General features: G+C 44.6%; 1 protein-coding gene and 2 long non-coding RNA genes across 6 annotated transcripts; 2 read left to right on the top strand and 1 right to left on the bottom strand.

Moving 5' to 3' along the window:
- Positions 1 to 35,935: 35,935 nt before the first annotated feature.
- On the bottom strand, positions 35,936 to 49,056 carry NKX2-2 (NK2 homeobox 2; the record flags this gene model as incomplete). 4 transcript variants are annotated; one of them, XM_081206021.1, is made up of 3 exons in its annotated part: positions 35,936 to 36,189; positions 47,136 to 47,444; positions 48,729 to 49,056. In XM_081206021.1, the coding sequence occupies 3 exons, from the start codon at positions 49,054 to 49,056 to the stop codon at positions 36,071 to 36,073; spliced, it is 756 nt and encodes a 251-aa protein (XP_081062147.1). In that variant the 3' UTR covers positions 35,936 to 36,070. The 4 variants fall into 4 exon arrangements, with proteins under 4 accessions (XP_081062147.1, XP_081062146.1, XP_081062145.1 ...); XM_081206020.1 differs by lacking the exon at positions 35,936 to 36,189 and adding an exon at positions 37,334 to 37,806; XM_081206019.1 differs by lacking the exon at positions 35,936 to 36,189 and adding an exon at positions 41,636 to 42,007.
- Positions 49,057 to 49,337: 281 nt separating this feature from the next.
- Positions 49,338 to 103,255, top strand: LOC308593567. Its single transcript, XR_014011012.1, has 4 exons — positions 49,338 to 49,424; positions 98,660 to 98,739; positions 100,735 to 101,210; positions 102,645 to 103,255. It is a non-coding gene; the product is annotated as an uncharacterized lncRNA (long non-coding RNA).
- Positions 103,256 to 130,477: 27,222 nt separating this feature from the next.
- Positions 130,478 to 134,085, top strand: LOC308593562. Its single transcript, XR_014011007.1, has 5 exons — positions 130,478 to 130,577; positions 132,203 to 132,321; positions 132,500 to 132,554; positions 132,888 to 132,927; positions 133,905 to 134,085. It is a non-coding gene; the product is annotated as an uncharacterized lncRNA (long non-coding RNA).
- The last annotated feature ends 10,094 nt before the right edge of the window (positions 134,086 to 144,179 follow it).

The following is a 144,179-nucleotide window of genomic DNA, read 5'->3' as shown; positions in this document are numbered from 1 at the left end:
AAAGAAAGAAAGAATTCTTATAGCCTAGGAAGCCTTTCTCATCTCATTGAAGGGATACTCTGAAAAGGAGAAGGTATGGGGAAATCTGAATTGACAAAGGATAAAATGTGGGAAGGAAATGATTTAGAGGAGAATGTCATATCGAGTTGGAGAATCAATGGATGTACAAGAAATGTACTATCTACATTAAGCAACAGGATGGATGAGCACATTATCATAGAACCATGGAATTGTAGAGCTGGAAGGGAACCTCGAGGGTCATCTGATTGACATTTCAGCCCAGCAAAAGAAGAGGGAATGCAGAGCAGGGCTGGTGAGAGGGTACCTGGCCTGGGGAGACCCCTGGGGGGATGCGATCGCAGGCCTTGTGTTCCCCACCTTGCCCTATTGGAAAAGAAAGGAAGCAGCCAATTGTTTATCCAATTTATGCACAGCAGACTTTGAGGGTTCAAGATTTGCAGTGCATAAACAAAATAAATAATTGGTTCTTGAGAACACGCACGCTCAAAACAAGACAGGAATCAAAAGATGACCCAATTTATCAGCCGTTAAGGGTGGCTTGAGTTAAGGGTCATCTGGCCAGAGGCAGCCAGTAGCAGAAATACATGTTCCAAATCATTCAGATCCTTCTTGTTAGTTGACATGCTTTGATCTTTCTTACTGTTATTTTATGTTTTAAATTGTTTTTAACCCTTTTTGTTGATAATTTTAATACTTCTTGTAAACCACTTAGCGGCTTTACTACCATCAAGTGATATATAAATTTTGTTTTAAAAAAGGAAACATATTCATTTTCTATGTTGCACTTTTGCAGAAAAGGTAAAAGACAGTTTGTGGATAATATCCCCCCCCCCCAGGTAAACAGAATAAGCTGCATGTTACAAGTCGAGGCAGTTAACATCATCCATTTTTGTCACAATGATATAAATAACACAGGAGTGCGTAATTGCAAGTGTTGTAAAAGCGTTTTTGTTTGTTTGTTTTTAGGAAACCTTTCCACAATTGTCCATGTATATTCAGAGCATGACAGCCATAGTCTTTTATTAACTTATGTAATAAAGCAAAACCAGATAACATACAAATTATATTCTGCCATTTATCCTCTGTGCATCCACACTTATTTAGTTAATTTCCCCACACTTGGTGGAATCAGTTCTCAAAAACAAATATTTTCCAGTTCTAGCAACTGGAGGTCTAGTGGCCACAAATAAAAATGTCAGTGATTCCTTATGCATCAGATCTTTTGTATTCCCCATGCAAAACGATAGTAAGAGAAACTAGGGTTTATATGGGATAATTTTGCCACAATTTCACCTTTACCAAATGTCACAGACACCTCATACAGCTGCCTGTATCTTGGACTAACTGTGCAATCCTGATTGCAGCCAGCATGGATGGGCTAGTGGTTCAAATCCCCACTCAGCTATGAAGCTCACTGGGTGACCTTGGGCCACTCGCCGTCCCTTAGCCTGACCGACCTCACGGGGTTGTTGTGAGGATAAAATGGGGAGGAGGAGAAGTATGCACACCGCCTTGTGCTCTTTGGAAGAAAGGTGGGATATGGAACCATAGAACTGTAGAGTTGGAAGGGACTATGAGGGACATCTAGACCATCCTCCTGCAATGCAGGAATCTTTTGCCCAACACAAATGACAACAATGTCTACTTAGAAGTAAGCCCTATTAAATTCAATTATGTTTACTCCCAGGTAAGTGCAGTTAGGACTGCAACCTTTGTTGTGAACTTTACATAGAATCTAAGGAGGCAGGTACCACCGACGTACAACTTTCAAGGCATTTCTTTCTACAGTGGCTTTGTCAGCCATTCTGCTCCATAGCAGTTTCTAGGTCATTTCCCCACACTATATTGTTACAGGTTTTTGGGTACCAGAGTTTGTGCTTAGATTTAGTAAGTGCTAGAATTTAATCAATGCATGGCTGAATTTAGCAGTGTCAAAATTGCCAAGCTAGTCTGAGAATGACAGAGATGTTAAGCAAACAAGGACAGGGTTATGATCCATCAAGAAAGCCATCAGCGAGGCAAAGACTCGTGGGTAGTTAGCAAAATACAATGTCAGTGTTGGGAGGGGGGGGAGTTTCAGAATCACAGTGGGTAAGCAAGAGGAAAATTAGTTGTGTTCTGCAAGCAGTTTACAAGCTAGAGAAAGGGGGGCAGAGCAGAATGGGGGCTGGAGTGTAATCTTGGGAACCCCTCCATCCTAGGCTCAGGTCCTATATATGTAGAAACCATGACAAACCTAGACAGCCTCTTAAAAAGCAGAGACATCACCTTGCCAACAAAGGTCCGTATAGTTAAAGCCATGGTGATGTATGGAAGTGAGAGCTGGACCATAAAGGCTGAAGAATTGATGCTTTTGAATTCTGGTGCTGGAGAAGACTCTTGAGAGTCCCATGGACTGCAAGAAGATCAAACCTCTCCATTCTTAAGGAAATCAGCCCTGAGTGCTCCCTGGAAGGGCAGATCCTGAAGCTGAGGCTCCAATACTTTGGCCACCTCACGAGAAGAGAAGACTCCCTGGAAAAGACCCTGATGTTGGGAAAGATGGAGGGCCCAAGGAGAAGGGGACGACAGAGGACGAGATGGTTGGACAGTGTTGTCGAAGCCACTAACATGAGTTTGACCAAACTGCGGGAGGCAGTGGAAGACAGGAGTGCCTGGCGTGCTCTGGTCCATGGGGTCACGAAGAGTTGGACACAACTAAATGACTAAACAACAACATTCACTGTTTGAAACATGGCAACCCCAACCACAGTCCCATTTCCTAAGGAAAAACAGAGCCTGCTAAGTGCCTCCACCCCTGGAATCTCACACTGCTGTGGAGATTGGGGTGGAGTGTAACAATATGATGTCCCTCTAAGACACCTGTCATCTCCTTTAACAAATGTAATACATTGTGCAAATACTTCATACGGGGAAATTTACAAAATCAAGTATTCAAATGAGCTAAGCACTTGCATAGCCGTTCTATTGATTTTTGTTGTTATTAAAAAGTGAATGGTTTGGTGCAGTGGTAACCAATTATGCTGCAACCTCCTGGCCGTTCCCTAATTTGCTCACTTTTCAGAGGAACTTGAACAAATCCCCCTTCTTGTATGTTCCTGCTCCTTCACAATCCTTAAATTAAATGTAAAAGTACTGCTCCTGTCCACGCCTGTCTAAACAAGGAAGCATCATGGATGAAGGCCTCCAAGCTGAGGACACAGGTAAAGAGAGCTGCCCCTCTCCACACTTTCCATCCCAGCTGCCTTCTAACCAATCAGAATATTGATCTGTGTTACTCAGTGATGTCTACAATGACTGGTTGTGGCTCTCCAGGCTTTCAGAAAGAATCTCTCCCAACCATATGTAGATATGCCAGGGACTGAACCTTCAGTGCGGAAAGGAGATGCTTTGTCACTAAACTATAACCCTTCTCTTTGCTCCTGATTTTTATTTAGTTATTTACAGGATTTTGAGACTGATTTTCACTAAAGACCCCAGAGTGGGTTTCCAAACAATAAAAATAATAGAGATTATGCAAACAAGTGAAATTTAAAATCAGAGCCAACTAATACAGACAATTCAGATAAGGGCATCTGAAACTCTAGGGCAGGGCCATGAGCCATGCAGCACAGCATTATTGGGGTTGGATTGGCAGGAGGAAGAAGAAATGGGGGGTGGCGGAGCTGATTGGGTTGGATTAGAGAGGATTGCTCCTTTCTGCCCTGACGCCAACCACTTCGCAAGACCTTCCTGAAGAGATGTACTGCTTGCCAAATTGTGTTCTTGTGCTAATTCACAAAACCTTGAGGTCCACAATAGACAAAAGATTCCTGCCTTGCAGGGGGTTGGACTAGATGACCCCCAGGGTCCCTTCCAACTCTACCGTTCTATGATTCTATGACTGTCTGATCCCTTATGCTCTACCTTGATCACTGAGATCATCTGATGGCATACTTGTGGGAATGTTCAGGGTGGCAGGAGAAGATATATTGTTTATTAATATCCTTCCTAACTAACACTAGCAAGTTCCTTTACTTAGCAGAGTGCATTTACACAGCAGAAAACTAGTTGCAAACTCGTGTGAGTTTCTTAAGACAATATGCAATTCAATCTGGCTTGTCCAGATTTAGATGTGTTCTAATATTTTCCTGGTAAGACCCCTTGAATCCCTCCTAAAAGAATAAAGACATCACAGTCTTATTCATAAGCAATAAAAAGAAAGTTTACTCATGACCAGGCAGAGCACAGTGTGATCCCTGAAGGCAGGCTTAAGGCTTAAAGTTACAAGCTTATACTAATAGGTTTATCCCATAAGGGAGATGACCTGGGGGACTGCTTCATTCCACAAAGTCCGCAGGACAAAAAGAAGATGGAAATGAGAGACAGTGGCAGCATGCCTTGTCCTTTTACCAGGTCTGGAAAGGTCACACCCACCCACTAGTTAATGCAAGTAAGGATGCCCAAGGCCAGGAGGAACAGGAAGTTCTGACTGGCTGATCCAAACATTCCCTTGCATGTCCACTCTAGGAAAACAAGGAATGTTGTATTTGACTGCTCTCAGTGGATTACATCCCACAATACTTCTGGTGGTTCCCCATGCCTCTGAGATTTAGGATATGAGACTTCAGTGTAGCAGGCCCTGCCTTGCGGAGTTTCCTGCCAGAAGAAGAAGAAGAAGAAGAAGAAGAAGAAGAAGGGGGGGAGGAGTTTGGATTTGATATCCCGCCTTTCACTCCCCTTAAGGAGTCTCAAAGCGGCTCACATTCTCCTTTCCCTTCCTGCCCCAAAACAAACACTCTGTGAGGTGAGTGGGGCTGAGAGACTTCAGAGAACTGTGACTGGCCCAAGGTCACCCAGCAGCTGCAGGTGGAGGAGCGGGGAACAGGAACGGTTTGGATTCTTAGACCACGGACTGCAGTTTCTTGAAGATGGACTTCTGGCAAGCGATGGGCTGCACCTCACAACGGTTGGGAGAAATGTTTTTGCCAAAAATCTCAGAAACCTCATCAGGAGGGCTTTAAACTGACTAATGTGGGGGAGGGAGACAGTGCTCCTGAAGGTAGGAGTCTATCAACTGATGAAGATGATCATCCAAATGTCATAGACCAAATGGAGCAAACAGCACGCAGACCTAGTGGTGGGAGGAAAAAATCCTTAAATAAGAGACACAGGGGAATGATTAATGGACTTCAATGTCTGTACACTAATGCGCAAAGCATGGGAAATAAACAAGATGAGCTTGAGCTCTTGGTACAGCAAACTAAATATGACATAATAGGCATCACTGAAACCTGGTGGGATAAGTCCCACGATTGGAATGTAATAATGGGGGGATACAATCTATTTCGGAGAAACAGACCAGACAAGAAAGGAGGAGGAGTGGCGTTATATGTCAGGGATGTGTATACCTGTGAAGAGATCCAAGATTTAGAACCTCAAAGCCAATGTGAGAGCATTTGGGTCAAAATTAAGGGAGAGAAGAATAACAGAGATCTCATTGTGGGAGTTTACTATAGATCCCCAAGCCAAACGGAGGACATAGATGATGCCTTCCTGGAACAGATGGCCAAGCATGCAAAAGGAAGGGAGATAGTAGTAATGGGGGGCTTCAATTACCCGGATATTTGTTGGATGTCAAACTCAGCCAAGAGCATAAGGTGAAACAGATTCCTCACTGGCCTTGCAGACAACTTCATTGTCCAGAAATTGGGAGAAGCAACAAGAGGAACGGCCGTTTTAGATCTGGTCCTAACCAATGTTGATGACTTGGTTAGTGTGGTAGATGTGGAAGGATCATTAGGCACGAGTGATCATGCTCTTCTGAAGTTTACTATACAGCGGAAAGGAGCAGCCAAGCATACTAGGACTCAATTTCTTGACTTTAAGAAAGCCGACTTCATAAAACTTAGGGAAGTGCTGGGTGAGATCCCATGGACAGTAATACTAAAAGGAAAGGGAGTTCATGATGGCTGGGAGTTTGTTAAGAGGGAGATAGTAAAAGCACAACGTCAGGCAATACCAATGAGGCAGAAACATGGAAGGTGCTTAAAGAAGCCAGGGTGGCTATCTAAAGAACTTTTAACTGAGTTAAGATTAAAAAAGGATGTGTACAAAAAATGGAAAATGGGGGAAACCACCAAAGAGGAATTCAAACAAATAGCCAGCACGTGTAGACACAAAGTCAGAAAAGCTAAAGCACAGAATGAACTCAGGCTGGCTAGAGAGGTTAAAAGCAACAAAAAAGGCTTTTATGGGTATGTTCGTAGCAAAAGGAAGAACAAAGAAACAGTGGGGTCACTCAGAGGAGAAGATGGTGAAATGCAAACAGGGGACACAGAAAGGGCTGAACTCCTCAATGCCTTCTTTGCCTCAGTCTTCTCCGATAAAGAAAACAATGCCCGACCTGAAGAATTTGGAGCAAATGATTCAGCAAAGGAAACACAGCCCAGAATAACTAAGGAGATAGTACAAGAATACTTGGCTAGTTTAGATGTATTCAAGTCCAGGGCCAGATGAACTGGCAGATGTGATCTCAGAACCACTGGCAATCATCTTTGAGAATTCCTGGAGAACAGGCGAAGTCCCGGCAGACTGGAGGAGGGCAAATGTTGTCCCTATTTTCAAAAAGGGGAAAAGAGAGGACCCAAATAATTACCGCCCAGTCAGTCTGACATCAATAGCAGGGAAGATTCTGGAGCAGATCATTAAGCAAACAGTCTGTGAGCACCTAGAAAGGAATGCTGTGATCACCAATAGTCAGCATGGATTTCTGAAAAATAAGTCATGCCAGACTAACCTGATCTCGTTTTTTGACAGAATTACAAGCCTGGTAGATGAAGGGAACGCAGTGGATGTAGCCTACCTTGATTTCAGCAAGGCATTTGACAAGGTGCCCCATGATATTCTTGTAAAGAAGCTGGTAAAATGCGGTCTTGACTATGCTACCACTCAGTGGATTTGTAACTGGCTGACTGACCGAACCCAAAGGGTTCTCATCAATGGTTCCTCTTCATCCTGGAGAAGAGTGACTAGTGGGGTGCCACAGGGTTCTGTCTTGGGCCCGGTCTTATTCAACATCTTTATCAATGACTTAGATGATGGACTCAAGGGCATCCTGATCAAATTTGCAGATGACACCAAACTGGGAGGGGTGGCTAACACCCCAGAGGACAGGATCACACTTCAAAACGACCTTGACAGATTAGAGAACTGGGCAAAAACAAACAAGATGAATTTTAACAGGGAGAAATGTAAAGTATTGCACTTGGGCAAAAAAAATGAGAGGCACAAATACAAGATGGGTGACACCTGGCTTGAGAGCAGTACATGTGAAAAGGATCTAGGAGTCTTGGTTGACCATAAACTTGACATGAGCCAACAGTGTGACGCGGCAGCTAAAAAAGCCAATGCAATTCTGGGCTGCATCAATAGGAGTATAGCATCTAGATCAAGGGAAGTAATAGTGCCACTATATTCTGCTCTAGTCAGACCTCACCTGGAGTACTGTGTCCAGTTCTGGGCACCACAGTTCAAGAAGGACACTGACAAACTGGAACGTGTCCAGAGGAGGGCAACCAAAATGGTCAAAGGCCTGGAAACGATGCCTTATGAGGAACGGCTAAGGGAGCTGGGCATGTTTAGCCTGGAGAAGAGGAGGTTAAGGGGTGATATGATAGCCATGTTCAAATATATAAAAGGATGTCACATAGAGGAGGGAGAAAGGTTGTTTTCTGCTGCTCCAGAGAAGCGGACACGGAGCAATGGATCCAAACTACAAGAAAGAAGATTCCACCTAAACATTAGGAAGAACTTCCTGACAGTAAGAGCTGTTCGACAGTGGAATTTGCTGCCAAGGAGTGTGGTGGAGTCTCCTACTTTGGAGCTCTTTAAGCAGAGGCTTGACAACCATATGTCAGGAGTGCTCTGATGGTGTTTCCTGCTTGGCAGGGGGTTGGACTCGATGGCCCTTGTGGTCTCTTCCAACTCTATGATTCTATGATTCTATGAAGCGAACCTGGTTCACCAGATTATGAGTCCACCGTTCTTAACCACTACACCACACTGACTCCAGTAGAGGCTCTGTGGGAATTATCCTTGCCTACTTGTAGGTGTTTTCCGAAAACTGATTTTTTAGACAGACCTTTGAATGATTAATTTCTTTTCCATAATCAGTTTTTAAATTATGCTTTTATTTATGTTACTGTAATTTTGTAATCACTGTAATTTTATGAAAAGTGCTGCCTACAAATATTTAAATAAAATCTGGTCCTGTTGCATGGAATCAGTTTCAGTTGCTGTTGACCTGAGAACGTGCCCTTGCCTGTCCTGGCTCTTGCCTAACCCAAGCAGACAAAGGCTCTTAACCAGGAAGTAAGAAAAAAGATTGTTATTGAAGCACATAATGATACAGACTCAGCAGCAGATACAGGGCTGAGGAGTCACAGTTCAGGCACTGAGGAGCCTGAGGGCAAGAAGGTCAGGACTGGGGGGAACCCAATGGGCTTTCCTGGCTGCCAAGCTTTAAAGACAAGGTGTGGCATGTTCACTCACGAGACTCACTCAACTTGGCATGCCTGCTCACCAACCTCCCGCACCGCCAATGAAAACCAATATATGAATAGATTATGAACCTCTTCACGTGATGCTGACACAAAACTCCACATGTACACAATGCAAAAGAAGGAAAGGGCACTACCCCCTTCTCTCCGCTGCCTCTTTCTCTCCTCCCAAAACTCACAATGCCTATGGCAGCAATGTCTCACACCAGATGTAACTGATCTCTAAAAAAGACTCTATGAACTGAAAACAGAGACACTATATGTAGCTTTGTTATTCATGAAAATCTTTCAATAAAACCTTTGTGTTTTTCCCCAAAAACTTGGATTTTCAGGACTGTGCTCCATTGAAGCTGATAGGTTCGCTCCCATCTGCAAAGGTGGGGCCAAAGGTGAGTCCTTCTCATTGGCTGCTGCCAGACTTTGGAACTCTCTCCCTAGAGAAGTTAGACTGGCTCCATCCTTTTTGTCTTTCTCCTGGCAGGTGAAAACCATCTTCCTCCAACAGGCTTTTGGGAACAGGCAGCTTTTAATAATAGGGCTGGTGCTGCACAGTATTTATTACAATTAATGCTATGGTTTTAATAGATTTTACATATGCATATAATTTTACTTTTTAAAATATTTTATTGCTTTTTAATGATGCGCCTTTTATATGTTTTTAGCAGTTCTCATTTTTATATATAAGCTGGCTTGAGTACCTTCAGGAAAAAAGGTGATTTTGAACATGTTAATAATAATAATAATAATAATAATAATAATAATAATAATAATAATAATAATAATAATAATTCTGGGCAACAAGCCTACACCCTCCTGTTTGATCACTGCTGCCTCCTGTTCCACCGCTTCCCTCGGCTGCATTGAGGAGTAGCAAGTTGCCATTAGCTTATTCCAGCTTCTGGGTCATATTCAAGGGCAGCCCCACACAAAGCGTATTACAGTAATCAAGTCTTGAGGTTACCAGTACCAGTAGCTTCCGCTCCTGGGCTTGTTCCCTGCCTCCACTCATTCCACAAGTCTCTGTGGCTGAGAAGAATGACAATGGGACAATGTCAGAAGTCCTGCACAAATCCACCTGCACAGATTCCACTCATTTCAGTATGGCTTGCACCAGAGAACTTCACACTGGATCGTGCCCAAAGTCTTTGCCACGTTTAAGGCACCTGCTCTTCTTTGGCCTAATGCACAGAAAACTACCCTACCTAGAATATGATAACAAGCTGAAAGAAAAATGCTACGCTCTTTGGGCAACGCTATTGAGCTTAACAAATATCGCTCTAACAAGCCCAAGGCAGCAGAATTATTGTTGTTGATGAATGGAGCAGCGTATAACTCAACACATACAACACAAAGCCTGGCAGCAACGATGAAGGTCGTTTTCTTGAAACATGCCTTTATTCGGCCTAGTGCAGTAATTACACATTAGAAAACAAAACACAGGATGGCTGCTATTTCAACAGCCATAGCTGTGAACACCGCAGAAGTCTCCAGACTCCACAGGTTGGCCTTAATAAAAGCCTCCATGAAAAAGTCAATGCTTTTATATAAAAAAATAAAAGTTAAATAACTTGGCTTCCATGGTACTTGTTTCACATGTTCAAGGCTTCACTCTTTCAGAAGGAGTTTGATACCTATTGTCACAAAGTAATTGGATTCTTTCTTCTCTGCTCTACAGATGCACCAGAGCACAACAAATAAAATTCACTGGGTCCTTAGCTGTAAGTCTAAAAATGGCACTGATGTGGTCATCACCATGGATGTATTTTCTACAGAATTATCTCCGCATTGAAATAAATAATGGCCTTTAACCCCAAACAGCAACACAAAACACCACAACAACCCACAAAGGAACCCAGCCAACTAAGGACTAATGGGAGAGGAATTTCTTTCTCATTGTGATCACTAGGTGGAAGCCAGCACGGGTCAGAGCTGATCAAGGCCAATATAAACCTACAAACAAAGAAGCAGCTTGGGGAGGGGCAGAATGTGAGACAGGCTTACCTTTTCACTTCCACAGCTTTAGATCTGCAACAGGCACACAAGTAGGACTATATGGCTATTGATTTCAAGAGGACAGCACACTTATACCCTACCCTAAAAATAGGATTACTGTACATGACTATTTCTGGAGAAAGGTGCTAGCACCCCCACCCCCCTGTTGAGGCTGAGAGTGGCCTGATCAAGTGCTTTGTTGCATAGCACACATTCACTGCTCCAGTTTGTGATGATAATAATGACCAATCTATATGGCTTTAAATGAGGATTAGATAGTACACTGAACCATCAATAGCTACTAAACGCAAAAGCCAAAATGGAACCTCCAGGTTCAGAGATGTTGTGCCTTTGAACAGAAAATGATGGCAATACAGTGGTACCTCGGATTAAGTACTTAATTCATTCTGGAGGTCCGTTCTTAACCTGAAACTGTTCTTAACCTGAAGCACCACTTTAGCTAATGGGGCCTCCTGCTGCTGCTGCGCCGCTGGAGTACGATTTCTGTTCTCATCCTGAAGCAACGTTCTTAACCCGAAGTACTATTTCTGGGTTAGCGGAGTCTGTAACCTGAAGCGTATGTAACCTGAAGTACCACTGTAAACAACATTTGCTCCCATATCCTGATTGTGGATTTCTGGACATATCTGGCTGGCCACAACAGGATGCAGGATGGTGAAAGATAAATATTTCCCCTCGTCCAGCAGGACTACCTTTATGTTCTGAATCACTGTTGCTAATTACATGCATATTAATCCTACTGTTTTCTTTAGAGACAGTGTTCTATGGCGTTTTTGAAAGAGTGCTGTCACCTTGCAGTCCCGAATACTGTGCTTATATCTTTAAATCCCTTGACAGAGCAAGAGACAAGGGGCAGATCCACACCATACAATCAAAGCACATGACTTCCCCAAAGAATCCTGGGAACTGTAGTTTGTGAAGGGTGCTGGGAATTGTAGCTCTGTGAGAGGTAAGCTACTATTCCCAGGATACTTTGGGGGACATCATGTGTTCTGAATAAATATAAAGAAATAAAAATTACATGTGTGTTGGGTGTGGATCTGTTCTTTGTGGTTACTTCCAGCTGTTCTCCAAAGGTGCTGCAGGTGTGGGATGTTGGTGACAGAATTACAGCGGAATGAGGGGAAGGTTCCTCCACACAACATTTTGTGGCAGACCCCACTTATGCTTTAACTAACTCTAAATAGTTTCTAAGCATTACTTCTAAATATCCAGTTCAGTCCTTCCATGCCCTCTGCCATTCTTCTCTGTTTCACAGGACATTCTTTCTGTTCTGAGATGAACTCCACTTTTCTTGCCTTCAGTTTACCAATATAAACCCTTTGCAGATTATGCTCTGTTGCTATAATGATGCTTTATACATTTCTCACAGCCTGTTTTATCCTTTCACAGCTTTGAACTTTTGTTTGGATTTAAAATATTCCCCCCTCTTAACCTTTAACTGTTCTGCATACTTTTCCTTCTTGTTCTCTTCCTCATCTTCTCCTAGATTCACCATCTAATCCTCTGTGGTTCACTCAAAAATTATTTCACTTTCTTTTGTGTTCTTGCAGTTACTTCCTCAAATAATTTAAATTCTCTCATAAATCTCATTTTTCTTATTACCAGAGATGCTTCCTCCTCATCTCTGTTCTGTTTCTTTCTTTCCTTTTATGGCATATGAGAAAGTGCTGCACCCATCTGTTAAATATTTCACTCTTATGTTTCCATCTCTTATTCAGCATAGGATTTGGGTGTGGTTTTTTTAAACAAAAAATGTCCTGTGGCATCATGTTCTGTGCCATGGCAGTCTCCACAAGAGAGAAGATGGGGCCAAGTGGAGGCAACACCCTGGAGCTGCCATGGGGCTCAGCAGTTTAGGGTTCAAGACTGCAGGGATAGTGCTGACCTTCGCCAGCCCCTGTGCAGAGCCTCTGCTGAATGAAGCAGCAGGAGACTGGACAGAAGAAAGTGGTTGAGAGATGAGATGCTTTGTCACTCTGCTGTTCTTGGGAAAGTTCAGTGGGAGATCTGGGAGACTCTTCTAAACCCTTTCTTACTGCTCACGAGGAACCCTTCCCACGGGTTCTTCTGCTCCCTGCTCTAGATGGAGCTGTGAGGTGGAAGCTGCTCTTGGCTGCTGGTTCAGGCTGCTCCTGCTATAAAGCTGGTCTGATATGCTGAACTGGGGAACTCCTGACTTCCTGCTCTTTTGTTCTCACTCTCCCTCCTCCATCTTCCAAGAAGAGGAAGGATGTTAATAATAATAATAATAATAATAATAATAATAATAATAATAATAATAATAATAATAATTTATGTATACCACATCCATCTGGCTGGGTTTCCCCAGCCACTCTGGGTGGCTTCCAACAAAATATTAAAATACAATAGTCTGTCAAACATTAAAAGCTTCCCTAAAGTGGGATGCCTTCAGATGTCTTCTAAAAGTCTGGTACTTGTTTTTCTCTTTGACATCTGGTGGGAGGGCGTTCCACAGGGCGGGTGCCACCACCGAGAAGGCCCTCTGCCTGGTTCCCTGTAACTTGGCTTCTCGCAGAGAGGGAACTGCAGAAGGCCTTTGGCGCTGGATTTCAGTGTCCGGGCTCTTCCTTGATGAAGTGGTTTAATTCTGACAGCACTTTTCAAAGTTGTTCAGCAAGTTAACATTCCTTTTCAGATGTCCCCAATGCATTTATCAGCTTTTTCAATTTCCCTGTATCAGGAGCTGCCTGAAGTACACTTGGTGGGCCTCAGGCTCACATGACTCAAGCGGAAAACCACACAACCAAAGTTCTGGAGAGCTGGACACTGCTCTGCAGGAAAAGGAAGACATGACTTCAAGGCCTCAAATAGAAAATGGCAATTCACATCTAATTCTGCAAGCAGATTGAAAGTGCTGTGTGGAAGAAGAGTGAAATATCAATGATAAGGATTTGACACTCACTGGTTATCAATTATTGTTGACCTGAGTGTCTGGAAAGATGGAGGTGGAGACGCTCCTTCAGGTATACTGGGCCGAGGCCGTTTAGGGCTTTCAAGGTAAGCACCAACATTTTGAATTGTGCTCGGAAACGTCCTGGGAGCCAATGTAGGTCTTTCTTTAGCAGCACTTGTGCAGAAATCCTGCCTCCTCCTCCTCCTCTGCCAAAGACAGTGGCTCTTTTGGATTTGGAGGCAATTAACACTCTTATGGACAAAGATTATGGGCTTTATTGGTTGCACAGCAAGTATAAAGCTACCAGGCTATATCATATTAATGCACAACAAGAATAAAGCATCAAGATAATAATTCTTATGCCCCTCCAGTTGCTAATAATTCCTTCCTAGGAATGACAACCGCTGGATCATAGAACTGCAGAGTTGCAAGGGACCATGAGGATCATCTAGTCCACCCCGTGCAACGCTGGAATCTTTTGCCCTCGGTGGGGCTCAAACCCATGACCTTGAGATTAAGAGCCTCTTGCTCTACTGACTGAGCTATCCCTCAGGGTCTGGGCCCACAGATTGCTGGAACTTTTGTCACATAGTACCAATCTGGATCTCTCCTCTGGGTCTCCTGCTCAGTGCTTCCAGCTCTCACATTAATAGCCTGCCTCCTGCTGAGTAAGCGAACTGGTGCATTGCTCATGCCCACCTGAGTCCTAAGGGCAGTGGTAGGCAACCTAAGGCCTGGGGGCCAGATGCGGCCCAATCGCCTTCTCAATCCAGCCCACGGACGGTCTGGGAATCAGCGTGTTTTTACATGAGTAGAATGTGTCCTTTTATTTAAAATGCATCTCTGGGTTATTTGTGGGGCATAGGAATTCGTTCACCCCCCCCCCAATCGGCCCACCACATGGTCTGAGGGACGGTGGTCCGGCCCCCTGCTGAAAAACGTTGCTGACCCCTGCCTAAGAGCCTCCCATCAGGATCAAAGGGATGAGTCAGGAAACTGCAGCTGCCTCATGCTCTCACCTCTCAAGGCCACGCATCTCTAAGGGGTAACACCTGCCACGCACAGGGCATACACTTTCCATTCTACTGATTCTGCATTTCTACAATAGTTCTGGCTGGACAGAAACAGCTTCAACTCTTTCAGAACTCATGTGTACAAGCTTTCGAAATGATTCCTGCAAAGCATTCTAGTTCCATGTCTTCTTATATGGCCATAAAGAGGGGAATTGATAAGCATCATTCTTAATGCCTCGTGATACAAAGTTCTTCTGGACATGCCCCCAGACACCTGCCTGGCTCTTTTTGCTGCCCTGCCCTCATTTTGGCAGCTGTGGTCTGCATTTTGCTTAAACTGTGGGATGGCTTGGCTGCTATGGGTGAGGCTAGGATACCATGGAAAGTAAAAAGGGATGCGGGTGGCGCTGTGGTCTAAACCACTGAGCCTCTTGCGCTTGCTGATCAGAAGGTTGGTGGTTCGAACTCCTGCAACAGAGTGAGCTCCCGTCGCTCTGTCCCGCCTCCTGCCAACCTAGCAGTTTGAAATGGCGTTTCCATGCACTCTGGTTTCCGTCACAGTGTTCTGCTGCACCAGAAGCGGTTAAATCATGCTGGCCACATGGCCTGGAAAGCTGTCTGCTCCCTCAGCCTGAAAGCAAGATGAACGTTGCAATCCCATAGTCGCCTTTCACTGGAATTAACCATCCAGGGTCCTTTATCTTCCCTTGACTTCCCATGGGAAGTCCAGTCCTTGGTGAAGAGGCATGGTGGTTGGTGGTTGGCAGCAGTGGGGCATAGCCAGCTAGGGGCCAACTATAATCATAATCATATTAATTTTATTATTTATACCCCTCCCATCTGAATAATAGAAAAGTAAAGTTGGAAGGGATCCCAAGGGTCATCTAGTTCAACCATCTGCAGTGCAGGATTAATATTTATTTCATTCTCATATAGACAAGATGACAAACCGGTTTCACTAATCATTAGCTGCTTTCTTTCACTATTGTCTAGCTGGGGAGCAACAGACTGGCTTGTTAATGCAGCTAACGAAAAAGGTTAGTTTAAGAATTCTGCCAAGTTTCTGATATTTTGACAAATAGCATAGCTAATTTCAAGGAAAAAATGTTCTGTGGACAAAAAAGATCAGCTTTTTTGTATGAACTGTATTTGTGAATTCAAAACCGGATCTCTGCGTTTTCATAAACAAGGGGAAGGAGGAGGTGTGACAGTTGCAGTATTCAGCAATGTACAGCTGCATACAGATGTTTGAAAGACAACACCCTTGTCCTAAAAATGTACCCAGGACAGTTGCACAACATCTGCTTGCACAACTGCCATGTTTGTTCTCTGCATTGTTTCAACTCATATAACAATTGTGTGGTGCTCATTCTAGTGTTAGACTTCTAATTAATTATGACATTTCTACGGTTCATATTTTGCTTTAAATTTGGGAACCTGAAAGAAAGTTAATTAGCTCTCTCTATGGAAAGGATAGAAAAACAGAACCTTGAGAAATCACCATCTTGCCATTTCAAAAAGGTCTTGCCTGTCAGATGTCTTGAGCTCCTTTGAACTGGCATTTTCTCTGAGGCTGTTCCAATAGCTTTTTGATTGAATTTTGGTTTGTTAGTTTTAACACATTTTTAGCCTTATTGCATTGGGTCTCCTATACACTGCTTACAGACAACTGTGATAAAGCAGTGTTGAAATTGTTGAAATAAAAACAAACAAACAAACAAACAAACAAACTTGAATGCAAAAGAAAATACCTTATTAGGCCATCTTCATATATTGTATTTTGCATTGATGGATGAATTCACCCTCTGAAATGATTTAATTCATAAACCTCTGTAGCATGATGTTTCTCATATGTAGCCCATAGCTTGGATTATGTTCACAAGATAAATGTACAGTACTCTGTTTATTGTTGGAACTGTAAAAAGCCAAGCTACAAACAAATGTCCTACAGTTGGAGAGCAATTATATTTAACCATTCAGTTTCACAGTACATCAAAAAACAGTGCTTGTGACCTAATTATTTCAGGGTTTCTTTTCTTTTTTTGCCCAAAATACAGAGGCAGGAGTCCTCATAAATAACTTTCCACTGAAAGTTTACACATAAAAGCATGCGAATGAATACTGTGATAACACATTTTGTTCTTTTTGCGTCTGTGATAATCTGGAGAGCATAATCAGAGATATGAGCTGCAGCCGAGAGTGTGACTCCATGGCTATTCTTTCAGCCACAAAGATTTATGAACTGAATGAAGCCACTCATATACACTTATCATTACATTTGTGGTAGAATAGGGTTTTCCATACATTATGTTCCCTGTTCATCCAGGATTCTCACTTTAGTTCCTCGTATGTTCAGATGCCATGGATTGGAAAGAAACGTGACGACAGCCTTTCTCAGGAGGGCTGCCACCTGCCACTCAGCTGTAGCCCCAAGTACTTCTAATTTATACTGGCTGCTTTAGGAATCATTTAAAGTGGGAAAGCAGTTCATAAATAAAAAGCATAAAAAATACATTGATACAGTGGTTGTTGTTGTTTAGTCGTGTCCGACTCTTCGTGACTCCATGGACCAGAGCACGCCAGGCACTCCTGTCTTCAATACAGTGGTACCTCGGGTTAAGTACTTAATTCATTCCGGAGGTCCGTACTTAACCTGAAACTGTTCTTAACCTGAAGCACCACTTTAGCTAATGGGGCCTCCTGCTGCCGCCACACGACCAGAACACGATTTCTGTTCTCATCCTGAAGCAAAGTTCTTAATCCGAGGTACTATTTCTGGGTTAGTAACCTGGGTCTGTAACCTGAAGCGTATGTAACCCGAGGTACCACTGTAGGATCATTTCAGAAACACACCCACCAAAATGACACATATCTGTTGTAATTCTTTTATAAAACACCGGGACTGCTTCCCACCCCACTCCTGAGGCCACAGCAGAATGCAACTGAGCACCAGTCAGGCAATACGCTGCCTGACAATCCTGCTCTGGGTCTTCATAATGGATGAAATAAGAGCATAAGAAGAGCCCTTCTCAGTCAGGCAAGTGTCCCATCTCATAGCTGCCAACCAGATGCCTGTGGGAAGCCTGCCAACAGGCCCTGAGGGCAACAGCGGCACTCTCTCCCTTCCTGAGTTTTCCAGCAAGAGATATTCAGAAGCATATTACCTCTGACCATGGAGGCAAAGCACGACCATTGCGACTAGTAGCCACTAAAAGCCTTGTCTTCCACGAATCTGTCTTACCCTCTTTTTCAAAGTCCAGCTTAGTGGCCACCACTGCCTGTTGGGAGGGTGAATTCCATGGTTTTAAATATGTGCTGCATGAAAAAGTACTGTATTTTGTCTGTCCTGAATCTTCTAATCATAGGAACCAACTCCTAGAGGCCAAGGGGGTCTTTGCCCCCTCAATAAAATATTTGAGAGGCCAGGCACCCCCAAAGTTAATGGGCATTGCCATTCAAATGATGTGTATGTGCCGCATTGTGTGATCAATTGGCAGGGCAGCGCTCCCCCCCCTATATTTTATTCAAGTTGTTACCCCTGCTTCCAGTATTCAGCTTCATTGGGCTCTAGTGTTAGAATCATAGAAATAATAAAATTGTAGAGTTAGAAGGGACCAGTCACCTCTGAGAGTTAGAAGGGTCAGTCACCTCTGAGGGTCACTCCAACAATGCAGGAATCTCAGCTGAAGCACCCATGACAGATGGCCATCCAGCCTCTGCTTAGAAACCTCCAAGGCAGGAGAGTCCACCACCTCTCGTGGGAGTCTGTTCCACTGTCGAACAGCTCTTCCTGATGTTTAGTTGGAATCTCCTTTCTTGTAACTTGAAGCCATTGGTTTAAGTCCTACCCTCCAGAGCAGGAAGAAACAAGCTTGCTCCCTCCTCCATGTGATAGCAGTTTAGATAATTGAAGGTGACTCTCCTATCTCCTCTCCGTCTCCTCTTTCCCAGGCTAAACACCCCCAGCTCCCTCAACCATTCATCATAAGGCTTGGTTTGCAGACCCCTTCTCCACCTACTTTCTCCATAGAACAGGAGTGTGGCGCTACATCCAGCCAATGGACTGGATCCTTACCTCTCCAAATAGCTAAGTTTGACAGCTTGGTAGCACCATCCAACCATCAGTCACCTGATGTCACAATGACCCCAGGTGACCCATCATCCTTTGCCCACACAGTTTGAAAGGAAACCACAAAGGAACAGTGCTTTCCAAACCTCTGAAAATCAGCTATATGGTGTTGCTTGCAAACCTTTTTTTGGCAAAGTTGCATCTTTATCTGCCACAAACCTGACATGGCATCAGAAGTGGGGCAGTGTCAGAAGCAAGCCAGCAGTAAATCACACCATGCAAGTTGGAGTTAATTTTTATTAGCAAGAACACAATCTGCACAGACTTGACGAAGTGTCAGGCCTAATGAGCACAGCAGCTCACCCCCAGTATGTCTTGTCCCATGGATCACTTGTCAAGACTGAAAGTATCTGCCTCCCTACAGCCATCTAAGTTCCCTCTGCTCCAGGGTTTTCCCCAAGCAATCAGAAACTGTACCTGCCTGAAGCCAACCTCTCCTTTGCTCTTTTCATGCCTCTTTTGGTCCTGTGAGACCAGGGGAGAGGGGACCTTGTCACTGCGGAAGTGGGAGACACCCATGACTCTTCACCAGCCTGAGTCATCTCTGCCTCTTGGCCTCCCTCCTCCCCTGCTTCAGTTTCTGCGTCTGTTTCTGGTCTTCTCTCTGCCACATACTCCCCCCGCTCACTAAGCCCTGTTACCTCTTCAGCTTCCAACACCTCCTCTTGCCAGTCTGCTCCCTCTGACCACTCAGCATTGTCCCACCACTAGTCTCCTGGCTCTGAAGCTTCTTTCCCTGGGGATTCCCCAGCTGCTTCCTCCCAGCAGTCCTCTGCATCCAACCAGTCCATGACAGGCAGGTGGGCATGGCTTGGCTGAGATGACCTTGCTGGCCAAATGGACAGGTCTGATGGGTTTAATTAGGCCTGTGGGTAGTGGTTTCCATTTGCTGCACAGAATAGCTTAATAGGTTGCAGGCTCCTGTGGTAGAAGATGATCTTTAAATATTTATGTTTTAAAATTGGCAATTTACAATCTCTTGTTAAAACCATTCTTTCAGTCCTCCCCCTCCAGTCCTAGTCATAAGCATGGTTCTCCAAATCCCCACTCAAGCAATAAGTTCACTGGGTGACTTTGGGCCAGTCACCATCTCTTAGCCTAATGGGGAGGAGGAGAGCCAGCACACCACCTCAAGCTCCTTGGAAGGGAAAAGGTGGTAAGTAAGTAAATAAATAAATAAATAACTATCTTCTACTGAGGAGGCTGGTATGTTTAATCTGAAGAAGAGGAGGCTTGTGGGATATTTAAATTCAGTGGGGGTTTTTTCTTAAATTTTCCTACTCATATTGAAATACTGCCCCTCAACGAGGCCAAACTTAGATTCACAAAATGTTCAGGGAAATGTGTCCCCCTGTGTCCCCCCAGAAAAAAGCACTGTTTAAATTGCAGTCAAACCAACAATTCATGTTTTGCCAGAGAGGCACAGGAAGGGCTGAGGCTCACAGAGCTTTCCTGCTAGAGAAGTCTGTGACGTCACTTCCCTTTTGTGCCCTGACAGGAAGAGGGTGTGTCTATATCTGCTCCTCCCTGCCTGGGCTCCCTCTTTTTCTGCTCTTCTTCACCATGCCTACAACGTAAGAACATCCACTTTAAAGCTAGACTTAGTATATTTTAGTAACTTAATTACCATTATAAGCCTGCCTGCATCGGGGCTCCGCTAGGGGCACCTTGGAAGATGGCCGACAATACCATCTCTCCAGCTCACACGAGGTCATTAAGGGGCTGAGATGGGAGTAAATCAGCCTCCCATTTTTCTTCCCGGTGGAAGGGAAGATGCAGCCTCGTCCCTGGTTGCCCATAAATCAACCCTGAGTTCGAAAGAAGGAGGGGGTGAGGGCAGTGAACGGAAAGCCCTCGAGCGAGCTCGGATCTCCCGGACGCTGTCTCCGAGAGCGACCCAAGTTGCATTTCTTAAGATAAAAAATTGGATATAAGAGTTATTGCACATGCTTCGAGCGAAGAAAAGGGAACGTTAGCTGCTAATTAAGCCTGCCACTGAGAAGTTAAGAGTGATGGATTGGACTGGAAAGAAGATAACATTAAAGAACAACATCTAAGACGGTATGTTGAAACGGAATGGAAGGGGGGGGGACTTCTTCTTTTCTTATTACGATATTACCTAACAACCCCCCCCCCCAGAAGAACCATCAAAACAACCTATAGCAAGTGAGATTGGAAAATAAACTGTGTGGAAATAAAAATATCAACTAAAGCCTTTGTTTTTTGAAATATCTGAAAATAAAATAAAAGGCTCTCCTGTGGCACAGTTTTTAATTGGGATCCGCCATTATGAGACAGACTACGTTGCAGAGATTAACAGTCATAGGGGGAGGCGAGCCATTACTTTGTTATCATGCTTGTATTCTAAGTTCGACTTGGCAAATCTTCTCTGGAAAGGCTAATTTATGGTGCAACTTGTATGGGAAAATTAATGAGCAAATGCCTAGATTTTATTTCATTGGAACTGAGAAAGATGGTGTCTGCCACCCGAGGAGGACTTTTGGATGGATTCGGCACAAATAGCAGCGTGTGAGGATTTATTGCAAACAAAAGACTTACCAGCTTTTTTAAAAAAGAGAGAGCCTTACAAAGTTCACATAATATTGTTTAATAATAATACATAGTTCGCATAATATTGCTTACTTTAACTCGCCTGTGGAAACAACTCAGAGGCTATTAAGAAGAAAAAGGATAACAACAAGAAGATTGAAAGATGGGACTGGTGAACACTAAAAGCAGCAGAAATATGAGAAGATCGGACCCTACTGAACTCGAAGCATGGGAACCCCCAACAAAAATTTATAATTTGGCAAAATATTTGGACTTTATGATATGTATTGGTATAATTTGGAATAATTAATGTGCTATGATTGGATTGTTAAATGGAAAACTTAATAAAAATTATTATTAAAAAAAATAAAAATAAGCCTGCCTGCATCAAGCTACTGTACCCATTATTCTTCAAGACATATTCTGAGTGAGTAAATGTTATTTTTTACCTTTTACAAGACTATTTATATGTGATTATTATTTTAAGGTGGAGAAAAGGAGGAAATACCAGGAATATACATGCCCTAAATGCCTTAAAGCATCCTGGATTACTAATACTAAAAGGCTAAAACTAGGCTATCTTAGCTTCCCTTTAAGCTGCGAAGGGATAGCACTTTGCTATTTTAAGGGGGCAAAGTTATTGAGCTCCTTTTGGGGGGCAAAATCTCAAAAAGGCAATTTTTAGGGGAAATCGGTAAAAACGGGACTGCCGATATGGGCTGCCATACGTTCATATTTTCTCTGACATTTTTTGCTGATTTCCACCCAGATACTGCTAGAGTCAGCAGTATTCCAGATAAGTTGGGGAAATTCCAGATGTATGGCAACCCTAAATATATTCCCTCTTAGCAGCTAATCACATCCCAACAAGACTGAGAGGTGATATGATAGCAATCTTCAAGTAACTGAAGGACTGTCACAAGCTTGTTTTCTGCTGCTCTAGAGAATACTGCTTACAGACGTAGACTTTGTTTGGATAAATATGACAACATTTGGAATGAGTTTATACAGAATGTACTAGGCTATTAATATCTATATATGTATTAGGATAATAACATATCAATTTATGTAAGAATGTATGGGAGTATATTACATTGCATTTTTGTATATATATATTTTCTTTCTTATAAACATCTTTGTGTCCCCCCCACTCCCCCTTCCCTCCTTTGTGGCACTTTATTTCTTTATAACTGAAATAATTTAAATAATTTAAAGAGCTGATTGACAGTGGAATGGACTACATTGGAAGGTGGCGGTTGATTATCCTTCATTGGATATTTTTAAATAGAGGTTGGGTGTCAGGATGGAATTATGGAATTATTTAGCTGTGATTCCCTCATTGCAGAGGGGTTGGACTAGATAACCCTGGGGATCCCTTCCAGCTGTAGAATTCCATTATTCAATGATAATCCATGAACAAGTTAAAAAGCACAGGTCCCAATACCAATTCTTCCAGGACTCTACTTTCTATCTTCTATTCAGAGACCTGTTCACTCTCTGCTTCCTGTTACATAACCAGTTCATGATCCACAGGGTGACATCCCTTTATTCCTTGACCACTAAACTTCCTCAGGAGTCTTTGGTGAGGTACTTTGTTAAAAGCTTTTGGAATGTCCACGTACACTATGCCAACAAACTCACTTCTATCTATATGCTTGTTAACACACTCAACTCTGTTAGATTCATGAGACAGGACTTGTCCTTGCAGAAGCCATGCTGGCTCTGCTTCAGCAAGGCTTATTCTTCAATATCAGGGATAGGCAACCTAAGACCCAGGGGCCGGATGCGGCCCAATCGCCTTCTAAATCCAGCCCGCGGACGGTCTGGGAATCAGCGTGTTTTTACATGAGTAGAATGTGTGCTTTTCTTTAAAATGCATCTCTGGGTTATTTGTGGGGCATAGGAATCCGTTCATTCCCCCCCCCCAAAAAAAAATATAGTCTGGCCCACCACATGGTCTGAGGGACAGTGGACCATAACTGAATCACATCCCAACAAGACTGAGAGGTGATATGATAGCAATTCGATGTTTATAAGAAAGAAATTGTTCAATATGCTTGGTTATTTTATCTTTAACCATACTTTCCACCAGTTTTCCTGGGACAGACATTATTCCCTTTTAAAAATTGTTGTTTCATTGGCCACTTTCTAATCCTCAGGTGTAGAACCTGATTTTAGGGATGTTACATATTTTTATTAGAAGATCAGGAATTTCACATTTGAGTTCTTTGGGAACTCTTAGGTGGGTGCCATCCAAACCTGGCGATTTGTCAGTTTTTATTTTGTCTGTTAGGCTTAGAACTTTGTCTCTAAACACTATTATTTTTCTCAGTTCCTCAGACTCTCCACCTGCAATAATGACTCTCCTGTTATACAGAGAACCCTAGTTGAGATACATATTCACCATGCTGCTCATAGTCGAGACCCATGGAATCAGGATCTACCCAGCAGCCTTTATCTGACCTACTCTGACTGCCTGGAAGGAAAAAAAAAAAAAAAGAAAACTAACAAATTCTGAATGAAATAAATTAATATATCCAGTTCAATTAACATATCCATTCATGACTGTAGCATTCATTCCTTTGCTAGAAATGAAATATGTGAATGAACCACATTTGTTCCAGTTATTAATTTGTTTTAAAATGAATATGACCTCCTAAAACCCACTACTTAAGGTGACTGCTTCACCTCATGATAAGGTCTAGGAGCATCTAGACAGGACGAGACGCCTGGCTTATCCCAGCAGTTCTCCTTTTTAAGCAGGTGTGACCAGGGAACATGGATTAGATTTACTGTGATTTAATAGTGAAGAAGTTGTTGCCTTGACTTCTGAATAAAGTTCAAGTATACAACTGATTTCTTTTTTCCTACCACATTCCTGAAGCATTTACTGTTATATGAGTGTTTATTGTGTCAGCAACATGATGGGGATGATGGGGATATATTAAGGGAAAACCCTCTTACATTTTTTTCTTTCTTTCAGAAAAATGTCAACTCTATTACTGGTGTGTCAACCCCATTACTGCAACATCATGCATATAATCATAAACATTTTCAGTGCAACAAACAAAACATTCACTTCAGGTCATTATAAGAAACAAGCAATAGGCAGAGGGGGAGATGCTCCAGGTGTCTGTCCCTATTAGCAAATTTCTTATGTCTTCTGTTCTGCTATAGTGGCAGTGGCTGATTTGATGATGAAGAAAGAGTATGCAACAGCTGGAGTAAATTTTCTGATTCTTAGTATTTCCTTTAATTTAGATAACACATTTTTCATCTTATGATACATCAGCCCATTGACATTTATATTTCTAATATAATACTCAAATGGTAAAACACAGAGATTAACTTTGGATCAACACATTCAGTTCTTAAACCCTGAAAAAGTAATTATCTTTTCAGCACAATGAAATGAAAATATTATCATACTAACAGTCAGCAAATGTATCATCAGAAATCAGGTTTAGTCACAGTCTCCAACTTACCTACTTTTAAAAGATATTTACAATATGACTCTTTCCAGAAATACAGAACTTTCCCTGCCTTCAGCTTGTGGGTTTTGACTTAATTATATTTAGCACAGAAACAAATGTTTCCAAATACAGTTCTACCTCAGGTTACAAACACTTCGGGTTACAGACTCCACTAACCTGGAAGTAGTACCTCGGGTTAAGAACTTTGCTTCAGGATGAGAACAGAAATCATGTGGTGGCAGTGGGGCGGCAGTGGGAGGCCCCATTAGCTGAAGTGGTACCTCAGGTTTTGAACGGTTTCAGGTTGAGAACGGACCTCCGGAACGAATTAAGTTCGTAACCAGAGGTACCACTGTATTTTAAAAATCACCATAATGCTGTACTTCATCATTTGAATTCTGAATGCATAATTTTGAATTTGCAAAGTAGAATTTTGAAAGTGATTTCCCCTTCAAATATGGAATTTCAGTGCTTTAGAATTATTAACATCTTTTTCTTGTTTTAATATTGAGATATAAAAAAATGAAACCCCACGAGGTGTCACAAATACTATTGATACTAAGTACTATTGCATGCTGAGTAGCACATTCTGTCAAATATTAAATGCTGTTGCATGACAACTATCAAATTCCCTCAAGTATCACCTTTTAAATATTAAGACCAAGATTCTAAGAGAAAGATAAAATAATGAAATGAAATGCTGCTGGATGTAAAATAAAGATATCAAATATTCATCTAGTCTTTCAATATCCAGGGAATATCTGTCAATATTTAGTATTTGAATTCCAACATTTGCAGAGAAGAATTCATGGGAGAAAAATAAATTCAGGTCTAACTGCTTCCTCTGCACTGGGTACAAAGTGTGTGCTTATCCTCACAAACATGTGCTTGGAACCTCATGAAGCTCAACCAGGAGGATTTGGGGCAGCACAGTCACCAAGCACTGATTCTGTGGACAGCAAAGGGGCTGCTGAAGCATCCTCTTCCTTACCCTGCCTCTTCTCCAAATTGCCTCTCAGCTGAAGCAGGTGTGTGCATTTTGGGTGGTGGGGAGATATCCTAGGAAGTCGTGAAGTCTAGTTAAAATTACCTACATGTGCTTAGGAACTAAGCTGTATGGACTTTGAATCCAACCTTTTGGTCTACCTTTTGTGATGACTTTTCACTATCGCTGTCCCATCTATGAAACAGATCCATAGTTTTGACTGCAAAAATCTCCCACAGAAGAGACTCAAAGCCCATATTTCACTTTGAAAATCTTGATGAATTTCCTCAGGAATTCAAACACTGGTTTATTTGTGCAGGAAATAAAGGTCCTTCAATAAAGTAGTAATTTGCTGAAGTATAATGGCCAGGTCAAAGGCGATATGCAACTTCAAAATATTAAGGCCATCAGTAACCAGAGGCCTTTTAAAAATGGAATATGAAATGATCACATTCTGTGGTTAACATGACACAACTATTTTGGTGCTGATTTTCTGTAACTGCAGAACTGCGGGGCAGAGAAGTTGTTAAGCATTTTGAGAGATCCTTGTTGTTTGTCTTGTATTCATGTACATGGTCACAAGCATCAATTTCTTCTGTTAAGATTTCTCCAAGCTGTTGAGTCTGGCTCTGTGTATTTCCCATTCAGGTTTATACCAGACTATAAAAAGCAAGCTCTGTGTTGATTTTAGGTTGCTGCAGAAGTGCTTTAGACCTTACTGGGGCAACAGTGTAGAGTTCAAGTAGAGTTCATTTGCCCTTTCTTAAAGTCACTTTGAATAAGGAGAGCTGGTGCAGCCTTGCAATGTGCTACAAGCCAGGAAGTCTTCCATTTACATCTCACGAACTCACTAGGACCACAGGCACAGAGCCAAAAATATTTTGCTGCCTGAGGTAGAGCAGGAAATGGTGCCTATCTCCAAAGTCCAAGGTTAGTAAAGTTCTTTTGGCACCTGAAGCAGAACCCCCCCTCCCTAATAGTCAAAAGACAGCAATAACATACGGGGGGGCGGTTGCCAGGGGTGCAAAATGTAAACCCCCAGTGCTGGTTCAATACAGCTGAGTGCTTCCGACACTGTCCTCCATGCGAACCACGAAGTGACCTCTCCAGACAATGGAACAACTCTTCTTATCTCTGCGCCTGCGATCTTCTGGGTGACGCAGGCGCCATTTGGCAGTTGAATGCGCATGTGTACTCCATCCACTTCCCTCCCTCCCCACCCTTCATACGGCCCTGGGTGCTGGCAAACCCAGACTACTACCAACCTGCTCTCCTTTTAAGCCTAACTCTGTCCAGTAATAGGGCCAGCCTTCCACAGGCAAGCCACCAGTGCTATTTTTCTATAGAAAGAGGTGCCAGAACTCACCATGAACGCCTCCCTCATTTTCTTAGAATGGCAATGGTGCTCACATGAGAGGTGCCGGAACTGAGTTCCAGCTGAAAAAAATCCCTGCAAGCACTATTTTTCAGACTCAGATGCTCCCAGTCTGCAATATGGGGCTAATACTTACTATCTAGACAGCAAACCTAGACAGCATCTTAAAAAGCAGAGACATCACCTTGCCAACAAAGGTCCATATAGTTAAAGCCATGGTTTTCCCAGTAATGATGTATGGAAGTGAGAGTTGGACCATAAAGAAGGCTGATTGCTGAAGAATTGATGCTTTGATTGAGGGCACAAGGAGAAGGGGAAGACAGAGGACGAGATGGTTGGGCAGTGTTCTCGAAGCTACCAGCATGAGTTTGACCAAACTGCGGGAGGCAGTGGAAGACAGAAGTGCCTGGTGTGCTCTGGTCCAGGGGGTCACGAAGAGTCGGACACGACTAAACAACAACACTTACTATCTTACAAAGATACTGTGAAGGATTGCAAAATAATGAATGCGAACCATTTTTAACACTTTATAACAGTTGTGGTGGGGATTTGCGGCACTCCAGGCATGCTAGAGTACTACTCCTTGACCATTGGCAGGGCAGGTGGAGGCTGATAAGAGTTGGAAGGCCTGCGTTAGCCACCCCTGCTCTAAAAGAAACCCTATTGGAGAATGTGCTGAATGCCATTCCATCTTGATTTTTAGTTAAAAGTAATGTTTTAAGCAGGGATGCGGGTGGCGCTGTGGGTTAAACCACAGAACCTAGGACTTGCCGATCAGAAGGTCGGTGGTTCGAATCCCCACGACAGGGTGAGCTCCCGTTGCTCGGTCCCTGCTCCTGCCCATCTAGCAGTTCGAAAGCATGTCAAAGTGCAAATAGATAAATAGGTACCGCTCCGGCGGGAAGGTAAACGGCGTTTCTGTGCGCTGCTCTGGTTCTCCAGAAGCGGCTTAGTCATGTTGGCCACATGACCCGGAAGCTGTACGCCGGCTCCCTCAGCCAGTAAAGTGAGATGAGCGCTGCAACCCCAGAGTCGACCACGACTGGACCTAATGGTCAGGGGTCCCTTTACCTTTACCTTAAATATTTTAAACAGGCAGCACAAATACTTCCTCAAAAATCTTTTAGTTGTGAGAATATGCAGCTGACAGTGGCAGAGCTTCATGCATGCTCCGGCACTGGGGTGTGTGTGTGGAGAGCAGGAGGGGGCGTGGCTGGAGTGCGTCGCAGGGGCGTGGCGCCCAGTGCAGGGGGGGGGGCAGCCACGATGGCACCCCACCAGGATCGCTCTGCCAGGGCTGTGCTCCTCTTCCTCCGCCAGTGGCAGCTGAGATGAACCACAAAATGTCCGCATCAGGGAAGAAGGGGCGAGTGAATATTTATATTTGGAATCAAATCAGCCTCATCTGATGTACTGTGTCCAGTTCTGGGCACCACAATTCAAGAAGGACACTGACAAACTGGAACGTGTCCAGAGGAGGGCAACCAAAATGGTCAAAGGCCTGGAAACGATGCCTTATGAGGAACGGCTAAGGGAGCTGGGCATGTTTAGCCTGGAGAAGAGGAGGTTAAGGGGTGATATGATAGCCATGTTCAAATATATAAAAGGATGTCACATAGAGGAGGGAGAAAGGTTGTTTTCTGCTGCTCCAGAGAAGCGGACACGGAGCAATGGATCCAAACTACAAGAAAGAAGATTCCACCTAAACATTAGGAAGAACTTCCTGACAGTAAGAGCTGTTCGACAGTGGAATTTGCTGCCAAGGAGTGTGGTGGAGTCTCCTACTTTGGAGGTCTTTAAGCAGAGGCTTGACAACCATATGTCAGGAGTGCTCTGATGGTGTTTCCTGCTTGGCAGGGGGTTGGACTCGATGGCCCTTGTGGTCTCTTCCAACTCTATGATTCTATGATTCTATGATTCTATGATTCATCTGAAAGCTGAAGTGGGAATCAGAGGCCATCATTAGGGGGAAAGGGGCTTGCTCTGAATCATATCAGATGGGAGCTGAGCCCAGGAGACCTCGGAGGGCTGCATTGGCCATTTCCTTCCTAGAGGGAGGAGGAGACCAGCAACACCTCCTGTTCACCAAGAGGCTATGGCAGAGGGGCTGCTGCCCGGGCAGCACATTCGGCCTCTGAGGAGCACATCGCAGCACCGCTGCCACTGCAGCAGCAACAGGCAGTGCATTTCTTGGAGGACAGTTCTTCTGCCCCTGTTGATCCTGCCACCTGAGACCGTGTCCTCATCTTGTCTCATGGGTGGGCCAGCCCTCTTGATTGCTCACATGGAAGGTTAAGGTTAAGAGGCAAGGAATAAGTTCAGTACCCTTAAACACCTTTGAGCAGGCATGTCCAAGTCCGTTTGGGGGGCCTAATCCAGCCCACTGGTCAGTTTAATCCGGGCCCTGTGGCAGTTTATTTCCTGGGGTAAAATCCTAAGAAAACTCAACAGCTTCAATCCTAAAAGAAGCTCAACAACTTGAATCCTAAAAAAAGGTCAACAACTTTAGCTGGCCCTTTGGCTGGCCCCCATGGCCCTTCACTTCATCAAATCTGGCCCTCTCTGAAAAAAGTTTGGACACCACTGCCTTTGAGGATGGCCGACGCTTCCTGAGTCTTGCAGCAGAATGTTGAAGACTCTCTACTCACTTGAATGGATGGAACTTAAGGGGCAGGGCAGGGATAATTCACAGAGTTTTTCCTGGAATGTCACTGCCCTGCTCAGTTAATAAAATGTGGCCCTATTCCTATCAAGCTACTTGTATTTTGCCTCGTTATTCCCACCTCAGTCTGCAAATAAATATATGCTCCAGAATCAACATCAACTCAAGTCCTAAAATCCTGGCCAAATAAATATCTTTAACTTTGGACTGAATAAAGTTAGTGTGGAGGACAGCAGAATAATATTCAGGAAGGAGTTCCATAAATCTGACTCACCTCACTGCCCTGCCATCAATGCTGGCTGAAAGGATCATAAGCAGAACATCCCCTGCTAACTGTAGGGCTCTGCTGGGAAGCATTGGTGAAGGTGGTCCTTCAAATACCTGGGTCTCAAGTTGCTTAGAGTTTTATACAGGTTTTGGAATGCTATTGGGGAACTTGGTCTAAAGCAGGCATAGCCACCCCTCTGAGAGCCACGTGCCAGTGTATTCACAGATGCATAAACTAGACATAAACACTACACACAGAAATATACTCATGACGCATGCACATTAACCACACACTCGCCAGATATACCGCACACAACCACCAGACACCCAGCTTCGCATACATGCAGTCAAACCTACATGTATTTGCGCACACACACACTTGAGCCCTCACCACACCAGTGCTGGGGATGATGTCTTAGCCAGTGGCGTAGCGTGGGGGGTGCTGGCCGCACTGGGCGCAACATCTGGGGGTTAGGGTTAGGGGCGCAAATCCACGGGTTAGGGGGCGCAAATTACTTGCCTTGCCCCGGGTGCGGACAACCCATGCTACGCCACTGGTCTTAGCTGCAGCAATGGCTCAGCTCTCCAAAAGGGTATGGGAGAATGTGAGCTTAACAACCAATACTAAGATGAAGGTCTACCAGGCTTGTGTGTTGAGCGCACTGCTTTGTGGATGTGAGTCGTGGGATGCCTTCCCTATGGGCTGTGCCCACATGTGGGCATCACATGGCAGGACAGCCTCAAACAAAGAAATGCTCTCCCAAGCAAACAGCGTGTTTGCACTTCTGCCTCAGCAACCCTAGCTCAGTCATGTCCACAGAATGAAACATGGCAGGACTCTCCAGGATGTGCTCTACAGAGAGCTGGCCTCAGGCACTAGGCCTGTTGGCAGACCAACTCTGTGTTACAAAGATGTCTGCAAATGTGACATGAAGGCTGGCAACTTCAACCGTGCCATATGGGAATCCCTTGCAGACGACTGCAGAGCCTGGTTGTGTATCCACAGCAGTGACCAGGGGAGAAATGACCACTGGGAGAAGTGCAGAGAGAAGAAATGCCATGATGTTTCTGTAACAGCGAAAACGGATGCCTTCATCTGCCCCAGCTGCAATAAAATATGTCTCTCCTGTGCTGGTCTCTACAGCCACTAACGGCACTGTATCTCTGTTATGATTTAACTTTACCCCTGAAGGTGCACTCTTTCATTGTCACTCAAGACAGATAGATGCCAATATCAACAACTTTCCACTGACTCCTTTTGCTCTGAAGGAGCAAGCAGTGGGTCTTAATCTCCTGTCTTAGTGTTGTGGATTGGTGCTTAAGATAAGAGAGAAATGATTCCTTTCACTGCTCTTTAGAAAACATCTCCCTGTATTCCTCCTTTCACCTTAAGAAATAATGATAATATAGGGCAAAATAATAATAAAAGTTAATAATACTGTATTACTATTATTGCTAGCAACTAGTAACAATGAAATTTAACATTATGCCTAATATTATTAAGTGCCATGATTAATTCTTGCACATCTATTAATTATAAAATATAAAATATTTTAATTATTAATCAACTATAATCGGTAACCAGTGAGTGTCAAATCCTTATCATTGATATTTCACTCTTCTTCCACACAGCACTTTCAATCTGCTTGTTGAATTAGATGTGAATTGCCATTTTCTATTTGAGGCCTTGAAGTCATGTCTTCCTTTTCCTGCAGAGCAGTGTCCAGCTCTCCAGAACTTTGGTTGTGTGGTTTTCCGCTTGAGTCATGTGAGCCTGAGGCCCACCAAGTGTACTTCAGGCAGCTCCTGATACAGGGAAATTGAAAAAGCTGATAAATGCATTGAGGACATCTGAAAAGGAATGTTAACTTGCTGAACAACTTTGAAAAGTGCTGTCAGAATTAGAATCATAGAATCATAGAATCATAGAATCATAGAATCATAGAGTTGGAATAGACCACAAGGGCCATCGAGTCCAACCCCCTGCCAAGCAGGAAACACCATCAGAGCACTCCTGACATATGATAGATAATATTTATTGCGGCCATAGGCCCATACAGGTAAAAACAACACATAAGTGACAGCTTGTGCCGTGGGGGAAAAAAAAAAAAACAGTCGCTAAAACACCACCTTAACCTCCTCTTCTCCAGGCTAAACATGCCCAGCTCCCTTAGCCATTCCTCATAAGGCATCGTTTCCAGGCCTTTGACCATTTTGGTTGCCCTCCTCTGGACACGTTCCAGTTTGTCAGTGTCCTTCTTGAACTGTGGTGCCCAGAACTGGACACAGTACTCCAGGTGAGGTCTGACCAGAGCAGAATACAGTGGCACTATTACTTCCCTTGATCTAGATGCTATACTCCTATTGATGCAGCCCAGAATTGCATTGGCTTTTTTAGCTGCCGCGTCACACTGTTGGCTCATGTCAAGTTGGTGGTCAACCAAGACTCCTAGATCCTTTTCACATGTACTGCTCTCAAGCCAGGTGTCCCCCATCTTGTATTTGTGCCTCTCATTTTTTTTGCCCAAGTGCAATACTTTACATTTCTCCCTGTTAAAATTCATCTTGTTTGTTTTTGCCCAGTTCTCTAATCTGTCAAGGTCGTTTTGAAGTGTGATCCTGTCCTCTGGGGTGTTAGCCACCCCTCCCAGTTTGGTGTCATCTGCAAATTTGATCAGGATGCCCTTGAGTCCATCATCCAAGTCGTTGATAAAGATGTTGAATAAGACCGGGCCCAAGACAGAACCCTGTGGCACCCCACTAGTCACTCTTCTCCAGGATGAAGAGGAACCATTGATGAGCACCCTTTGGGTTCGGTCAGTCAGCCAGTTACAAATCCACTGAGTGGTAACATAGTCAAGACCGCATTTTACCAGCTTCTTTACAAGAATATCATGGGGCACCTTGTCAAATGCCTTGCTGAAATCAAGGTAGGCTACATCCACTGCGTTCCCTTCATCTACCAGGCTTGTAATTCTGTCAAAAAACGAGATCAGGTTAGTCTGACATGACTTATTTTTCCCATGCTGACTATTGGTGATCACAGCATTCCTTTCTAGGTGCTCACAGACTGTTTGCTTAAAGATCTGCTCCAGAATCTTCCCTGGTATTGATGTCAGACTGACTGGGCGATAATTATTTGGGTCCTCTCTTTTCCCCTTTTTGAAAATAGGGACAACATTTGCCCTCCTCCAGTCTGCCGGGACTTCGCCTGTTCTCCAGGAATTCTCAAAGATGACTGCCAGTGGTTTGGAGATCACATCTGCCAGTTCTTTTAATACTCTTGGATGCAGTTCATCTGGCCCTGGACTTGAATACATCTAAACTAGCCAAGTATTCTTGTACTATCTCCTTAGTTATTCTGGGCTGTGTTTCCTCTGCTGAATCATTTGCTCCAAATTCTTCAGGTCGGGCATTGTTTTCTTTATCGGAGAAGACTGAGGCAAAGAAGGCATTGAGGAGTTCAGCCCTTTCTGTGTCCCCTGTTTGCATTTCACCATCTTCTCCTCTGAGTGACCCCACTGTTTCTTTGTTCTTCCTTTTGCTACAAACATACCCATAAAAGCCTTTTTTGTTGCTTTTAACCTCTCTAGCAAGCCTGAGTTCATTCTGTGCTTTTGCTTTTCTGACTTTGTGTCTACATGTGCTGGCTATTTGTTTGAATTCCTCTTTGGTGGTTTCCCCCCTTTTCCATTTTTTGTACACATCCTTTTTTAATCTTAACTCAGTTAAAAGTTCTTTAGATAGCCACCCTGGCTTCTTTAGGCACCTTCCATGTTTCCGTCTCATTGGTATTGCCTGAAGTTGTGCTTTTACTATCTCCCTCTTAACAAACTCCCAGCCATCATGAACTCCCTTTCCTTTTAGTATTACTGTCCATGGGATCTCACCCAGCACTTCCCTAAGTTTTATGAAGTCGGCTTTCTTAAAGTCAAGAAATTGAGTCCTAGTATGCTTGGCTGCTCCTTTCCGCTGTATAGTAAACTTCAGATGAGCATGATCACTCGCGCCTAATGATCCTTCCACTTCTACCCCACTAACCAGGTCATCAACATTGGTTAGGACCAGATCTAAAATGGCTGTTCCTCTTGTTGCTTCTCCCACTTTCTGGACAATGAAGTTGTCTGCAAGGCCAGTGAGGAATCTGTTTGACCTTATGCTCTTGGCTGAGTTTGACATCCAACAAATATCCGGGTAATTGAAGTCCCCCATTACTACTATCTCCCTTCCTTTTGCATGCTTGGCCATCTGTTCCAGGAAGGCATCATCTATGTCCTCCGTTTGGCTTGGGGATCTATAGTAAACTCCCACAATGAGGTCTCTGTTATTCTTCTCTCCCTTAATTTTGACCCAAATGCTCTCACATTGGCTTTGAGGTTCTAAATCTTGGATCTCTTCACAGGTATACACATCCCTGACATATAACACCACTCCTCCTCCTTTCTTGTCTGGTCTGTTTCTCTGAAATAGATTGTATCCCTTAAACCACTTCATCAAGGAAGAGCCCGGACACTGAAATCCAGCGCCAAAGGCCTTCTGCAGCTCCCTCTCTGCGAGAAGCCAAGTTACAGGGAACCAGGCAGAGGGCCTTCTCGGTAGCGGCACCTGCCCTGTGGAATGCCCTCCCAGCAGATGTCAAAGAGAAAAACAACTACCAGACTTTTAGAAGACATCTGAAGGCATCCCTCTTTAGGGAAGCTTTTAATGTTTGACCGACTATTGTATTTTAATATTTTGTTGGAAGCCACCCAGAGTGGCTGGGGAAGCCCAGCCAGATGGGCGGGGTATAAATAAAAAGTTGTTGTTGTTGTTGTTGGCTTGAAGTACAGATTCAGGAATATGCAAATGTCTGTGACAATCAAGACCCATTCTATTCAGGAACTCATTTCACTCATTTTGTTTTGCTATTAAGGTGTTGGATTAACCAGTATATAAACCCCAGCAAAAATAATAATGCAAAGTCCTACTTCTTACTGAGTGCCAATTAACCAGGCAGGAAAATTTGCTATGGGAGGTGGAGTGGGGTAGTGTAACTGGTAGTAGTGTCAAAGCTGCTTCCTTCATAGACCAAGTAGAAGTTTTGGAGGAAGGGATTGAGTCAGGATCATGTCCTGGAGGGAAGCCCTTCTCTCTCTGCACTGTGGTCCCAGTCCTGATCATTGCTTGTTCTCTTCAGCTGGTTTAGTGATACTTGGTTTGGAAATGAAGTATAAGGAAGTAGTTGCTACGTACACTGAACTATAGAAGTTTGTAAATTTGAAGAATTTGAATCCCTAAATTGTCAAAAGCTTTCAGAATGCTGATGGCAGCTGAGCTGAACGGGGTGGGGAGGAGTAGAGGTATAAAGAAACAAAAATGAAGAAGAAAGACTGAACAAAGACCAAACTTCATGTGATGTTAACCCAGAGGTTTGCCCTTGATTTTTCCTGCAGAAATAGCCAGTGCACCCCAGTATGAATTGGGACCCTGTTGCTATTGAGCAGCATCAAACTGGTGGTTGTGAAACCAACTCATAACATTTATTTGACACTTTAGAATACTCAAAGCAGTTCACACACATTACCTTAGTAAACCTTACTAGCAACCATGCAAAGCAGATCACTATTATTCTTCCTAAACTGCAGATAGGAAGAGGAGGCTGAAGGGAACTGAAACACAATAGGTTGTTGGGGTGTCACACAGTGTGTGTGTGTGTGTGTGTGTGTGTGTGTGTGTGTGTGTGTGTGAGAGAGAGAGAGAGAGAGAGAGAGAGAGAGAGTTAGTTAGTTAGTTAGTTAGTTAGTTAGTTAGTTAGTTAGTTCATGGTAGGTTGTCCTGGTATCAGTCTCAGCCGCTGTAGAGCCTCTACTCACAACAGACCCAGGCATTGGCTAGACACCTTCATTTACTATCCCAGTAATTGAAAGAAGGCTCTCCTGTGGGAGAATCTGCAGCCAAAGCCACAGATGCATGATTTCTAGAGAGCCATAAACAGGACTATATGATGTCACAACCTCTAAACTTTTGTGGTAGGAAGGAGAACAATAGAAAACTTCATCTTCCTGTCACTGCACATTCTTCTTACCTATGATGGGATAAAGTTGTCTGTGGTCTCCTCAAAGAAGCACACATCATTCTGAATTGAACTATAGACTTCTGTAACTTTTAAGGATTATTGCCAGCCTGATTTTCATCACTGTATCTCTTTGAATCCTGGCAAGTATTTTATTGTGAGTAAATCTTGTTTCTTGTTTCTTTAAACAGTCTGAGAGGGAAACATAAAAGGGAGATGATCCAAGTCTGCCAAAGCATCACTGGATATCATAATTCTTCTAGGTTAAACAACCTTGTCTCTAAAAGCTTCTAAAGATAAGCTGTGCAGGGATGGGATTTTTAATTCTGCTGAAATAGGTATTTGCATTCTTGCACAAGTAAGAAGATGAAGGATAATTAATAAATAAAATATCATCTCCTCCTCATCTAAAACCATCCAACATCTGCAACCTGTAGGGGAGGTGAAGGTGACTTGATGGAAAGGAAGCCAGGACTCCTGTTCTGCAACCTGGTGTGTAGCACTTTCTCTTTCTGCGCTCATCTATAAGCTGTGCCTGCCAAAACTCTCTTGCACAGCCATGATGCTATAGAATAAAGTAAACAGGTCACTGAGGTCTGGAAGATACAGAACCCTTTGTCCTACTGTGCATATGGAGATTCTGCCGTCATGCAGGCCTTTGCCTCCTGAGAGAAAATGTATTGGACTGGTTAGGGGAGGGGTGTATGTGCAGAAATAAGGTTAGCTAGGGAGTGGTACCCTGTTTCCCAAAGATGCTCCTTTTGCTGGATTTCCTTAGAAAGACCAAGGCCACGATTCTGCGGATAATTCATTCCCTAAATAGATTACATCTGCAGGATCATGGTATGTGAACTTGGGTGGATGACTTCTCTGTTCCTGCCATCTGGGAGGAGTGTCCACAGTTCAGATGTGGAGATTTGTGCACAGAACAGTCCAATATTAAATTCTAGCTATTTCCAGTGAAAAGGATCTCAGGCAGTGAGGCTGGGAAATACCTTTTGTAGAGATGTTTGAAAGCTGAGCTAGAAGATCTGAAACAGCATAAGGAAGCCTCATATTTAGAGGAATCAAGAAGGCTTGTAGACGAAATCATAGAATTGCGGAATCATAGAATTGTAGAGTTGGAAAGAACCCACACAGATGCCAACTCCACCTGCTGTTTATATGGGGAAATCCAGCCAGAAAGCTTTCCCTGACCATGAGAGGTGTCCTATGCTTACTCTGCATCTGTCTACCCAGCCGGGTGTTCCTGCCATTCAGATACAGCACAAACACTATTTCACAGTGAGCTACTGGTTGTCAATATTTTTTGTCTTCTCAGTGAGATTCTTTATTCTAAGGACCTGATTTGATGATTGCCATGTAACAATTCATTTACTAGGAATATGTGATACAGTCACATTATGCAACATTTCAAATAAACACCTCTCTGTATGACAGATGAGTTTTCAGGTGAGTATCCTTAACCTTCAGTAGGACACAATTTCTGCAGAGGGAAGGAGCAAATCACAGGAATGCATTACTCACTGCTAAGGCATTGCTCTACAAGAAAAGGGCATTAGATTTTTTTACAATAATTTGTTTTGGCTTTTTTCTTTAAACAAAAGAAACATACAGAATTGTCAAGTATTTAGACAATAAAGGACAAAGACCACAAATTTAAAAAATCAAGTGTGTGTTCTGTGATATTGCAGGGTAGATAAATCAGATTGGGAAAGACTTTTATTGGCAGCCAATCTCTGTCACTGCTGGAGGAGGAAGCCAGAGAATGCATTTCTTCCAATACTTGGACCGTGCTCCATCTGAAAACTGGTACAGAGAGACAATGATTTGCTTATACCTGAAGCTGAATGAATAATTACAATTGTTGTTTTCTCATTTAAATTTTGAAAGAAACACATCAGATTTAAATTCAAATTAAAAATATGGATGTGAAATTCTCTATTCAGAATTCAAGATCTTACCTATTGGCAGCCTGGGACTGTTTTGGTATTGGCAGGCGCTGGGTATGAATTTTCAAAAACTGAACAATGCCAACAACTGTAAAATGTTAAATACCATTGAATACTATCAGTCATCTAATGCCAGACACAGAATACCATCACATATAGCAAGCAAGTTTCCTCTTGCCCCCGTCTGGGCATGTGACCCCTCCAAATCCCAGGCACATGCAGGAACTTCTCTGACTTTCACCACAGGGATGCTTTGATCCAATTCCAGGGTCCACCAGAGTAAAGGATGACCAAGCACGTCCGAAGGAGCCTCACAAACATTTATGGGCTAACTTTAACGCAGGAGCCTTGTGCTTTTTGATGACAATAGACTGTTGAGCATTTGAAGTTCAGTTAGATCACGGGCCCATCTGTTGAAATGGGGCTCAAGGTCTGAGACTTTCCAAACCCTGGCACTTGAAATCCTTTTAACCAGAGGTACCAGAAACTGAGACCCAGGGCCTTCTGGATTCAAAATATTACCATGTTGAGGAAATTGGTTCTCTTCGTAGGAATGTTGACGGATGAACCGTTGGATCACTTTTGCATGCATATCTCAGTTTTTCTCCAAAGAAATTGTATCATCTCACATTTGGCTCCTCTCTGGGGAGGTTGAGCATAAGCAAAAGGCATTGACAAATCTTGCTCTCAGATGCATAGATGATAAATCCAACATTTAAGCAGCCAGTGCCTTTTCCCACTTTGGTGAAGGGCTCTGAGGCAACTCAAGCAATCTTTGCCCCCAGGAGGTCATTCAAAACCCCTGGTATACCCCTGGATAATACAACTTCATTTCACATAGGATACCAAATGGCACAAAAATCTGTCTCAGATCAGATGCTGCAACTATTTTTGATGCCCTCTTCTTATCCAATAGCGCCTCTCTGTGGTTGGTTACAGTTTTGCTCCCTTTCCCCCTTTCAGATCATTTTAACAGATAAAAACAAAGCCACAGGCTCATGCATCATACATCTTGATTCAGAACAAGAGGGGAATGACATTTTTTAAAAAGAGAGAAGTTAGTGTATTCTGTTATACAAGTGGGGTGTAAGGAGACAACCTATTCATTTATTCTTAGACCCATGCTAAACATTTGTAGCACATAGAACATTCTAGGCCTCGCATGTGTATCTCAGTAACCCTTACTACAGTTTTGCAAGGTGGAGAGGCAGGCTAACATCATTATTTGAGTGTGGATCCTTATGCAATCAAAATGGGCAAAATCCCCAAGGAGATCCACAGCATCAGCATACTCAGGGAAAATTCATTGTGCATGCTCAGTGGGCATGAAATGCTGGCAGTTAGAATGGTGGAGGAGGAGGATGGAATGGAGTATTCGAGAAAAGGGTTTATCTTGTTGGTTGGAATCTTGAACAGGATTGCTGCTACAGGGGCAACACAAAGAAAAAAGAAAAAAGAGACCAGCTATCTATGATAATCTCTCTCTACTCAAATTAATAATTTTTGTTCTGGGGACTTCTTTGCTTTATAAATGAGAAAGGACGTTAATTTAAAGTTAGGTGGTCTTAATGAGAGATGGAAAGGCAGTTACTCCTACTCTCCCCTGACCACTTGGGAATATATTAATCACTGTTCCATCTATTAACCCTGAGTAATAACATCATGGAATAACTAAATCTGTTCTTGTTCATGGGGCAGTACTCAAGCATCACCCAGAAACTGACACACAGCCTCTTTGTAGTCTTCTGATTAAAAAGAGCTCACAGTTGTTCTCACAAAGAATGAGATTGATCGAGGTGGTAGAATTCTGGATTGCATTATTTCAGACTACAGTTGGGGTGTGTGCATGCCATTTTTTTATTTAAAAAAACCCCAATCCTCACATTAAAAAACTCTTTGCATGCAGGAAGTTGGCACCTTCAGGAAACGGCTGTACTAAGAGAGGTTTTGTTTCAACACAGATGAGCATTGTAAAACATGATCCCCCCTCCTGAGGCCTGAAGTGGCACAATCCAGAATCTCCCACCTCCTCAGTCTACTGCATCATTCTGTTTAGTGGGTAGAATGGCTCTTACACATAAAATGCATGGATGATGACTATCTGTGCTACAGAGGTACATCTGGGTGTTGCCTGACAGTGCTCAGATGACCCCCACTGGGTGCATCTGATTCAAACAAGTATCTACATCTTCATCCAGGGCCACTGTCACCACCAAGATTCTGCTGTCCTCTCAACCTTGAGATTCATTTTATATGTACAACTCTGCAAAGTCCCCTTAGAAACCTGCGACAGTTTCTGCACACTGAAGCTCACAGGCAGAAATCTTTCAGGCATTGACTTTATGTGCAGCCTGGATGTGAGTTCACCACCACAAGCAAAAAATGCCTGGTTTGTGTGCTATGAGGTCTGCTGGAGATAATTCACACAACCAATTGCTCCACACTTTCATAGATTCATGCTTTTGGTGAATGGATCATCCAAACAATGCTGGAGCATTCTTTTCTCCCCAAAGTTAGCCTGCATTCTGAATGCGGTTCTACACAAGTAAGAACAGCATCTGAAAACCCCGCTCATGCTGTCGCTTATCACATTTTGAAGTGAAGTAAGACACATTATCATCTAAAGAGCACCCACCTCCATAAGACAATTACGTTTAGAGACTGAAGCTGCCTGACTGCACTGCACACAACCAAAATTAAAACTGACCCTCGGCATTCAATGTGAATTCCAGCTGCCTCCTCCCCAAAGCAGGCAAGTGGTCTGGTCATTCTGTGTGAATAGATAGAATTTCATCACCGAGTGACGATGTTTCGCTTTCCGGCCAAGCCACGTTCTGGCCCTGCTTCGCCAGAGGGTCAGATAATGGACAGTGAGCTCCCCTCAAGCCATGGGCGGACTATTCTGCTTGCTTGTGAATTAAAGTGAAGAACGTATTTCGTTTGCTTTGTGGCGAAGGAAGTTGACAACCCCATTGCAGCGTTTTTATTTTATTTTATTCCGGAATTGCACGGAGTGAAACAAAAAAGCAGCCGCCCTCTTATTTGACAGGAGCAGATAGATGGGCGTAGCCAGGAGGAGGCAGGCCTAGATTAAGCAAATAAATAAAACAATACTTAACTAACCAGTTGCATTGCAGATAACTTGGTTCTGCCTCCCCCTAAAGCCTGCCACCCCAAAAATAAATCCTGGCTACGCCCCGGAGCAGATAACAGATCAGAAAATGAAGATTATACTTTTGAGTCGCTGCACCATTGTTAACCCAAATAAAATAGTTGGATTCAGACATAGCACGTCCCGGGCGCTTAGAAACTTCGGACACCAACTTCGGCCGTGCTGAAATAAATAAAATAGCAAACTCTTTCTATCCATCCCCTGTGATCAACATTTTAAATCCTAAAAGGTACATCTATGCCCGCTCTGGATTTCCCGCGGGGGTGGAGAGTCCACGGTGCAGAAATGAAGGGCTCTAGTGACCCCTTGTGGCGAAAGCGTGTCAGTAAAAGGGAGAGACTGGTCCGGGGCCTGACGCTTGTTCCTCCCCCGCTGCTCCCCCGCCTCCTCCTCGCCCGATTGTAAGCGATTAAAGCTCGCCTAGCTAGCTTTATTAATAACAGCGTTTATAATCGAAGAAGGCCTCCAAGAGGAAGAGAGGGAGGGAGGGAAGGAGAGAAATAAAGCAATAAAACTAAATTGTTTTCTTTTGATGGGGGAGATGAGAGAGAGTTTATTTGCAGATGCTGGGATAAAGCGAGTTGATTTATCGACAGAGCAAGAGTGTCGCTCTCAGGACGCCACAAGTACATATTTCCTGAAATATTGCTCAATACAATATCTAATACACACCAACACTTCACGAGTATCTGCTGCTACATCGCTCCGCGCGCGCGCTTCTTGAGCTGGGCCCCGCGCAGGAAGTTCGGGGTGGCGGGTGGAGGCTGGAGCGGGGGGTGGCGGGTGAGGTCTCCAACCTGCTGCCACCAACCGAGAGTTTGCTTTCCTCCCCTCCTTTCTGCCTTCTCCTCTCCACCTCCTCCAAGTAATCGCACGGTGATCGGTCCTTCATAAATACAATTGAGAATTGTCTTTATACTTTGTAAATATTGGATTAGCTTCTCATTGACCAGGCCTCTTGAAAAGACCCTTTAAAAAAATCCCACGCCAGGTCTAAACTAAGCCTTACAGTCAATAGGTAATGAAAGTAGGTTATTTCCTGAGCTTAAAGGGGTTTTTCAGCTCATTATCAGGTTAGCTGATTCTCCCTAAATAGCTACTCCAGTGACGGGATGCGGGAGAGAAAGCGATGAGGGGGGTGGGGGGGAGAGTAGAAGAAAACGGCTCAGAGAGGAGGCGGCTTAGGTAGGAGAGGCGCTCCAGTGCTCAGGAACACGCGCGCGCAGAGACCTGCCGCTCCAGGAACAATCCATCAGTTTTCAAATGCACAGAACATTTTTTCATTGTCTTCTTTCTCTCCCTTCCCCCGCTGTAGTTCTTTCAAATTGCCTCCTGCCATTGTCTTCAAAAACCTATTGAGCAACAGCGACCGCTTAACCAATGAACACAAAGATTTCGCTCCGGCGTTTCTATTGAAATACCGAAAAATGTGCTTTCCTTCGAGGAGGCTGGGCTGGTGGGGCCCGATCGAGCCACGAAAACACACAGCCCCTTTTGAGGAACCGAGGAGGCGGGAAAGAGGCTTGTTTTGGTTTCGCAAACTGGCGTCCTTTGGAATGCGAGTCAATCGTTATTGTCAATATGGCATTACTTGTTGTTCGGTACCGTGGCTTTCAGTGGGAAAGTTAAGCAAGCGCTTAATCACCCCAGTTTAAGCAGTATTCGCACTCCGAGCCTAGTCAGATTTACCAGGAAACAAGGCCTGTTGGTCTCCATGGGATTTACTTCCCAATAGATATGGTTGGATTGCCACCGTCAAACGGCGTAACTATGCATGCTGCGTCCTGGCCGTTGGTGACTCGGAAGAAACTGACTGGCTAAGGAAGAACTGCAGGTTTGGAATAAAAGCGTATCATCAGTGATTTTTGAGAACCACACCCCGGTATACTAAAGAGGAGGGTACTAAACCAGAAACGCCCTGGCTTCCCTAGATAGACAGAAAGACAGATGTTGGAATAACATAGTAAGAGGTACAACCCCAGGTGTACCGATTTTTCGCAATGGCCTGCTATATTACCCTAAGAGCTGTGATTAAAAAGGCACGACTCAAGCACAAAATTAAGCACCTTTAAATCTTATCGATTTCCAAAGGGCAGATATAAGCAAATGCTTAACTTTCCCCGTGAAATCAGTGGGACTTGCAAGCGCTTAAATTTGCCTGGATGATGTCCATCAGTCGTCCTCCAGAGAACTTCCTGTGGTCATTCTAGGCAGCATGGGGCTGGTTTTCGATCTCTCTGGAGGAGGGCAGAGAACCACACACATATATCATCAGCCAGCAGCAGCCAGCAGCAACAACCGTATCCAGTTGTGATCTGAGGAGTCTCTGCATAACATCACATCTCCTCGTGAATGAGATTCCTTGTTTTCTCGGCCCAGCTCAGCGAGCTAAACAGCCAGCTAAACAGTTAGACAGGCAGCCAGAGGAACTACAATTAGGATGGACAGGGTGTGGGGGGGGGGGCGGTAGGGAGGCATAAAACCAACCTTTTTTAAAAAAAATAATTTTATGGCTGAGTTTTTGTTTTAACCTCTGTGTTAAAACACAGAGAACCTAATTGTCTGTGAAACTAGAGGCATATTTTCAGTAGACTCTAGAGAAAAAAGAGGCCATGTTTGCTTTCAAGAAGAGGGAGGGAAAGGATTCTTCTTCTTCTTCTTCGAATAGATATAGCACGGATTTTTAATTCGTCTTCCTTTCACAGACAACAATACCGGTTTTGAAAGGCGGATACAATTTGGGTTTTGTGAAGGTCCCTTTCTGCCCCCTCCCGGCCCAGCTGTCCATATGGAATACGGCATGTGCAACGTGGCTCACAATGGCACCAACTGACAGGCGGAACAAAACCCGAGGTAGTTCCCCCTGACTCGGGGATGCTCTGCTCATTCCAGATACGCCAATTGATGAATTGCATTTAAACACACGCACACCCCCACACCCCGAGAAGAACAAGGGAAAGAAGAAGAGAGGGGGAAGGGAAAGCGTTCTCCCCCCCCCCTCTCTGTCCCTTCCGTGGCTTTCTTTTCTTTCCCCCACCCCAACTTAATATGCACGCCTCTAACATCCTCAACTCCCAGCCTCCCTTATTGTGCCGTTTTGTGATGGGTACTGTATATTGTGCAAAGATAGACTACCCCAAACTCCCGCGCCACCACCGGCGTGTGAAATGGAAGGCCACTGGGGGCTAGGGCCACACAAGACTTCGCCAGCTTGATAGACTTAGTAGAGACCGGAGAGACAGCGGCTCCCCGCACTCCACAGGCACGCGCGCGCGCGCGCACAAACACACCGCCCCTGCTCTGGATGGAAGGTTTGCTTTTGAAAAGAGGGAAAAAGAGAGCATTTCACTGGGACGGTGCGCTTGAATGTGAACCACGATAGATCAGTTCTAAATATTGGGTTTCTAGGAGTCCAGTCTGAAATCGGGGCTTGAAGCAGGCCTGCAACTGGGTGCAAGCAAGTCGGACAGAAGGAGCAGGTGAGCTCCTATAAAGACCCTCCCTAGCAGGGGAAAAGGCTCCTTCCTCCCCCCCCCCCACACCCCGAAAAGCAAACTCAGCTTCGAGGGACAAGCTGCCAGCCCACCGGAGGCAGTTTCGACGGCCCCAATCCCAAATGGGCTGCCCCACAGAGAAGGCTGCAGCTGGTCCACGGCCGGACTGCTCTTTTGCGAGAGACTAGCAGAGAAGCCACCCCAGAAAAGGAGGCAGATTATCTGCTTTGGCCTCAGAGTTGGCGGCGGGCCCTCGAGTGCAGCAGTCGAAGGCTGGCTCGCTCAATCCCCAGCCTCTACGAGAGGCGAGCGAAGGCTGCAGCAGAGAGAGATCTCGGCGCCAGATAATTGTGTTTGCTTTGGATGCGGAGTTGAAACGTGGCCAGCTCTGGCGGAGGCTCCACGGGGACCGCTCTCCGTGCCCAGGGTGCCCCTTCTCTGGATCCACTTGTTTGCTGAGCTTCGGAAAAGAGCTACAGTCTCCGACATGGCGCAGCATTGACATGTGAAAGTGCTTTCGACGGGCCTGATTTCAAATCGCATTCTTCGGGCAAAGCAGACAAGCGGCCCGGATAACCTGTCAGCTAACGCTTTCAGCTTGTATCAAGCACCACCCGATCCGAATTAAGTCCCCATCTCTCTTTCTTCCTTCCGGATACGAAATGGACGTGCTCACGGTCTCCTCTTAAGAGGAAGGTCTTTGGGGTCTTAAAACGTCTCCACCAGGCACGCTTCACCTCATTAAGCGGCTCCAAACAATTCCCACTGTCTAAATGTCTAAAATGTCTTTCCCTGCCCAGGAGGGGAGCAGAAAAACCACACCTTACTGAGGTTCAGATGCCCCCCAAAACAAGACCCTGAAGCAGCCCGCGGTTTCGTCTGCGTGGACGTGTGAACATTGGCCTTCCTCGCCAAAGTCGCAAAGACATGGCGAGAAGTCGCGGAAGGGAACCTCGCGGCGGGACTTCCAGTTTCGAAGTAACCAACCTCAACGCAGCTGAGAAAGTAAACGCCATTGAATTGCTATTAGAATCAAAAGCTTCTCATCTTGAAGGAGCACTCTTACATTTAAATGAGGCTGCGGGAGGATGGGGGGGAGGGGCAGAGGGGAGGCTGATTTTTCATTTCCACCCGTCACTTTATCTCCTTATTAGTATCTCAAGTAGATAAACTTGAGCAGGCAGAAGGCAAAGAGGACGAGATTATATTCAGCTTCAGATTGAAGAAAGTTTGGGCCGGGGGTGGGGAGGGAGGGAGGGCGGGAGGCGCCGTTCCTGTTTCTGTCCTCGTCCTCAAGAGTTCTGAGACTCCGAGTCCTCCTCCGGCTACGGCGCACAAGCCCTGGGCAAACTTCGCTCGCAAGGCGCTTAGGCCTCCTCCCACAGCCCCTGCCAGGATCCAAACCCGAGACCCACCCGCTTCCCTCTCTGCTGTGTCTTCCAGCAGGAGCCCCTTCCTCAGAGTTTGTTCCAGCGTTACTAACAAAAGAAAAAGAAAAACGAGAGAGGCTAACTTAATGTTTAACCACAACAAAAGCGTTCCGTTTAATGTGAATTTAAAACAAAACAAAACACAGCATTCTGATTAAAATTCTTATAAAAGTCTCAAAATCTCCTAGTTTTCTGTTTGGATTTGTACATGTATATTTATATGGATACTTTTTCATTCCGTATGTGTGTATACATACATATATACACGCGCGCGCGCGCTCCCCCCCCCCCGCCACGGGGAGGGAATTTCCTATCCAATCAGAAACAAACCAAAAATAAAGGCCGGCCTGAATTTATGTCAACAATCACTAAATAGGTTTACCGTTAAATAAAATAAAAGTAGAAGTGCTAATAGTGGCCAGAATTTTATACATGACCATAAATATCTCTGCATAAATGAGAAATAACGTTCTATTTTTAAATTACTCGCTCCTTGGTTAATATACAGCTGACAACAGCTTCTACGGCACACAAACATACTTTACAAAAACCACAAAAGCGTTCAGTTTTTAATCGTTTTTTATTATTTTTTTAAAATCTGTAGTTGTAGGTAGACAGGACCACTAGCAACGGCGTATCCCCCCCCTTGTAAACATGGCGCACAAAACGACCAAAATAATGAAAACTGACCCCCGCCCCCAAATAAGGAAACCCCCTCCCCACCCCAGCCTCGGAATCTCAGTCTTGACCCGTCCACACGCGCGCGCGCGCGCACCCTCCTCCCCCAGCCGGACTGATTTGGAATCCTTCTCCTTGGAGTCTCTGTGGCTCTAGAGAGTTCACCAAGTCCATTGCTGGGCTTGTACCAAGTGGTGCGCTGAGGGGTACTGGGGGTTGCTGGCCGAGCTGTACTGGGCATTGTATTGCATGTGCTGGAGAGACTGGGCGCTGTAGGCTGAGAAGGGGATCCCCGCCTGGAAGGTGGCGGCAGCCAAGTCCTGTGCCTTGAGCGTGTGGCACGGCTTGCCGTCCCTGACTAAGACGGGCACGGCTACCCGGCGCGGGGAGGGGAGAGGAGTCACTTCCATACCTTTCTCGGCCCGGGCCCGCTTCATCTTGTAGCGGTGGTTCTGGAACCAGATCTTCACCTGCGTCGGGGTGAGGCGGATCAGGCTGGCCAGGTGCTCCCGCTCGGGCGCCGACAGGTACCGCTGCTGCCTGAAGCGCCGCTCCAGCTCGTAAGTCTGCGCCTTGGAGAAAAGCACCCGCCGTTTCCGTTTCTTGCCGGAGTCGCCGTTGCTCGAAGTTTCCTTGTCGTTGTCCGGAGACTCGTCCGCCGAAGGCTCCGGAGATTTGGACGCCGAGTCCTGTTGGGAGTTGCTGGATGCCAAGCCGTGCACTGAGGGGAAGCCACAAAAGAAGCAGATCAGAAGAAAGCCGGCCGGCCGGCTAGGCAGGCAGGCGAGCAGGATCGAGCAGGATCGCAGGATCCCCCCCCCTCACCCTCTTGGTGACCCGCCGGGCGCTGCTCCTTCTCAACTTCCCAACCCGGAGAAAGGAAAGTGACGGGGGTCCTTTGCAACCCGCTCGTTTTGGGACGCCCACCCTCATCCTCTGGGTCTCCAAAGGGGGGTTCACCAAGACTAAACGTACAACAAATTGCAACGGAGAAACCCCAGTTTAGTTCTGCATCTATGTGACAGCTAAGTGCCTAACAGCCCTTTGGATTAAGTGTGTGGTGTTGGAAACATCTCTGTCTGATGCGTGTTTGTCACAGCCACACATTCTCCTTCCCCATGTGAGGTATAGGCGACTGTGCGTTTTCATCTTCTTTCCCTCTCGGAAAATTACAAACACAAATAGAAAGCATAGAGGCAAAACAAGGTGACTATATATGCCATGTTAATAAATCTGTTAGGAAACACAGTACAGAAATAGTAAGAGATAAGGATTTGTAGATATAGACAGACCATGGTCACCATAAAAATCTTGGCGCAATCCACAGCGGTCTTGCGTAGCTCCCAATCATTTTAATACAGTCTTGCGCAGGAGAATATCCCGCTGGAGCCCCCCGCCCCCGCTTTTTACAACGTTTGGACTTTGGTCTCTTCCTTTAACAAACAAACAAAACGGACTTCTTCTTTCTGGGCTACGTGGATTGATTTTTAAAGGATAATTCAACAAGCCATTCTTTGATCCAGCACAGCCAATGGGACGGTTTACAAACGTCTAAAGCAAAGCTATCCAAAATTTCCCCACAAAGCATACTCTGTTGGTTAGAGAAGTAGAAAGAAGGATTCAGGGGAAGCGGGAGTTGTGTGTGTGTGTGTGTGTGTGTGTGTGTGTGTGTGTGTGTGTGTGTGTGAAGAAACACGGCTGGGTGGCTGGGAGAATTTTGGAAGGCACATTTTAAAATCTTTTCAGACTGGAGTTTTATTCTTTCTCAAACAAGGATTGAAAGCCATTATTTTGACTCGGTTCAGGTAATTAAAGAACCCAGATCTCCCATTTGTTCCCGTCACTTCCAAGAAGAAGTTAAAACACGCACGACACACAACAGCAAAAGGAGGACTTTGGCGAGGGGAGAGGAGCGGAGGAGAAGCCGCACGGCCTCATCCGGGCTCCTGGCGAGGGCGAGAGACTCACAAAGAGAGGGGTCCCCAGTGTAAGTTTGGCTACTTACAGGAATACTGGATGCTCTCGGTGGTGGCGAGCCAACGCGTGTAGGGATTGTCGGTATTGTCGTAAAATGGGTTCTTCAGAGGTAGCGTCTGAACAGAGTCCAAGGCGGTTGTCCCCAAAACCCCGGGCTTTTTGGGGGGCTCCGGCCCCTCCGCCTCTTCGTCGCCCCCTTCCGCGATGGATCCGTCTTCGTCATTGGTGTCAGGCAAGTCCAAGATGTCCTTTACAGAAAAGCCGGTCTTTGTGTTGGTCAGAGACATATTCCGGGCAAATCTGAGGCAGGAAACTTTGAAGGACCAGATTGTCAGTCCTCTTGCTTCGCCAAACATACACCGGTTGGGGGGGGGAAGGTGGGGGGGAGAGAAGAAGGAAGTGGGGGGTGTTGGGTTGGAATAAAAGAGGGGACGCGGTGGCAGCGGCGGAGGAGGCGGAGGAGGGGTGGAGGTGGTGGAGGTGGTGGGAGGAGGAGGGCAAAAATCAGCGGCGGTCTTTCAGCATCTAATATCTGCGCTTTTCGGGCTTGGCTGCTAAGAGCCGCGGAGCACAAGGGGGGCAACTGGCGGGGCTTCCGCAAGACTTTGTAACTCCAGGAAAAATGCCAACGTGCGTTTACTTGAGGGTCTGCTTTAAGCACAGCGCGCTGACGGTGCCTCCTCGAAAAAAACAAGCCATTGCTGAGACGGGCAGTCCATATAAGGTTGGTCTCCGCACATGAACCTGCCGAGAGGAGGGAGAGAGAGAGAGAGAGAGAGAGAGAGAAAGGGGGGGGGAGGAGAGAAATGCATTAAAAACGCAAAAGGTTGGCCACGTGTGGGCGGGTCTTAGGAGTCAAGTGGATGAAGACAGTGTTTGCAGATGTGAAATTGCGGGTTTTTTTGGGAGGGGGGATGCGAGCCTCCACCATTGGTGCTGTAGCACATGATGAGTGGTATAACGTGTCAATTAATTACAAAGATGGGGAGGGCCTTTTCTCCACAGTATTTACATACAAAGGAGCTGCAAGTAGCCAGATATTCCACATACTTGAAAGTACATTTTAACAAATTGCCTCTGGTTTTGTTTTTTTTAACCCACCCCCGCAACAACCATCACTACCATCTCTAACCCGATTTTGCATTCATTTCCCATTCTCGTTGCTGACATAAAGCTGCCTCCCTCTCTCTCTCTCTCTCTCTCTCTCTCTCTCTCTCTCTCTCTTCTTTCTTTTCAAGCAAGCTAGAAAATTGACTGTTTTACAGTGGCTTGAGCTAAATCCGCCACTTTTAGAAGAAGAAAGTGCAAAGAAAAGACAGAAATGGGGAATCTATTCAAATTAGTGGTTACCTAAACAAGATGTTGTTGGGATGGCAAGAGCCCAACTTATGTAAACCTCCTAGGTCAATATTTTGGTTGAGGCTTAAGGATGAGTGCTAGAAATTAAACAGCAAGTAATTGATTCCAGTTTGCTCCGAAATCAGCTAAACTGGCAATAAAGAGGGTAATTCAGCTCCTAGATAGAGTCGAACGATTTTTTGGTGTTTTCTTTTTTTATTTGCACATGACTAATTTATTTCACTCTTCCGTTTTCTGGAGAGATTACTTGCGCGTTTAACAAGGCATACCGCTGTAAAAGCCAGAGCTAGCCTTTTTTAAAAAACAAAGAAACAAAAACAAAACCAATTCTGTTTTAAACTGGAATTTTTGAGAAACCCCCCCCCCCGCTGGAGCACGCATTTCAAAGGCATTCTTTAAAAAAGGGAAACCAATGAATTTTACGTCTTTTAAAATAGCACTTAAATTCTCTCATGTATGTGCCCAGAATACGATGCTACTGCTTATTCAGACAGTATTAAATAGCCTATCTTAGGGACACTGAAAGGACAATAAACCTTGTGGATGGGAAAATTCCCAGCATTTTCTGTCTTCACTTGAACCAAACTTCCCCCCCCCCGCTGCTGACTCTCCCCTCCCCCTCCGTTCTCCCCTCCCCCCCCCACTTGGTTTGGTCCCCAGAGGTTCACGGCTCGTAGCCTTTTCTTGGGACTCTCCCCCCCTCCCCTCCTTTTAAAGAGTGAACTCTCTGTCCCTCGCTCTACGGCTGGAGGCGGAATACAGCAGCATTGTTTATCTCCGAGGGAATCTGGGTGGGGTTGCGGGGGCGGCGGCGATGCGGACGGCAACATTTCGGGCACAGCAGAACTCGGTGGATGGGATCCTCCTGGGGTCTTCAAAGCCGGCTTGGGGGAAGGATGGTTTTCAAAAGGGGAATCAAACAGGACGGCCCCCCACCCAGTAAAAACCGCTTCTCCCCAAAGCCCCCTGACACTTGCGGAGACGATCAAGATGCTATAGTTGTCAGAGTTTCTCAACCGCTTGGAACTGGGACTTGGAAACTGGGAGGAGGTGGGCTGGGTGTGTTTGTGCTGGAGCGTGAGGTGGGCGATCCCCGAAGATCTTCCGAAGCAATTAATGGTGGTTTATCAGTTTATATCTCCCTGTCCCATCCCCCCCCATGCCTCCCATCTAGTATGTGATGTGGATGACAATGGTTCGGTTTCGGGTGTTTTTTTTTATAAAAAAAGCTAGTCCCTGAGCGCATCCTGGGTGGTCGGACCGGGGCAAACACAAATACAAACCGATTGCTAAGCTGCGGACAATGGGCGAAATGTAGACAAATGTCCGGCTTCTGTTGGAAGCCTTTGTCCTAGACCAGGTTTTGCATTTATTTCACTGGCGAAATAATACATGATTGACGCCCTCTTTCAATGTGTTCTAACTGTTTGGAATAAATCTGAGGTTGTTCCTAGTTGTCATGGCATTCAACGTCTTTCAATGGACTATCTCTTCATTCATTTCGGAATCTTGCCACAATATTAAGGAAAGCCCCTTCATGTGGATGCGACCGAGCTCCTCTCCTTTTTTCACTCGACTAAAAAATAAAAAATACACATTTTGTATATGTGCGTGCGTGTATCTCTCTGTGTGCGGAGGTCGATTCAAGGAAGCACTAAATTTTAAATTGATACGCATAGTTTTTTATTGCATATACTGAGAAGGGGGGAAAGCGATGAAAAGTCGGCATTTGACATGCATGCAGGAATTATTCAAGTTAATAGTAAACGTGTCTATAAAGTGACCCCCTCGCATTTTAAAAAACATGAGCTAACTTGAGATAATGCACTCAAGTAATTTAAGGCAGCAAGGCAATCCAGTGATTATGAAGGGAAGGATTAAGCAGCAAATGTAGTAAATACATGAATTATAAATTTTACTTGGGTGAGATGAGGGGAACCTTCATTGTTCTTCCGGGTTGTTATGTAATTTTTTGAGGTTTGGGCGGGCGTAAGGGGGTGGGGAGTAACCCGTCTCTTTGGATCCAGGCCAAGGCGGCAAGACTCGCAGTTAAAGAACAAGATTTTTCAAAAATGTTAGCAGCACAGTTAACAGCAACAAACCCCACCGAGGACAAGCAAAATACAACTTCCCCTCCAGTTCCTGTTCCCTTCTCTTTAAGACAAAGCTTGTGATGGGGTGGAGAGAGGTGAGGAGGTGGAGACAGAGGAACTACTGCTGCTCTCCTCCTCCTCCTCCTGTGGGCCCTTCCTGCGGTTGGGAAATGGTTTTTCCGCCCTGTGTCGTCCTTGTTTGTGCTTGCTTTTAGGTGAGGCTGGAAGTGCCCACCTGGACCCTTGCCGTGCTTGGACAGCGAACAAAAAAGCAGCGCGTTTTCTTTAAAACCCGAATAAAAGTCTCACTTGTTGAATTGTATCAATAAAGACCTCCCGGCAGAGTTACACTCTGGAGCACACGCTTCCCATGTGATGGGCTCGGGGCAGATTCGCTCCCTCCGGCCACCTGATAAGCAAATATTTTCCTAAGGGAAAATCAGGGCTCCCGCAGAACATTAATCAGCCGCCCTTCGAACGGCGATGACAATAGGCCATTGAGAAGCACACACACACACACACACACACACTGAGCGACACAGCTGGACTGTGACCAGCTATTCTCCTTTGTACACAAAAGACCTGCAATAAGTCATAATTTCTATTCCCATCAGCACCACTTCGCCCTCCGCGTTCCGAAATCAATCTATAGAACTTACTTACAAGTTTGCCTTACATACGGAGTTCCCACAAGAACAAAGGAATCGCTTAGTAGGAAGGAAAACCTTCCCCCCCCCTTTTTGTTAAATATTTTCACCCAAAAACTTCTCTCTTTCTCCCCTCGGCCCCACGGAAACCTTCGAGTGGAGAGGGAACGTGAGGTGGGGGCGGGGGCCACAGGCCTGGGGGACTTCGCTGGGGGGTTTCCGCTCCTATCTTTCCACTTCTGTCTACTGTCTGGTAGGGATAGAGAGGACACGCTACATTCCGGCCTAAAGGGGTGAAATGCAGCCAGCGTCGCAGAGAAAGATCTCTGCCCAGACTGTCGCCGGTGGGAAAAGCCACTCCGAGAGACGGAGGCAGGCTAGGGGCTAAGCAGAGGAAAGGCGTCCACGACCAGGGCGTCCCAGGTCTGGTTGGATTTGTCCTGAAGGTGCGACAGATTTTTAGCCACTACAGTCAAAGGCCGCTAGACCTTCTGAAATAGGACTTCATATTCCTAGAGATTATTCTTCCCTTTCAAAAGGGGGCCTCGACTTTTTCTTTGACCTCCTTTTAGTTGGCCGTAAATGGTCCTCATCAGACCCCCTGCTTGGTCGTTTCCACCAGCCAGTTGCCCAGGCCTTCCTTCTTCTCATGGGCTGGTTTGTCCCACAGATTGGCGTCCCAACCAAGCTATTGGCTTGCGTTATGCAGAAGGGCATTTAGCCTGTCTGTCTGTCTGTCTGTCTGTCTGTCTGTCTGTCTGTCTGTGCTGAGAAGCGGTGCTCTTAAACACCTGCCAGAGAAACCGATCTGGAACGTCAGAATATAGAGATTCTTCTCCAGGCTACATTCGCGTGTTTTGTTCTGTTTCCCTTCACGGTTCCTCGTATGCGAGGTCTAATGGACTGGCCAGGGTGGTTCAGGGTGAGGATGACATTAATCGACATTCCTAGGAAGAACTGCATGCAATGAACCGGGGCTCTTGGGACCTTCTTGAAAGGCCTCTGCAGATATTACGGAGGGCTGAAATCTGGTTGTAGCATTGTCTCGTTGTTCGCTAGTCGAGAAAACTCCTACGGAATAGCGTGCCTCAGATGAGCGCTCACTTATTGAACCTCCCTCAACGACAGTAATACAAATAAGTCTGGCAATGGCGGTGGGGCAGACCCGCGGTTGTGGCTTCTGGAGACCCAGGGCGAATCGAGTGGCGATTCTGCCCGCCCATCAGTTTGAGAATCCTGGAAGGCTCCTCCATCCAGAGACTACGGAACCCTAAGCCCTGGAATTAAAGGATGGAGGGGGTTATTTGAACAACTGAACAAGAGGCTGAAAAGGAGAGGTGCGTGTACACAGCGTAAGTGCTTCTACTTCAGCAGAAGTGCCCTCTAGGAGCGAGGAAGTGTTTACCTGTTTACTTTTACAGGTAGCTCAAACACCAGGCAGCCGCCTGCTCACTGATTTCTGCAGAGGTCTTCACCACCCTTCGAGCTTAGAGGAAGTATTCAGCGTCCGAAAAGGGGATTTAAACAACAGCAACAACACACGGGAGCCAACAGTTTGCAGGGCATAAGAGCAGGGAAAGAGGCCCTCTTAGCCACCACACTCATGTAAATTGCTTGTGCACTTCTAACATCGAGAGCTTACAGCTCAAGGAGGGCTTGCTGAAGGAAGCCGCCCCACCGCCAGGAGAACTCAAGGTTCTTCAGCAGCGGGAGAACTACGGTGAATTCGGAGGTTTGCAATGCAGGTATTTGCTCTTAAAACCAGGAATCTGAAGACACGAAACTTATAACATACCATTCGATTTGTTAAAGTGGTTGGTCCTGAAGTTTAGTCCTCAATGAACACTGCACTTTAGGATCAATTCCTAGTCAAGATTTATAGCAACAGCGACGTGATGCTGTTTGGTATATATGTCTCTGCAACGATTACAGTTAAATTCCATCCAGGGGTCATTATGCAGTCTAATAAGCCTCACACCCTGCAGGATGTGGGGAAAAGATGCTGCAGGCAGCCAGATGCGCCCCCAGGGCTGCCAACGTGAATAAAATATGGGGGGGGGGGGAGAAGGTAAGCCCCACCCCACATAATCGAGCCCATGACGCGGCAAACGTACACCATTTCAATGGCAATGTGCACCAACTTTGTGGGCCATGGTCCCCTCGAATATTTTTTGGGGGGGGCAGAAGGGACCTCAGCCACTAGGAGTTGGCTCCTCTGGCTCCTCTTGGCCTTGATGCTAAAGAGCGAAAGGCATTACCTTGGTCTCCCCTTCTTCTGCTAGTGGACAGAAGCATTCTCAGCCATTAAAAAGTTCAAGGTCTTTCTACTCATCTTGAGGATTGTTGGCCTTGATTTGTGTGGGTTTTTCTTTGACTGGAGGAGGAAAAGGAGTTACCTCTTTGTGGGTGCGTGCGCGCGCGTGCCCGAAAGACAGAGAGAAAGAGAGCGCACTGTACTGTATATATGATTGATCTTTCACCCATCACAAAATCCCATCTCAGAAAACAGCCTTCAAGTGGATTAGTTTATTGTTTGATTAGAGCAAAGGTGCAAGCAAAATGTTTTTATTCGCTCTGTGCAGACAAAAACACACCACACCTTTAACGCTTCTTGTGAAGATTAGTTGGAGGCAGACACAAAGCCTTGGTTGTGGGAATGGCGTGTTTTATCTCAGGATATGGTATAGTGTCAGGATAGGGTATACTTAAAATCAATAGGGAAATATACATAACAGGTAATATGTAAGTCAACCTACTTATGATTATTGTTTTCAAGTGATTCACTTCCGCAACACACCCTGAAAACAATGAAGTCGCGTAAGCCTTTGTTTTAAAAGTGTATTGTAGGGACAGGGCTGGGGGAGAGATTGGTAATTAATGAGTGCCATCTTTTGAAGCTGATAATAAAGCGTCATTTGACAAATGCAAGGCACAAGAACCACCCCTAAGTAGACAACTTACAATAGCATTTGACTGCAGACCACCCTGTCCTTTTGCTGATGTGCGCGTGTCCGAACATTTTAAAAGGGCCAGATTTATCTCTTGACGAAAAAGCATTTTTTCTGGTTTTATTTGCCGAAAAGCAATGTGCAAAAGCTACTGACGTCAGAAAAGATAACAATAGCAAAAGTAGTATACTCTAAAAGAAATATTCTGAAAGTAGAAAGCTTGGATGGAATTGTTTTGGTAGTACAGAGGAGACTCCTGGAGTGAGGAATTTCTGGTTTTGGAATAAGCCACCAATTAAGCTCGCTTAACTCCGGTTGAGAAAGTTCTGAGCTGTCAATGGGGTGGAATTGCCTTCACCTTACTAGAAGAACAACACAAATATTTCCACAGTTCTAGGAAGGGAGGAAAAGAGCCAGTAATCGCTACACTCTCAGGATGGGTTATCCCCCGAACGCTCTGAAAAAGCAATCTGTTCCTTGTCATCCGCATAGTAGAGAAAAAAAAGAAAGAAAAAAGAAATTGTGTTCAGGATCTCTACATCTAAATGAGCTTTTTATTATGATGGTTATTATGAATTTTTCGCCCCCTGCAGCCCTCGCTTTGATAACAAGCTTTCCCCAATTCTTTCGGAAAATCTCCCAAGGTCATAAATTGTAATAGACGTCATGGATTTTTCTTTCCTGCAGGCTAATCGGTTATTTACGGGCTGAGAGAAAGCCAGAGGGCACGTGTTAGGACTTTGATAAAGCGACTTTAATGAGGTTTTCACAGAAATACCCAAATAATCTAATCTAATATAATAAATTAAGTTGTTCCACCAACTACATAAGCAACCAAAGGAGAGTCTTGGCGTTACCATATAATTCCACGGGGGCAGTAGAAATCGGACTCGTCTTTCCGCTGTAAATATTATTTTCTGCAAAAGCTAAGTCTAGCCTCCGGGCATCCTTTCGGTTCCAGACTATTATGAGGGTTTTATTTGTAAACTAAAAGCTTCCTTCCCTCCAGCCAATCCTTCAGCTTTATTCGTTCGCGTCTCTCTAATGATTAAGCGTGCCTCAATGAGATTAAACATTGTCAGCTTGCCTTCAGAGCTGTCTCTGCACAGATCCATCCCTTTGCTTTTGATAAGAACAATTTGAATAGAAGAGATTTCTCGTTCTTTAGACAACACAGAACTGAAAGCACTTGGCTATCAGCATTAACTTTGTATGTCCTCTACATGTAGTTCGAATGCGGGTGAGTAGGGGGACAGGGGAAGCCAGTCACTCAAAATTCACTCATATTTGAAGCGATTTTACGAGCGATATTCAATTTATACACTCTCTTAAGGTGTTCTCTTAAGGTGAGCTCAAATAGGTAGGCATATGTGAAAATAATGATCACACCAAGTACACGAGCGAAAGTTGAAAGATGGGGAACTCTTGGATTACCACATTGCAGCACCGAAATGCATCCCCTCAACGGGAGAAATGAATGAAATGAAAGGCGAGGTTTCCTTTCAAATAATAAGAAACGGGAGAAAGTCAACTAACTGCCGGAGAGGGATTTCTAGCTCCGATCCCATCCGGCTGATTCTCAACTATTTCTGATACTATGGCGAACTCTGCTGACTCCCTCGAGAAGTGTCTCTCCCCCCGCTCCTTTTTCCTAACAGTTCCTTTTTCGTTCCTAGTAAAATAATCTGCGTTTGAGAAAGGGACCGGAGCAGACGGTCTGTCCCAGCCAGGAAGGATCCCTGCGCTCAGCTCCCTAAGAGAAGCCAGGCGAAACCGACCAATAGAGCTCAACGTTGCTGCATAGAGTACTAAGAGGCGCCCAGGTCTCAGAGAAAACCGGCAGGGAGCCGAGCGGCGGCCAGACTTGTCAGGAAGCAGCGCGGAGGGCGCGCGCATCCGTCCGCAGGGGCGCGTGCACCCCAGGCAGGTAAACGTGGGTCTTGCTTCCCCGCGAGACTCTGCCGGAGGGGCGGAGAAAGGAGGGAGCTCTCCTCCGCGCGCGCCTGCTCTCCCCTTCGCGGCCAGCCGGCTGGTAGAGAAAACTCACTCTTCTCTCAGACCGAGCATCTCCCTTCGGGCTGCAAGCAGCCTCTTGCCCCTCCCTCCCTCCCTCCCTCCCTCCCCCCGCAGCAGCTTTGAGGCCGCACCTGATCTTCCCTTGGCCAGGTGAGGAAGCCCGAGGGAGCCAAGAGCTTCTTTCGAGCCAGGCTCTCCGCTGGCTCAGCTCCTTCAGAGGCGGCGGCAGCACCACCTGCCCGGAAGCGAGGGCATGGCCCTTGGCTCCCCCCCCCACCGCCGCGTTGCCTCTCCTTCCTCCAAACCACAGCCGCCTTTACGCGACCCCCCGCGGCCACTTCGCTTCAAAGGCTCGCTTGACTTTTCTCCCCAGGCGAAGCGCCTCCGTGGCCCCGAGGCGCGCCCAGGTCTCTTCACTTTCCGGCGCCAAAGTTGTTCGGCCAGGTAACCGACTTGCCCGCGCCCTGCTCCACACAAAACACCCCCCGGACCTCAGTCCTCCCCGCCCCAACTTGACTTGCCGCGGCGCACAGGCCTCCCCTCCCCTCTCCCCTCATTTCCAGAAAGCGGAGCGCCTCACCTGGTGGCGGGGTGTGCGCGCCTCTGCCCCGCGGTTTCCCTGCGCCGCTCGCCTGCCTGGCTGGCCAACCGGGCGCGAGAGATGGCTTGTATGTGCGGGAGAGAGGCGAGGCGGAGGTCAGGAAAGGCTCCGCCAGCCGAGGCGAGGAACTGCTGGGAGCGCGGGCTGGCTGGCTCGCGCGCGCGAGGAAGATGCAGATGCGAGTGACTCTGTGTGTGTGCGTGTTTGTCCAAGCGGAGGCTGCTGCTGGTGGGCTTTATATAGACACCCCAGAAGCCTGGACTCCTTCCTTCCTCCCTCTGCGCTCCCTCACATTGTCTCGAATCAGCCAGCAGCTCTTGACGAGCTGGGGGCCCCCTGCGCACTCTCTCTCTCTCTCTCTCTCCTCAGCGACGCGATCTTGTTTGCTTTGCTTCCCGCTCTATGACGTGGGACAAAATATTGGCCATATGTTCATCGGTAATAAATTGGTGCGAAGCGCAAACACAACTGTTCCTGGATGGCTCTCTCAGCTGCCTCCGCCACGGCTCTGCTCCTGAGCAGATGGACCTGCGCGCCGCGCCGCCAGCCCTGTCCAGCCCCGCTCGCGCACTCCCTCTCCGCCGCAGGCCCTCGCTCAGATCCCGCCGGATCTGAAGTCTAGGAACCACAACTACCGCGGGACCCTTTCAGGCTTTCTCTGCCTCCTCCCCGCTTCTCTGGCGCAACCACCCCCTAAACTTGGAGGTTTTTCAGTCTTGTCCGCTGCTCACTGCCCAAATTCCACCCCCGCCGCCTCCATTTTTAACGAGCTCACCTCCCCATAAATCGCTGGGTAGCTAAGGCGCTATAAAACCTCCAGGGGCCAGATGTGGCACGTTATTTATGTGTGAAAGCTCGTTTACATTAGATATGCTGATTCAAGCTTTGATAGCGCGCTTTGCAAGAGATTAAGACTGGTTTTCCATCGGTGGCTCCAGCTGCAGCTCCCTCCCCCCCGCCGTGGTAGTGGTGGAAAAGGAGCTGCGCGGAGAGAAGGCGGGGGTGGCCTCGGTTCCACAGTGTCTAACCTCAGACAGCAGGAGTCCACACGTTCTCCCACTCGCTTGATGCTGATAGCGGAAGCCTTGAAGAGGTAATCCTGGCTACAGCTCACGGTTGCGCCTTTCCTCTTTTCCTTCAGCCATTAGGTCTCACAGGACGCGTTTCATTCCGTATTTACTACCTCGAAGAGAGCAAAAGAACAGTAGCGCTCCACCTACAGGAACACACCTCTGTGTGCTCCGTATTAATTAACCCGGAATTACTAGTCACGTCCCTGGTTCCTTAGCGATGTAGACGCCCCTACTCCACCTCAAGCACGCATCGGAAGGGTGAAAGATGTCCGGGGGTTTTTAGTCCAAAGATCAAAGACGGGTAAACAAGACTATAAAAACCACCCTCATTCCATTTGATAACTGTTGCAGGCCTGGTAATAGTACATACAAAAGTGCGTCCAGGCGCGCGCGCACACTGTTAAGATCAGAATTGGGACCGATAACTCACCTAGGAAAGAGCTCCTGAGGTTAACGCTAAGATTGCTGGAGATGGCAACCCAATAAAAAGTCAATTCAATTCGAAGAGTTATTAGCAAACGAGAAAACAGCAGCTGCGGCGAGGTTACACTTCGAAAACTGTGTGCAGTTTTGATAACTCAATCTAAACAAATCCCAGCAGCTCGTGGAGCTCGAAGAAGTGTAGGAAAGGACAGCCAACGCGATCAGGGACTTGGCTGGAGGACCTTCCATAGGAGAAAAGGCATTCGAGGGGTTTTTGCTTAAACTTTAAAGCAAAAATGGCTGGCGGGGGGGGGGGGAGTAGGCCAACCGAACGGTGGCGGAGAGGTACGACATTTCCATCCTCTCTTCGAACGCTAGAACTCGGGTGTGCAACGAAGGTGACGGGAGGGAGGTTCAGAACTTCTTGCCAGAGTATGTGACGATGTAAAATGTAAGCAGATGAAGACATCTGCAGGATTGCAATAGCACTCCTCACGTAGCAAGTACTATGGAGATAATGGATTCATATAAATTATAGACTATTGAAAAAGATGCAGTAGAAAAAGTTTGATAAAAGGACCCACGGAGGGGAAGGTGGGAAGTCCAAAGATTTGGAGGAATCTGTAAATGTATACAGTATGGGTATGGCTGTATTGTTATAATTTTATATTTTTAAAATCAAACAAAAATGCGAAGGCTTGTAATGAGAAGGTCGCATTCTTAAGGACTAGTGCCAAATTGCACAATCTTAATCCAAGTCTGGAATTTTTAGTTCAGCGGCCAGGCACAAATGCAAGGTGCAATCCTGAACACACTAGCTGAATACATGGGGACCAAACTGGATAAAATTATATTATAATTAAAATTATAACTCTACCTGCAGCTTCCCTGTTCTCTTCTGTGGGATGTGTTATTACTAGAACAGTCAAGTACAACACTTTCCTGTTGCCTAGAGTGGACACACAGGGGAATGTGGCTCGAGGGGAAGGACTTCCTGTCATACCTGCTCTGGAGCTTCTTCCCCTGTGCATGACCAGGTAGATGGGTGTGACCCAAGATGACCAGATAAAAGGACTGGCCACACAACTATCTCTCTCTTGGACTCTTACTCTCAGTGCTCCCCCCCTCAAAAAATGTTTAGGGGTACTCTCATTTTGACTCAAGAAAATCACCATTTTATAGTTCAAATTGGGAAAAATACAGTAAATGGTCAAAAGTACAGATTCACAAAATGTTTGGGGGTATGTGTACCCCTGCGTCCCTCCATAAAAAAGGCACTGCTCTCACTCTTGGACTCTCGCTCTCCATGGCTCAACACAGCTTCCCACAGGATGGAGCCCACAGGCAGAAAGTCTGAGGTGTAGCTCAGGCTTCTTTTCACTGTAACCACAAGATAAAGCCTGCCTTCAGATTACTGCTGTGAACTGAATGCGAGTAAAACTTTGTTCTTACTTTTAAAGAAAACTGTGTTGTGTTGTTATTATTTTAAGAGGGAAATAAAGGGGAAACTTACCAGGAACAAGCCAGACTGGATAGCTTAATTAAAGGATTCTAACGAATCATCAACTTGCTTCCAATAAGTTGCAAAGGGAGTGTGCTCTGCTGTTTACTCACTAGCGTGAGTGAGGAGGGATAATATCAAAACAATATACCCTCTCCTACCTTCCTTAACATTCCCATAAAGGTTTATGGGGCCCAGAGTTGAGTATTTTTGCTAGATGGCACTGGATTGAGATCCTGAGCTGAAAAGTATTTTTCTTTGTCTACTTCCTGGTAAGCACATGGTCTATTGTTCCATTGTGTGAGGGGATTAAGCCCCCCACCATTCCCTCAGAGTTCACAGTAGCTGAGGCATTGAAGAGTTATTTTTATTTTTGAGATTTAGATTGTGACAATTTTTTCAAATTTTATTTTTTTCCAACATTTTTTCAAATTTCAATTTTGAAATGGTGAGTGGAATCTTCTTTGATGATGCAAGATTTAGAATGCCTAAATTAGAAGAAGGAAATTTTGTTTCATGGAAGAATAATTTTATAGCAATTTTTCAGGCAAAGAAACTTTTAAATGCAATTACTAATCAAAAGCCTACTAGCAAAGATGAAGATTCTATTGCAGCAATTAATCTATGAGAAGATCAGAATGACCAAGGCAAAGCTACCATTTTAAGTGCAATTACAGATGTGCAAATGGCACAGGTTAATACATTAGATGCTGCCGCCAAGATCCTTAAAGGTTTGGAAATTGTGTATGGAAGTACCAGCAAAAGGTCTCACAGAAAGTTGATGTGAAGCATCCTCAAATTAAAATTAGATTCAAAGACAGACTCTCTCAAACATGTGAATGAGTTTATAGCAGTCATTCAGAAACTTGAATCGACACAGTATAATTTGGTTGAAAAGCAAATAATTTGCTATTTCCCAGGGTCCCTAGGACCCAAGTTTGATACTCTTGCAACCCTGATGGATGCTAAAGAAACGTTAACATTTAAAGAATTAATTTCATATTTAAAAGACGAATGTGAAGGAAGAGATGAGTCTCCAGTTAGGAGTGCAAGGGTAAATGACTTAAACTATGTGGCTAGAGATCATGTGAAGGAAGTTACATTCATTGTCATTCACTGTGACAAGGAAGGCCACATTGCAAAAAACTGCAGAGCTCCAAAGTCACAGAAACCCTTCCTTTTAAGCAACAAAAGCAAAGTAGGGGAATGGTCAACGTCCCTTACTATTGCAAGAAAAGAGCTTAACTGCTAATAATCATGAAAACAAATCAAACAAGTGGTTGATTGATAGTGGGGCAACGTCCCATTTTTCATATAATAATAATTGAATATATTAATAATATTGATAAATCCCAAGGTGGTGATTTTGAAGTTGATTTTGAAGTCCCAAGGTGGTGATTTTGAAGTTGTAAAGGCTCATGGAGCCGGGTCGGGGTTTTTAAAATGTACAGTACAAAGAGAAATAAAATATGGTGGAGAGAGTTATTTATGTTCCAAAGCTAAACTGCAACATGCTCAGTGTGTCTACTTCGGACATAAAAGGTTTTGAAATAACATTTGAAAATTTAAAATGCAAGGTAACTAAGGATGATGAGGTGTTTGTTCAAGCCAATGTAAAAATGGTATTTATGATATTAACCTTTCAGAACTTCAGTCTGCTAAAGAGGCATCTCAAATCAGAAGGATGAGGTGGACCTTGAACAACTCTAGCACAGAAACTTCGGCTCCCTAAAAAAACTCTACATATTTGTCTGCACCTCTAAAAACAAAACAGGGCTCTCCTCCTCCCTAAAAACAACTTTGACCTGCACCCCAAAATAGATCACAGCCTCTTAGAAGTTGGCCACCCCTGACATATTGGATCTACAAAGGAAAGAGCTTGCAAGAGGACTTCAGGTAACAGAACAACTCAGCACCACCAAAATGTGTAAGTCGTGTCACTGAGAAAGCTGTTAAACCTTCATTTTCTCCTTGTACTGAACAGAGAAGCACCAAAGTACTTGACATAGTATATACTAATTTTTCTCAATGATTTTTCCAAGTTCTGCGTAGCATATTTTCTCTCTTTTTAAATTTTTAAATTTATTTTCCAAATTTATAACAAACAAATAGGAAAAAACCCAAAAACAAACAAAGAAACATTTATCTTAACTGTAGTAATTCCATTTTTGTTAACATTGTTAGGTGACTTCCTCGGATCCCCCCCCCCCCCGGCTGAGTTTCTATATAAATCATTGTAGCAGTTTTCCAAAACTACTTTCACATAAAATCTACTCATTCAATTAACATCTTTCTTTCTTTTCATTTAAACTTTAGACATATTATTCTACAACATCACATATTTGAATCCTAGGCCTATCTGATATTCACAAGTAGTTCTATTTAAATTATCTCAACATATTTAGCTAAATAATCTTTAAATTTCTTCCATTCCTCTTGATATTCCTCATCCTTCTGGTCGTGGACTCTTCCGGTCAGGTCAGCTAGCTCCCAAAAGTCCATCATCTTCATCTGCCATTCCTCCACTGTTGGTACTTCTTGTGATTTCCAATTTTTGGCCAACAAAATTCTAGCTGCAGTTGTGGCATACAAAAACAATCTAACATCTTTCTTGGGTAATTCCAAACCTATTATTCCAGGTAGAAAGGCTTCTGGTTTCTTAGTAGATGTATATTTCAACATTTATCTTTTCCCAGAAGTCTTTCCCCTTGGGACAGGTCTACCACATATGATAAAAGGTACCTTCCTTTTCTTTACATTTCCAACATAAATTATCACTCTTATGGTAGATCTTTGCTAGTTTTACCGGGGTTTAGTACCATCTGTACTGTACATCAATTTCATAACATTTTCCTTTAACACCGTACATGCAGTGAACTTGACCCCTTTCCTCCACAACCTTTCCCAATCTTCAAACATTATATTATATCCAACATCTCTTGCCCAGTCTATCATCACAGATTTAACTTGTTCATCCTTTGTATGCCACTCCAACAATAGGTTATACATTTTAGACAGATTTTGAACTTTAGAATCTAACAACTCCGTTTCCAATTTGGTTTTTTCCGATGCAAAATCACTGCATAGCATATTTTCTCAGAGAAAAAAGTGAAATGCTGGAAATGTTCAAGAAGTACCTTGCCATGGTGAGAAACAAATTCCAGAGAGCACGAGCTGTGTTAATAACTGATAATGGGGTGAGTATTGCTCACGTGACATGCAATATCTCCTAGAAAAGGAAGGAATTGAGCATATAACCACTGTTCCTTATACCCCACAACAGAACTCAATAGCTGAAAGAAAGTTCAGATCCATTATGGAGGTGACAAGGTGCATGTTCAAGGAGGCATCTCTACCCCAACGCATGTGGGGAGACACAGCAGCAACTGCGGTATATCTCCAGAATAGACTGCCAACAAAGGGAGCTAACCTTACACCTTCTGAATTTTGACATGGGAGAACTCCCAACCTGTCACACATTCATGAATTTGGAAGCCTATGTTTCTATCCCGTTCCCAGAGAACATAGACATAAGCTTGACTCTACAGCACATGCAGGTATCCTTCTGGGATACGCCATTGGAGGAAAAGGTTACAAAGTAATGGACCTGGAAACAGGAGAAGGGAGTGCATGACATGCAGTTTATTTTGATGAACGCAACCAAACTGACACAAGAAATAGTTCTGTGGACTTTTCTGAGGAATCAGAAGAAACCAAAGATCTTGTATACTTCCCCTCACTAACTTTTCAATGTCCAGATCCGCCTTCTAATGTCATAGCCCCCTCTACAGGCAATGCACAAGAAGAAGACCCAGAGGACCAGACTCCTAGCAGCAGCGCCAGAGATGAAGAGGAGCAGCTTTATATGCCTGCATTGGAGGAGGAGGAAGCTGATGTGGTTCCAGGACCACAGGTCAGACATGCATCCAGAACCAACACAGGCATTCCACCATTATGGCTGTCCTACTTTGCGGGGTCGGTGTTCCATCGGAACCTTCCACGTGGGAAGAGAGAGAGGAGATGCCAGCTGCAGAAGCCCATCTCTGGAGCAAGGCTGCAGAGGAGGAGATGGATGCACTGCATCAAAACAAGGCAAGGACCCTTATTGACCTAGAAGTTTTTTTTAAAAATAAAATAAAATAAAATAAAATAAACAAGGGGCAGAAGGGGAAGTGCAGCGCTACAAAGGCAGATTTGTGACTCAATGTTTTAATCAAGGTTTTGGGGAGGACTACAATCTAGTTTTCACACCAACCATCAGATACATTAGCGTAAGAATGCTTCTAAACATAGCAGCCAAATAGACATAAAGACTGCTTTCTTGCATGGATAAATTTCTGAGGAAAAATACATGAAGCAGCCTAAAGGTTTTGTTAAACCACATGCGGCACATTTAGTGTGCAAGCTGCAAAAAGGACTTTATGGACTTAAAACAGGCTGCTAGAGCCTGGAATCAGAAGCTACATAAAATGCTAACACAACTTGGGCACAAGCAAAAGCACACAGACAAATGCTTGTACTCCAAGCCTAACAATGGACAATTTTCTTATATTCTTGCCGTCGCTGATGATTTGACCATTGCCATAGTAAATGAGAGAGACTACACACAGGTTGTGAAGCATTTAAGCAAAGATGTAGAAGTCAAGGAACTGGGAAAGATCCAGTACTAACTTGGAATTCAAGTGGAAAGAGAAGGCGGTTAATTTCTTCTTAGCCAAAAGCAAAAGATTTCAGAACTGATCCAAAGCATGCAGATGCAAGAAGAGTACCCAGTTGCCACACCCATGACTACCGACTTTTTAAGGAATCAAGATGATTTTATAGTTCAAACTGGGAAAAATACAGTAAGTGGACAAAAGTACAGATTCACAAATGTTTAGGGGTGTGTGTACCCCTGCGTCCCTCCATAAAAAAGGCACTGCTCTCACTCTTGGACTCTCGCTCTCCATGGCTCAACACAGCTTCCCACAGGATGGAGCCCACAAGCAGAAAGTCTGAGGTGTAGCTCAGGCTTCTTTTCACTGTAACCACAGGATAAAGCCTGCCTTCAGATTACTGCTGTGAACTGAATGCGAGTAAAACTTTGTTCTTACTTTTAAAGAAAACTGTGTTGTGTTGTTATTATTTTAAGAGGGAAATAAAGGGGAAACTTACCAGGAACAAGCCAGACTGGATAGCTTAATTAAAGGATTCTAACGAATCATCAACTTGCTTCCAATAAGTTGCAAAGGGAGTGTGCTCTGCTGCTTACTCACTAGCGTGAGTGAGGAGGGATAATATCAAAACAATATACCCTCTCCTACCTTCCTTAACATTCCCACATCTTCTCCTCCCCACCCCAACCCTTGAGCAGCAGCTACGGCACTAGAGATGCCTAACCGCCTCCAGGCTTGCTCGCCAGACATGGAAACGGTTTCTCGTTGTCAGTCATTGGAAAAGGTGAAAAAATAACAATTCTTCCTTCACTGAATAGCTGTGGTTAGGTAACATATAGGAGGGGGTCGAGGGAGAAAATGAGTCTGAATGTGGGAAAGCAGACAATCCAGCAGGTGCAAATAGAGCTATAAAAAGGCACCTTTTAACCTGAAGTGCTGAACATCAACAATAGCTCTCTAACCGCGAGTTACCTCTTGGCTCTTCACAGGGCACTGAGAAATCTTTAATTACTGCTGTAAAATCTCAGGCCACGCTGATGCCAGCAGTAGCTGTTGATCTTGACATGGTTACTATTGTACTTCACACTTCCTCACGGAAATTAAGTCTTTATGGTTAAAAACAGGTTACACAGTTTTATCGAAGGGTTTATTTCACAGGTAGGTAGTGTGCTTGTGTACACTCTTCATGGAAACGTTATTTCAGAATCCTAGAATTGGAATCCTAGAATCCTACAAATGATATCTAGTCCAATCCCTGGCAATGCAGGAATCTTTTTGCCCAAGGTGGGGCTTTGCCCAAGGGGGGGACCCTGAGTCTCATGCTCTACCAACTGAGCCATCCCAGGGATGCGAGAGGAAGGCCTGGATTTGAATTCCTCTTCCCATCTGGACGAAAAGACCTTAATTACATCTCTCTCTCCATGAAACCTGGTTCTTTGCATCTCACCACCAGCACCACAGCCAAGAGGCATGTTGGAATGAATTCAGGTACTGGGGGGGGGGGGTAGAGGGAATGAGGTCCTTGGCTACTCCAGGAACAGTCAACCACCTCGCTAGTGCTCAGGTTCGGGTGAGAGTTTAAGCTTTGATATATTGAAAATGAATAGTCATGTTTCAGTATGTGTGTATGGCAGAGAATGTTCTGGTGCAAAATATGAATTTATCTCCCAAGGGTGCCATCTAGCCAAAGAGAAGCACTTTTAAGTAGCATTCATTTGACTGGGAGAGTTAAATCTTTTTTGCTCTAACTGAGGCTTAAAAGTGATTCACTCTGGCTGCTGCACATTAGAATAATAGAATTGTAGAGTTGGAAGGGACCCCAACTGTAATCTAGTTCAACCCCCTGGCAATGCAGGAATCTCAACTAAAGCATCCCTGGCAGATGGCCATCCAACGTCTGCTTAAAAACCTCCAAGGAAGGAGAGTCCACCACCTCCTGAGGGAGACCATTCTATTGTTGAACAGTTCTTACTGTCAGAATTTTTTCCTCTGATGTTTATTTGGAATCTCCTTTCTTGTAACTTGAAGCCATGGGTTCGAGTCCTACCCCCCAGAGTAGGAGAAAACAAGTTTGTTTTCTCTTCCATGTGACAGCCCTTGAGATATTTGAAGATGGCTATCCTATCTCCTCTCAGTCTACTCTTTTGCAGGCTAAACATACCCAGCTCCTTCAACCGTTCCTCATAAGGCTTGGTTTCTAGACCCTTGACCATCTTGGTTGCCCTCCTCTGTACATGTTCCATCCTTCTTAAATTGTGTTTAAGAAGTTTTTGAAAGTTCTCCAGATTAAACAGCAAATATTTCCCAGACATCATGGTTGTGTAATACATGTTGAATTTACCTTCTTGTTCATTTTTGATAAACATTTTTGCTAGGTGTTCCAGTCCAAACAGGAACAAATAACGGAGAGGGGATTCTTGCTCAAGACCTAAATTTCTGACTTAATTTTTTTAAAAAAAAACACTCTAAAGTATTATTGCATACCTTGAATGTGCAGTACTATTAAACTCACATCTCAAACTTTAAGTCCTGAACTTTCAGAAATTGCCAGATTTTAATGCATACTTGGCAGGGGAGACACCTTGATCAGGAAAGAGATTTTTCCAGGGTGAGCCTCATTCATTGCACCAAGGGTGTACTGACCTCTGAGATGCCCCCACAGAAAAAAGAAAAAAGAAAGAAAGAAATGGACATATTTTAAAGGATTGTAAAGAATCATTCCAGTGAGTCCTTTTTCAATGTTCATGTTTATTACATGGCCCCAGGGTATGATTTGAAGGAATATTAGCCCACCACTTTGCTGAAGCTAAGTAGGACTAAATCTGGTCTGCGCCACAATGGGTGGCCACCTGGGAACCACATGTATGCCCTGCCGCTTTGGGTTCCATGATGGAAGAAAGAGGAGATATAGATGTAGATAAAACCAACAAACCATTTACCTAAAATTATAAAATGAACCATGAACAAGAAAAAGAAGAAAAAGGGAGGGCATGTTCCCAAGGTACGGACTGCACTTTCACGCCATCTTGGAACACCAATACATGCCACAGTGAAAGAGAGAAGTGTTGAGGTTGCTTCAGCAAACAGTTAATAATAATGCAGTATGCTTATAATGTATTACAATATATTTTCTGCAGCGCAGTATATTTTTCTACAACAGCATATGCACAAAACATAGCTAGATAGATGAGATACTAATTTATTTTCTCCTTACATTGATAACGTTTTATTTTTTAAGATAAAATGTTGCATTTTAAACTCTTCATCAACATGTACTGAATTTCCGTGGCTAAATCTATCCCTCTAAGTAGCTTTTCTGAGTATTTAAAGAATGGAATAATCCTTACATCTGTAAGGTATGCCTGTATTCTTGCCTCTTTATCACAGATGCTTGTATACAAAGGCTGAGGTTGATAGATGATAGCTTTCCTAAGGCACTTGGTGAATTTGAGGTTAGAAGATGTCCTGCACAAGTCTCACATAGAGAGGTTGTCACCAAATTCGGCTGGCATCACTGGTACAGTGGAACAGAAGTATTTGAACTCATAATGCCATGTGCACACTATTGCTGAAAATATCACTCCTAACCTAGTGAGGCTGCATATGAAGGCTTCAAATAATTCAGAAATAGACAGCATGAGATGAAGAAGGAAGGTGGTTGCAATGGTAATCTAGAACATTTTTAAAAAGAACAAGAGCAGCAACAGGAAGAATGCTGGTCTTCCAACATCTTTTTATTTCCTTAAGGTTGGTCTACATGCTGCCTAGTCATCAAGGGATAATTTCTCTTTGTGAGTGAGCTACTTGCAAATTAATCATCAGAGAAAGTTCACATTGCACAGTATCAACTTGAACATAATACTATTTAATGGAGATGGTTCACCCATCTGGTTGTGAGTCCTCAACTGTTGAATAACCAAAGTGAAAAGAGACCAGTGCATGTGTCATGCAAGTGTAAACCAGCTATATGAAATAGTGACTACACGTATCAGCTGTGTGCAGGAACACTGGTGCAATAAAGAAAGTAAGAGGTTGGCATATAGACCTTGATAATTTGTGTGTCACCAAGCCGAACACAGCCTACTAAGCATGTTATGGCAGCCATCCAAGAAGTCAATAGAGCACCCTTTTTTTTTGTCTGTAGGTGCAAAAAGGGTGTGTGAAACACCTGAAATACTGTAATATGTGACTAGTGTACTGCATTTGGCTTGGTAGGTCACAGGATGTGCATGACTGACTCAGTCAGGTTCAGTTCTGACTCCCATGATGACAGATGTGAAAATACCAGCTCATATTGATAAAGCCAGAATGTTACACAATATTTATAAGTGTCATAAACCAGTTCTGATTAGAGCTCATTTTTGCTCCCACTTATTTCAATGACAAAGATCCTTCTGAAACACCTTTGTGCAATACTTCAAAACAGGTAATCCCTTCACCTCTGCATGCATGTTGGCGTCGGCTATCTCTATATTTGGGCAGCCAAGCATAACCATATCTCATCTAGTAGATACACACCTGTGATTAACAGATGGTCATTGCCTACGATGCCTTTTAAAAGCACACAAAACAATCTGGCAACAGCAAGCTGTAATTAGTTTCATATTTACCACTTTGTAGTTTATTATGACTCTGATGTAATGATAGCTACAAACATGGCTCTTGCTGCAGTTTATTTAAGACCCTTTTCACTTTTGATAGAATTCTGGTAAGATTTCCGAGAACAGAGAAATTCCAGTTGCTTTACAGTTTAATGCTGATAAACAATACTTGTGCAAAATAGTTCATTGTCATGATAGTAATAGCCACTGCCATGGTGTTGGTGTCTATCTAGCCACTGAGAATAGTTCTTTCGAAGCAATTGCTGTGGAAAACATGAACTAAATTAAGTGAGACTTGAGAACTTTTTTGACCTGGAGGGTTCAGGTAGCAGGGAAGTCCAGTTTCTAGGAGGATTAAGGAAAGTTACTGCCTCACACATAAATAAAGGTGCCCTGAGAGAAATGCAGGAACAGTGGAATCCGAGCCCCTCCCCCAATGCTTCTAGGATTTCTTTGGCTTCCTCTTTACAATTTGCTTCTGCTCTTCCCCACACTTCCTTTGACATTCTTCAGATTTTTTTTAACAGCAAAAATGGTTTTTCATTAAAGCAACAACCTGGCCTGGAATGCTCAGATGCTTGAATGGCAATTGTGATATTATAACAACAACAACTACTACTACTACTGCTGCTGCTGCTACTACTACTACTACTACAATTTTTGAATAATGATTATTCCTTGAAAAACAATGGGAGTCACATGTGAACACATGCCCATGAATGTTCACACACCCTTTCCCATGATATTCACCATGGTGTGGGGCATCGTTTTGCTTAAGTTGTAGACACTCATGTGCAAACAGCATATGGTCCCCAAAGGGGGAGCATGTGCGTAAGTCAAATAAAACACACAAAGAACTAACACAAAAGACAAATAAGAGCTCTGTATGATACACATGCTTTTGCTTTTTATGTTAGCTCAGTCCCATGTGAGACTGGATCATGTTAGTAATGTTTACTTTGTGGTCTAATTACACAGAAGTGGCTGGCAGAATGATTTTGTCATGAAGTTTTTATGCAAATCACAGCTGATCAGCTGAAAATACACATGCCCTAGAAGGGTGCAGGTTTTATTCAGATTATTCCTGATAGCCTGATAATTGGAGAAAGGGAAGAAAAGGGGTTAGGGGAGATATAGTGAAATAAATGATCCAAGCCAGTTCACTGAGCTCTGGAATTATCTGATATTTTAACAACACACCCTAGAACACTTATCCTTCACATGCATGGCATCATGGGGATATGGCTATGCATTTTTTTGTCGAACCCCATGTTGGGCTATATTCTTATAATCTCAAGATGATTTAGCAGCTTACAGTGCAAGCCCAACCATGTCAAGTTAGAAGTAAGTCCTATTAAATTAAATGGGATCTACTCCAAAGTAAGTGGGGTTATTATTGCTGCCTAAAACAGGCAACACAATACAAATATAATAAATAACATATACACCCGCACAATTATCAATTAAATCACTACAAGTGATCACACAGTGATCAAAACCACCTCCCCCCAGAAACTTAAGCATGGTCACCATTAGAATTAATCAGTAAAAAAATATCCTCACAACAGTAGTGATGTAGTGTTAACAACTGAATGCCAGAGAAAGGAGAAAAGACTTTGCACTTTTCAGTCAGATTCTGTGACAAATGTTTTTAACATTCCACCCTCCCAAAGAGGCACATGCGCTGTATACTTCTTACTTGCCTAAAACACAGCTAGGTCGTTATTTTTTCTCAGTTTGGATCAGCATTTCCTAAGAAGCAGCATGTTAGATACAGGATGGATCTGGATGATGGCTAATGTTGTGTCTGCTCTGCTTCTGAATCCAGTGGTGGGAGTGCACTGGATCTGGATAGCAGTGTGTACATAGCCTTGGTCTTTTGAAAGGGATCAACACATGCTAAGCTTCTTGGATAAGTACAAACATCACTCAGCGCATCAGGCTCTGTCAGGCTTGGCCTCCTGACTGAACCTGCTCCATGTTCAGACTTCCTCTTGACTGCTAAGACCTACCTGTTGACCCTTGCTCTTCCAGGCCAGAGCTCCACATTGTACAAGCAACCACTGATAATAACCTCGCACGGCTCTGGTAAGGACCATCAGAGTGAAAACATGAGTTCTATGCTTCTTCAAGATTTCATTCAAATCCAGAAAGGAGTTTTGTCAGGGTTTTGATGTGGCGTTCAGTAAATCGGATTCAGGCCTTCATTCATGACTTGTAACTTGTCAAACAGAACACAACCCACCCCTTTAATCTTGCCTCCCCCCCTCCTTAGCTAGGACTGCATAAACAGTGCCCAGGACCTGGCAGACTTGCTGGATGGTCTGTGTCCACCTTGGCAAGTAGGTGGCAGCCACCTTAGAACTATGGCCAAAAACAGTAACAATGATAAAATATAAGATAAACAGCGAAAAGATTTTAAAACAGCAGATAAAAGCGGCACAAAACCAATAAAATCAATGTGATAAATTCTTTAACAGGCCTGGGGAAACAGACAGATATTGAGATGGTGACATAAACATAGCATTGTGTCACCAGACAAGCCTCTCTGGAAGCGTATTCTATAGATGGGACACCACCACCTCTTTCAGGTGGCCGTTCACTGTACCTCAGTCCATGTGGCGCCCAGTGATGAGCTCTGTGCATGGGTGGGAGCTGCAGAGGTAGCTGGTTTTTCAGGTACTCCAGTCCCAAGTCATGAAGGGCTTTAATAGTCATCAAAAGTACTTTGAATTGTGCCTGGAAATGGGCTTAGAGAGCGAGTGCACTTGTATGAGGCTGGTAAAATATGTCTCAACGTGCAGCGTGTTGGTATGTGAATAGAGGTTAGGAGAGGATGTATTTATTAGATATTATCCTTCCTTCCTCAGGTTTATGAGTTTAGCAGAGTGCCAACCCTTTGCAGCTTAAAAGGAAGCTTAGATGATAATAATAATAATAATAATAATAATAATAATAATAATAATAATAATAATAATAATAATTTATTATTTGTACCCCGCCCATCTGGCTGGGTTTCCCCAGCCACTCTGGGCGGCTTCCATAGAAACCAAAAAACACTAAAATATCATACATTAAAAACATCCCTGAACAGATGTATTCTGAATGTCAGGTAGTTGTTTATTATTTTGACATCTGATGGGAGGGCGTTCCACAGGGAGGGCGCCACTACCGAAAAGGCCCTCTGCCTGGTTCCCTGTAGCTTTGCTTCTCGCAATGAGGGAACCACCAGAAGGCCCTCGGCGCTGGACCTCAGCGTCCGGGCAGAACGATGGGGGTGGAGACGCTCCTTCAGGTATACTGGGCCGAGGCCGTTTAGGGCTTTAAAGGTCAACACCAGCACTTTGAATTGTGCTCGGAAACGTACTGGGAGCCAATGTAGGTCTTTCAAGACCGGTGTTATGTGGTCTCGGCGGCCGCCCCCAGTCACCAGCCTAGCTGCCACATTCTGGATTAGCTGTAGTTTCCGAGTCACCTTCAAAGGTAGCCCCACGTAGAGCGCATTGCAGTAGTCCAAGCGGGAGATAACTAGAGCATGCACCACTCTGGCGAGACAGTCCGCGGGCAGGTAGGGTCTCAGCCTGCGTACCAGGTGGAGTTGGTAGACAGCTGCCCTGGATACAGAATTGACCTGCGCCTCCATGGACAGCTGTGAGTCCAAAATGACTCCCAGGCTACGCACCTGGTCCTTCAGGGACACAGTTACCCTATTCAGGACCAGGGAGTCCTCCACACCAGCCCGCCCCCTGTCCCCCAAAAACAGTACTTCTGTCTTGTCAGGATTCAACTTCAATCCATTAGCCGCCATCCATCCTCCAACCGCTACTTTTAGAAAGTAAAATAAAAAAAGTAGTTTAAGTAATCCAGGGTGCTTTAAGGCAGACTGGATATTCCTTGCATTATCCACTTTTATCACCCTTAAAACAATAAAGACACAAACAGTTTTGTAAAAAATAAAACTAACATTTAATCATTCAGAATCAGGGCTATAGCTAGGGGGTGGCGCAGGCGATTTGAGGGGTGGCGCAAAATCAGCTTTAAAACATGTCCATAAATATAAATATCGATTATTGCCTCATAAGAAATGGTTTTAAATAGAGGGTGAATTGAATGGGTGGAGGGGGTGGAGGAGAGGCGGAAGGAAGAGCTAACTTGTCCGTGGCTGGGGGCGCAATCTGGACGGTTCTGCCAGGGGCACAAGATCACCTAGCTACGGCTCTGTTCAGAATAATTGTTGAAGAGTAATAGATGCAGCAGCTTTGTTCAGGTAGGCTTAAAATGGTAATTAAGTTACAAAGGCATACTTAAGACAAGCGTAAAATGGAGTCTGAGCATGTAGCTCAGGAAGAGACAAAAAGGAGGATGTGCCCATGCAGGTAAGGTAAAGGTAAAGGGACCCCTGACCATTAGGTCCAGTCTTGACCGACTCTGGGGTTGCGGCGCTCATCTCGCTTTATTGGCCGAGGGAGCCGGCGTACAGCTTCCAGGTCATGTGGCCAGCATGACTAAGCCGCTTCTGGTGAACCAGAGCAGCGCACGGAAATGCCGTTTACCTTCCCGCTGGAGCGGTACCTACTTATCTACTTGCACTTTGACATGCTTTTGAACTGCTAGGTGGGCAGGAGCAGGGACCGAGCAACGGGAGTTCACCCCTTTGCGGGGATTTGAACCGCCAACCTTCTGATCGGCAAGCCCTAGGCTCAGTGGTTTAACCCACAGTGCCATCCGCGTCCCCGCCCATGCAGGTAAGAGACTATATATAGCTACTTCCTCCCTGTCAGGGCACAGTGGGAGTGTCTCACAGAGTTCTCTCTAGCAAACTTACAGGAAACCTCTGTGAGCTTCAGCTCCTATCATGTGCCTACCTAGCACAGGGGTATAGTGTGGGGAGGGCCATAGCCCTGGGCGCATGATTTTGAGGGGGCATGAACCAGGATCTCAAGGATCCCCACCCTACCTGCTGCCGGGGGTCTCTGGGCCTCAGAGCCCAGCCTGGCCTTGCTGCTGACCCCCCAGCCCCGTCGCCACCCAGCCAGAGTTGGGGGGATGTGCCTAGATATGCTCCCCTGAAGGGGTGGGCAAGCGGTGCAGTGCAGCACAGTGCAGCATGGCTGTGCAAACCCTCTGTGCCCCATGCCCACCTGCCTGGCACTGGTGGCAAGGCTTGGGCTGGCACAGCAGGGTGTTTTTTTTTATCCTCCGTGTATGTACACATGCACACCCTGGGCACCAAAGAAGGACATAACACCCATGATCTAGCAAAACATGAACTGTTGGTTTTGACTGCACTCTGCCACACAGAAAACTATAGCTAGCAAATTAGTAGCTGGTTGTTGTTGTTTAAATCAAGTGTTATTTCCTGGTAGTTTATAAGGGCAGCCTCATGCACAACACATTACAATAGTCGTATCGGAAGCTTACCATGGCACAATCATAGAATCATAGAATCATAGAGTTGGAAGAGACCACAAGGGCCATCGAGTCCAACCCCCTGCCAAGCAGGAAACACCATCAGAGCACTCCTGACATATGGTTGTCAAGCCTCTGCTTAAAGACCTCCAAAGGAGGAGACTCCACCACACTCCTTGGCAGCAAATTCCACTGTCAAACAGCTCTTACTGTCAGGAAGTTCTTCCTAATGTTTAGGTGGAATCTTCTTTCTTGTAGTTTGGATCCATTGCTCCGTGTCCGCTTCTCTGGAGCAGCAGAAAACAACCTTTCTCCCTCCTCTATGTGACATCCTTTTATATATTTGAACATGGCTATCATTTCACCCCTTAACCTCCTCTTCTCCAGGCTAAACATGCCCAGCTCCCTTAGCCGTTCCTCATAAGGCATCGTTTCCAGGCCTTTGACCATTTTGGTTGCCCTCCTCTGGACACGTTCCAGTTTGTCAGTGTCCTTCTTGAACTGTGGTGCCCAGAACTGGACACAAATAACAGTGGTGAGGTGATATCAATCTAGAAGAGCTGCTGCACCATTGGCAGTGACAGGGTGGGCGGTATTTCCACAGGCCCTGTTTGATGGCAGCTGAGTTGCTGCTGCATTCTGGGACAGTGAAGGGGCAGTGCAGTGATGCTGGGGTGCCCCAGCTGCTGGAAGAGCTGGTCTGTGGCATTGCCTCTCCTTACTAGCAGCTCCTGTGCAGTTTAATCTGGTGGAAGTCACTCCATGCCATGGAGACCATTTGGAATCTTACTGACAAAGAAGGATCAAGAAGCATCTCCAGGTAGCAAACGTGATCCCTCAGGGGGAGCTTAAACCCATCAGCAAGGTAAAAGGACAACTTCCTTCTCTTACATCCTGATCTAAACGAAGTGGCTTGTTGCTAATGAAGAATGGAAAAGACCTGGTTATTATCCATTAACAGAGGCCTGAAGTTTTGCAGTAAAGTAGAAGATGGAAAAAGGATTGGCAGAAATACTATAAAGTAAGTAATTCCTTTTAAAACTAAAATTCCTTTCAAGAACACTTAAAAATTAAAGTATTTCCTGAAGGACAATGGAATATCCAACAGGTACGACACATGGGTCTTAGCATGCTTAGCTTATCCCAGTCACCCCAAAACTTGGCCCTCCAAATGTTTTGGGACTACAGCTCCCATCATCCCTAGCTAACAGGACCATTGGTCAGGGATGATGGGAATTGTAGTCCCAAAACATCTGGAGGGCCTAGTTTGGGGGTTTCTGGCTTATCCTCCCTCCCTTCTCTCTCTCACCCCCTCCCACCAGTGCTCCAACAATCAGGCAATCCATCTGAAGAATTATCAAAGTAAGGGGAAACAAAAGCTGTAAGATGAACATTTTTTCTCTGGGTGGTGGTTTTGTACAACCCTAACTGTGGTGGTCATTGGAATTTTGCAAAAGCGATATAGCAGGTGTGGGAATCCTTTGGCCTGCTAGATGTGGCTGAACTACAACCCCCATAATCTCTGACCATTGACCATGGTTGCTGGGGCTGATGGGAGTTATAGAATCATAGAATCATAGAATCATAGAATCATAGAATCATAGAGTTGGAAGAGACCACAAGGGCCATCGAGTCCAACCCCCTGCCAAGCAGGAAACACCATCAGAGCACTCCTGACATATGGTTGTCAAGCCTCTGCTTAAAGACCTCCAAAGTAGGAGACTCCACCACACTCCTTGGCAGCAAATTCCACTGTCGAACAGCTCTTACTGTCAGGAAGTTCTTCCTAATGTTTAGGTGGAATCTTCTTTCTTGTAGTTTGGATCCATTGCTCCGTGTCCGCTTCTCTGGAGCAGCAGAAAACAACCTTTCTCCCTCCTCTATGTGACATCCTTTTATATATTTGAACATGGCTATCATATCACCCCTTAACCTCCTCTTCTCCAGGCTAAACATGCCCAGCTCCCTTAGCCGTTCCTCATAAGGCATCGTTTCCAGGCCTTTGACCATTTTGGTTGCCCTCCTCTGGACACGTTCCAGTTTGTCAGTGTCCTTCTTGAATTGTGGTGCCCAGAACTGGACACAGTACTCCAGGTGTGGTCTGACCAGAGCAGAATACAGTGGCACTATTACTTCCCTTGATCTAGATGCTATACTCCTATTGATGCAGCCCAGAATTGCATTGGCTTTTTTAGCTGCCGCGTCACACTGTTGGCTCATGTCAAGTTTGTGGTCAACCAAGACTCCTAGATCCTTTTCACATGTACTGCTCTCAAGCCAGGTGTCACCCATCTTGTATTTGTGCCTCTCATTTTTTTTGCCCAAGTGCAATACTTTACATTTCTCCCTGTTAAAATTCATTTTGTTTGTTTTTGCCCAGTTCTCTAATCTGTCAAGGTCGTTTTGAAGTGTGATCCTGTCCTCTGGGGTGTTAGCCACCCCTCCCAGTTTGGTGTCATCTGCAAATTTGATCAGGATGCCCTTGAGTCCATCATCCAAGTCGTTGATAAAGATGTTAAATAAGACCAGGCCCAAGACAGAACCCTGTGGCACCCCACTAGTCACTCTTCTCCAGGATGAAGAGGAACCATTGATGAGCACCCTTTGGGTTCGGTCAGTCAGCCAGTTACAAATCCACTGAGTGGTAGCAGAGTCAAGACCGCATTTTACCAGCTTCTTTACAAGAATATCATGGGGCACCTTGTCAAATGCCTTACTGAAATCAAGGTAGGCTATATCCACTGAGTTCCCTTCATCTACCAGGCTTGTAATTCTGTCAAAAAATGAGATCAGGTTAGTCTGACATGACTTATTTTTCAGAAATCCATGCTGACTATTGGTGATCACAGCATTCCTTTCTAGGTGCTCACAGACTGTTTGCTTAATGATCTGCTCCAGAATCTTCCCTGCTATTGATGTCAGACTGACTGGGCGGTAATTATTTGGGTCCTCTCTTTTCCCCTTTTTGAAAATAGGGACAACATTTGCCCTCCTCCAGTCTGCCGGGACTTCGCCTGTTCTCCAGGATTTCTCGAAGATGACTGCCAGTGGATCTGAGATCACATCTGCCAGTTCTTTTAATACTCTTGGATGCAGTTCATCTGGCCCTGGAGACTTGAATACATCTAAACTAGCCAAATATTCTTGTACTGTCTCCTTAGTTATTCTGGGCTGTGTTTCCTTTGCTGAATCATTTGCTCCAAATTCTTCAGGTCGGGCATTGTTTTCTTTATCGGAGAAGACTGAGGCAAAGAAGGCATTGAGGAGTTCAGCCCTTTCTGTGTCCCCTGTTTGCATTTCACCATCTTCTCCTCTGAGTGACCCCACTGTTTCTTTGTTCTTCCTTTTGCTACGAAGATACCCATAAAAGCCTTTTTTGTTGCTTTTAACCTCTCTAGCAAGCCTGAGTTCATTCTGTGCTTTAGCTTTTCTGACTTTGTGTCTACACGTGCTGGCTATTTGTTTGAATTCCTCTTTGGTGGTTTCCCCCCTTTTCCATTTTTTGTACACATCCTTTTTAAATCTTAATTCAGTTAAAAGTTCTTTAGATAGCCACCCTGGCTTCTTTAGGCACCTTCCATGTTTCCGTCTCATTGGTATTGCCTGACGTTGTGCTTTTACTATCTCCCTCTTAACAAACTGCCAGCCATCATGAACTCCCTTTCCTTTTAGTATTGCTGTCCATGGGATCTCACCCAGCACTTCCCTAAGTTTTATGAAGTCGGCTTTCTTAAAGTCAAGAAATTGAGTCCTAGTATGCTTGGCTGCTCCTTTCCGCTGTATAGTAAACTTCAGAAGAGCATGATCACTCGCGCCTAATGATCCTTCCACTTCTACCCCACTAACCAGGTCATCAACATTGGTTAGGACCAGATCTAAAATGGCTGTTCCTCTTGTTGCTTCTCCCACTTTCTGGACAATGAAGTTGTCTGCAAGGCCAGTGAGGAATCTGTTTGACCTTATGCTCTTGGCTGAGTTTGACGTCCAACAAATATCCGGGTAATTGAAGTCCCCCATTACTACTATCTCCCTTCCTTTTGCATGCTTGGCCATCTGTTCCAGGAAGGCATCATCTATGTCCTCCGTTTGGCTTGGGGATCTATAGTAAACTCCCACAATGAGGTCTCTGTTATTCTTCTCTCCCTTAATTTTGACCCAAATGCTCTCACATTGGCTTTGAGGTTCTAAATCTTGGATCTCTTCACAGGTATACACATCCCTGACATATAACGCCACTCCTCCTCCTTTCTTGTCTGGTCTGTTTCTCTGAAATAGATTGTATCCCCCCATTATTACATTCCAATCGTGGGACTTATCCCACCAGGTTTCAGTGATGCCTATTATGTCATATTTAGTTTGCTGTACCAAGAGCTCAAGCTCATCTTGTTTATTTCCCATGCTTTGCGCATTAGTGTACAGACATTGAAGTCCATTAATCATTCCCCCGTGTCTCTTATTTAAGGATTTTTTCCTCCCACCACTAGGTCCGCGTGCTGTTTGCTCCATTTGGTCTATGACATTTGGATGATCATCTTCATTAATTGATAGACTCCTACCTTCAGGAGCACTGTCTCCCTCCCCCACATTAGTCAGTTTAAAGCCCTCCTGATGAGGTTTCTGAGATTTTTGGCAAAAACATTCCTCCCAACCGTTGTGAGGTGCAGCCCATCACTTGCCAGAAGTCCATCTTCAAGAAACTGCAGTCCGTGATCTAAGAATCCAAACCGTTCCTGTTTACACCATTTGCGAAGCCAGCTGTTCACTTCCACTATTTTCCCCTCTCTCCCTGGGCCACGTCGTTCAACTGGGAGGACAGACGAGATGACAATTTGTGCATTTAGTTGCTTCAATTTCCTGCCGAGAGCCTCGTAGTCTCTTTTGATCTTCTGGAGGCTATTGCTTGCAGTGTCATTGGTTCCCACATGAACCAAGAGGAAGGGGTATTTGTCAGTGGGTTTTATGATTCCTTGCAGTCGTTCAGTTACATCTTGGATCTTAGCCCCGGGGAGACAGCACACTTCCCGAGACATCTTGTCAGGCCCACAGATCACTGCTTCTGTTCCCCTCAGTAGGGAATCCCCTATCACCACTACACGCCTCCTCTTGGGTTTGGTCGGGGTTCTTCCGTGAGCTGTCCGTTCCAAGGTCGCCTGCACATTCCCTGAGGACTGACTTTGCTGCTCGTCTTCATATACCTGATCGACTGTAATGAGGGAGAGATCCTCAAATGGAGTCTGCTCTTCGTCTTCCATGCTAGGGGAGAGGACCTCAAAGCGATTGTGTATTTCTAAACAATCAGAGTGAACCCTGGGCCTCCTACTTCTTTGAGTCACGTTTCTCCATATATCTGGCTCCTGTGTTGATGAACTAGCCTCCTTCTCAGGGGAGTCCCCTGTCTCCTCCTTGGTGGGGACGGTGTGCTCTGTTGCTTCCAAGAAGAGCTCCAGCTCTCTAATTCTTTGGAGCGTAGCTACACGTTCCTCCAGTTGCTGGATTTTGTCTTTTAAAAGGGCAATCAACATGCAATTGCTGCAGGTGAAGCTGCCTGCAACCTTTGGCAAGATGGCAAACATTGCGCAGGAATCGCAGGCGACTGCAGCTGTTCCCTCCCCTTCCATCTTGAGATCGTGTTGTTGGGGGTGGCTACAGAGGTCCTCCATCATAAAAAGCTTGAAGACAGGACAAATAACTTCGCCCACAAAAAAAAACCTAGGTCTCCCCCAACAAACGTTTGAGACTAGCTCCCCTAAATCTAAAAGATGGATATAACCGCTGCCCTACAAACTCTGATAAGCTCCTCCCACAGCTAATCCCCTGCCTCAACAGAAACCCTGCCCCCTCTGACCTTTACACAGGGAAAACAGCTAATCAGCCACAAGAAACACACACACACAAGAAAACCCTTTTTGCTCCTTCTTCAACTGCTGCCCTACAAACTCTGATAAGCTCCTCCCACAGCTAATCCCCTGCCTCAACAGAAACCCTGCCCCCTCTGACCTTTACACAGAGAAAACAGCTAATCAGCCACAAGAAACACACACACACAAGAAAACCCTTTTTGCTCCTTCTTCAACTGCTGCCCTACAAACTCTTGGAGTTGTAGTTCAGCAACATCTGAAGGCCAAACGGTCCCCACACCTGTGATATAGGAAGCAAATTTGGGACTATCTCCTCACTGGGGCTCAGAGGGCTGAGGGCAGTTTTCATCTCCTTGACTATGAAGTCAACCAATACATCTTTGGAATAATTAAGTAGGTCTCTGTAAAAAATGTGTGCAACTAATTAGCCATGTCTTAGAAATAAAATGGAAAATTAGTATGATGTGTGGCATAAATAAACTACAGAAATGTTTCAATATGCTCTAAATTGTGAAATTTAGCAACAAGTATGCAAACGTTAAGAAGTGCTGCAGAGAGTCAGTGTGTGAGTGTTAATGGATGCCTGCAGCAAAGATAACAAAAGGTACAGAGCAAGTGTGAGGACAACAACTATAGCGAGATCTAAGCCATTAATGCAAGTGAATTTCATTACTGGAAGGTTAACAAATGTCAGGGAGAGCGGGAGGAAATAGCAGAGAGTAACGATGCTCCATACAAAGCAAAAGAAATTGTGTTTCAGAGAGGCAGATAGTCAAGAGAGCCACATCTCTAGGTAACAGTCATCTGGAAGTATAAAATGTAATCATTGTTTTGGCTGTAGTGTGTGTGTGTGTGTGTGTGTGTATGTATGCTTCCACCTTGTAACAAAGCACACAATTCTTGGCCAACTGCAGAGATGCTAAAAAGAGCCTCCAAAGCATAATTTTTTTGCTGTACATTAGTTCTATAGGCTAACAATGCAAGGAGTGTTCAGTTCATCTAGCCCAGACCCCACTACTCTACATAAATGATAACATGTAGAAAGAGCTGCAAAACTGATGTGGTGAAGTAGTCACCACGGCAAAGAAATAGAAATATACCTATATTGCACTACCAGTATTGTAGCCATCTTCACTGTGGAAATATACATCTTGGCATGCCCAACCTATACTGCCTCAAATGGTTATAATTTCCAGGCTTTGAAACATTCCAACACATTTTATGCACTGTAATATTCCACATAAATTTCTATGGGATAAATCAGCCTCATATAACCAACATGGTTAAGTCTAATTAATGCATGAAGGGGTTAATACCATAGAGCAAGCTATCCTGGCAGGCTAGATAGGTCACTTCCCCTTGCTTTGGGAGAGTTATCTTTTTTTTTTAATTTTTAATTTTTATTTTTTAATTCATCATTAATACACATATACAAGCATACAAACATACATTTCATACAATCTTTAAAAATGTACAAACATACTTACACTCAATCCCACAAATAGTTCCTTTCCCCATCCCCATCCACCAACCCTTCACCCCACCTTTGTGTTTGACTTCCAATCTAATCAATTACAATTTCTTTCCACTTCTATTACTTTCTTTCACACACCTTTACCCTAATTTCATACTTCTTTTTCTATTACACATTGTTTTCCATCTTATTTGACATTTCAGTATTTGAAACGGAACTTGTTTATTCTAATAGGAGTTCTGATTTTTCGATATGATTTTGCAAGTATCTTTTAAACACCTTCCAGTCCCTATCTATCTTTTCTTTTGAAATCCTTCCAATTTCTTCCATTGTTTTGGATATATTGTAATACTCCAATAATTTGGCAAGCCACTCTGTTTTTGTCGGTATTATACCACTTTTCCAGTTTTTCGCAATCAATAGCCTTGCTGCTACTGTTGTGTATAAATATAAGGTCTTATCTTCTTCCTTTAGGCTTCCTGGTACTATTCCCAATAGAAAACCTTCTGGTGTTTTCCTAAATGAGTATCTAAACATTTTTTTTCATTTCATTATATATTATTTCCCAAAATTGTTTGATGTTTAAACAATTCCACCATATATGTATCATAGTACCTTTTCCCGTGTTGCATCACCAGCAGATATTGCTACAGTTTTTATTCATTTTTGCTATTCTTTCAGGTGTTAAATACCATCTATGTTGCATTTTAAGGTAATTTTCTTTCAGTATATAACACATGGTGAATTTCATATCTTCTTTCCACAATTTTTCCCATTGTTCAAACATAATATTTTTCCCAATGTCTTGCGCCCATTTAATCATTGAAGCTTTAACCAATTCATCCTTTGTTTCCCACTCTAAAATCAGATTATACAATTTAGATATATTTTTTGATTTTTCTTCTATTAAATATTTATCGAATTTTGATATTTCTTTTTCAAATCCTAACTTTTTGTCTTTTGCTAATCTATACTTAATTTGAATATATTGGAACCAATCACTAATATGACTAATATAATTTCTGTGTAGTCCTTTAATTCCAATTCCCCGTTTTCTTCCTTTAATACAGTTTTATAGGTAGCCCAATTTTCTTTCATATTTAATTTTTTCACTGCGACAATTTCTGCTGGCGATGCCCACCAGGGAGTTTTCGGTTCTAAGAGTCTTTTATATTTCTCCCATATTTTATATATAGATTTTCTGATTATATGCCCTAGGAAGCCTTTATGTACTCTCACTTTTTCATCTATTAAATAGGCATGCCATCCAAATCTCGTCTCTACTCCCTCTAAATCCAATACATCCGAGTCATCTAATTTGATCCATTCCTTTAGCCAGGTCAGACCCACCGCATCGTGATATAACTCCATATCTGGGAGACCAAATCCTCCTCTCTCCTTCTTATCTATCATTATTTTGTGTTTTATTCTTGGCTTTTCCCCTGACCATATGAATTTAGCCAAATCTCTTTTCCAGTTATTAAAACATTTATCTCCTCCTAGTATTGGGATACTTTGAAATAAAAACATCATCCTTGGTAATATGTTCATCTTTATTACCGATATTTTCCCTAGTAAGGAAAGATTTAATTTTCCCCATACTTGCAAGTCATTTTTTATTTCATTCCATGTTTTCCCATAGTTCTCATTACTTAAGTCTATAGTATTTGTTGTTAAATTTATTCCAAGATACCTTATTTTCTTTTTAATTTCCAATCCTGTAATTTCTTGTAATTTCACTTTATCTTTTTCTTCCATATTTTTCACTAGTATTTTGGTTTTCCCATAGTTTAATTTGAATCCTGCTAATCTGCCATATTCGTTTATGCATTCCAATATTCTAGGTGTACATTGTAGGGGATTTTCTGTTGTGATCATAACATCATCTGCAAAAGCTCTTAACTTATATCTTTTTTCACCAACTGCTATTCCTCTTATTTGGTTGTCCTGCCTTATTTTCTTTAATAGAACCTCTAATACTATTATAAATAACATTGGGGATAGGGGGCATCCTTGTCTTGTACCTTTAAAGATGTTGATTTCTTCTCCAAACTCTCCATTAATAATAATTTTTGCTTTCTGTTGGTTATATATTGCATTTATATCTTTTTGGAATTTTTCACCTAGACACAATTCTTTTAATAGTTTTTTCATAAATTCCCATGAGATTTTGTCGAAAGCCTTCTCCGCATCGATTGAAATCAGGGCTGCTTGTTTGTCTCTTCTTACTTGTAGATATTCCATTATGTCTATTATATTTCTGATATTATCCTTTATTTGTCTACCTTCCACAAATCCAGCCTGATTTTTATGTACTATTTTTCCTATAATTTTTTTCAACCTATTAGCCAATAATCCTGCGTAAATTTTATAATCGGAATTTAACAATGAAATGGGTCTATAATTTGAGACCGATTCCAAATCCGTACCTTGTTTTGGCAGGAGCGTTATATACCCTTGAGTCCAAGAGTCTGGAATATTCCCCTTCTCTACTGCTTCCTCTATTACTTCTTTTAGTGGGTCAATTAATTCATTTAACATTTCTTTGTAGTATTCTGCTGGTATGCCATCTGGACCTGGGGATTTCCCTATTTTTAATTTTTGAATTGATTCCTTAATTTCTACAGTTGATATTGGTTCATTTAATAATTTATGGTCTTCTTCTGCTATCTCTATTAATTTATTTTTCTTTATATATTCCTCTATTTCTTCTATTGGCACTTCATCTTTTTGATATAATTTTTTGTAATATTTTTCAAATTCTTTTTTAATTTCTGTCATATCCCTTATTGTCCTCTCTTCTACTTTTATTTTATTTATTAATTTTTCATTTCTTTGTTTCTTTAGTTGCCAGGCAAGGATCTTGCCTGGCTTATTTGCCCATTCAAAATTTTTATATTTCCAAAATTTGATTTGTTGTTCTACCTCCTGTTCTATAATTTTATTATATTCTACTCTCAGTAATTTAATTTCTTGATTTAATCTCTCTTTATTTTTGCTTGCATAGGCCAATTTTTCCTTCCTTTTAATTTCTTCTAAAAGCTCCCTTTTCTTTTTTTCTTTATTCTTATATGCTATTGAGTTTTGTTGTATGAAATATCCCCTAACAACCGCCTTCCCAGCATCCCACACTGTTTTAACACCTGTCCCTTTCCTCCAATTGTTTTCAAAATATTCCTTCATCAACTTTCTGGCTCCTTGCATTACTTTTTCGTTTTTTAATAAGAAAACATTCATTCTCCACCTTTTCCCCCCTTTCTCCTCTTTTCCTTTAAGAGTTAATGATACTGGATTGTGATCTGTAAGTGTTTTTGGCAATATTTCGGCATTCTCTGCTTCAATTGTCATATCCTTAGTGATCCATATACTGTCGATTCGACTATACGAATTTTTTGGTTCTGAGAAATATGTGAACTCCTTTTCGACAGGATGTTTATATCTCCATATATCCACTAAATCAAAAATCTTTACCATTTCCATAAAGCTTTTTGGCAACTTCCCTTCATTTCCCCCCCTCTTCTTCTGTGATCTATCCAATTCTGGTTCCATTACTCCATTTAAATCCCCTAACACAATAATTCTCATATCTATATATTCCATTAATAATGATCTTACTTTAACATAGAATTCTGATTTTCTTTTATTTGATCCATAGATTCCCGCTACTACAATTGGTTCCCCCTCTACTGATATTTTGACTATTATAATCCTCCCCTCTTTGTCTTCATATAACAATTCCGGTTCATATTTGCTTTTAACATACATTACAACCCCCCTCTTTTTTCTTACATCAGATGCGATGAATTCTTCCCCTAACTTTGGTTTTACCAATAGTCTTTTATGCTTAGTATTGATGTGGGTTTCTTGTAAGCAAGCAAGGTCCCACTTCTGCCTCTCTAAGATACGTTCTATTTTCTGCCTCTTCCTCCTATTATTTAGACCATTCACGTTCCATGATAACAATTTAAATTTCATTCTTTATTAGTTAAAAAATTCTAAAGTTAATGGAAAGAGTTTACGTTATCTGCAGTGGTAAAGGAGAAGGGTTTTGTAATAGTTATTGGTCTGATTATTTACCACTGGCGTAGTTCTTTATCCTTCCACCCTTTGCTGAGCTTTTTCTTCTTCTTCCACCTCATCCGATAGCTCTCCCTTTCTTCCTTCCTCATTTCTTACTTCACTTTTCCCACCTCCTAATTCTCCTCGATACTTCCTCCAAAACATATCTGCTTCCTCAAATGTCTCAAATCGTCTTCTTTTTCCTTTGAAGTTGAAGGAAATCCCCACTGGGTATTCCCATCTGAAAGATATTGCTTTGGCCTTTAGTGCTTTTGTTAGAAATCGGAATTGCTGTCTCTTTTTTATCAGCCTAGGTGGGACTTCTCGTAAAATTATTATTTCCTTTCCATCTATGGTTAATTTGTTCTTACTCTTTACTTGGGGGATCTTATCTTTCATCCAATTCGAAGTGAATACAATGATGCAGTCTGCCGGCCATTTGTTCATTTTTGCTTTTCTTGAGTTCACTCTGAAGATTTTCTCTGTCTGTTCTATTATGTCTTTTTCCTGTAAATGTAGCCACTTTGCTAAAGTTTCGATCATCTTCTTCCAAATATCCTCCTTCTCCTCTTCTGGAACATTTCTGAATCTCAAGGTTTTCTCTTTAATCTGCATCTGTATCATTGCTAGCGCATCCCCAGTAGCTTCCTGGATTGCTTTTTGTTCCTCCATCTCCTTTTTCAATTTGTCCATTTCTTTTCTTTGTTCCCTTTGTTCTTTGCTAATTTTCTTCACCATCTCATCCATTTGTTGATTCTTATTCCTAATTTCTTGCACTTTCTTATCTGTCTCCTTCATTCCTTCTAGGACTTCTGTTAATTTTTCCTTTATTTCTTCATTTTCTTTTTCATTTTTTTTTCATTGTGTTTTCTAATTTTTCCAATTTCCCATCAATTGTGTTGATTTTTTCTTCCAACTCTTTTCTCAATCCTCCCAAGTCCAGTTTCAAACTAATAATAAGCTCCCTCAAGTCCATTTCTTCAAGGCCTGAGTTTCTTCTTAATTGTTGCTGTCGACTTCCAGTTCCAGTCTGTTTTTTAATTGCATGAGACATTTTGCGTTCTCTTTTCCAACCACCAGATGTCCTTCTATTGTTCCAATTCTCCTTTGTTACTGCTTTTCCTACTTTGTCCACTGGGTGTCACTGTGTTCTTCTTAACTCAGCTTGCCAGCTTCTGCCCTCCTTTAATCCTCTCTTTCACTATTTTGACTTTGTCACTTCCTCCTTCTTCCTCCTTCTTGATGATTACTCAGCGTCTTCAGACCCGTGACGCCATCTTATCTTATCTGTGAAATTCCCCTCCTTTCCCCCACAGCGTTCCTTATTCCTTTGTCCTTATCTTTCCTTCAAGGACATTCAGTTTCAAAGCAGCTGCTTTACTCCACCCAGCTCCAACAACAGGCAGCCTGCACCGCTTTGCACTTTGTAGTAAGTCCGTTTCAGATAGTGTGCTTTTCAAATAGTTTAATTGCAATCTGAGTGATTTCTTTACATTCTTTCCATATATATATATATATTGTTCTTCTGTCTTCCCTTTACTTTTGTGGTAGCATTACTTCTCCTCCGCTATTTTTACTCTTTATCTTGTTTTGGGTTTACCCACTCCGTGAGGGATTCCCCCTCCTGGGTTCCCTTTTCTTCCCCTTGTCTTATTTCCTTTTAGGTTTTGTTACTGCTGCTACCACTTTACGTTTATTTTGATATAGAAATAGAGATTTTACCATCTTGTCGCTGCTTCAGTGATGTGAGGCTTTTCACCGGTCTGTTTGATGTTCTTCTCTGTGCCTGGATTCCCCCCCACCTCTGCCGTTTTTCCTTCAGCGAGGGGTGCCGGGACTCCAAAAAGACACTGCCGAAGTTCCTTTGGCTTGAGCTTCCTTCCAAGCCTTTTCAGGGGTCGTGTAGCCAAACGTTGCCCCTCTCAGTACCGGTGTATGCCCCGACCTGCTTACTGCAGTCAGAGCTCACACTGTTGCAGCTGTGGTAAAAGCGGAAGTCCTGCTTTGGGAGAGTTATCAAACACTGTTATCTCTCATTTCTACCATGTGAACCCTACCAGTAAGGAGATCTAAACTGGATGCTCCAAGCTTAGACCACAAGGCCTAAGCCAGCCATCTTTGTGTTTCTATACAAATAATTTAGACACTCTTACCATTTTGGAACCTAAGTTATACTGCCTGTCTTTTCTTGCTGCTTTTTGGAAAAGCACATGAACCTGACCTTTGAAGAGTTTGTAAGTAAACCATTCTTAACTTACCAAACGTGGTCTCTTTCTTGTGGGATGTATCAACACTGTAGCAGTCAAATAAAACAGAGTGGGCAAATAGGGGAATGTTGCTCCAGACAGGGAGGACTTCCTGTGATACCTGCTCTGGAGCATCCTCCCCCTGTGTGTGACTAGGTAGGTGGGCATGACCCTACCAGACCCTATAAAAGGGCCAGTCACTCAGCCATCTTCCTCTTTTGCTCTTTGCCTCTCTTTTGGACTCTGGTCCTTTGGATCTTTTGCCAACTTCCTCTCTGCTGGCTCTTAGCCAGCAGCACATGGCTTATCGTTACAGAGGATGGAAGCCACAAGGTAGAAAGTCTGATGCCTAGCTCAGACTTCTTTTCTCAACAAATGTAACTGTAACTAGCCTGCCTTCAGGACAATGCTGTGAACTGAATGTAAGTAAATTTAACCATTACTTTTAAAGAAGACTGTCGTGTTATTCTTATTTTTAAGAGGAAAATAAAGGGGAAATTTACCAGGAACAATCCAATCTGGACAAGCCAGACTGGATTGCTTAACTTAAATGATTCTAAAAAATCCATCAACTTGCTTCTAGCAAAGTGCAAGGAAATGTGCTCTGCTACTTGCTCATTAGCGTGAGTGAGGAGGGATAATATTTAATCAATATAGCCTCTCCTACTTTCCACAACGTTCCCACATTTCTATGCTAAGGGAAGTGGGGAACTTTGGAAGCAACTTAGAAGGGGATATTTTAAAGGTATCAGGCTATATTTCCCCACTTTGCTGCAAGTTTTGTGATTTTGTGATTTCAAATCTCTTCTGGAGTTTTCCCACCAAAAGTACTTGCCCCAAACAAGGGAAAATTCTTTTTTATTTAACCAATATTTTATCATTTTACCAAAACCAACAATTTCTACATTTGATCTTTGGTTACCACTAGCCCCCTCATATCAAACTTACAAATTTAAATGCATTTATATAAATTTGTAATTTTGATCTTTTGTTCCCTCTTGCCTTCTGGGCTTTCTTCCTGAGAGGGTAACAGCACGCGTTGACCTTTGTTTCACCCTGCCTAAGAACCTCAAGTCTGGTTTGCCTTTGTGTCAGTTTCACAGTTAGGTTTGAATGAGTAGAGAGTCTGGTCTTTTGAATAAGTCTCCAGCTTCCAATCGCCAGCTTCCTGTTTTTAGTTAGAATCCATTTCCCAACTTTCAGTGGCATGAACATTGTTATATACAGGGCTTTTTTTTCATCCGGAACTCACTGGAATTCAGTTCCAGCCCCCTCAGGTGGGCACCATTGCCATTCTAAGAGAATGGTAAGTTATGGCACCTCTTTCTCTAGAAAAAATAGCACTGGTTGTATATATGCATTTCTGTGGCTACTGCAACTCCAGTTTTCAGGATCTAGCAAGCTTCTCTACTCTCCTTCAAAGAGATCAATCTCAGACTCTAGTTCCAATGGATTCTGATCTCCTGGACAGATGATCCCGACTTGAGATAACGATTGAAGGAGCAGCCATCACAGGGCCCTGAAGGTAGAGTCATACCACACACACCACCACAAATGACTTGTGAAGCTAATGGGGATTTCCAAAGTAGTTTGTGGTATGTCAGGATGACCTGCTGTTCAGTTTCTTTTAAAAATTACCTTGCAGGCAAAATCCACCAGGTTTGCTAAAGTAGTTTTTTGGATCCATGCCAAAGCATGGTTTCACATGGTCTTGCCTGTTAATACTGAAGGAAGGGTAGGTAGAATGTGGATTTCCAATTGGACCATTGGGCTTATTTCTAGCCTGACTGGGGGAAAATAATAAACACCAAGTGGAGTTAGCAATGCCTCATTTAGGGAAGCACTAGGGATCACATCTTAGCATTCTTAAAACATAGGCCTTATGGTACTAAAAGGGACCTCAAATTCTTAAAGCACAGATCACTTAAAACTTTCCCTCCCCCATGAGTAACTGAATGAAAAATATTTTCCGTCGAATAAATTAAATCTTTGGTTGTCTTGTTCTTGAATCCTTTTGTTTAAAAGCAGGAGAAAATTCTTTCCTAAGAAACTTTCAGTAGTGGGTCAGATTATTCTATGCAAATCTCCAAGGAGCATTAATACCAATCAAGATGCCGAATACGGCCTGTAAGCCAAAGTTTTACATCAAAGTGAGAGACATGTACAAACAGTAGAGCCCAGTAATGAGTAGCAGGAGGGGATCCACATTTTAAAGACTCAAAAAACTTGATCCGGTTAAGATAAAAGCTTACTGTAGGGGGATGTGAAGACAACCCCCCACCCTGCTATAGATTTAAGGGCCCTTATCTCCAAAAGTGGGGTCTATAGATAATGCTGTTCTGCTTCCCTGCCTCCCCTTGCCTCACACATGCACTTTCTCCTCAGACAGTATGCATACAAGATTTCATTCCTTACAGGTGCCAGGTGGATTCTGCTCAGCAGAATGCAAACAGTTCCCAGTTTCCCTGCATACTAGATTATAAATGTGCAATGAGTTTATGAAATCCCCTGTAAATCTGAAGCTGCCATTGATCATCATAATGCTTTGCATTTATATAGCATTGTTCACAAACTTCACATACATTATCTCAGAACCCTACCAAACTTGTAATTAGCGTCATCCATTGCCCCTCAAAGCATTAATAGCAGGCATGCTCCCCACAATTTTTACTGGGATCACAGGACTTTGGAAAGGGGAGGTTTAACTCTTTCCTTCCCCCAGCATAGTTCCAATGAAAATAGCCCTCCACACTAGCTAGCTGACTTGGAAAGGAAGATTCCATTGGCAAGGATGAAATTTTTGTCAAGACAGAGGCATGGGAGTAGCTTGGGGGGGGACAGGGGGGCAATTGTCCCTCCTAGATCCACAAACAGTATTGGAAAGCATTGAAAGTACTCAACTGGCTGCCCCCCCCCCAAATCCTAGCTGCGCCCATGGACAGAGGTGGGGAGAAAAATGTTAAATTTCACCTTCCTTTGTGCTCTGGTCTCTACAATATTTGCCCCCTACTGCTACAAATGTTTTTCTAAAATAAAAAGGACATTGTTGCTTATGATGTAGATATTGTCAGTTCTACCTTGACCCTCAGTATCCCTTACAATAGCCAAACAAGCTGGAATAGTATTATGATCCTCCTATGGCAGAGTGGTCAGGTAGACTGGGGGCTGAAGGGTTAATTCAGGAAGCTCCCCCTTTTTTAAAATTTTCATATAACTTTTATTTTGACATATATATTACAGAAACTACCATTTAACATTGACTTAGTGCCAGTAGTGTGCCAGGCACTTCACAATTCAGAAGTACCTAGAAGGCATAGCTTTCCAGTAAAACAACCCAGTGCATTCCCTATGAATACCCCATGCAAGGAATGCTGGAGTGCTCATTCGGAGAGTGTGATAAGAGGCACCTTCGCTGTATCTCCAAAGGCAGTAGCACCACCATGCCCCATGGAGGGGTCAGATCTTGATGGAGCTAGAAAGGCACAATTGTTTTTTGCGTGGTGCATGATGTGATACACGCAAGAAACCTTATATACCCAGATCCAATAGAAGGGCCCCCCTTTCATGGCCTTTTGAGACCAGAACAACAATCCCTGCTAGATGTCTACAGAGGGACATCTTTCCAAATCCCAAAGCAGTCTGTGTACACAGCAGGAGAAGTGCATTTGAAGTCCTGGCAGGGGGAGCCTTGAAGCAGGACCAGTTCCTGGTTCTTCCATACCTCAATTTCTTGACCCCTGTTGTTAGTTCTCTTCCTTTTGCTGAAGGTGTTCCCTGGGGGAGTTGGTTTTTGGATCTCATTCCAGATCCAGCTAACAGCTCGAAATAACATGTGTGGTTTCTGCATGGATGCCTGTGTAGCTAAATGTACACTTTACACTCCAATTGATCTCTCTCTCCCTCTCTCTCCTCTGCAGCCATTACACCATTTGTTCATTGTCAGATGCATCAGATGGTCTGACTGAGGCCTTTGCGCTCTTGTAGTCTGCTGTGTCATCACTGTCGCTGACATCAGCAGCAGCGCTGCCCACTGAGCTGGAATCTGAACTCTGATCATCATCATCATCCTCAGCTTCCTCAGCATCATCTGCTTTTTTCACATCACCTTCATCTTCCTCTGGGTAACTCTGGAAAATTCCCACATTTCCCCCCCACTTAGGATTGTACTCAACATTCCTTGTGAACTTTATGGACTTAGAGTCAGTCATCCATACGCTGTATGCACCTTTTTCGTACCCCATGAACAAACCATGTGCCCCACGCTTCCCAAGTTTGTTGCTTTGTGGGGTGTGTACCCACATGTCAGAACCAAAGATTCTCATGTGCTTGACGTGAGGTTTCTTACCAAACATCTTCTCATAGGGAGTGCAACCAATAGGTGATGATAATCTGTGATTAAAAGTGTAAACAAAATTTGACAGAGCCTCCCCCCAAAACTTATCAGGGAGATTGGCATCATGCAACAAGGTTTTCATTCCTTGCAGCAACGTTTGATTTGCTCGCTCCGCAAGCCCATTCATCCATGGCGATCTAGGCGTTGACAAGTCATGCTGGATTCCCTTCTCAGTCAGGAAAGCTTCAAACTGCTGAGAAGTGAACTCCCCGCCTCAATCAGTAAACAAACAACCAATGCGTTTACCGTGAACATTCTCCAACCAAGCACAGAATGCCTTGAACTTAGGAAACGCTTGCGATTTCTGCTCGAGCATAAACACATGAATGTACCTGGAAAAAGAATCAATTAGAACCATGAAGTACCTTGCTCCACGCAAAGAGGGCGCAAGTGGACCAACCAGGTCTGCGTGGACTAGCTGGTAGGGTTTGGAAGCCTGCCTGCTAGACTCCTTGCCTTTTGGAGCAACCTTCATCTTGTTCTCTGCACAAGATACACATTTCATGTGAAACTTACAGGGTTTGATGTTCAAACCCTCAACCATCTCTGGCATCTTGGCCAGTGCCTGCCAAGAGAGGTGACAAAATCTTCTGTGTGCATCATGAATGCATCCTGCATGAAGAACTTTGTTAGTTTGTGCAGCACAACAAGAATCAACATTAGACACAGCAACAGCTTTGTCATCATAAGTTATACAGAACAAACCATCTATAAACTTTGCATGCAAAATGTCCTCTTTGCCTTTTCTGATGACACAGACGCTCCTCTTGAAGGAAATCTCAAAGCCACGCCCAGTCAGCTGTGGGACACTGAGCAAATTGTCTGCAGCACCTGGAACATAAAGTACATCTTTGATGGTAGTGTGCAGACTTGCCAGTTTCACAGTCCCTTCTCCTGCAATTCGTAACGTCTTTCCATCAGCCAGGTGGATCTCACCGTCTTGAGGTTTGAAGGAGATAAAGAGATGCCGGTCTTTTGCCAAATGGCGGGTGCATCCAGAGTCAACAATAAACCTGGCCTTGGCCTTTGGAGCAGCTTTTCTGGCAAGCAAAACCTTGTCTTCCACCGGCGTGGGCTTTTGCAGCTTGCCCCCCTGCTCCTGGCCATCAGACTTGCCTTTAGCCTTTGGTGAAGCTGTGCGAGCAAACAAGGCCTTGTTTTCCACTGGCATGGACTTTTCACCCTCCCTCTGCTTCTGGCCATCTGCAGGCATCTGTCTCTGTTTACTTCTGGCCTTCCGGTATCTGTGAGGATGACCTTGGCTCCCATGAGAAACAGAGCTCTCAGCTGCCGACTCCTTGGCTCCCCCTGGAGGCTGGAATGCTGCCTGGGATGACATCACAGTCAGCCCCCCACCTGCAGCTTGCAACCGTGCCCTCGGCATCCCTGCATACACTCTCATTCTGGGAAACAGCCAGGACCTCCGATACAGTCAAACTCTGGGCTGGGATGACTGGCAGATGGGCTATCTTCAAAGCATTCCACATCTGATGTGCAGTCGTGTTGCCAGCTAGCGTGGCAATTTCCTCCAGAGAGACGGACAAGACTAATACGTCTATGGCTTTTGAATGTTGGGCCTTCCATCTATCTGTCAGAGGAACTGGAGGGACCTCACACACAGTATGCCACACTCCAAACTGACGCAGTAAACTCTCCTGTAAGTGCTGTGAATCTGGGCCCGTAACCTGTTGTTGGGATACTGCCAGGGAGACAAAGTCCATCATGGCCCCACGTCGCCTCCGGACGTCCATCGATCTCCCGTAGACACGCAGTATCAGCAATTAGCGACACGAGTTCCAGAAATAGCTTGCCACATTCCAGGGCTGGTGCACGCTCTTATCAGCAGATAATGCACAGTGAAAGATGCACGCAGGAGAGCATTATTTATAATTTTATTCTGTGTTAGTCAGAACAGAGAAAAAAACATGACCGCCTGCTTCAGCGTTCAGGCACCGAGAGAGAGAAACGAAAGCAACAGAAAACATAAACATCCTGTGAACAGGAAATACGCAGACTCTGTGACTCAGAAAGCCTGCTCCCTTTTAAGGTGGAACGGAAATATCCTAACACCATTTACAACTTAAATCAGAAGAGTGGAAGTGCTAGACTGGTCACTGCATAATAGTCCACTGTATGCTTAACAAAGCACCTGCCATTCTGTTGGATGGGGGATATTGAGAGATCTCTTTACTGTAAACCCCCCGCCATTAGACTCACTGTCTGAGGAGGCCAGGACACCCAGTGTCAAGAGCAAAAAGCAATTTTTCAGTGAAATGCTTGGAGTGAGGTGGTTTCTTTTACATAGTTACAGGTAGAGAAGGAAGGATAAGTAACAAGTAAAGATTCATACTGAAAAATGCTTAATAGTATCTCTATTAAGTGCTTGTGTCCCCTCCTTCCTTCCACTTATAGATAGCTCTCAAAATCATGCAGTAGGACGAAGTCAAATGAGCCCCTAGGAACTATATTTGTGTTTCTCTCTGTAATCTCTATGTTTATTTAAATGTTTCTGTTGTAGTTATTTTCTGAAACTCATTTTTTATTTGCAACATCTCCTAGCAAATAACTCTCCTTACACTATAATTTCAGGATCAACAATAATGTTGACAATGGAGGGGGAAAAATCACATCTGTGAGAAAGGAAGAGAGAGAAATATATCCATGCAACCGCTTCTAATATTCAGAAAAAGAATAACTTACATAAATATAGTTATTGAAAATCAAATTGGTAATACTTTTTTATTTTTTTGGCCCAATTTTGCAGCAAAGGCTTGAAGTACAAAAGGTATGCAAAACATCATACAGATTAATATTAAATGTGTAAGTTAACACAGAAGCAACTAGAGCCCCTCAAGGATAAGAGGGTAGGTATGCACTCTAATTCACTAAAAACGTAAAAACAAAGAAAAACAAAAGTCTCTTTTCTTTAAGGCAGGGAAGGAGAATGATGCGGGAGGAAAGTGAATGGAGCAAGGAAGAAGTGTGAGCGCAAAGCCTTCTGCAGTTCAGATCACGGGCAAGAGTGATTTGTCCCTCCCCTGGACGCCCTCGGAAGGAGAAAAGAGGGTGTTCAAGGGGGGCAGTTAGAGAGAGACATGATGGCCCCACCAATGTTTGGCTCTGGCCCTGCCCACCATTGCCAGGCAAGGTGCCCAACAGAGTACTCCAAGGGAGCGCAGCCCTTGATGGGGATTAACTCTAACCAGCTAAGCTATCCAAGATGACTTGGATATCAACTGAGAGAAAGGCCTTGCTTGCTATTTTCGTTGGCTGGTACTTTCAGTAAAAAGGAGAGTGAGGAGGTCCTTACAGGTTCAGGAAGCCATAACAACGGTGCAGGCATGACCCAAATGGTGTCCTGTGTTGAGAGCAATGGCAAGAAGATGGCACAGATGGATGCAAGTTCAAAGAAGATGTACTAGGGAAGAATGTGCTGACTAGATAGTTTGTGAAACTTCAGACAAGCATCAAAGGACCCCCAAATGGACTATGCAGGGAACTCCAGTTGGGTTAAAGGATACTGCAAATGTGACAGTAAATAGGACAGGTGGACATTTCACATTCAATTGGTGGATAATTTAATCACTCCACCGTTGTGACTCCATCTCTGAATGGAACAAAATTATCTAAGTCCATGTAGCTGAGAGGCTGAGAGGCAGTTCTTTGCCTCCCCACCAGCGCCTTCACTTTGCTCCTGATTCCTCACTGAAACCAAAGGATCTTGGTAACTATGGACTCAGACTTAGCTTAATTTCTGAGCATAATAATTACTTGCTGAACTTATTTTAGTGCCTAATTCTACCGAACACCTTAAATACTTTGTAATACTTTTTGAATTCTGGTAATTCTGCTGGATGGTTGCATTTTGGTTCTCATATTGTTTCAGAAACCGTAGATTTGACAGATACAGATTCAAATGTGAATGGAATCAAATTTATCCCCTAGTAATAAATTACAACCACACAGGCCACTTGCTCTGTATTCACAGGGGGGAGGGGAGATTGGGAAAGGCCTTTGAGGATTTTGCTCATGTCTTGGCACCATGGATGTTTCCCTTGAAATTCATTCCGCCATTCATAAGCGCTACATTATTTTCTGAAAGGACACCAGAGATAAATTTTTATTCAGAACTGTGAATGTTTGCAAAACTGTAAAAGAAGAGAGTGAAGATGCAGGGCAGTTACACAACAGCCTGCCACAACTGTAGCATCTCTTTTGACATGTAATATCTGGGTATGTCTCTGTGTCGCTGTTGCTTTTTTAAAAAAAAAACTTAAGTTGAGAAGCTTTAAATGTGTTCATAACTACAGAAAGAAAAACCAGCATGTAAGTGAGGTGGTAAGTGTCAAGTGACTAAACATTTTAACATTTTTATTATGCTAAATGCCAGCACACAATGAATAAGTCAAGGTTTTCAATATAATGTACAAGTTTCTTCTACATTGTATAATGAGCTCTCTCAAGCTAATAGAAAAATGATCAAGTGGTAGAATATTTTACTTCAGTGCCTGTTCTGGACTCCTGCTGAAGCAGGCTGCAATCAGGTTTGCTTATAGCAAAACTTGGGGCCCATTCTTATTCTGTCCCTTTTCTCTCTCACTAGAGCTGAAACGAATCTTTCCTCCTGCCCAGTGACATTCAGACCTGAACACAGGACTTCTACGAGTTACAGAGAATTCTGGGGTGGGTGTTCTACAATGTGCACTGTTATGTACTGAGCTGAATAGGATCCAAAATGCAGCGGTCTGATTGGTCCTAGAACAATAGGATCCAAAATGCAGCAGTCTGATTGGTCCTAGAACAATGCAGCAGTATGATTGGTCCGCAGGAGCCACCCAATCCAGCTCCAGGTGGAAGTTAATCCACAACCTGATTGGCCTACAGGAGAATCCCAGAATTAGCCAATCACGTGGGGCCCATTGTGTAAATAATGTATATAAAGCAGATATTGTGGAGGAACTTCCATTCCTCCTCCCCACTATGAGCTGAATAAAGAGCATGAAATCCACTCTCGACTCCGAGTAGATTTCATGCACTCAGGTCACTTGAGCCACTATTAGACACCCATTCACCTATTGTGAAATGGGGTGTGGCCTTGAGGTCAAATCCAACATTTGCCTGTGGTTGAGGGCCAAAAGTGAAGGGACATGGGAAATCCATGGCTGGATCTCCCTTTGGCTGTTTTCACTACAGAATAGCCCTGTGGGCTCGGAGTTTGCCTGAAGAAGTTGGGCGAGGACAGAGGGCATCTAACCTTACTCCAAACCAGCGCCTTTGACTGCTGTTCATCATGCTGCTAATCGGCTTCAGATGGTTGGTCTTAGCTGGTGTTCGATGAGCACCTTACGTAGGCATTGGACCACAGGCTGCCTGAAATCACACTTTGATGACATACTTACTTGGCAAGCTCAGGTCGCTTTTCACTTTCCCAAACCCATTTCTGAAGCTACCTCTCTCTTTCATTCTGCAGTACCGCTTTGCTTGCACCCCTGTTTTCACCCTCATCTTCCCTCTCCTTTTTTACAGCCCCCCTTCCACACAGACCAAGCCCATGATAGCTTCCTGCATCTTTCCCCTCCTGCACATTAAAACTACTTAGCACACTTTTCACATTCCATCCAATTTTGAAGCCACCTCCCTCTTATAGGCCCAGGGGCAGAGCATGAAGGTGGCTTCACAGAGCGGGATATCGCAAGTGAAACCACTGCTCCTGAATTCCTCTGCTACCAGTGCCGCTTTCAACATTGGGCTGCTGGTGGCAGATGGACTTAGGAGCAGCAGCGGTTTCACCCACGATATATTGCTGGGTGAAGTCACCATGCTCTCCCCTCATACTGCAGAGGGAGGAGCAAGCTGTATTGCTGGGCACATTCAGCTTGTCCCTTGGCTTCTTTAAACTGCTCCACTAAGGCATGGGCAGCTGCGCACTCCTCAGCAGAGCAGTTTAAAGCAGCCCCCCACCTCTGGCTAGCACAAGCCAGGGGTGGGGGGTGGGCTCCGTTAAACTGCTCCCACCCCCCAGGCGAGCTAGCCCCGACACCTTGTGTTCAGTCTGGAGAGGCATTGGGGCTCACTCAGCTGGGGGACAGGAGCAATTTAATGCTCAGCTGGGGGGGGGAGCCTTTGTGCCTCCCAGCTGAACAGCTTGTTTCAACATTGCGGTGTATTGCCAGATCACAATGTTTGGCTGGTGATACATCATGATGTTGACAACCTGACATCGCCCAGGCCTACTCTCTTATTCAAACGACCCCCATTTCCACACTTCTTCCTCCCTCCTGTTCTGCAGGATCTTTTGCACACAGACCCTGTGATTATCTATGTTGCTCTATCTTTAAGATGAGGTTCGAATCCCCACGACAGGGTGAGCTCCCGTTGCTCGCTCCCTGCTCCTGCCAACCTAGCAGTTTGAAAGCACGAAGTGCAAGTAGATCAATAGGTACTGCTCCAGCAGGAAGGTAAATGGCGTTTCCGTGCGCTGCTCTGGTTCACCAGAAGCGGCTTAGTCATGCTGGCCACATGACCCGGAAGCTGTATGCCGGCTCCCTTGGCCAGTAAAGCAAGATGAGCGCCACAACCCCAGGGTCATCTGCGACTGGACCTAACGTCAGGGGTCCCTTTACCTTTTAAGTTCAGTTGATGGATATTGTAACCTTGCCTTCTCTTTCCCTACCCCAGCCTGACTTCATGCAAATCAAGAATTGTGACGAGGCACTGCAAATCCTGCAGTGGGGGCTGTACTCTGACTTCACATGATGACACTCTTACATTTTTATTACAGTGGTACCTTGGTTCTCAAACACCTTGGTTCCCAAACAGCGAAAAACCGGAAGTAAGTGTTCCAGTTTTCGAACATTTTTTGGAAGCCGAACGTCTGATATGGCTGTCGGCTATTGTTTCTGGGCTGCCTGCACCAATCAGAAGCTGCGCCTTGGTTTTTGAACATTTCGGAAGTCAAACGGACTTCCAGAACAAATTCAGTTTGGTGCTTTTGTTTTTGCTATTTATTTTGCGTTTTTGTTTTTGAGGCTTTTTCAGTTAATTTGTTTTTGTGATTGTGTGGAACCCAGTTCAGCTCCTGATTGATTGATTGATTGATTGTTTGTGTGACTGCGGAAATGGATAAAAGTCCCCCATCCAAACAATCAGTGCAGGTAAGAAAAAAATAATAATTTTAATTTTTATCATCTACAATAATGTCTTATTTATTTTATAGTGCAGTACATTGATTATTGCTTTCATTTTATTGATCAATGGTCTCTTTAGATAGTAAAATTCATGTTAAATTGCTGTCTTGCACCCAGGGAGGCTAAGCCAATTACTATTCTTCATTTCATTTCATGTATGAATCACTTCCCAAGAGGCATCCTGAAGCAATTTAAATTTGCACAATTCCCCTGTGCTCCATTTTAAGATCGCTACAAACTCCAAACTTTGGGAGCAGAAGTCACACTCAACTTTTTCTCTCCCCCCCACCCACTTGATTTTGTTTTGTTTTGTTTAATATCTAGCTTGATGAAGAGTTCTGGGAAAGCAAAAGTGAGACATTTTAGCCAGCCCCCAATAAAGGCATTACCATTCTGGGGCTTTTGGATCCAAGTCTCTATGTTCCGACATGACTCTAGAGCAAGATTACATTCCGAGCAAGGTGTTAACGTAAGACCTCCATTTTTATTCTTGAGCCTCCGTGTTTATTTAGCTGAATCAGTCTGCTGCTGCTTAGAGCGGTGGCACTCAACCTCTAGCAGCCCAAGAGCCACTTCATCACTAAGCAGATGCAGAGAGGTGGAGAGCTGTGTGCAAACTCCCAGAAGTATTCGGCACGCTGAACACCCAGGCAGGCGCATGGAGGAACTTTACAGCACATGAATAATTCATAGCCTTGTCAAACCAGCTCAAGGAAGGTTGCGACCAGAGAGGAGTTCTGTAGAGCTCAGGGACAAACCAGCAGCAGAGGAGACCTTTGTTGTTGGACCAGGGTGGTGTTATCAGGGTGGTGTTATCAGAGAGCAGGTCTCTGGATGCAAAGACCCCTTTCAACAGAATGAGCAAGAGGGCTACCAAATGCATCAGGGAAGGTTTATTCCATCTTGGAAATAATTAAAGTATTATGCACTGATATCTCAACATTCCCCAACCCATGGGGCTCTTAAGTGAGAAGTTTGAAATTACCTTGCTGCTGGAGCTGGCCCACCTATGAGGCAAGGTGAGGCAACCGCCTCAGGCGGCAGGACCCGCGGGGGCAGCAGGTCTAGCTTCCAAGGAATGCAGTGCTTTCTGCTGCTGCTACTGCAGGGGCAGCAGTGGTTGCAGCATGCTCCTTGGTTGCTGGATCTGCCTCCTCCTTGGCAGCCCATGAGGTGGGGCCGGTGGGGGGGCGGGGTGAGGGCTGCCCTCTGGGGTCTCCTGGGGTCTGTACCTGCTCAGTGTGATTCAGAGTGGGTCAACACACGCACAGCTTAGGTGCTAGCTAGATACCAAACTGTGGCATAAATGTTTATAATTAGGCGATGGCTCTGCTTCTCAAAGATGCAAGTTTGAAAGAGAAACAAAAAGGCACAAATGGTCACTTGATTTTTGTTTTTAAGGAAGAGCTCAGGTTGCATAAGCTGTGAAAAGTATCCATTATGATGTGACCCAATGGAGCACCAGCCACATATGTCTCTGACTCTGTCTCAGCTATGGCATCAAAGTTGGCATGGACACCAGCTAATTTACATGCAAAATATACAGCTGCTGCTTCCCATTAGCCTTTGGGACCTGTTTTGGGATCCTTCACCACAAAAATGAGCACTGTTGGACATCAGTGAGCAGACTCAAAGGTAGCAGGGAAGTATGCTTTTTTCACTGCTATCATCACCACAGAGTAATATTGTAAGTGGGTCACATATACACTATAAGACTTCTGCCATTTCCACTCTAGTCATCAACCCTGGTGTGTTTCCTTGCATTCAGCTCCTGGGAACACCGATGACATGACCATGGCTGGGCTGCGGGTGGCTGGGTACAATTGTATCAATAGCCTACATCCTATCACTGTTCCAGTCAGAGAAGAGGGCATCAACAGGACTTCCAGCTAGACCTGCAGGAAATACCTCAGAAAACACTCTGGATCAGTCAAATGCACTAGGAAACCCGGAGGGCACATCTGGAAGAGAGACACCCTCTACCCAGCCAGTGCTCATGTCACTGTGGGACTTTAGAGCAGTGTTTCCCAACCGGTGTTCCGCGGCACACGAGTGTGCCGTGAGACATCGGCTGGTGTGCCGCGAGATGCCTGGAGGGAGGCGGGCGAGTCGGGCGGCGAGAGGCGGGGCGGCGGCGGCGAGGAGAGGCCGCGCCTCCTGCTGCTGCCTGGCGCTCCTCCTCGCAGCCAGCAGCGCTGCCTGGGCGCCTCCGCGCGACTCTGCCTCGCTGGGTTTGGTCTCCCAGCAGAGACGGGTCACACGCGCACCTCCCTCCCTCCCTCAGCCTGCGCGGAGGGAGAGCCAGAGAGAGGCATCGCTCCTGCGCAGCGGGAGAGGGAGCAGCCGGAGCGATGCCCCAAACGAGCTGAATTCCGAGCGAGGGACTGAGGGGGGAGGGAAAAAACTTTCACTTTCGTGCGTCCCTCCCGGCGTGACGCTGCGCGCTGACGTCACGGGGCGGGGCTTTAATGGTGGTGTGCCGCGAGATTTTTTTTCAGTAAACAGGTGTGCCGTTGCCCAAAAAAGTTTGGGAAACACTGCTTTAGAGGCTTGAAGTCCTGTATCTTTTCCTAGTATGTATTACAAGTTAGCCAATGAAATGAACAGGTGGGACATTAAAAACAAAGCCGATGAAACTTTGTTTTTGCCTCCCATAATGGATGATGGCCTCACAGTGGGGCTTAGTGGGGCATCAGATGCAAAGGATAGCCAAGGCCCTGTCTGCCTTCATAAGAGGTTTCTTCAGGCAGGTGCAGCTTCTCATGTGGAGGGGACAAAATCTGCACCAACTGAAAAACAAACAATGGCCGAATTCCATATTATATGCAAATGCATGTGGCTCTAACAAATGAAAAAGCTGTTCTAGAGGAGCAACAGACAGCAGGCAAATGGCAGACAAGTGAAAGAGTTAAGCGTCTCTGCGCCAAACTGATTCTCTGCTCTTAATCACCCACCCACCCACCTCATTTCTGGTGAAACATTTTAATCTGGGGGCAGGGGCCTGCAGATAGGTTACATGCCTTTGAATGTAACATAGAATTCTCTGCTAAAGGACTGCCCGACATAAAAAAGATAAAGATAAAAATGTATTGTAAAGGCAAGAGGTTTATGCCAATGTAGCAATAAAGATTCAAATTACCGTATTTTTTGCACCATAACACTCACTTTTTTCCTCCTAGAAAGTAAGGGGAAATGTCTGTGCGTGTTATGGAGGGAATGCCTACGGGTGGCATGCCTACGGATTTTCCTCCTCTAAAAACTACGTGCGTGTTATGGTTGGGTGCGTGTTATAGAGCGAAAAATACGGTATATGTCTGTTGCCCCCCTTCCCCACCTACTCATTTGTGTTTGGTGCCCTGGACTCTTCTGGCAGGAAGGGTGGGGAAATAAATAAATAAATAGCAAATAATAATTAATATGCCCCGTAATTTACCAGGAATGTCTGTTTTCAGTTGAAAAGGACTGGAACTAAGGCTTCATGGAAAATGTGGGTTTCTGAGGAGAGAAAGAGTTGGCATCACCCAGGTGGCAGAAATGGGTGGGCACAGTGTGTAGGAGAGGAAATTTTGATAGCACAGCTTGTTGTGAAGTGCCTAGAAAAGCAGTCCCTGCTAAAATTTTCTCTTCTATATAATTATTTTGGACAGAAGCAACCTGCCCCTTCCTAAACTGTTCATTAAGGATATATAAATTAGCAAATGGCTTGCTGTATTATAAATAATCACAAAGGTGATTTCCTAATTTCCCACCATGCTCAATTTTTTATTTAAACCACTCGTTCCCCATCTACATACTGTATTCTGTTAGCAAGCTAAGAATAACCTTTCATGGGGGTGGAAGGGTTCTGTCTGTGGAAAAGTATAACAATCTCTAGTGACACCTTGTGGAAGATGATGAGGAAGTTACTAAAATAAGGACCTTTGTATACAATCCACCAGCACATTCTCCTGCACTAGCCAAACTCATTTATAAAGGGCTTTGTCTGTCTGTCGTCCGTCTGTGAACAGGTCAGTGATGAAGATAGCATCTCTTTCTAATATACTTTTCAGCATAGATGAGCATTAGGCCCTGGAGGTGAATGGCTCAAGAGATAAGACGCAGGAACCCAGACAGAAGGAGGACTCTCCCCACCTTCTTTAACTGTTCCAGCAATGACTCCCAAGGCTCTGCAGGGCTTTTCTTCTCTCTTTCAAATCACAGTCATGTTGGAGAACAGGGTGTAATTAATCAAATAAAGAATAAGGACATTAATAAATTTTGCTCATCATCAGGCACGACAGGAAAGAAAATGAATAGAGGTGACCCATGACATACAGTCCTCCAGAAGTTTCCTTTTGCTGAGTGCTCATTAACATGAAAGGGAGTTTTGCACAAGAACATTACAGCTAGAGGGTTCTTTTAAGTGCAGGTAAGTCCTGTGACAGGGGTGGGAAAGCTGCGCTTGCTCCAGATGTCGTTGGACTACAACGGTCATTGTCCCATGCTGACCATGCTAGCTGGACTTACAGGTGGGGGCACAGCTGTCCCTTTGCTGTCCTACAGGGACTAATGCTTTGAAGATCTATAGGAATGCTATGAGCCACAACAAGCGAGTATGATGCACAGAACTATGAATTTTCCTTCTGGGGCCACGAATGGCTTGAGCTGTCAGATCACAGTTGACAGCTGCACACAACAGGGTGTTCATTCTGCTTGTCTACTGCCAACAGCTCTGGTGGCAGAAGGAAGGAAACGGCAAGTCGGTGCCACCTGTGGTGGTAAAACATATCTATGAATTTCCAGATTTGGGGCAGCAAACTATGCTTGGGTGGAACAAGACAATTTTTAGAAAAATTCTGTAGGTCATGGACACTACAGATCTGGCATGTTTAACCTTTAGAAACATGCCACTGTCATCCTCAGTATAGAGGGAGCATAGAAATTTGAAAAATAAATAAATAACAGGGATTTTTTGTGGTGATGCCTTTCCTGTGGAATTCCTTCCTCCAAAAGGCCTGCTAGGCCTGTTCTGCAAAGACTTTTGGAAAGTTTGTAGAAAACTTTTGGCTCCACCAGGTTTTTGAGGGATGATGTGGTGGTTTTGTTTTGTATGTTTTTGTATGTTTGCTGCTGGCTATATTTTTACTGTTATTTTTATTGGCTTTTATACATATTTTGTTGTTGTTTTTATGATATTGGGATTATAATGTGAGCCATCTGGTGGTCTGCTAGGTGGGAAGTTGAGTTTCTATGTGTCCTACTTTACAGAAGACAGTTCTTTATTCAAAGGGCTGGTAGGAGACAGTTCTCTATTTGAAGTTGTCCTCTGTTTGAAGTACAAGTCTAATTTAAAGATAAAGAACCATAGGAAGAGAGAGTCAGGGCTTTGAATTGGCCCACCAACAGTCTGCATTTGCACAGTTGACTGAGCAGACATACAGGCCCCTTGATCACAATCTGACTCAATAGGGTGAGACCTATTGTATTTTTACTTAATAAACAATAATTGTTTCTAATTTCACATCTCTCTATATAAATTAGCATGTCCAATTTTAATGGAAATTTGCACCCTCTTTTGCCCCGTTTTCTGGATGATGTGTTTCCTCTTCTTTGGCGATGTGTAAGTGGCTACCCTTGTAGAAAGTCAGGTTGCAATTATGAAAACAACAAAACCTGAAATCTATGTAGCCACTCTTTCTTAGTGTTCTGTGTATTCCTTGCCAAGCTGGTATGTGTGGGAGGTTAATTAGTACAATTAATACTAATGAGTACCCTAATTATAGGCATTTAAGCAGGAGAGTTTGTTGTTATTATCTTGTATGAAGTCATTACCAAACACTTGGATGTCTTTTCATTAAAACAAATAAGGCAACAATCAGGCACAGAGCAATCCAAACGCTAGCAGGGGAAATGTATAGTGAAGACAAAAGAAGTCTCTAGAGTTATTCATACAGTTAATGAATTGGGTGATACCACGTCTGTTCACACAATGCTTACCCATCACTTGATGACTTGGGAGTTGAATGTACTCTCTGACTCCATTGAAAAACATTATTTTGAAGATGAAATGAAAGAGAGACAGTGAGGTATAGTGGTTAGAGTGTCCTCAGCTTTGAAGTTCCCTGGGTGATTTTGGGACAGTTGGTGCCTCATCCAGCCAGCCTGACAGGGTTGTTTGGGGGATTAAATGAGGAGCCACAGAACCTTGTAGGCTCCCTTGAGCTCCTTGGGAAAAAAGGTCGGATGTAAATGCAGTAAATAAAGTTTTGTTGATGATTCTGAATTTGAGAAAATTTATTCACATGCACAGTTTCATGCATGCGTAAACTGGCTTGTGCAATCTTTAGTTTTGTACAATCAATCAATAAATAAAAAATGTTTTGACAAACCTTGAAGTTATGTGAATTAATTACTGGATTCTTTAGTGGCATTGAAACTCCTTGGGTCTGCAGAAAAGCAATTATATATTCAGTCTGGGAAGGGTGTGTGTATGTTTATAGGGTTGGCAGGGAGAACTCACACACAGGTCCTGTCATATGGGGGGTATAAGGGGCGGAGGAAGGGGGTGTGATGGGGTGGTCTGCCCCGGGTGTCACCACTGAGGGGGGTGACAAAATGCCGGGCGGCACTCACCACGGGGCCTGCAGTGCGCCTGAGCCATGCGTCTCTCCTGGGAGTGACACAGTGGCTTCAGCGCCCGCAGGCTCTGCGCTGCCCCAACCGTCCGCCCACTGGCTCCCCCTCAGCTGTAGGGCGGCTGAGAGGGAGGAGGCAGGCAGACTCCTTGGAGGCCCCTCAGAGCATCCTGCCCCTCCTCGCCCTGCCCCAGGCGCCCAATTGGCTTGCTGCGCCGCTGGGTATAAGAAAAGGAGCTTGAGAAACAGGGAATTGAAGATCAAGAAGCTGAGGAGTCGGGGCGAAGGATGTAGACATGGGGGAGAGCTTCCACAAGACAGGAAGGAGGACTCGGTCTGTTTGTGAGAAGTGATGCAGGGATATGTGAAGGGCTGGATTTAACACTGATCCATAAGAACCAGCCAGGCTTTGGGCTGCAGGCCTCTTTCCAAATTCAGCAGGCATGGAACAAATCCAAGCCAAATGAACATTTGCTCTTTAGTGCTGAGTTCTGTTAATGAAAGCCTCTTTCTGATAAAATTCGTATGCAGTTCAAGTATGGGTAAAAGGTGAAAGGTAAATATGTGTAGAATGTGCTTATAGGAACTGAAGTTTAGTGATAGCAACTACATTATAAGCAAGGCATGACACTGTGAATGAGTTTCTCCTCTCCTTTCAGTGACACGATTCACACACAATTTATCTCTTTTATGGGCCTGAAGATTTTTCCAGATACATATCAAAGACCTTTCCATGCCTCTAACATGAATAATAGATTCTGCTGCAGCTTATAATAAATCATCTTAGTTCCTCATTTGGCTGTGAGCAAACACTGCTATTTTAAGCACAGCAGCCAAAACTGCACTGCCTTTTTGCCCATTCAAAATGGTTCCACTTTCCTTATGTTGGCTTTGATACAGCTGTTCAAAATTGGCAAGGCCAGAATGAAGTAACAGGTTTAAGGTTATGACAACAGCTTTCAGTCAGGAAATCTTGCCAGCATAAAGAAGTATGAATGCATTTTGATTTCTCCAGGACTGCTCCATCCTTTGTATAGGTGGATGTGAAACCTACCATTTTGTGGCTGGATTCATGCTATATAATGACACTCCCATTCTAAGCCTATGCACTTGGTGGACGTAAAGTCTAGTTCACCCCCTTAGCTGGCTAAGGAGTGTTTCCTGGAGGGAGTGGTTCCTAGTTGCTAATACTTGGGGAGACAGAATATACCTGGGTGGCACCCGAGCCCCCCCCCCCCCCCCGATGGGCCATAGGACATTTGGTCTGAGGTTGGAGGTACGCAGCAGAGCCCAATAGTTGGGGAAAGTGGGTGGGGTGGGGTGGGGTGGGGTGGGGTGGGGTGATTAAGCCAATCAAGGAACAGAGTGTAGAACAAAAACTATCTAGCTATACGTCAAAATGTACAGTTGAAAAATGGTGGAAGTCAAAGAAAGAACACACAAGCCTTTCTTAGCTTTTGGGCAACTGGTCCCAAAGCAGAAAGCTAGCCCAATAAACAGGCTTGTTTCTTTATTAAATTTATATCCTTCTTTGCCATATAAAATGCACAAGGTAACTGACAACAATAAAATAAAGAGCACAGAAGAAGCTTTTCCCCTGTTAGTTGGCAACCATATGTGGTGGAGAGGTGCACGGCCACTTCCTCTGTCACAAGGACATTGTGTGAGCCAGGAACTCTACGCACTAGCCTCTACACGTATAGTCTTAATTGGTGCAAGACAATCCCCCCACTAAATGGGAGAGAGTTCAGAAGACTCGACTCTGCAGATACCCAGGCCATCATGTGGATTGCATAGGCTGCATCGTGTATTATGCAGTGAGTAGATGGTTAGTAAAGTCACTTTAGTGTAGTCAGAGTCCAGTGGGAAATGTCTTGATAACACTTTACTGAATAAATTGAACAAAACTGTATAATTTGAGGAGAAACGAACAGAGGGGTTTTGTCTTGTACATAGCAGGAAGGCATTCAACAACACATACTGAAGACGCGGGTGGCATTGTGGTCTAAACCACTGAGTCTCTTGGCCTTGCCAATCAGATGGTTGGCAGTTTGAGACCACATGACGGGGTGAGCTCCAGCTGCTGCCAACCTAGCAATTTGAAAGCACGCCAGTGCAAGCAAATAGGTATTGCTGCAGTGGGAAGGTAAACAGCGTTTCCATGCACTCTGTTTTCCATCATGGTGTCCCGTTGCTGTAATAGCAGTTTAGTTCTGCTGGCCACATGGCCCAGAAAGCTGTCTGTGGACAAACGCCAGCTCCCTCGGTGAGGTAAGCACTGCACCCCATAGTTGCCTTTGACTGAACTTTATCGTCCAGGGGTCCTTTACCTTTCCTTTACCTTATTGAGGAGAAACTCCCTCAGAACTACACAGGCAATCAGAGCTGCAGGTACCTCAGTAAGGATCATGCCACATTGCCTAGCACCATCTCACTTGGTTGCTAACTGTAAACAGAACTAACCCTTAGGTTATTAACTGAATGATCCCTGCTGTCATACAGTACTTCCAACATATATATGATGGGGAAGAGTCACATCATAATCCCTCTCTACCGCTCTGCAGGCTCAAAGACCTTTTCCATCACTGCTGTCTGATGCTTTTTAAACTGCAGTGGTAGGGATTGAACCTGGAATCTCCTGCATGCGGTGTGTGTGCTCTGTCATCAAGCTTCCCTTCCCTGTTCTTTGTGCTTTTCTCTGATGGCTCGTTCAATCTTCTACATGTCCCGTGTTTTCTTCTGCTTGCCCCATGATTTTCGTTCATCCCACTGCTTTCCCTGGGAAAACCTCCTGTTTCCTGCTGAATCGGAACAAAACGTCACTCTGCAGACATCTGTTCTGACTCAATGGGAAACAGCAGGTTGCAGAGGGAAAGTGGCAGCAGGGGTGGACTTTGTCTTTCAAATTTCAGCAGCACCCTCTCTGTGTGAGGCCAAAATTCAGCACTCCCCCCATTCCATTCTGCTCAATTCACTATGACTACGTCATAGCTGTGACACCCTGCAGCGCCCCCTAGGCTCAGCGCCCAATGCAGCAGAACTGGTCACTCTGCCCTAAATCCGCCTCTGATGGAGGGGCAAATGAAAGACCTCTCCACCGCACGCCTAGAAAAGACGCCACAAGCGGAAGTGTGGTCGAGCCCTTAGAGCATCACTGCTGCAACATCTCACTCCTCCCTAAAGACTCAGAAAGGCATGTTCTAATCTTACAGTGCTTACACTGCTTCATTACCACACACATTCCTGATCTATTTTCACAATTCTTACAGTAATGTTAAGCCTTTCCTCCACCCCTGTCTTTTATGTTTCATTGCCTATTCAGCAAAGTATTCACAATGCAAAATTAATGTTTTCAAAACGTCTCATGTTGACTTCAACATACCAAAATGTGATGTTGGAAATAGACTTTAGGGTGGGATCACACATGTGTGCTCATCACTTGATATGCCATCATTTAGGGCCAGACCATCACCCATGGACTGCAACATCAAGTGATGGTTGCATGCATCAATCATAGAATCATAGAATCATAGAGTTGGAAGAGACCACAAGGGCCATCGAGTCCAACCCCCTGCCAAGCAGGAAACACCATCAGAGCACTCCTGACATATGGTTGTCAAGCCTCTGCTTAAAGACCTCCAAAGTAGGAGACTCCACCACACTCCTTGGCAGCAAATTCCACTGTCGAACAGCTCTTACTGTCAGGAAGTTCTTCCTAATGTTTAGGTGGAATCTTCTTTCTTGTAGTTTGGATCCATTGCTCCGTGTCCGCTTCTCTGGAGCAGCAGAAAACAACCTTTCTCCCTCCTCTATGTGACATCCTTTTATATATTTGAACATGGCTATCATATCACCCCTTAAGCTCCTCTTCTCCAGGCTAAACATGCCCAGCTCCCTTAGCCGTTCCTCATAAGGCATCGTTTCCAGGCCTTTGACCATTTTGGTTGCCCTCCTCTGGACACGTTCCAGTTTGTCAGTGTCCTTCTTGAATTGTGGTGCCCAGAACTGGACACAGTACTCCAGGTGTGGTCTGACCAGAGCAGAATACAGTGGCACTATTACTTCCCTTGATCTAGATGCTATACTCCTATTGATGCAGCCCAGAATTGCATTGGCTTTTTTAGCTGCCGCGTCACACTGTTGGCTCATGTCAAGTTTGTGGTCAACCAAGACTCCTAGATCCTTTTCACATGTACTGCTCTCAAGCCAGGTGTCACCCATCTTGTATTTGTGCCTCTCATTTTTTTTTGCCCAAGTGCAATACTTTACATTTCTCCCTGTTAAAATTCATCTTGTTTGTTTTGGCCCAGTTCTCTAATCTGTCAAGGTCGTTTTGAAGTGTGATCCTGTCCTCTGGGGTGTTAGCCACCCCTCCCAGTCAATCAATCAATCAATCAATCAATCAATCAATCAATCAATCCACTCTACAAGTAGAAGTTTCATGTCAACAGGTGTCAATTCAAAACACAATGCTTTAGGGTGCAGATGCCTCACTCATTCTGCTGAAAGTCACCAAGTGGAAATTAACAAATGCTATAGTCAATGACTGATAATCAGGTATGTGTCTATCACCCGGTAGGTCTGGTCTGCACATGTACCACTTCAGTTTTCAAGTGGTGGCAAGGAATACATTTTTCCTTTGTTCCCTGCAAGCAAAAATCTGGTTTAGCAGATGGTGCTATGCAAATGTCCTAGATTCCTACATTCATGTTCCCCCTACACCCCACCCAAGGGAAAACATTAAAAAAATGGCACCCCCAACCTGCAACCTGACTTAGCATAGCCCACCACTCTACACCTTATGATTCCATCACTGAATTCTGCTGCATGTAGTGAACAAGCCTTATTTTCTTCAAGGCTTCTTTACTATAGAATCTTTGTCTTTTTCCTTGTAGCTACTTATATTGAGGGAGAGAATTATGAGCACTAAAAGGCTCTTCAGTTTCATAAGTATTTGGTTTATGCATTAAGATACTGTAATTTGAGTTGTTTAAAAGATTGACCAGATATGCATTTTCAGCATTATGTGATATGACAGTATTCTGAAGCAATTACATTGAGTTCAGAAATTAGATTTTATGGTGTGCATTTTAAAATATACTGTTGGTGCTGGAGCCAGTATCTCTGTTGATTTAAAGGATTGTTTTTTATATAAAAAAAATCACCTTGGCATGTCTTTTATCAGAATATCATCCTGAAACTTTTTAATTTATGGGCTTTTATTGCAATCCTCAATTCATCCTGAGTAGTCTATTATTAAGTGTTCTAGAGGCTCTCATTGTTCTTTATCGAAGGATTGTATCTCTGTGCAATTCATCTGTAGTCATTCTTCACAGAGAAAATCTTTCATATTAGGTTCCTTTCATCATTCGATGACAACTCTTGAATGCATCATTATTCAGCAATGGGTTTAGAAATTATAATCATTAGGCAATTTTTCATATAATCTGATTTTATAAACTGTTTCTTTTTATTATCTTTTGATGGAAAACAGTAAATGCATCTGTCTGTTTTGATCCTCCCTGATAACTGTAATAGAAAAACTAAGTAAGAACATATTATTGAGGAAACAGCCGTGCTGGATTTCTCATATGCATGAACTGAAAGGTTATTTAATGTGAAGGAAGACTCCCTCTCCTACTTAATGAGACATTCTCAGCACAAATATCTAAACATTAGTACTCTACTCCTTATGCATGGCTGTCAAGGTTCAATTGACTTTGTACTCCAGAGAGGGTTATTGTGTCACATAAAATGTACAATTAAAAGAAAAACAGGGGGTGGGAGGATGACAGCATTTCATACATATTTAGGGCCCACTTCTCGGTTACTTTATGAGGCCTTTTATCCCTCTAAGGATTTCTACAGAAATCCTGAAGGAAAAAAGTGCTGTAACTGGGAGGCTTGGTTTGATAGAATCTGGATTCAAATCCTGCTCAGCAATAAGCTCACTAAGAGTCTATCAATACCACAAGTGTATACTCTTTTCATACCAGTTTAATGGTCATGATTTCCCCCAGAATTGATGTCTGGTAAGGCTGCTACTGATTATCTGTTAGATAGCTCCAACCTCACTCGCAGAACCTTGGAAAGGGGCAACAGCTATTAAGCCAGCCTAACTTGATAGTGTAGATATACCCTAAGTCACTGTGCCTTGCACACTTATTCACACACTTATTCACTCATACTCTCTCTCTCTCCCCCCCCCCCCACCATGTGATTGCCATCATAAGATGATGAGCCTGTGTGTTGTTGGGGGCTGAACATCGACTTCAGTAGGTTCATGATTTAGAAGCCTGGAACAGAAGGGTTCTCAACTGTGGTGGTGCTAGGAATAGTCATACCGGGAGGGGGAGGGCAAGGCAGCGATGAGGTCAGCGCAGTTTGTTTTGCTGGTGTGTTTGCACTGCACCAAACTCATCACCACCTTGGCCCTCCCCCTCCTGGTAAGCAGCAGTGACTCTCCTACTGGAAGTCAGGTAAGTGCCTCTGCCCCCACCCTGACACTTGTTACAGCTTGGTATATTATACAAAGAGGTCCGGAGGGTGGCAACACGAGAACAGGCCTTCTCTGCAGTGGCTCCCTGTCTATGGAATGCTCTCCCCAGGGAAGTTCGCTTGGCGCCTTCATTATACACCTTTAGGCACCAGGCAAAAGTGTTCCTTTTTAAGCAGACCTTTGGTTGATCTGATTTACATCGTATGCCCTTTAAAAATGCATTTTTTTGGAGGGGGTATTGGGTTGTTGTATTTATTTTTATTATGTATTTTATGGTTTTGTATCTTGATTTTATTCTGTGAACCGCCCTGAGACCCCTGGGTATAGGGCGGTATATAAATAAGAATATTAATAATAATAGTAACAATATTAATATCACTAGAAAGCATTCCAGACCCACCATCTCCCAGAACCCAGCAAGCCTTAAAAGTAGGAGAGCAAAGGGCTCAGAAGCAAAGGGCCCTCAGCGTCACTCATAAAAGAGATGATGAATGAAGAAGTGGAAGTGAAGGGGCGTGGAGATTCACTCGGGACAAAACCGTTATTCCAAGAGGCTGCGTTCCCAAGCTTCTCTCTGTAAATATTGAATAAAAAGTAGATGGTAAGAAGAAGAAGAAGAGTTTGGATTTGATATCCCGCCTTTCACTCCCCTTCAGGAGTCTCAAAGCGGCTCACATTCTCCTTTCCCTTCCTCCCTCACAACAAACACTCTGTGAGGTGAGTGGGGCTGAGAGACTTCAGAGAAGTGTGCCTGGCCCAAGGTCACCCAGCAGCTGCATGTGGAGGAGCGGAGACGCGAACCCAGTTCCCCAGATTACGTGACTACCGCTCTTAACCACTACACCACACTGGCTTTTCCTTGTCTTATCCATTCCTGGCAACCTGCCGTGGGGGTTGGGTCTTCTGCAGCCTGACACCTGAGCCTCAGGCAACAGCAAAGGATCCAGAAGTATCCCCAAGGTATGTACCCACTCTTCAGAGGGAGTGTAACCCCATCCAGAGCAGGCCGTCTCCCATCTATCCAGTCTAGGGAACCAGCAACTAACACTGCCTCAGTCTTATCTGGATTGAGCTTCAGTTTGTTGGCTCTCATCCAGTCCACAGCCAAGGCAAGACAATGGTCCAGCACTCAGGGGCGGAGCTTCATGTTCCAGCACTGGGGGGCAGAGAGCAGGCGGGGTGGGGCTGGCGTGCGTCCTGGGGGCGTGGCACACCGCGTGGTGTGGGGGCAGCCGTGATGGCACCCCACTGGGATCGCGCTGCTGGGGGCGGTGCGCTTCCCCCCACTCCTCTTCCTCCGCCAGTGGCAGCACTTTCACTACCACATCTGCAGATGTAAAGGAGAAGTAGAGCTATGTGTCATCAGCATATTGCTGATCTGAAAGAAAATATATATGCCTGTACTGAGTACCCCCGAGTACCGCCAGGAAAAACCCCCACTGATTGAGATAGAGTTCAATTGAAAGCATTCATGGGTAGATGAATGTGCAAAAAACAGCAGATGGGAAAATTGTATCTCTGCAACCCTTATATAGCTACAGTCAGAGCTCAACCATAGAGGCAAATTAGGTAAATGTCTAGGGTGCCAAAACTGCAGAGGCATCTCCTTCATCTATGTACACGTCTTAGAAAGAAAATCATTATTTGCACATTGGGATTTATTCACTTTTTTATTGCACACTTGTGAATGAAGAAAGGATTCTAATTTAATTGTGTAACCTAAACATGTATTAGCAATGGCCCTCAGGAATCCTGCTGGATTAGTTGGATTGATGAAGCAATGTGGAGTGAAAGTGTTATTAAAATTAGATATCAGAACATAGTATCTCAATACACTCTTGATAATTTTGTAGCCTGACCACTGCTGTCCTTATGCTGGTAACCTTCAGATTAGATTACTGCAATGTGCTCTGTATGGGGCTGCCCTTGAGGCAGGCCTGGAAGCCGCAGCCCTATTCCGTTTCAAACCAGGACATCTGAAACATTGTCCCAACTGATCACTACATTCTGCAGATACCATCTTATTGGACAATCCATTCCATACATAGGAGCCAACTTCTAGGGGTCAAGGTCTCTTTGCCCCCCAATAAAGTATTTGAGGGGACCAGGTCCCCCCAAAGTTGATGGGCATTGCCATTCAAATGGTGTGCATGCACCACGTCTTGTGATCAATTCTATGAGGTGGGGCTTAGATGCCCCCTTCCCAATATTTTATTCAAGGGCACCCCGATTCCATAAAATATAGGAACTTCGCCTTTGGACTGCCATGTCTGGAATTTTCTGGACATAGCTGGGAATTGGTTGTCCAAAACAGTGCCTGGGCTCAACAGCTTTGGACAAAACTTTAAAAAGCCCCATGGATTTTTACTTTTTAAAATATGGCAACCCTACCTTTGGTGTGACGGCATCTACCTGTTAGAACCCCTTCCTGTTTCATATCAAACAGGTGAATTCTCTATTGTATTTTTGCTGCCCACTGAAGACCTTCCTTTTTCAACAAACCTTTTAAGTGGAGATCTTTATCTCAGACTGCACTTGCGTTGGAACCAATGGTTTGTTTTTCATTGTTTTATATATGGAACTGCTTTTAACTGCTTTAACATTTCTTTTGTTTTATTGTTTTAACTGTTTTATTTCATTTTATAATTGTGTATTTTGTTGTAAGCAACTCTGTGGCCTTATGGTAAAGTGTATGTAGGAATTCTAATAAACAAATCAATAATAAAATAATTAATGTGCTCAGAATGTGATGAAACTCAGGAGATAAGGCAGAAAAAATGGGAGGCCAGCTCTGGATAAAATTAATGTATCTACTAGATCCATTTTTGTTGATGCAGGAATATTAATGCCTTCAGTTTGGACAAAATTTTCTGCCTAATGAAGTTTCATACACTGCCAGACCAACAGACACCAGCAATCCTATGCATGAAGGAAGTCTAGGATTCCATACAATTAAATGTATTACCTTACCCAATTTGTATCTGTGTCTTAAATATGTGGGAAATAAATGAGGAAATAGTTCATTGGGAATATCATTTTAATAGATTGAATTCTGCTTTGGGGTGTAAAGAAGAGTAAAACTATACTCAAATGTATAAAAGAATAGCTGTAATAAAGCCCAAAGATCTCACTTTTTCAACTGAAAATGTATGAGGCAGCAGGTGAGAGAGAGAGACACAGCCAAACCTCTCTGCTGTTCAAACACAGCAAAAAACAAACAAGCGGTTTTATCACTTCCTCTGCTTGCAGATTGTGGGCATTGCCTGGTATTTTCACAGTTGGGGGATGGGCTTTTTTCCTGCGATGCTTCTATCCCCCCCACCCCTGCCCCCATCAAATGATGGATTGTTTCTATATCTTGAAGGACACATGAGAAAGAGAATTTGATAAAATGCACAAACAGGCACCAGATGCCTCAGAAAGGCATGTAAGTCCTGGTTCTTCCTAGTTCACCACTGACCCCATAGTGTGGCTCAAGGCTAGAAATTGTCCATTATACACAATTTTGGTGGTGTGAGGCTTGCTAATCAGTAAGTTTGTGATGATACTAAAATGCTCAAGGTCATTAAAACAAAAATACATTGTGAAGAGCACCAAAAGAACCCCTTTAAACTGAGTGAATGGGTGGCAAAATGGAAGATGCAATTCAAAGTAAACAAATGATAGGTCGGGGGAAAGAATAATAATCCTAATTTCACACATACACTCATGGGGTCTGAACTGGTGGTGATGGACCAGGAATGAGACCTTGGTGTTATAGTGGAAAGTTCAATGGAGATTTCAACCCAGGTGTGTGGCAGCTGTGAAAGAGGCAAGCTCCATGTTAGAGATCACTAGGAAAGGAATTGAAAAGAAAACCCTCCAATATTATAATGTTATACAAATCTATGGTGCAACCATATTTGGAACATTGTGCACAGTTCGGGACTCCTCACCTCAAAAAAGATATTATGGAATTGGAAAGGTTCAGAAAAGGGCAAACAGGATGAGCGTGTGTGTGTGTGTGTGGAGAGAGAGAGGGGGGGGGACTCCCCTATGCAGGGCTGGCCCTGGAGTTTTTGTCACTAAGGCAAAACAGAACATGTGCCCCCTGCACTCCCACTGCTGCTGACTTCCCCCACAACCCCTTTCCCTTGCTCTCCCCCAACCCCACCACCTAGAAAAAGGATGCCCAAAGGAAGGGGGCGGGGAGAAGTAGTTGTTCTTGACAGTGGGTGGAGTTGGCAGCGTTGGCGAGAGAAGGAGTATACTATGTATGACTGAAGCACTGTATATGACTGAAGCACACGGGTGCAATTAATTTTATTTACAAAATGAGTGCAGAACATACAAAAACATGCATTATGATAAGAATCCCAATCAATGGCTAATATTTATTGCAGAGCAATGGGAGATTGCATTGCAAACCATAGCCCTCTCTTGTATCCCTGTCATATTGGTAGCAATCCTGCTTATATCCTGGTAGCAGCACATGCTCAGGAAAGACCAGGCTATCCTGTAGCGCATGTCCAACAACACACTCTTCCAGCACAGGCAGCCTAGAAGTGATGCACCTCTACTGTGTCTTGAGTCTGCCAAAGACTGTTAATGGTCCTGCTGTTAATGGTCTTCCCCTATACAGTTGCAAGAACCACTTCTGTTCAGGGTGGGTGCCTTTCAATCCAGATCATGATTGTTGGGTGCTTGGGATCTAAAGTACCCTCATCCATAGCCTGGCAGGCTGGCACAGTGCAGAGCTATGGAAGATGATTGCATTGTGGCTTCTCCCACGCCATCCTCCATCAATGTCAATAATGTGCCTTGTGTGGGATGAAATAAAAATTATTGCAGTTGATGAACTCATTTGCCTGCCCAATAGCAGCAAGTCTGGGAAGATGTGCCTCATCAACAGTGGCAGTGCAGTGAGGGAATTCCATTCATGAGCTGTAAAGGAAAAGAAGTAGTAAATTAAATAGGAAATTGTCTCCCTTGCTGGATGAGAGGTTAAATGGATGCTTGAATCTGCTTCCCATCAAACAAAAACACAAATAATAATTTGCAGTATTGTGCAATAGATTCAAAATGTAATAGTTATTTGTTCAACATTATGTTATATTTATATTTGTTTACTAATCCCAGAAATGTAAAATGCTCAATTTTTCATAGTGAAGTTAAGAAAACACATTTGAAAAGAATGTTCTACTTGCTGATCTTCCTCTTCTCCTTCTCCTTCTAGCCCTACTAATGCTGTTAGGCAGATATTTAATTAAATAATGCTAAAAGCCACCGATTTACTAAGAGTCAAAGCTGTTCTATGCAGCTTCTTTTTCCAAGGTGAAATCCATAAAGTATTTACAATGCAAGGTTTAGGCAATGTGAGTGCTTTTAATATTCTATTTATAATTGACCTGGCTTTTCTTTGGCCTTTTTTGAAACAACATGAACACACAGAGAAATTCCAGTGCTAAATAATATACTAGAACTGTCTCTCAAGAAGGATAAATATGCTAGGTGGTAATGAAATAGTCTGTAAAGTTAACACTGTGCTTGCCAATCTTTGTACTATGCACATTGCACTGTGCTTTAGACAATATACTATTATTGGGTTTGTGAAGTAGCAGATTCCCATAACTTCCTGGGTGCCAGATCCTCCCCATAATTCCTGAACTTAGTAGAGGTTAGAACTAATCAAAGTTTGATTAAACATTTCCAAACATGGAAAGCCCCTGGATTTAGTTAGGCTAAAGAGTCAAGAAGCTGGCTGGGCATTAGCAGGGGACAAAGGCTGGTGACGGCCCATCCAGGAAGCCATCAGAGGGCCAAGGGGAGTGGTGCCCCTTCTTTGATGGGTGCTAGTGGACGCGGGTGGCGCTGTGGTGTAAACCACAGAGCCTAGGACTTGCCGATCAGAAGGTCGGTGGCTCAAAAAATTGTCAGTTCAAGAAGGACACTGACAAACTGGAACGTGTCCAGAGGAGGGCAACCAAAATGGTCAAAGGCCTGGAAACGATGCCTTATGAGGAACGGCTAAGGGAGCTGGGCATGTTTAGCCTGGAGAAGAGGAGGTTAAGGGGTGATATGATAGCCATGTTCAAATATATAAAAGGATGTCACATAGAGGAGGGAGAAAGGTTGTTTTCTGCTGCTCCAGAGAAGCGGACACGGAGCAATGGATCCAAACTACAAGAAAGAAGATTCCACCTAAACATTAGGAAGAACTTCCTGACAGTAAGAGCTGTTCAACAGTGGAATTTGCTGCCAAGGAGTGTGGTGGAGTCTCCTACTTTGGAGGCCTTTAAGCAGAGGCTTGACAACCATATGTCAGGAGTGCTCTGATGGCGTTTCCTGCTTGGCAGGGGGTTGGACTCGATGGCCCTTGTGGTCTATTCCAACTCTATGATTCTATGATTCTATGAAATCCCCACAGCAGGGTGAGCTGCCATTGCTCAGTCCCTGCTCCTGCCAACCTATCAGTTTGAAAGCACATCAAAGTGCAAGTAGATAAATAGGTACCGCTCTGGCGGAAAGGTAAACGGCGTTTCCGTGCGCTGCTCTGGTTCGCCAGAAGCGGCTTAGTCATGCTGGCCACATGACCCGGAAGCTGTCTGCGGACAAATGTCGGCTCCCTTGGCCAGTAAAGCGAGATGAGCGCCACAACCCCAGAGTCGGTATGGGGTCCCTTTACCTTTAGTGGACAGAGGCAAACACAAGGTTTAGGGCTTCAGCTTTGAATGTCGTAGGCTTGGGGAGGTCCTTGGAGTTGGTTGGCAGTGAAAAGAAGAAGGGGCAGAAGTGAGCTGGGCAGGAGTGACTAGCTGGAACAAAGTGATACAGAGGATGCCCTTTTTGCTGTCCTTTGAATGCAATGTTGCCCTTAAGGGAAAGCCAGGCCCTCATAGGATGGGAATGCTCTGCAATCTCTCCATCTAGGTTCAGGTTGGCCGGGGGGGGGGGGAAGCAGCACAGTATACAGATCATGTTTGAACAATTGCACAAAAACAATCTTCTTAGAATAAAACAGAGTTTATCCACAGTTCACATTCAGTAGCAAACTGTAGGCAGGCTTAGGTTGCAATTCCAAGTGCATTTGTAAATATATCAGGATGATGGAGTCTGAGCCTTTTGCCTCAGATGCAACAACTAGCAATATCTCTGTAGAGATGCAGTGGTAGCAAGATGCATGCAAGGGAGAGAGGGGGGAGGGAGGGAGGGGGAGATGACCATGACCAGCCTTTTCTATGAGTTACGCCCAACTCTACCTGGGCGTAGAGGGGAAGTTTGATAGGAAGTCCTCCCTGCTGGACCCACATTCTGCTGAGTGCCCATTCCAGGAAACAGGAAATGTTGGATTGGACTGCTCTTTCTGGATATCCCATACTGCTCAGTAGGTGACATAGTCAGTGCCTTAGTGTCATCCGGCAGTAAATGGCTAAGTCCAGCACTGACACAATAAGGTGAAGTATCAGCAGTGAGGAGTAATGGTTACTATTCATCACCATGTATAAACACTGAACCGGCAGTCAGGAACTGCTTGACATTCTGGAAAACTTCCTCATGCTGCTGAGCCCAACTCCAAGGAACTCTCTTCTCCAGCAGGTGGTGAGGTGGCTCCAAGATGGTTGCCTTATTTGGGAGAAGCACATGGTAGCAGTTAGGCAGCCTGAGGAAGGCTTGCAGCTCCTCTTTTGATTTTGGTGTAGGTGTGGGTTACATGGATTACATGTAACTTGCCCTGGGTAAGCATTGATGCAATAGCCTAAGAATGTGAAACTGGGAGTTTTAATTTCACATTTCTCTTTTTAAACTCAGGCTCCTGCCCAAGGTCACCCAGCAGCTGCATGTGGAGGAGCAGAGACGCGAACCCGGTTCCCCAGATTACGAGACTACCGCTCTTAACCACTACACCACACTGGCTCTCTTGAATGGCTTTAAAAGTGGACTGGACAGATTCATGGAGATTCATTCTATCCATGGCTACTAGCCACCCTGGCTATGGTCAGTAATGCTTCTGAATAGCAGTTGCTAAAAATCACAGAGGGGGACGTTCTCTTGCGCGCAGGCTCTTCTTATGGGTTGAGCTTCAGGGGAGAAGACCATAAATAGTTAGGCCTTCAAACACAACCATTCTTTCCCCTAGAATGAGGGGAAAGCTCCACCCAACAGCTACAACTGGAAGAGAACTACAGGAGCCCCATCAATCAAAAAGCAGTAACGTAACCCATTAGTATGAGATCCAGTGTGGTGTAGTGCTTAGGAGCAGTGGACTCATAATCTGGGGAACCGGGTTCGCGTCTCCGCTCCTCCACATGCAGCTGCTGGGTGACCTTGGGCCAGTCACACTTCTCTGAAGTCTCTCAGCCCCACTCACCTCACAGAGTGTTTGTTGTGGGGGAGGAAGGGAAAGGAGAATGTTAGCCGCTTTGAGACTCCTTAAAGGGAGTGATAAAGCGGGATATCAAATCCAAACTCTTTTAGTATGTGGGATATTTAAAATGCAGTCAAAACCGACAATTCATGTTTTGCTAGATAGGCACATGATAGGAGCTGAAGTTCATAAAGTTTTCCTGTAAGTTTGCTAGAGAGACTTCTGTGAGACACTCCCACTGTGCCCTGACGGGGAGGGGGGGAGGGTGTAGTAGCTATATATTCTCCTATCTGCCTGGACACAGCATCTTCCTCTCTTCCTTCCTCACCAAGTCAGCAATGTGAAGAAACATCTGCTCAGACTCCATTTTTAAGATAGGCTTACATATGTCTTTGTAACCGAAGTAACATTTTAAGCTTGCTTGAACAAAGCTGCTGCATCTGTTACTCTTCAACAAGTATTCTGAGTGCGTAAATGTTATTTTTACCTTTTACAATACCGTTTGTGTGATTGTCATTTTAATTCTGGTTTACTTAAGCTAAAAGGCTGCAAGTAGCCTATCTAAGCTTTCCTTTTAAGCTTCAAAGGGATAGTGCTCTTCTGAACTCACAAACCTGAGTAAAGAAGGACAGTAAAGAGTAAAGAGCTAGCAGGGAAGCAGTTGAAGAAGGAGCAAAAAGGGTTTTCTCTTGTGTGCTTGTGCTTCTTTGTGGCTGATTAGCTGTTTTCCCTGTGCAAAGGTCAGAGGGGGCAGGGTTTCTGTTGAGGAAGGTGATTAGCTGTGGGAGGAGCTTATCAGAGCTAGCAGGGCAGCGGCAGCAGCAGTTTAATCCATCTTTTAGATTTAGGGGAGCTAGTCTCAAACGTTTGTTGGGGGAGACCTAGGTTTTTTTGTGGGGGGAGTTATTTGTCCTGTCTGCACACTTTTTATGATGGAGGACTGCTGTAGTCACCCCCAACGACACATTCTCAAGATGGAGGGGGAGGGAACAGCTGCTGTCGCCTGCGGTTCCTGCGCAATGTTTGCCATCTTGCCAAAGGTTGCAGGCAGCTTTACCTGCAGCAATTGCATGTTGATTGCCCTCTTAAAAGACAAAGTCCAGCAACTGGAGGAACGTGTAGCTACGCTCCAAAGAATTAGAGAGCTGGAGCTCTTCTTGGAAGCAACAGACCACACCGTCTCCATCAAGGAGGAGACAGGGGACTCCCCTGAGAAGGAGGCTAGTTCACCAACACAGGAGCCGGATATATGGAGAAACGTGACTCAAAGAAGTAGGAGGCCCAGGGTTCGTTCTGATTGTTTAGAATTACACAATCACTTTGAGGTCCTCTCCCCTAGCATGGAAGACGAAGAGCAGACTCCATTTGAGGATCTCTCCCTCATTTCTGTCGATCAGGTAAATGAAGACGAGCAGCAAAGTCAGTCCTCAGGGAATGTGCAGGCGACCTTGGAACGGACAGCTCATGGAAGAACCCCGACCAAACCTAAGAGGAGGCGTGTAGTGGTGATAGGGGATTCCCTACTGAGGGGAACAGAAGCAGTGATTTGTGGGCCTGACAAGATGTCTCGGGAAGTGTGCTGTCTCCCCGGGGCTAAGATCCAAGATGTAACTGAACGACTGCAAGGAATCATAAAACCCACTGACAAATAACCCTTCCTCTTGGTTCATGTGGGAACCAATGACACTGCAAGCAATAGCCTCCAGAAGATCAAAAGAGACTACGAGGCTCTCGGCAGGAAATTGAAGCAACTAAATGCACAAATTGTCATCTCATCTCTCCTCCCAGTTGAACGACGTGGCCCAGGGAGAGAGGGAAAAATAGTGGAAGTGAACAGCTGGCTTCGCAGATGGTGTAAACAGGAACGGTTTGGATTCTTAGATCACGGACTGCAGTTTCTTGAAGATGGACTTCTGGCAAGCGATGGGCTGCACCTCACAACAGTTGGGAGAAATGTTTTTGCCAAAAATCTCAGAAACCTCATCAGGAGGGCTTTAAACTGACTAATGTGGGGGAGGGAGACAGTGCTCCTGAAGGTAGGAGCCTATCAATTGATGAAGATGATCATCCAAATGTCATAGACCAAATGGAGCAAACAGCACGCAGACCTAGTGGTGGGAGGAAAAAATCCTTAAATAAGAGACACGGGGGAATGATTAATGGACTTCAATGTCTGTACACTAATGCGCAAAGCATGGGAAATAAACAAGATGAGCTTGAGCTCTTGGTACAGCAAACTAAATATGACATAATAGGCGTCACTGAAACCTGGTGGAATAAGTCCCACGATTGGAATGTAATAATGGGGGGATACAATCTATTTCAGAGAAACAGACCAGACAAGAAAGGAGGAGGAGTGGCGTTATATGTCAGGGATGTGTATACCTGTGAAGAGATCCAAGATTTAGAACCTCAAAGCCAAAGTGAGAGCATTTGGGTCAAAATTAAGGGAGAGAAGAATAACAGGGACCTCATTGTGGGAGTTTACTATAGATCCCCAAGCCAAACGGAGGACATAGATGATGCCTTCCTGGAACAGATGGCCAAGCATGCAAAAGGAAGGGAGATAGTAGTAATGGGGGACTTCAATTACCCGGATATTTGTTGGACGTCAAACTCAGCCAAGAGCATAAGGTCAAACAGATTCCTCACTGGCCTTGCAGACAACTTCATTGTCCAGAAAGTGGGAGAAGCAACAAGAGGAACAGCCATTTTAGATCTGGTCCTAACCAATGTTGATGATCTGGTTAGTGGGGTAGAAGTGGAAGGATCATTAGGCGCGAGTGATCATGCTCTTCTGAAGTTTACTATACAGCGGAAAGGAGCAGCCAAGCATACTAGGACTCAATTTCTTGACTTTAAGAAAGCTGACTTCATAAAACTTAGGGAAGTGCTGGGTGAGATCCCATGGACAGTAATACTAAAAGGAAAGGGAGTTCATGATGGCTGGGAGTTTGTTAAGAGGGAGATACTAAAAGCACAACGTCAGGCAATACCAATGAGACGGAAACATGGAAGGTGCCTAAAGAAGCCAGGGTGGCTATCTAAAGAACTTTTAACTGAGTTAAGATTAAAAAAGGATGTGTACAAAAAATGGAAAAGGGGGGAAACCACCAAAGAGGAATTCAAACAAATAGCCAGCACGTGTAGACACAAAGTCAGAAAAGCTAAAGCACAGAATGAACTCAGGCTTGCTAGAGAGGTTAAAAGCAACAAAAAAGGCTTCTATGGGTATGTTCGTAGCAAAAGGAAGAGCAAAGAAACAGTGGGGTCACTCAGAGGAGAAGATGGTGAAATGCAAACAGGGGACACAGAAAGGGCTGAACTCCTCAATGCCTTCTTTGCCTCAGTCTTTTCCGATAAGGAAAACAATGCCCGGCCTGAAGAATTTGGAGCAAATGATTCAGCAAAGGAAACACAGCCCAGAATAACTAAGGAGATAGTACAAGAATACTTGGTCAGTTTAGATGTATTCAAGTCTCCAGGGCCAGATGAACTGCATCCAAGAGTATTAAAAGAACTGGCAGATGTGATCTCAGAACCACTGGCAGTCATCTTTGAGAATTCCTGGAGAACAGGCGAAGTCCCGGCAGACTGGAGGAGGGCAAATGTTGTCCCTATTTTCAAAAAGGGGAAAAGAGAGGACCCAAATAATTACCGCCCAGTCAGTCTGACATCAATACCAGGGAAGATTCTGGAGCAGATCATTAAGCAAACAGTCTGTGAGCACCTAGAAAGGAATGCTGTGATCACCAATAGTCAGCATGGATTTCTGAAAAATAAGTCATGTCAGACTAACCTGATCTCGTTTTTTGACAGAATTACAAGCCTGGTAGATGAAGGGAACGCAGTGGATGTAGCCTACCTTGATTTCAGCAAGGCATTTGACAAGGTGCCCCATGATATTCTTGTAAAGAAACTGTAAAATGTGGTCTTGACTCTGCTACCACTCAGTGGATTTGTAACTGGCTGACTGACCGAACCCAAAGAGTGCTCATCAATGGTTCCTCTTCATCCTGGAGAAGAGCGACTAGTGGGGTGCCACAGGGTTCTGTCTTGGGCCCGGTCTTATTCAACATCTTTATCAACGACTTGGATGATGGACTCAAGGGCATCCTGATCAAATTTGCAGATGACACCAAACTGGGAGGGGTGGCTAACACCCCTGAGGACAGGATCACACTTCAAAACGACCTTGACAGATTAGAGAACTGGGCCAAAACAAACAAGATGAATTTTAACAGGGAGAAATGTAAAGTATTGCACTTGGGCAAAAAAAATGAGAGGCACAAATACAAGATGGGTGACACCTGGCTTGAGAGCAGTACATGTGAAAAGGATCTAGGAGTCTTGGTTGACCACAAACTTGACATGAGCCAACAGTGTGACGCGGCAGCTAAAAAAGCCAATGCAATTCTGGGCTGCATCAATAGGAGTATAGCATCTAGATCAAGGGAAGTAATAGTGCCACTGTATTCTGCTCTGGTCAGACCTCACCTGGAGTACTGTGTCCAGTTCTGGGCACCACAATTCAAGAAGGACACTGACAAACTGGAACGTGTCCAGAGGAGGGCAACCAAAATGGTCAAAGGCCTGGAAACGATGCCTTATGAGGAACAGCTAAGGGAGCTGGGCATGTTTAGCCTGGAGAAGAGGAGCTTAAGGGGTGATATGATAGCCATGTTCAAATATATAAAAGGATGTCACATAGAGGAGGGAGAAAGGTTGTTTTCTGCTGCTCCAGAGAAGCGGACACGGAGCAATGGATCCAAACTACAAGAAAGAAGATTCCACCTAAACATTAGGAAGAACTTCCTGACAGTAAGAGCTGTTCGACAGTGGAATTTGCTGCCAAGGAGTGTGGTGGAGTCTCCTACTTTGGAGGTCTTTAAGCAGAGGCTTGACAACCATATGTCAGGAGTGCTCTGATGGTGTTTCCTGCTTGGCAGGGGGTTGGACTCGATGGCCCTTGTGGTCTCTCCCAACTCTATGATTCTATGATTCTATGATTCTATGATTCTATGATTCTATGATTCTATGATTCTATGATTCTATGATTCTATGATTCTAATATCTAATAAATAGATCCTATCCTAGCATATGTAAGGTAAAGGTAAAGGACCTCTGGACGGTTAAGTCCAGTCAAAGGCGACTATGGGGTGTGGCGCTCCCTTGGCCTGAAGCGAGAGCCACTGTTTGTCCACAGACAGCTTTTTGGGTCATGTGGCCAGCAGGACTAAACCGTTTCTGGCGCAATGGGACACTGTGCAGAAACCAGAGCTCATGGAAACGCTGTTTACCTTTCTGCCACAGTAGTACCTATTTATCTACTTGCACTGGCATGCTTTCGAATTGCTAAGTTGGGAGAAGCTGGGACAGAGAAATGGGAGCTCACCCCGTCTCAGGGATTCGAACCACCTACCTTCCGATCGGCAAGCCCAAGAGGCTCAGTGGTTTAGACCAAAGCGCTACCAGCATCCTAGCATATAGCACACACAAGAGGTGCCTTTCCGGATTCTGCTGTTTCATTAGGCAGAGCTCAAAATGTATTTGAAGTTGGTAACTATATAATTCCTGGAAATAATCCTGCTCCACCTCTACTAATACTTCTTCTCTTTCCCCTTTTCCACTGAAAGCTGGCATTCTTGGGAAGTTGAATTCCAATATTGTATGCTTTGTTTTTCTGCACTTGGCATCCACACAGTGCAGACTGTGTGTGACCACAGAGGAAGTGGCACTCAGCAATGGAATGGAGGAGCCACTGAGGATGACCCGAGGTATAGCAGGTGTCAGTGGAGAAATGGGTCAGAGGGAAGCAGAAGACGAAGCGCAGAGATGCTTCCAAAATGAACAGGGCTCTTGCTTGAGTTATTCATTTGCCCAGCGTGCATCACGACTCTTTATCCTCCCAGGACTCTTCTCCAGCTCAGGTCAATGTTTGGAAGCTGTGGCTGGATGGTTACGTGGGATGGTTACGTGGGTTGAAGTTAAATCCTTTGAAGACAGAGGTCCTTTGGCTGGGTCAGGATGATATGGGATTGGGGGGGGGCAACTCCCATCTCTTGCGGGGGCGCTATTAGTGCCAGCACCGTCCGTAAAGGCAGCATTTTTTCATCTCCGCCAAGCTAAGCAGTTGGCTCTTCACCTCTCTCGCCCTGACCTAGCCACTGTGATCCATGTGATGGTCACCTCCAGACTGGATTATTGTAACTCACGCTACATGGGGCTGCCCTTGAGACTGACCCAGAAACTCCAGTGGGTGCAGAATGCCGCAGCGAGACTCCTTACGGGGTCCTCGCTGCGAGATCACATTCACCCGGTGCTATACCAGCTGCACTGGCTCCCGGTGGAGTACAGGATCAGGTTTAAGGTGCTGGTTTTAACCTTTAAAGCCCTATACGGCCTAGGACCCTCATACCTACGGGACCGCCTCTCCTGGTATGTCCCAAGGAGGACCTTACGGTCTTCAAACAAAAACATCTTGGAGGTCCCAGGCCTCAGAGAGGTTAGGCTGGCCTCAACTAGAGCCAGGGCTTTTTCAGCTGTGGCTCCGATCTGGTGGAACGCTCTGTCCCAAGAGACTAGGGCCCTGCGGGACTTGACATCTTTCCGCAGGGCCTGCAAGACAGAGCTGTTCCACCAGGCCTTTGGCCAGGGCACAGCCTGACTCCGTCCTTTGGAAATGGTTGCCATTAATCTGATTGGAATTAATTTTATAATGAAATGATTTTAGAATGTTTTATCATTTTACTGTTGTTAGCCGCTCTGAGCCTGGCTTCGGCTGGGGAGGGTGGGATATAAATAAAATTTATTTTTATTATTATTAATCCAAGCAGGATGGAAACTGCCTGCCTACTACCTGGCCTGGCAGCACCTACAACTGCAATGACTGCAAAAAAGAGGCCTAAGAGCCCCCCCCCCCCCGCCGCTTTCCTCCATATTCCTTCCTGGTGTCTGGAATACCAGCAAGCAGCATACCAGGGAAGAAGAGGAAGGGGGAGGAAGGGGCTTTCCCTGCCTCTGCCATTTCAGCAGTTCCTTGTAGGCTAGGCTAAGTACACGAAGGGGGTGGAGCCTGTGGGACATTCAGAAAACCTCCTGAGCTGGAATTGCCCATCACTAATGAGGACTTACGCATCTGCATGCTTGAAAAAGGGAAGATCTAGTCTTGATTTTAAACAAATTCTACTAAGCATTTGTTAGAATTTCTGAATTAGTTAAGGCTCTGTCTGTCCACAACTTATACTGTGCAACAGAGCAGACCCTCAAAGCTTTTAGCAAAGAGGATGGTTTGATGTCTTACTCAGCTCATTTGTGTTCAGCCTTCAGTGACATGAACCAATAAAGCATTGTTTATTCAAAGCTTAGAGGGGCTCATGATGACTCTAATCCCTCCACAGATAGCAAACAGATAACAGAGACAATCACCTTTTCCCTACATCAGAGAATATACTGAGGAATATAACACACAAGCTGTAAGGCAAACCCATTATTGTGTTTAATATGAGAGAAGCCATTTTAAAATGGTAAAAGGTGCCACTCAGTGCCTGATTTATGTAACGAAGAAAAATAATGTTTTGTTAAGGGCTATGAATGTTCCGCAGACAATTTTTCTAGGCGCATATGCTCAAAAGCAGAGAAAGGGAAGTTAGACCAATGAATATGATTCACATGAAGATGCATTGTGCATTATGAACATCACAATAGATTGTGCCTTGCATCACTGGCTGGTGAGCAAAGAATGCAACCATGTTCCTTTGCCAACCTATGTACTTGAAAACATTATTTAAATGTGAAAAGCATGAAGCCATTGTGTTAAAATACACTCTCTTGCCAGTTTACGACGAGGATAGTGAGATCCTTGGAGACAGGGACGGGTTCTTTATGCATGATCATCGTTTAATGATTGGAATAATAAGCAGTGAAGTGTGTGTGAGTGCGCCTGCGTGAATGAGCTGGAGCTGGAATGAATTTACTCTGCAGAATTCCCTTCTGTGGATTTTGATGTTGACTGAATATGATTCACAATATTTGATGAGTATTTTATATCTGCATTTGACATCCAATGATATTTTATTTCAGTTATTTGGTATTTTACAGTATTTGTCAGTTGAAATGTAAAAATATTTATTACTTCCATATTTAAGCTCACACACCAGCTGCAGTTGGGAGATCAAACCCAATTTTGGGTATCTTCCATGGGTCAGACTAGAACCGTGATGGCTCCGAGTATGGCGTTTCCTGCTGTAGTTTCAGGCCTGGGCTCTGGAAGGATCTGCCTCCTGAAGGGAAGAGCTGTTCTCCTTTGCTCTCCTTTTGTAAGAACCTATGTTCTGCCTTGCATTTTGCTGACAAGCTGTTGGCTGCTTTTAGCTATTGCTAATATATTTTGTAGGGACGCGGGTGGCGCTGTGGGTTAAACCACAGAGCCTAGGACTTGCCGATCAGAAGGTCGGTGGTTCAAATCCCCGTGACGGGGTGAGCTCCCATTGCTCGGACCCTGCTCCTGCCAACCTAGCAGTTCAAAAGCACGTCAAAGTGCAAGTAGAAGGTAAACGGCGGGAAGGTAAACAGCATTTCTGTGTGCTGCTCTGGTTCTCCAGAAGTGGCTTAGTCATGCTGGCCACATGACCCGGAAGCTGTACACCGGCTCCCTCAGCCAATAAAGCGAGATGAGCTCCGCAACCCCAGAGTCGGTCACGACTGGATCTAATGGTCAGGGGTCCCTTTACCTTCAATATATTTCGTATAGACTGCTTTGGGTGCTTTTGTGGAAAGCAGCCTAGAAATGTCTTAAATCTACATTTCACAGTCTTTGATAACTGACATGCAATGGTATTTGCACAAAATGGGTTTTGAGGTTTGGCATGCAATACTAATGAGTAACTGACAGCCTTTGATGGATGACTTGCAGGGGTATTTTAGTATTTTTGACAGCTTGTGAGATTTAGATTAAGTTTACTACTGGAACAATCATAAGAGGCCAACACATCTAAAGCAGTAAGTTTTTCTGATTCAAAATGTGAATTTCATATTTCATATTCCATATAGAAGCCAAGCAAAATATATTTTGGAAAATTTCAAATATTTTTAATGTTTATTTTGGCTCTGGAATAATGCATCCAAAACATGACACAATGCTCTTCAGTGAAGCAAATTCAGTCATCCAACCGTGAATCCTTAGGTGACTGTGCTGCATACACTGGTGTGAACAGGCATGTATAAAATGAGCTTTGCATGACCTATGAATCATGATCAATCATAACCAGAAAAGCTTAAAATCCAGCACCTTGAATCTAGCTGAGGGTTGTATGGTTCTGCATGTAGGGACTTAGCTGCATTAGTAAAAAACAGTGTTTTGAATGCATTATAAACATGCAACACCAGATGGCACTAGAGAGCAAAAAAAAAAATTGATGCATTTTTCCATAGCATTTTTCTTCTTTTGTTATAACAATTTCGTTTCAGATTTATTTATAGCTCCCCACCCCCCAGTGTATAGATCCACCACATATCTCCAGCTGGAAGAGAATTGTACTTTTGGTACCCCAAACCAATCAAGCAACTGCAGCTGTGCAAGTGGAGCCCTTTAAAAAAAAGAAATCCCATCAACTTGCACAAGTAAGAGGCTACATTCACCACAAGTTGACACCAAACAGTTGTTTAGTGGGGTTTTAATTGTCCAGAAGGGCTACATGCAGAACAGAGCCTGCTCTGCACATTCCCTTTTAGAGCACAGCTCTCTCTCTCTCCCCCCCCGCCCCCCACCCCCCGCCCCCCGCCATCATTTCCACTGTAGCATATAAAGGGCCATACAGTTGTTATCTCATTTAAGATTGCAACCATCCTGTAGGGTAAGTTGCTTTGGTGATGATATGGTCCCGAAACATTGAGGTTTCATCTACACATGTACCAAAATGAGGTGGCAAAATCTTGAAGTGGACCATGGCATTATAAAAAATAATCCCCTATGTAAACACTTCCTTGTAAATTTAAAATTGTGATCTTCCCCCGTGTGGTACGTTACTGCATGATGACTCTCCCACCTCATTCCCCTCCCCCATTATGCTTTGTGACGACCCTGCTTGACCAGATGTTTCTTTTTAGTATCGCACAATTCTGTACAAGTTTACTCAGAAGTAAATGTTAGGCTTTTAGTGGCTAATTAAAACCTGGATTTTTTTCAGAGAAAAATGCATCTGTGGGATGATCCAAATCAGTGGAAAGGTAAGGCGTGAGCAGCTGTGTAAAAATATGCTCACCACAAAGTAAGCGCAAAGTGAACTTGAAATGCTCAAACCAGATATGCAGCGTGTGTGGACCTGGGTTTCTTAGAACATCTAAAGGGATGCAGTCCTGGGTGGGCATTAAGACTCTTACTGTTAGGACTCTGGCTTCTGTGCATGTTTAGGGAATAAATCCAGGAGAATGGAAGCTTGTGTCACTGTGTATTCTGCACTAAAAACATAATAACATTTCAGCACTGAGGCAGCTCAAATTCTGCTCCAAGAAAAAGGGTTCATGTGCAAATTATGCAAATTATCTGCACTGGCATGATTTCCCTTGTTTTGCATAATTAATTTTGGTTCTGATAGTCATTTCGAAGGCAAGCTGCTAGAAAGGGCACTGAAGAATCACCCTTAGATACTGGAAATTTTAGCCTGCAATGTTATGCACACTTGTGAGTGCATCCCATTTAACTCAATGGCTATTGCTTCTGATTAAACATCTTGTTATTGGACAATTCCTTTAGCTTTTGAGATTTCGTAGGTCTCAATCCTGTGATCTCTGCATGCTGTGGTATGTGGGCACTTGACAATAGTGGAGCACAGAGCCCTCTCTCCTTTAGCACAAAGCTCTTTCTGTCTACACAACAGCCTCCTTGGATCCCTGTCCAAATGTTTTTATTTCCCATTATATTTCTAACCCAACTGTAGGACTCTTGAGGTACTACCGTACATGAAAAATGGGGGGGGGGGCATTAATTTGAATAATTGAATAGAACAGAAGCCACTGCTGTAGTTACTTGATTCACATTTTGAATTAAGGGGGCATTTCAACAAATGAAAGGAGAGAGTGCCATCTTCTGGCAAACTTCATAATTGCACTGAGTAAGTGGAGGTTTAACGTCAACAATATTTGGGATTCTACCTGTGGAATATCCCAATACAATCACATTTTCCTCTGCTTGCTTCGCATTGTAGGTTGCTTCCTTCCTTTGATGGAGATGTCACCAAATCTTGTGGGCATCTGCTCAAGCTGAGGTTAGCTGATCATCAATTTATGTCTCATCTTTACTCAGCCGAGAAAAGCATTCTTTGGGTCTATTAACTGGCAGATTTACATGCCCTGCATTCTTTTGTGTCATGGCCAGTAAAAGAGAAGTAGCAGAGAGACACATTTTGATATATTCTGCTTTACTAAAGAAGAAGGTTGCATCAGTCTTGATTTTGGGATTGATAAATAGCTTTTAGGATAGCTGAATGAGAATGTATTGGGTGTTGTTTTTCTATTACCAGGCTCAGACAGCTGTGGCTCCACTTGCTTTTCATGCAGAAGGTTGCAGGCTCCATTCCTGGCATCTCCAGAAAGAGCTGGGAGATTCCCTGGTGGGAAAACCTTGAGAGCTGCTACAAATCAGTGTAGACTCTGCAGACCTAGATTGTCTGACTTAACACAGGGCCATTTCCTATTTTCTCATACATGTTCCCCTATTATGCACTACATGGTTATTTGTAGGTGAACATATATTACAATAACACGTTTCCTCACAAGCAAATGGGCCCTATAAATCGTTGCCTCTTACCAGTGCTATTTTTTTAGGAAAAGAGGTGCCAGAACTCACCATAAACTCCTCACTTGTTCTCTTATGGTGCCCACCTGAGAGGTGCTGGAACTAAGTTCCAGTGAGTTCAGGCTGAAGAAAGCCCTGCCTCTAACTCTGCCCACCCCCTAGGATTGTGAGGAGCTTCAAAACCTCATTCCTTGCTCATTGTCAGAGGGAGGCTGGAGTTCGATGTCATGGCAGCTGATCTGTGCATTTAAAGCCAGTTATGTGGAAAGGTTGGGTTGGGGGGATCTGAATTTAGATGTGAAAGGGCTACAGAGGTGAGGTGCAAACTCCTCTCCCTGCCTCCTGCTTACATCTCTGTAGCCAAAGTCCCCCCCCCCCCCCCAGCTAAACTTACTTCTGGCTTTGGAGCTTTTCTTAGGACATCAGTGGCCAGGGAGACAGACGCTGAAGCAGGAAGCCCAGAAGCAGAACATGAAAGCAATAACCCTGCCCCACTGCTGCTCCCCAGAAAATGGTGCTCAGAGGCATATCATAGTCACCATGACCAGTAGTCATTGATAGCCCTATCCTCCTTGAGTTTATTTAATTCCTTTTTAAAGCCATCAAAGTTGGTAACCACCTTCAGATCCTCTGGCAACAAATTCTATAGTTTAACTCTTGGCTGTGTGAGGAAGAACTTCTTTTTGCCTGTCCTGAAGCTTTCACAGGTAAAGTGTGGGCAGAGGAGAGTTTAACTAATACCTTTTGATCACATACACACATTCATATATTCCCTTTTGCTGTTAAAATCAGGCCCAGACTCTTACAATGTGACTGGGGCAGCATCCTGGTTTAAACAAACAGATCTGCTGCCATCCTGTCTAGTTTGGCCCTTAGTCAATGCCCCTGTGAACTGTGGATTAGCTATCATGGGAGGCAGAGCTTTTCCCAGGCTTGCCACTCCAGAAACTGACAGCAGGTATCATATTATATTTGCTCAATCACAGTCTCTGCTGTGCCAGGCATGGTGTGCCTTGACAGGCATTCTTTAACATGTCTATCACAGGCACAGGGACTTGCTGGGCTCCCCCCACCTTTTTTTCCTACGGAAGTAAGGTTTTTTGTTTTTGTTTTTACTCCTAAGGGTGAAAACCAAGATCCTGGTGTGGGAATGCTGGAAATTGTGCAGGCAGTCACTATAGGCACACAAGGTGGAGCTAATCTAGATCCAGAGTGTCATGCATGTTGGAGCTGAAAGTGTCGTTCTGGCATCCTGTGGGTTGAGGTTGGGGTTAGTGTTAGAGGTGAGACTCATGTCTGGAGTGATTCAGAATAACTGCATCCATTTCCATTAGGATTTTTTCAGTTTAAAAGGGTCAGGTCTGGTGCTCTAGGGGTCAAGTGTTGGGCTGGAACTCCATCAGCAGCTCAGTCAACCCTGTGCCTGAGAGACAGCTTACTCAGGCTGAAGAAGCAGACCAGAGCCAGCAGCTATACAGGGCCTGATGGAACCCTCTTCATTCTGGCGCCCACCCTCTGGACATAGGTAGCAGAGGTCCTGGAAGCACAGCACAAGCCACCAGCAACTGCCCTCTGAGATGCTGGCACAGAGGCACAGAAAGAAAGGAGAATGGGTCCTCCTGCTATTAGACTCTCTGGTTCAGGATATATGCGGTTCATAGGACAGGGTTCTTACTCTTACCTCACTCCAAATAATATTCTGCACTGGGCACATTGAAACATCAGTATGACCTACAGTAAGACACACATGTAAGATTACATAAAATGTGCATATTCACAGTCACGCCATTCTGTATTGTTATACAGCTAATGAATTGTTTTCTGGTTAATTATATGGGGAAATCAAGGGGATTTGAAATTATAGGATTGAGATTACAGAATCATGAGACTAATTCCACAGCACAGCTAAAAGCAGCTAGGAACGTACTACCGTATTTACTCAAATTAATGCTCACCTTTTTTGTCCAAATTACATTGCGAAAATTAAGGTGCGCATTAGATTTGATGGCACATTTACATTCACCAGCAAATACTTTTTTTAGTTTCAAGGTTCTGAAAACTGAGGTGCTCACAGTAAGTGAGCAAAAGTACAGCAAGGCACATAGAACAAACTTAAGCAATATACATAAAGGATAAATACAGGGTTTAAATAGCAAATATGCTTAAATTTACAGATTTCAGCAACTATATGCTTAACTTGAAACATTTTAGAATCACAGCTTTTTCAAAAACAAGTCGTGTCAGATGAATCTCATTACGAGCTTCGTGGATCAGGGGAAGGCTGTGTTTTTTTATTATTATTATTAAATTTTATTTCCGATATACACTATTTTAAAATCACAAACATACCAAAAAAATTTAAAAAAATAAACAAAGATAGACAATAAAACATCAAGACGTAAATACATTTCTCCAAAAGTACTAATTATCATATCATCGTTCTAACTTCCCTCCACCACGATTTGAGCTATATCGCATTAATAACCTTCTTGCAGTTCCTTCTTTCAACCTTTGTCTTTACTTCGCAGATTCTATAATTCACCTACTGTTATTTTAATATTGCCTAAGTTTTTTTCCATGTATAATATAAATTTATTCCAATCATTAATAAAATTTTTGTTACTCTGGTGCCTAATCTTCTGTGTCATTTTTGCTAGCTCAGAGTACTCAAATAGCTTGTTTTGCCATTCACTAATAGTTGGGATCTTAGATGATTTCCAATTTTGTGCCAACAGTATCCTGGCTGCTGCCATTGCATACTGGAACATGGTTTGATCTTCTTTCCTAATCTCCTCACCGACCATTCCCAGAAGGAATGCCTCTGGTTTTTTAGGAAATGTATATTTCAGTATCTTTTTCAATTTGTCATAGATAGAACCCCAGAACCTCTTCACTTCTTCACATGACCACCACATATGATGGAAGTCGCCCTCTTTTTTTTTACATTTCCAACATCTTTTGTCTCCAGTCTTGTACATTTTCCCCAGCTTAACAGGGGTGATGTGCCAGCGATACATCATTTTTTCGATATTTTCTCGGAGGCCAACACATGCTGTAAATTTCATATCCTTAGTCCAAAGTTTCACTCATCTCTCATATTCTAAATTATATCCCAAATCTATGGCCCACTTTATCATGACCTCCTTCACCTCCTCATCTTTAGTATCCCATTCCAGTAATTGATTGTACATTTTAGATAAAAGTTTACTCTTTCCTTCTAATATTTCCACCTGGAATTTTGATTTTTTCTCATTAATCCCTATTTTTTTATGTTCATTCCCTAGGGCATTAATTTGGTGAACCTGTAGCCACCCTATTGACTTATCCTTTAATTCTTCATATGATTTAATTCTCCACCCTTTATCCGATTTAATCAAGAGGTCTTCGTAGGTCCATCTTTGGTTTCCCGTGTTTAAATTTTTGATTGATGAGATATTAACTGGTGATAACCACCAAGGTATGCCCTTTTCCAACAGTCTTTTAGTTCTATTCCATACCTCTAACAACGCTCCTCTAACAATATGGTGGGAGAATCCCTTATGCACCCTTTCTTTATCTTGCCATAGATAAGCGTGCCAGCCAAATCTAGCATCAAATCCTTCCAGGTCTAACACATCCAGATTTTCCAAAACTATCCAATCCTTAATCCAACACAGGCATGCGGCCTCATAATATAATTGCAAATTCGGGACAGCAAACCCCCCTCTTTCTCTCCTGTCTGTGAGCAGTTTAAACTTAATTCTTGCTCTCTTCCCCTGCCAAATAAACCTGGACAGGGTCCTTTGCCACTCCTTAAACATTGTCGTGCCTCTGATTACTGGGATATTCTGAAATAAGAATAATATTTTTGGAAGGATGTTCATTTTTATGGCAGCCATTCGTCCCTCCCTGGAGAGTATTAATCTGCTCCAGCTGTCTAAATCTTTTTTAATCTCACTCCAGGTTCTATTATAATTATTTTCCACTAAATTTATATTTTTTGTAGTTACCCAAATGCCCAAGTACTTCACCTTTTTCACTACCTTAATCCCTGTTTGTTGTTCTAATTGAATTCTTAGATCTTCAGCCAAATTCTTTGTCAGTATTTTTGTCTTAGTTTTATTTAACTTAAACCCAGATAGCTTTCCAAACTCCTCAAGAAGCTCTAGAACTTTTTCCACCCCTTTTAATGGTTCTTCTAATGATATTACTAAATCATCGGCATATGCCTTTAATTTATATTCTTTCACTCCAAGTTTAATTCCTCTTATTTCCGGTGTTTCCCTTATTTTATTTGTAATTATCTCCAGTACCATAATAAACAGAAGGGGGGACAGAGGGCACCCCTGTCTTGTACCTTTTGAAATCATAAAGGAATCTGTTAAGTTATTATTAATGATTAATTTAGCTCTTTGGCTCGAGTAAATTGCTTTGATACCCTCCAAAAAGGGCCCCTCTATCCCTACCCTTTCCATACACTTTAAAAGGAAACACCAGGATACATTGTTGTCAGGGGTTTAGGTGCAGAGGCACGGGCAAGGGAGGAAACAGAGAGCGAAGGGGAGGAGACAGAGGAAAGGATGAGTGATGACGACGACCCGAGATCTCCCAGTCTTTCCAGTGAATCAGAGGATTCACAGAAAGGAGCACCAGTGGCCAGGGCAAGGGGGGAGTCTAGGGAGGCACCCCAGGAAGATAGAGCCAGAGGAGACTCAGGGGGGAGCAGCTGGAAATCGGGACCAGCGTCACCGCCAGGAAGCAGGGAAGAGGAAAGGAGCCAGGAGGGAAGCGCTGGCAGCTCACCACAGGAGGGAGGGCAGGAGTCAGGAGTGGCCACACCTCCATCGGGGAGCGAAGAAACGGTTAAGAGGAAAGTGGAAGGTTGGGCGCGCGCGCCAAGTTCAAATGCAGAGGAAGGCGGCGCAGTGAGCAGCCCCGAAAGGGAACCGGGTCCTAAAGCCCGGCGCAAGGAGGCAGAAGGGTCTGGGTCAGCGTCAGAAGAATCCCGGAAGGAAGAAGCCCCGGGGGGTAGAGGGACCCAGAGGAGGACAGTCAGGAGGAAAAGGTGGAGCAAGGCTAGGATATTAAGTTGGTGCGCACGGGGCGGAGACTCAGACGGAGCCTCGCCGATCTAGCTAGTAGACGTAGAGTTGCAGACAGCAGCGTGAGAATGGAAACTGTAATTCAATAAAGACTTTTACTTAATGACCGCTGGCTAGCGTGATCCTCTGTGAGCTAGGATCTTGAAGCAGCTCTGACAGTAGGCTCCGTCTCCACATTGTGGGCATCTGCAGCCTCGAGGAGGGGAGAGAAACAGGCGCCCACTAGCGAGCTCACGAACGGCAGGAGACATGACGGCTGAGCAGCAGATAGAGGACCTCAGAAAAGCAGTGGCACAACTGAACGCCGAGGTTCTCGCATCCAGGAAGAGAGAGGACGAGGCAGCTGCCGCCTGCAGGGATCTCCAGGTCAGGTTAGACGTACTGGCAAAGCAACCACCCCGGCAGGAGGGAATTGGGTTGGCGAGACGGACAGGCGGGCTGCTCTCTCACTTCGATGGGAACCTGCAACAGTATCCCAACTTTAGAGCCGACGTACTGTGCGCACTGCAACTGTTGCATAAAGATTTTAGAGATGAACAGGAGAGAGTGGGGTTCATCATGTCCCATCTGCATGGGGAGGCGAAAGCATGGTTGCGCAATTTATGGAGAGATAACGATCCGGCGCTCCAGAATGCGGATGCCTTTATTAAAGCGATGGATGGGTGTTTCTTATCAAGTATTGACATTGATCTTGCACGGAAGGAGGTGCATGGGCTGAGACAAGGGAGGGCCAGCGTCAGACAGTATCATGCACGCTTTTTCGCCTTGGTCAGCGCCCTGGAATGGGACAGAGATTCGGCTCCTGTAAGAGACCTCTTTTGGGAGGGACTGCACAACTCGATTAAAGATGAGATAGCGAGGGGGGAGAGACCCCGAACCACCCAGGAGGTCGTTCAGAGGGCACTGGCTGTGGGGGTGAGGCTGGAAGGACGTCCGTGGAGCAAGGACGAAGGACGTGGAGGGCGCGAACCAGCCGGGGGCCCCTCCTTCTTTCCCAGAGAAGCAGCGCGAGCGCAATCCACGCCTCCGCCAGGAGGAGGAGCCGAACCTATGGAGGTTGGAGGTGCAAGGGCTCAGTCAGCAACCAGAGCCCTAGCACCGGCAGCAGTGAAGGCGAAGCCTCCTAGAGGGACCAGGAAGTGTTACGTCTGTGAGCAGCCAGGGCATATGGCGAAAGAGTGTCCCCAGAGGCCCCACAAGCTTACTGCAGCCTCAGCAATGGTGACTGCAGCAACGCAGCAGGGAGGACCACAGCAGGGAAACGACGATGTCTGGCTGGAGGAAGAGGCACTGGGGCCCAGCCAGACGTGTTAGTGACGCAGTCCCCAGAAATTTTACAGCCAGTGAACCCCCTCCCGCCCAAACCAGTAGTGAGGCTCACAGCATCTCTCCAGCTGCCCAATGGAATCACCATGGACGTGCCAATCACCATCGACTCCGGCAGCAACGCGGACTTTATAGGGCAGGAATTTGTCGACAGGCACGCTGTGCAGTTGCTGCCGGCCACACTGCCCCTGCAGGTTGTCACGGTGGATGGCAGGGAGCTGCTAGGGGGGCAAGTGGTGAAGCAGACGCCACCAATGGTGATGCGACTTGGGAATCACAGGGAAGTCATCAGCTTCAACGTCACTCAACTGTCTGACACGCCCATTGTATTGGGTATGAGTTGGCTGGACAAGCACAGCCCAACGATGGCTTGGTTCCAGAGGCAGCTGGTCTTCGGCTCTTCCTTTTGTGCTGAACACTGCATCGTACCCAGGCAGGAAGGAGAGGAAGAGGAATCACAGCTGCTGCTAGGCACGCTGCAAGCGATTCCCCACAAGTACGCAGAATTTCTGGAAGTTTTCTGCGAGAAGGAGGCGGACAGGCTACCCCCTCACAGACCATATGACTGCAAAATTGACCTGCTGCCGGGGGCGGCGCTGCCTAAAGGGAAGCTGTATTCCATGTCTGAGGACGAACTGCAGGAACTCAAAGACTTCATCGATCATAATTTGGAGCGCGGTTTCATCCGGGAGTCTAAGGCAGTGGGGGGCAGTCCTGTATTCTTTGTTAAGAAGCGAGACACGCCCCAAAAAAGACTCGTAGTGGATTACAGGATTTTGAACAGTGTGACCAAGCCGTCGGACTTCCCCATGCCCCGCATCGACGACCTCCTGGCGAAGGTACGGAAGGGAAAGGTGTTCACCAAGTTGGACCTGCGGGGGGCGTACAACCTCATTCGCATGCGGGAAGGTGATGAGTGGAAGACAGCCATGTTCACGCCACTGGGTACCTACGAATACAGAGTTATGCCTTTTGGACTGCAAAATGGCGCTCACGTTTTTCAAGCATTTATGCATCACGTGTTGGCGGGACTTCTCTACAAGACGTGCGTCTGTTTCTTGGATGACATCCTGATCTTTTCGGAGTCGCAGCAAGAACATGACAAGCACGTCAAGGAAGTGCTGGGCAGGCTAAAGCAACACAGGCTCTACGCCAAGCTGGAGAAGTGCCAATTTGACGTGCCGGAGGTGGATTTTCTGGGCTACAAGCTGTCTGCCAAGGGGCTCGCCATGGACAGCGCCAAGGTTCGAGCGGTGTTGGATTGGAAGAGCCCACGCAACCGGAAGGAGGTCCAACGGTTTGTCGGCTTTGCGAACTTCTATCGCAAGTTTATCAAGGGCTTCGCGATGCAGACGGCGGCCATCACTGACACCCTTAGCTCCAAGAAGAAGAAGTTCATCTGGACAGAGCAGGCGGAGCAGTCCTTTCAGGCCCTCAAGCGTCTCTTCGCGTCGGAAGAGCAGCTGCTTCATGTCAACCCCAGCATGCCGATGAGGGTGGAGACAGACGCTTCGGACAGAGCAGTGGGGGCGGTCCTGCTGCAGAAGGACCCGCAGGGCGTGTGGCGGCCGGGAGCGTTTTACTCCAGGAAGCTCAGCAAGTCCGAGCAGAACTACACCATATGGGACAGGGAGTTGCTGGCCATTCATGCAGCGTTCAAGGCGTGGAGGCACTTTCTGATCGGCGCCAAGCACACGGTGCAGGTTTGCACGGACCACAAGAATCTGGAACACTGGCGCACGGCACAGTTCCTGAACCAGAGGCAGATACGTTGGGCTGAGTTCTTTGCGGACTTCGACTTCCGAATAGAGTATGTCCCGGGGGACACCAACATCATGGCAGACGCTCTCTCCCGCAAGCCACAGTATCTGGAGGACGCAACACCAGCGGCCGCCATGCACATCTTTGCACCGACAGTGTGGGCGTGCGCCGCGGCGACCGTGGACCTAGAGGCGGTGCGGCGAGCGTTGCAGGGGGACTCCTTCGCACAAACGAAGATGGCAGAGGTGCGAGGGGGCAAGGCAGCGGCCGACGGTTTCCAGCTACGAGATGGCTTGCTCATCCGTAAAGGGGCCATCTACGTGCCGGGTGACGAACTTCGAGCCAAGGTGCTACAGCAGCTGCACGACGCACCCACGGCCGGGCACTTTGGCAAGGAGAAGACGGTGGAATTAGTAGCCAGGGATTTCTGGTGGCCTGGAATGAGAGGGGAGGTCGCAGACTACGTAGCGAGGTGTGACACCTGCCAGAGGGCAAAGCCGGTGCACAAACCGCCGGCTGGACTGTTGGAGCCGCTGCAAACTCCGGTCGAACCTTGGGAAAGGGTGGCTCTGGACTTTGTCACGGATCTGCCCAGCTCAAGGGGCAAGACGGCAGTGTTGGTGGTGGTGGACCTGTTCTCCAAGATGGCGCATTTCATTCCGTGTGCTAAGGTGGCCACGGCGGAGCAAACCACCAAACTGTTCATAGACCACGTGTTCAAGGTTCACGGTCTGCCACGGTCTATTCTGTCCGACCGCGGGCGGCAGTTCATCTCGAACTTCTGGCAGAAACTGATGGGCTTCCTAAACGTCAAGATCAATCTGGCGTCGGCGAGACACCCGCAGACCAACGGGCAAGCGGAGCGAGCCAATGCCATCATGCAGCAGTACCTGAGATGTTATGCAAACCAACAGCCTGCGACGTGGGTGGATTACCTGCCGCTTGCAGAGTTTGCCTACAACAACACGAAGCACGTATCCACGGGCGTCACGCCGTTCTTCGCCAACAACGGGCGGCACCCTAGAACCTTTCCGGGACTGGAATGCAGGGGAGAAGGGGAGCCGCAGTCAGCAGATGCGTTCGCGTCGGAGCTGCAGGAAGTCCACGATCAGCTGCGGCGCCACCTGGAGCTGGCTAAACACGCATACAAGGTACAAGCGGACAAACACAGAAGGGTTGGCGAAGAGCTCCACGTGGGAGACTGGGTCTGGTTAGCAGCCCACGCAGTGCCGGCCAGGTCGTTGGCCAAGAAGAAACTAGGGCATAAACAACTGGGGCCCTACCAAGTCGAAGAGCAGGTCAACCCGGTGGCTTTCAGGCTGGCGCTTCCGGAGGGTTCCAGAATGCATCCGGTGTTCCACAGATCGGTGCTCACTCCCTACAAGGCACCGCACAGGTTCCAGGAACCCGGAACGGCGCCGAGTCCGCTCAGAGAAGGAACGGGGCACGCGGGAGTGGCACAGGAGGAGCGCATCAACGAAGTCACGGAGATTTTGGACTCCAGATGGGGGGAAGAG

Source organism: Podarcis bocagei (genome assembly GCF_964188305.1).
Source record: "Podarcis bocagei genome assembly, chromosome: 8".
NCBI classification, from domain to species: Eukaryota; Metazoa; Chordata; class Lepidosauria; order Squamata; family Lacertidae; genus Podarcis; species Podarcis bocagei.
The sequence above is the reverse complement of the archived record's forward strand: the minus strand, read 5'-3'. Positions and strand labels throughout refer to the sequence as shown.